The sequence below is a fragment of the Chelonia mydas genome, chromosome 9 (genome assembly GCF_015237465.2).
Source record: "Chelonia mydas isolate rCheMyd1 chromosome 9, rCheMyd1.pri.v2, whole genome shotgun sequence".
Classification (NCBI taxonomy): Eukaryota; Metazoa; Chordata; order Testudines; family Cheloniidae; genus Chelonia; species Chelonia mydas.
The window spans coordinates 52,823,273-52,925,139 of record NC_057855.1 but is presented as its reverse complement, the minus strand read 5'-3'; the positions used below and the strand labels follow the sequence as shown (position 1 = coordinate 52,925,139).

Genomic DNA, 101,867 nt, shown 5'->3' with positions numbered 1-101,867 from the left:
GGCTGAGGGTGGACCATGGGCAGGGCTTCAGGGGGAGGAGTCCCAGCGGGCCTGCGGGGGGGGCATGGTTCGGGCATGCCCAACCTCCCCGAATGGAGGAGTCAGGCACTGCCCTGGCCCCGCTGTGCAGTGTACGGAGTGTGCTGGGACGGCAGGCGGGTTGATGCTGTGCTCCAGTGAGCCCCAACTGTAGCATGGCCCTGTGGGGGTACTTGCAGTCAGGCACCATTTAGAGCAGCTCTGGAACTGCTGTAATGTGTGGCAAGGGCCAACCCAGAGGATCATCAGCCCTGTAATTGGATTGGGAAGGGGATTGGGAAAGGTGGCATAAATGGTACATTCCTGCCCTATCTCTGCCCTCCTCCTTGTCCTGCGCAGGGCACTCCTTGGCCACCATCTTAGTGTCCCCGCTATATAGAAAAGTGACTCCTGCAGTGCCCGTGGCATCGCTCATTTGGAAAGATGGCTCCCACGCACAGTCATTCGAAGGCCACACAGTGCCTCACAATTCAGTCACAGAGAGAAGGGTGTCCTGCCATTGCCCACCGATGGCTGGGGCTGCAGGGATGGTAAGTCAGTCGTGGGACCTCCCCACGCTGGGGAGAGACAGAAAGGCAGTTGCTTGCCCCTCGGTAAGGAAAGTGAGGCTATCCGGTGCAGCAGAGCAGGAGATAGAGCTACAGTAGCGAGGTCGGAGGTAATCTGGCGACCTCCCTCTCAGCTGAGGGTCAGTGTCTAGTTCAGGGTCTCTGATAAAGCCTCATCTTTCCCCAGCACTGTCCCAATCACCCTGGTTTCTCCACAGAAGAACAACACTTATCATTGAGTGAAAGCATGGCCCAGTGGTTAGGACAGTGGGCTAGGTCTCAGGAGACCTGTGTTCCGCTCCTTGTCCACCAACTTCCTGCGTGACCTTGGACAAGTCACTTAGCCTGGCTGTGCCTCAGTTTCCCCATCTGTAAAATGAGGCTAATAGAACTGCCCTTCAGGTTCTCAGATACTAGGGTAATGGGGGGAGGGCATTCAAGCCCCACAGAGAGGTGATATTTATGTGGCTAGCTTTATTTAACACACCTGGCCATGCCTGAAGATGGCCACAGCACCCACAACAGGCCAGCTTCTCAGGCCCTCAGCTCCTATTCAGACACCTATAAGGGGCAGATTTTCAGGGCCTCTGTACAGGTGATGGGTGGGTATCAGCTTTGGCAGCGTACCTGTGCCATCTCGTGGCAGAGCGAAAATACAGCGCTACTGCTGGGGACGGGGAGTGAAGGGATTACAGAGCAGGGAGTGAGGGGAAAAGAAAGAGGGATGACTGCAAAGATTAGAAGGGGCAAGAGTGAGCCAGAAGGGAGGCGAGGGTAATGTTAATATAAAGGCAATACTAGGCCACCCAGAATGATAGATTCCACTTGCTTTTCCCAGCTGTGACATAACTGTACCTTTCTATTGTACACGTCTGTGTCCAGTTCCAAAGCATCAGCCCGGCCGTCCACATGGGTGTTTGCCAGAAGGCTGCTATAAAGAATGCACTGTATTACGACTGCCTCATGGAAGAAAGTGTTGCCTTGGGGAGGGAAGTGAGGCGTGTATCAGCTAGGTAGCAGCTCCCTCGGTCTCGAGGTGCCTAACGCCACACTACAGCAGCTGCTCGGGGTAATGCAGGGAGATATGTGCCCTGACGGACTCACCAACACCACTTGCCAGAGACCCGGCGTATTCCATGGTGGGCTCCCTGCCAGCTACGGGCAAAGCCTGACCTTCCATAGTTTGTGAGCTCTCAGCAAATCCCAGCTCAAGCTGGTCAGGCTGCCAGCACAAATCACAAGGCCCCAGACTAGCAATCTAGGACCTTGATTTGACAGCTCCAGCCCCTCTGATCTCTCCCAGCCTTGTTGTTTGATATAATTCACCAACAGCCCAGCCAGTCCCAGCACAAGCTGCCTGAGATTTGTTCCTTTGCAGATTCCAAAAGCTAAGGAGGACAATAGAGAGATCTGACACTAAAGCAGCAGTCACACCTTTAAATACCCCCTGGTGCTTTGGGAGCAGGGTACCAGGACAGTGATTCCCTACAACACCCAGCTGGATGGAGGCTGGAGAAAATGGAGGGGGGAAATAGTAGGGAGCTTTGGGATGAAGGTGGGTGGTGTTGTGAAAGGGAGTGAACATAAATGCAAATCCTGCTAACCCAGCATGGCTCTTTGCCCCCATTAGTGGCTAAACCATACAGAGAAATTAATGAACCTGCTACTGCCTCCAAGCTAACAGAGTTTAGTCAGTGGCAGCTCATGCTTTTAAAGCCCGCAGTCCAAGGTTCGATCCCCACAAGTGACCAGAATAAGGGCATTATTGTGTCGTGGCCCATTCAGCATATGTCCGCGTAGCAGTGATGCCTCTGGGTGGGTTATTGGCACAGGGATTGAACCTGGGACCGCTGGATTTTAATATATGAGCCTCTACTGCCTGAGCTAAAAGAGACCCCTTGATTCCCCAAACGAGGAGCAGGCTCATCAGCTTCTAGCTGGCCTAGCCACAACTAGAGGGGGGTTGACTGCCACCCCAAGCAGGCATTGCTTACACCTCTTTGTGTATTATCATCATGCCTGCCTGCCTTTTCACCACCCTTCATTCCAAAATAAATCTAAGAGTGAAGTGCATGGCTCTGCTTCCATCACTGTCCCCAATACCAAGCCCCAAGTCTCACTGACTTCCCAAGGCTGGAAATCGACCCCTGTAGGTGTCTCAAGTCATGGCTCTCAGAATCAGTGGCCATTTTTGAAAGTGTTGGCCCAAGGTCAGACGGTCCATAGCACTGTCGGGAATGAAACCCAGGTCTCCTTGTTACCCACCTGTGCCTTAATCACAAGGACATGGTTCCTAAGACATGTGGGACCAGGCTTTAAAGAGATCTCAGTGCCAAGCTGTCTAGTGCTGAGCACAGATCAGTGGGCCCAAATTTTCAAAAGAGCTGAGCTCCCTTTAGGCACCTAAACAGGGGCCAGATTTTCCAAAGAGCCCAGCAACCAATGTGCAGAAAATATGGCCCTGTGAGGGGGTACTTGAAAGTCTGGCCCCTGCAGCCTGTTCTTGACTGGGGGACTGGTGGGAGGCAGAAGCTCTGACCCCAAGCTGGAGAATGTGGGGAAGCAGAGACCGGGAAGTCCACAAGTATAGACCAGCCCTTCTCCGAAGTCTCCTGCAGAACCTCTGTCCGAGCCTGAAAGTTGTGGTGCCAAAAGAAACTGCTTCCACCCCTCCATGCCCAGCAGGACCGTGCTGCGCATGCTCGGATCTCAATGAGAACTCTCCTGACGAGCTTCCTTTGGGTTAATTCTGTCCCTTCTTACACAGAACTGTCTGCCCAGGTGGGCCTGATCCTGTGAGGTGCTGGGGCCCTCCCCGCCTACTGACTTCAGTGAAAGGTGCTGCTCATGCTCAGCACCTTCCATGATCTGAGACCGTCAGCACAACAAGCAGAGCCCTGGGGAGCAGAAAGGAGATCTCCCAGAGGGCATTCAATACAGCACCCGAGAGTAGTAAACGTGGGTTTTATTTAAAAACGTGACATTGCAAAATAAACTACTTGCACTAACTTCATACAGTTCATCTACCTGTGTCCACGCTGGCCTGTGTGTGAGGGGGAAGGGAATAGATCTCTGAGCAGAGACTATAAATTTCTTTGATGCTAATGCCATGACTGGTCCCCCTCCCTCCTCTGGTCCCCCTGCCAGGCCAGGCATAGCATCCATGGCATGGGATAGAATACACTGGACTGAAGCAAGCTCTTTCACAGACACAGTGGGTGGACAGGAATTTCTGGAGCAGTGGGACAGGGCTCTCACTCCTTGTCCCCCTCCCCCAGCCTATACACACGGCTTTAGCAGCTGTAACAGCTTTACCCCAAGTAGAATTTTTCCCACTTGCCATTCCTGCATGTTCAAAATCTTCCAAGAGGCTGGATGCTCTTGGGGCAGCCCAGGGGTTCCTCCTCACAGGCCAGACCCCTCTTCTATTTCTCCTTTAGAAAACAAAAATAAATCCCCTTTTCTTTGGGGATGAGTGATGCTCTGCTGGAGAACATCTTGCTCTCGGATCTCAAATAGGTTTCTTCATGGGTTCTCGCCCACAGGCTCTTCTTTTCCATGTGTCCTGGGAAATCCACACTGGAAAGCCCAGTTTGTTCTCCATTCCCCTCCTTGGAAGTGCAAAGATGTCTGGCCATGGTCTGCATAGCTGGGTTACAGAGCAATTTGCATAGTGGAGCTCAGAGCTCAGACGCTAATAAGGAGTTGTTTTCTTACAAAATAACATGAAAAGGCTAAGTACTGGTAGTAAATATGGATAGGCTAGGAAGGGTGCGCTCAGGGGTCCGTTTGCAGGTCAGGGCTAGACCAGGCCAGCTGCCTTATCTTGCACGTTGTATTCCTTGTTCTTCTTCACCCGCCAGTTGATGATGACTAGCAGCAGAATGCCAAGGAGTTTGTACCCCAGCTGGAGGCCTATGTATCTGTCAAGAGAAAGAAATAGAGAAAAAGAGAGGTATGAAACTACTAGGGACAAACTCCGATCCGATGGGGCCGGTCCCTGTGCTTAGTAAGATGGCCCTGCTGCTCCCTTAGAATGAGCCCCGAGCTCTGCTGGACCTTTGGAGTCTGCAAGCTGATTGAGGAGAGGCATTGCAGTGCCATAGCTAGGGCCCTGGCTTCCTGGCTTTGCCACTGAGTGCTGTGACCTCAGGCAACACCTGGCTCCCCTGTATGCCTCTCCCAACATTTGTGTGTTTAGCTTGGAAGCTCTTCAGTGCAGGGACTGTCTCCTGCATGGCCAGCACCTACCACAATTCTGCCCCAATCTCCACGGTGGGCTTTCAGCCTTCCTGGGACACCAATAACACCACTAACTGTTCAGCTCTGATAGTTAGTTGTGCTGCACGGAGGGCTCTGCGATGAGACCGGCGCTCTGTGAGTGAGAGAGGGGCCGTCCTAAATCGGAGCCCTCTCCTATCTACACTTTAACCTATCCTAAAAGAAAATCCCTGGGTTATATTTTAAATCTCTAAAATATAACCCAGGCAGGAGACAGGTTACTTGCCTCACACCTAGCAACCCAGTGAGCGAGGAACATTTCTAAACTGCTGAGGGATAGGGTCTTTGGCTTATCCCACTATTTACAGTAGCAGCAGTGTTCGGACCATGCTCATACATGTCCTTCCTTTCCCATAGTCTCCTCTCAATCCCCTCCCTTGCTCTGGTTTGTCTGCCCCCAAGACCCTGGACTATCTTGAGCATGCAGCCAGTTTCCTGATCACTCCCCGATGTCTTTCTCAGTCCTTGGAGCCAACTGAAAAGAGAAAAACTTCTCTCAGGAACCCCCTTCCCAATGCCACCTTCTGCCACTGCTTGACTGTCAAAATGGACTCCCCAGGGCCTGGGGCTCTGAGGACATTGCGAGTGTATGGCTCCCTCAGAACCACCGGCCTGACCCATTCCAAGCCAGGGATGGGCTTGTCCCCAGGAGAGCGGGCTCTGAGTACCTGCTACGAAGGAAGTCATTGTTGTAGTAGGCGCAGAATCCTCGCTTGCTGCATTGCTTATTCCAGTGGAGGCAGGAGGAGTCAATGATGACACCAAAGAGAGCTGGAGCAGGTAACCAGGCTGCCGTGGCCAGGGGGAGAAGGGGAAGAAAGAATGTGAGACCAGAGTCACACTCCTTGCCCCGCAATATAGACACAGCTGCCTGTTTAAATTCCCTCTCCCATTCGCATGGAGGGTGTTTCCAGCCAGCGCTCAAACCCGGCCTGGCATCCTGCTCCTCCTGGAGGCAGGCCTGATACTTTGTATCTGCTTTATTGCAGCTGGAGCACCCTTTCCATTATAAGCCAACCCAGCTGCTTGGGCACCATGCCAGCACTCTCCCATCATACCTATGCTTGTCTGGTCCCTGTAGCCGGAACTCAGTCAGTGGCTTGCTGTGGCTGTATGCAAGGCGTGCATTGCAAGCGCCAGGACCAGCTGCGCCCATGGAGCGATTCTGCCCCACCCCTGGATGCACAAACAAAATGGCGTCCTGTGCGCAGCGTGACCTGGTGCGCCCTGTGCATGCCAGGTCATGCTGCAGGGAGGATGCCATTTTGCATGCAAGTGTACAATTGCATGCCTGACTAAAAACATCCCAGCACCCCACTGGCCTCAGTTCCAGTCACTCTCTCTTCAGAGCTCAACTTGAAACCTTCCTCTTCACTTTAACCTGTCACTGAAATTGACCCCTCCATTTCTGCTTTTCCCCAGTCTTCCCTTAGTGGCTACCCACTTCGCACCACTAATGGGGCCTTGAAACGGGTGTCAGTTACACTTACGCTCCCCTTACAGCCGCTTGACGTTGGTGGGAGAGATCCCCAGCTGAAGTCAAGGGAGGTCTGATGATTTCCACCAGCTGAAGATCTGGCCCGCACAGCAGTGTAAACCGGGGTCAGTGTAAATGGGAATTGGGCTCTACATTCCTTTCCTGCCGGCGTGATAGCAGCTGCACCGTTTTCTGAGGGATGCTATATAAAAGCACAGTTCTCTCATGGGCCAGATCCTGGGCTAATGTAAATTGGCGGAACTCTGCTGAAGTCAATGGAGCCCTGCTGATTTACACCAGCCCAGAATCTGACCCAGAATGTTTGCTCCAAGTGTTGAGGGAACTTTAACGTCCGAAGTTGTCAGGACATCAGCGTTGTGGCTCATCCAGCCTTTCCTGGTCGCTAGGGCTGCCCCTCTGTACTTTACAATGTGAAGATTGGACAACTGTCAAAAATGCCAACTTTCCTGACATGAGAAATGATCTAAGTGTCGTCTGATGGAGGGTTTCAATGGAAGCAGACTGTGCACTGTCTGCTGGGACAGCTGAATGGGGGTCACAGAAACCATCAGTGGAGTGTCAATACTTTTCCACCACCCAGGAAGTTTACCTCTTAGGAATTAAAAAAAATGGTACTGCTTCATATGAACAAAGAAATAAATGAGACACAGACCGAAAGGTAAGTTAGGGCTTGTCTACACAGACAGTCAATTCCTGGGGTGTAAATCTACCTCACACTAGCCTGCCGCACACTAACTATCGAAGTGGACCCTGCTGCTATGTGTTAAATGTTCCCTAGTGTGCTCTAATCTACTCCTGTTTCAAGTGGGGTAGCTCAAAGTGCGCTAGGGAACTCTTAGTGCACAGCAGTGGTGTACACAGCAAACAACAGGCTAGCGGGGGCTAGACTTAGACCCTGGCTTGCTGCAAACTAAGAGTTCATGCAAACAAGCGCTTAGACAGTCAAAAGAAATCCAGTCCAAAAGGGAAGGGAAAGGGCTAATGTGAGGTTCTGATGAACCCTGCTGTCCTCTCTCCAGTCTCCAGCTCAGAGCTGCGCTATGACATTATATGATTTACATGCTTCTTTCCTCCCAGTTTGGTGGTTTGTACAGGGAGCTCGAGTCAGACAGACACTCACCTAACAGTCTCATCAGTAAGAACTGGACTCCAATAGCAAATGACTTTTCATCCTGGTTCACCAACCTGTAGGGGAGAAGTTAGAGAAGATCAGATCCAAAAGCTGGACTCATCATTTTTGATGTATTGCCCTGTGCAGATAATGAACAGGTTGGAATCTGCATTCCAGTGGCTTGGGGCTCACCACGTCTCATGGGATGTGCAAGGCTTAACGATACAGTCAAGCCAGATTTCTCTTGATGTGGAAGATGTGGGGCAAAGGGATGTTTAAGTAATTCCTGAGGAAATGGGCCAGATTCAGAGGGGACATTATTAGTGATTGGAGCTGGCTGGAAGATCGTAAGTATTTTCTGTGAAAAATTTCAAAAGAAAGGGGATATATTTCCCCCCAAAATATTTTGCAGAATTCTTCCAATGAAAAACTGAAAACAAAGGTCTGAGAGAGGATCTGATTGCTGTCTATAAATTCATTAGCAGGTAAACACCTGGGAGAGAGAAGAGCTATTTAAGCTAACAGACAATATTGGCACAAGAACAAATGGGTATGAAGTGGCCGTGAGTACATTTAGGCTGGAAATGAGAAAGTTTCTAACCATCACAGGACTGAGATTCTGGGATAGTCTTCCAATAGGAAGAGTGGGGGAAGCAACCTAACTAGCTTTAAGATGGAGCTTGATAAATATATTGAAACATTATATGACAGATTACACGTCTGTGACAGTAGGTGACTGGACTGTGGCCCAAGAGGTCTCTTCCAGTTACATGTTCTATGAAAACCCCAAACCTGTTGGATCTTGAAAACTGAAGTATTTCTGGTTTTCAAAAATCTCTCCCCAAACAAACATTTTCCAGTTTTTGAAATATTGGTTGTTTTTGAAAACTGAATTTTTTTCTGTTTCTGTTTTTTCATAAAATGTCATCAAAAACAAAAAATGTTTGCAAAACTTGGTTTAGAAACAAGGCGGTTTTCTTGTTAGAAACCCGTTTCTATGACAAAATGCTGCTCAGGTCGCTGGTGATGTAAGTCACTCCTTGGCAGTGGGTGGAAGGAACTGGTGTGCTCAAGGACAGAAAGGGGAAGTAGCAGGAAAGGCAGCCAGCAATGGGATGAAGGTAAAGATGGGGAGGAGCTCCACACCATCTTGGTGGATTTTACTGCTGCATCTACTTAGTGGAATGTAACTTACACCACCACTTACATCACATCGGAATTTGGCCCAATGGCTTGTGTGATACAGCATGGCCAGAAGGCAGCAGGAGAGTGATATAGGAGAGATATGTAAGTCCCAGGATGGGGAGAAGCCTTATTCCCTGTAGAGGGAAGAAAGGTTTCTATAGATTAATTAAAAGCACCTGAAGTCAATTAGAGAACCTGAAGTAAGTCACCTGATAAAACCCCCTGCTTCAATCAGCCAGGGGAAGGAGTTGGAGCAGAGTGGTTTGGAGTTGGAGCAGAGAGCAGTTTGGAGGAGTTGAAGTAGAGGAGAGTTTGGAGAAGTGCCGTGGCTGGCTAGAAGACCAAGACCCTAGGTAAAGAGACACCCGACTTGTGCAGAGAGAGAGGGCAGGAAGCCCCACAAGCTGAAGAGCAGGAGAGGGAAGTAGCCCAGGGGAAGGAAGCACTAGTTCAAGTGGTTTACCACTATCCCTAGGGCCCCTGGGCTGGGACCTGGAGTAGAGGGTGGGCCTGGGTCCCTCCCTCTCCACTACCCTTCTCTGGGTTACTAGTGGGATAGTAAATACCCTAGTTCAGGGGCAGGAAACTGTGCCCTGAACCCCCCACCTCAAGAAGAGGAAGTGCGGGACCCATCATAATCGTATTGGCAATTTGCCACACGTGGTGTGAGAAGTGGGATCTCCGTGCTAGGGACTTAAAGCAGGGTTAACCAAAACCATCCCGTCCTCAAGATGGATGACATGGTCAAGGCTCTAATACAAGCTGCTGCGGCCCAACAGGAGGCTACCCAAATCCAAGCAACCGCCCAACAGGAGGCGACTCGGGTGCAGGAGACTAATCCGCTGTTGATGAATCAGGCTGCCCAGGACTGAGCTGTGCTACAGGAGCTGGCAAACCAGATGAAGGCCCTTATGGAGCAGAACCACAATTGCGACGGAACCCGGACTCTACGGGCCAGCCGCTGCCTACAGAAAATGACACAGGAGGATGATGTAGAGGCGAACCTCCTGGCATTTGAGAGAACAGCCCTGTGGGAGGCCTGGCCCCGAGATCAGTGGTCTGGTATCCTCGTCCCGTTCCTGTGTGGAGAGGCCCAGAAGGTCTACTACGATATGGCTGCAGAGACTGCGGAGGATTACCCCCAGCTGAAGGCAGAGATTGTGGCCACATCTGGAGTAACCACGGCGTTGCGAGCCCAGAGGTTTCATGAATGGCAGTATACAGAGGAAAAGACACCCCGATTGCAATTGTTTGACCTGATCCACCTGACCCGGAAATAGCTGCGCCCTGAGGCATTCAGCTCTGAAAAAATGATGGAGCTCCTGGTACTGGACCAGTATATGAGGGGGCTACCACCAGGACTTCGGGCTTGGGATGGCCAGAATGACACCTCTACCTACGATGAGTTGGTCTCCCTCGTGGAAAGACAGCTGGGAGCCCAGGAACTGTTCCAGACCCCAGGGGGTGAGACACAGCAAACCAGAAAGACAGCCCCAAACCCAAGGCCCTGGATTCTCAAGAACTACAGAAGAACCATAACTGGGAGGAAAGACACTGAGGAATGGCCCAAGGCCAAGAAGGGACCTGGGGGGTTGGGAAGAGAGGGCTGGGGGGCCGACCAAATAGCCTCAGGCAGAGGGCGGCAACTGGGATAAGGGGTCGGTGTTATGAGTGTGGGGAATTGGGGCATATAGCAGCCCAGTGCCCCAACAGGGAAGAGCCTATGCAGTGCAATCTGGGGGATCCTGGGGAACAATGTGGCCTAATCGACCTGGCAGAGGTTGCAATGACCTCACATGGGTATACAAGGTCAGTAAAGATGAATGGTATTGCGACCATAGCATTAGTAGATTCCGGGAGTGCTGTCACACTGGTCTCGGGGAAGTTGGTGAGGCAGGACCAACTAACCCGGGCCAAAACCACAGGGGTATCGTGCGTTCATGGCACCGTAAATTTCTACCCCACAATCCCAGTATGGATTGAGATCCAGGGAAACACTACCAGGGTAACTGCAGGAGTGGTCCCTAGGCTCCCCTACCCGGTCTTAATTGGTAGGGACTTCCCCGGGTTTGAGAACTTACTCCCCCCAGTAGAGCAAGGGGAGGGTAGCAACCCCCGGGCTGAGACAGAGGCACCTACAGATAGTCTCACCCCAATTTTTGCCAAATTTGCCCCAGAGTTATTTTCATCTCCCGGGAAACCCTGAAAGTCTAGGTGGGAAAAGAGGGCAGATAAAAGGCTAGGGACCAGGATTCTAGCAGAGAACCAGAAAGCCTCCCTTGTTGGTAAGCAAACCCGTTCAGGAGGCCAGGAGACAATTCAGGCCAGTGAAGACTCAGAGGCGGTTCCTAGCCCAAGTAGGGGCCACCCAAGGAGCGGAGAAGAAATAAGTCCCCTGGAGTTAGGTCAAATCAGTACCGTACGTGACAGTTTCGGGCAGGACCAAGCCAATGACCTGCTATATGCAAATGTGAGGGAGGAGGTAGTGGAAGTAAATTGCGTACCCGTGGAAGGAAAGACCAAAGGCCCAAGGCCGTATTATGTGATCAAATGTCATCTGTTGTACCGAATAGTGCAAATTTGAGGAGAAGAAGTAGAGCAGCTCTTAGTCTCACGGAAACACACAAGGGCAGTACTAGAGTTAGCTCACAGTCATTTATTTGGGGGACATCTAGGAGTAGACAAGACACTTGATAGAGTCCTAAGAAGATTTTTTTGGCCAGGAATATGCGCGGAGGTCCAACATTATTGTACCTCCTGCCCGGAATGCCAGTTGCATAGCCCCCGACCTCACTTGCGGGCCCCATTAGTATCTTTGCCTATTATTGAAGTCCCTTTTGAAAGGATAGCCATGGACCTAGTGGGCCCGCTGGAAAGATCAGCATGGGGCCACTGAAACATATTAGTCATCCTTGACTACGCCACACAGTATCCAGAAGCCATTCCTTTAAGAAACCCCACATCCAAGGCAATAGCAAAAGAACTACTTCAGGTTTTTGCCAGAGTGGGCATCCCTAAGGAGATCCTGACTGACCAAGGAATCCCTTTCATGTTGATATTAATGAAGGACTTAGGTACCCTGCTCCACATCCATGCCATACGGACCTCAGTCTACCATCCACAAACAGATGGACTGGTAGAGCGGTTTAACCGCACCCTTACAGATATGATCTGGAAGGTGGTAGCACGGGATGGAAAAGACTGGGATACCCTTCTACCATACCTAATGTTTGCAATACGGGAAGTCCCCAGGTGTCCACCGGTTTCTTTCCCTTTGAGCTACTATACGGACACCACCCACGCGGAATATTAGATATCGCCAAGGAGGACTTGGAAGAACAACCAACCCTGGAAAGAATGTCACTGAGCATGTGACACAGATGAGAGAGCGAATAGCTCAAGTAACCCCTATAGTAACCCCTATAGTATGAGAACATTTGGAAAAAGCACAAGAGACGCAGCAGACATATGATAACCGCCGGGCGAAAGTACGGAAATTTCAGCTGGGAGAACGGGTGATGGTGCTAGTGCCGACAGCAGAAAACAAACTCCTGGCCAGCTGGCATGGGCCATATGAGATAGTGGAAGCCATTGGGGAAGTGTACTATAAGGTCAGACAACCAGACCGCCGAAGACCAGAGCAGATCTACCACGTAAACTTACTGAAGCCCTGGCGTGACCGAGAGACATGCCTGGTCATTCGGAGAGCTCCACCTCAGACGGACGACCCACAGGAGCAGGTGAGGATAATCCCCCGAGTTAGCCCCAGAACAACGAACAGAGGTCATTGATATGATCCAACGGAACCAAGATGTGTTCTGTACACAGCCGGGCCATACGACACTGGTCCAACATCATATGGTCACCAGGCCCGGAATAAGGGTGACGATAAGACCGTACTGGATACCGGAAACTAAAAGAGAGGAAATTAGGACAGAAGTGAAGAAGATGTTGGAACTTGGGGTTATTGAAGAATCCCACAGCCAGTGGTCCAGCCCTATCGTCCTAGTACCCAAGCCTGACGGCACCCTGAGATTTTGCAATGACTTCCGGAAGTTGAATGAAGTATCCCAATTCGATGCCTATCCGATACCACGTGTCGACGAGCTAGTTGATCAGTTAGGCAAGGCCCGATACCTAACCACTCTGGACCTGACCAAAGGATATTGGCAAATTCCCCTGGCCAAGAACGCCAAGGAGAAGACTGCTTTCTCTACGCCTGATGGCCTGTTCCAATACACTGTCCTCCCTTTCGGACTCCATGGGGCCCCTGCAACATTCCAACGACTTATGGATAAATTGCTGCGACCCCATGCCAGGTGTGCTGCTGCCTACTTAGATGATATGGTCATCCATAGCCCTGACTGGGAAACGCACCTAGGGAAAGTAGAAGTGGTATTAGTCGCCCTGCGGAAGGCCGCCCTCACTGCCAACCCTCTCAAGTGCGTGATAGGACTAGCTGAGGCGAGATACCTCAGGTATGTAGTAGGGAGAGGCTTGGTAAAACCCCAGTGGAACAAAGTGGAGGCAATACAAGATTGACCTCGGCCAGTCCGTAAAAAGCAGGTCAGAGCATTTCTTGGGTTAGTCGGGTACTGTTGGAGATTCATTCCTCATTTTGCCACAAGAGCAGGGCCATTGACGGACCTGATAAAGGCTCGGGGCCCTGAGATAGTAAAATGGTCTGATGCAGCAGAAGGAGCATTCGCAGGTTTAAGGACAGCCCTTTGCTGCCATCCAGTACTCATAGCCCCAGACTTCAAGAAAGAATTTGTCCTACAAACAGATGCCTCAGAAGTAGGGCTAGGAGCCGTCCTTTCGCAGATGGTAGGGGAGGAGGAACACCCAATCCTGTACCTCAGCTGGAAGCTCCTCCCCAGGGAACAAAAGTACGCCATTGTTGAAAAGGAATGTCTGGTGATAAAATGGGCCATGGAAACTCTCCGTTACTACCTACTGGGGCGGCGATTTACCCTGGTGACAAACCACGCCCCGCTTCAGTGGATGCACAGAAACAAGGAGAAGAATGCAAGAGTGACTAGATGGTTCCTATCTCTGCAACCCTTTCATTTCTGAGTACAGCACAGGGCCAGAAGCCAACGCGGCAACGCAGATGGCTTGTCACGAAAGCATTGCCTCTCGTCCCAAGTAGCCCAACAGCATGGTGTTGAGCAGGGGGGGAGGATATGTGATACAGCATGGCCAGAAGGCAGCAGGAGAGTGATATAGGAGAGATATGTAAGTCCCAGGATGAGGAGATGCCTTATTCCCTGTAGAGGGAAGAAAGGTTTCTATAGATTAATTAAAAGCACCTGAAGCCAATTAGAGCACCTGAAGCTAGTCACCTGATAAAAAACCCCCTGCTTCAATCAGCCAGGGGAAGGAGTTGGAGCAGAGAGCAGTTTGGAGGAGTTGAAGTAGAGGAGAGTTTGGAGAAGTGCCGTGTCTGGCTAGAAGACCAAGACCCTAGGTAAAGAGACACCCGGCTTGTGCAGAGAGAGAGGGTAGGAAGCCCCACAAGCTGAAGAGCCGGAGAGGGAAGTAGCCCAGGGGAAGGAAGCACTAGTTCATGTGATTTACCACTATCCCTAGGGTCACTGGGCTGGGACACGGAGTAGAGGGCGGGCCCGGGTCCCTCCCTCTCCACTACCCTTCTCTGGGTTACTAGTGGGACAGTAAATACCCTAGTTCAGGGGCAGGAAACTGCACCCTGAATCCCCCCCAAGAAGAGGAAGTGCAGAACCCATCATAATCGTACCGGCAATTTGCCACACTTGGTATATTCAGATAGCTAACAGGCAAGTTCCATTGGGGCCACGCAGCAATTTCACACCTTCCTTGAGCATATGAAGGACGCTATTCTTTTGGAAATCGGGGTCTCTGGCCAGGACTGGAGGAGATAGGTGAATTCTGATCTGGAGAAGAAAGTAGCTTTGGACTTAAAAGCATGCAGTGGGGAGATGGGGATGAAGGGCAGAGGAATGAGAAAGAGGCAAGGGCTGCTACATTCAGTTAGGAGGAAGTGGCTCTTGGGGAGCCCAGTGTCTTAAGGGGGTCCAAAAAGTTGGTGGATTTGGGTTGGGTTTAGTCTTAATTCACCTCTGACTGAGAGCCTAAGAAGATACAGGGCCAGATCCTCAGCTGCCATGTAGTCCATGTAGCTCCATTGATATCCCTTAGTTCTGATATTGACTCCCATGGAGCTCAGCCAATCAGCACCTGCTGAAGACCTGGCCCACACTTCTTGGCCTTTCTTTAAAAGACAACATACCAAACCCAGTCTCCTAGTTGCCTCTTGCCAGTGATAGACCTAGGCTGTGTGACCTATGCAGCCGCATAAAGTCTAACTCTTTTGGAGCCCCCACCACACATAGACACTCATCCCACTAGCCCATATAGGATCCCCAACTTCACATCCAGCAGACCATGTCAGAGAAAGAGTTCCCCAACTGCCCTCCCTGAGCTCCAATTCAAAAGCCCATGTAGGGGTGCCACAAACAGTCAAAGACCATTATACATGGGCAAGGAGGGTGTGTCACCCCAGGCAGTCAGGAAGGAGGCAGACAGTGCAGAGAGGCCAAACAGAAGACCTGGTCATAGGTGGGGAGGAAATTTGCCAGTTCTTTGCATGTGATACTTCATATGAGGTCCCATGAAACTGAACTTTGTCACTTACCGTAATACCATCATGTAGAGGGGATTGTGAGACAGGCATGCTATCAGGGCAGCAAACGAGATGAGGAATATGACAGGAAGGAGTAAATGGGAACAGCTGACCAGACAGGAACCTGTCTTTGCTGAGGACTGTCCATTCTTGGTGTGGATACAGGAGCAGTTCACGTAGATCTGTTTAGGGCATTAAAAAAAGACAGTAAAACATCTCCTGAGATCAGTATATCTGGAGCAGACTTTTCAGGACTCTAACTATCCCAGTTCTCTTCTCCCACCAGTTTTCCAGGGAGTAATGGCACTGGCCTCAGTGGCAGGAGTTCCTGTAGCAGGACTGAGAGCAGAATATGGCCAATATTAAAAAAATAATATTGTGAAGTCATCATTCAGTGCTTACTAGTGATGCTTGCTCAGTAGGAACCTTGCATAGCCCAGGAAGACCTAGATCACACACAGTTGCTAAAAGTCCTACTGAAAAACAAAACACCTAACAAACATATCGAAAATTTAGGCTACATAAAAAAGCCACAAGAGTACAACAATGCAGGCAGACCAGCAGCAGGGCAAGGGGCTACCCAGTTTATTGCATTCAGAGCAATATGTATGATTACCTGCCTTGTGGGCAGATGGCATATGTGTGCATGCGGTACAGGAAACTCCTGGCTTTCAGAGACAGAGTACGGGCTCTGAAGGCCACAGTGGCTAAGCTGGAGGAGCATAGGAAGACAGAGGTTCAGGGAGGAGACTTTTAGGGACAGCATAGAATGGTCCCATCTCCTGTCTGACAGTCCCTGTGTGTCAAGGAGGATGAAAGTCATGGGGCAGGAGATCATCAAGCTGGAGTGGAGGGACATGATCCCATAGTTGAGACTCACCTTCTGGATGATGTCATGGTATCTTCTTGCACTGAGGATATCCCTCCAGGGCAGGAAACCCAGTTATTAGGACGACACAGGCCATAATAGTAGAAGCAATTATTAGAGCCATAGATAGTTGGATTTGTGATGACCAGAAGAATGGCATGATGAACTGCCTACTGGATGTGAAAGTAATGGATCTCATAAGACATCTAGATAACCTTACAGGTAGTACTGGGGAGGGGCCAGTGGTCATGGTACATGTAAGTACTAATGACATTGGGTAAGGCAGGAGAGAGGACCTGGAGGCCAAATTTAGGCTGCTAGGTAAGAGATTAAAGTCCAAGGCCTCCATGGTAGCATTCTCTGAAATGCTTCTAGTTCTACATGCAGAGTTAGTAAAACAGGCAGAACTGCAAAGTCTAAATGCATGGATGAGACAATGGTGTAGGGAGGAGGGATTTAGGTTTATTAGGGGAAACTTTTGAGGAAGGAGGAGTGTCTACAGGAAGGATGAGCTCTACCTGAACCAAAGTGGAACTAGATTGCTGGCATGTAAAATTAAAAAGATTGTGGAGAATTTTTTAAGCTAAGGGCTGGGGCAAGCGGATAGATGCAGAGGAACACCCGGTTCAGGCGGAGACATCCTTCAGGGATGAATTTATTAAAGTGGGAACTCCATAGCCTTGTAAAGAGGATAGGAAAGAAGATGGCAAAGTACAGGTGGGAGCTAGTAAGGAACAGTCAAATGTAAAAGAATCCATTTCAATATAACCAACTGAATATTGATAAAACATACAAGTGCTTATATACAAATGCGAGAAGTCTACATACTAAGATGGGTAAACTAGAGTGACTGGCATTAAATGAGGATATTGCTATAACAGGAATCATGGAAATTTGGTGGAATGAGGAAAATCAATGGGACACAGTAATATTAGGGTATGAAATATACAGGAATGACAGAGTAGGTTACTCTGGTGGGGGAGTGGCACTATATGTTAAAACAGCATAAGCCAAATAAGGAGAAAATAAGAAATGACTCAAACAGAACCATAGTATCTCTATGGACAGAAATTTGATGCTTGAATAATAAGAGTCTATGTCCTCTATGTCCTCTGTGTTTTAAATCTTTTTATTACCCTGTAAAGTTACCTTCCATCCTGATTTTGCAGGTGTGATTCTTTTACGTTTTTCTTTATTATAAAGTTCTTCTTTTAAGAACCTGATTGATTTTAGTGTCCTAAAGATAAAGGTCTGGTCTGTACTCACATTGCTAAGGCAATTAGTTTATATATTATTCTCAAGCCTCCCCAGGAAAGGGGATGAAGGGACTTGGGGGGGAGGGGGATATTTTGAGGGATAGGGATTCCAAGTGACCCTCCCCTGAATTTTTTGTAAATCACTTGGTGGTGGCAGCAATACCGTCCAAGGACAAGGAAAAGAATTTGTGCCTTGGGAAAGTTTTTAACCTAAACTGGTAGAATTTAAGCTTGGGGGTCTTTCATGTGGGTCCCCACATCTGTACCCCAGAGTTCAGAGTGGGGGGGACCCTGACAGTCTAGCAGTAGGAATATACGACTAACCACCTGACAGGATGGTGACAGTGACTGTGAAACGCTCAGGGAGGTTAAAGAAGCTACAAAACCAGAAAATATCATAATAATGGGTAATTTCAACTATCCTCATAGTGACCGGGTAAATGGCACCTCAGGACATGAATCAGACATGAAATTTCTAGACACCATGAATGACTGCTTCTTGGAGCAGCTAATCGTGGAGCCCACAAAAGGAGAGGCAATTCCTGATTTAGTCCTAAGTGGAGCACAAGATCCGGTCCAAGATAGCTGAACCACTTGGTAATAGCGACCATAAGGTAAATACATTTAGCATCCCTGTAGGGGGGAAATACACCAAAACCCCCACCCCACTAACATTTAACTTTAAGAAGGGGAACTACACAAGAATAAGGATGATAGTTAGATGGAAAATAAAGAGAGCAGTCACGAGGGTAAAGTGCCTGTCACAGTTGGGTTGTGGGTGGCAGACCTAGCAGTCAGAACCCAGAGTCCACAGTCACAAGACAGGGGTCAAGAGCCAGCTGGGTCAGGACTTCAGGAGGTCAGAAGCCGGAGACAAACTGGAGAGCTGACCCACGAGTCAGGCTGATCAGGTACCATGTGCTCAGAGGCAGGTGACAAACTGTAGGTCAAGAACCATAAATCAGATGCCAACAGGCCAGGTGGGTCAGTAGACCAGGAGATCAAGCCGGGAACACAGGAGCGGGAAGCAGGAAGCACAAAGCACAGAGTCCAGCGCAGGGTGGAGCCCACTAGTTCAGATAACTTCCTGCTGCTGGCTTAAACGGGGCCAGCAGGCCAACCAGCCATGCTGGGATGTTGCCAATCGGACCTCAGGGGCAGAGCCTCATGTGTCTCAAGTGAGCTATTGCTAACATCCTCCAGGTGGAGGGTTCGGGCATGGCTGCTCCCAGGCAGACCTGTAGGTTGTAACTGTAGCAGCAGGCAAAGTACTTTAAAACATCATAATAGAGGCTCAGACTAAATGTATACCCCAAATGAAAAAAGATAGCAGGAGGACCAAAAGAATGCCACTCTGGCTAAACAGCAGAGCATTACAGGCTAAAAGGTGCCCTTTAAAATTTGGAAGTCAAATCCTAATGAGGAAAAGAGGAAGGAGCACACACTCTGGCAAATAAGATGTAAAGGTGTAACAAGGCAGGCCAAGAAAGAATTTGAGAAGCAACTTGCTAAAGACACAAAAACCAACAGTAACAAAAAAAAATGTAAGTAGATCAGAAGCAGGAAGCCTGCCAAACAATCAGTGGGGCCACTGAACGATCAAGGTGCTAAATGAGCGCTCAAGGAAGACAAGGTCATCACAGAGAAGCTAAATAAATTCTTTGAATCCGTCTTCACCGCACAGGCTGCGAAGGGGATTCCCACATCATAGCTACTCTTTTTGGACAATAGATCTCAAGTATTGTCCCAGACTGATGCGTCAATAGAAGAGGTTTTAGAACAGACTGACAAACTAAACAGTAATGAGCTTCCCCAGTTTACTAGAATTCTTTGAGGGAGTCAACATGCACATGGAGAAAGGTGATCCAGTTGATACAATGCACTTGGATTTTCAAAAAGCCTTTGACAATGTCCCTCATCAAAGGCTCTTAAGGAAACAAAGTAGCCATGAGATAAGAGGGAAGGTCCTCTCATGGATCAGTAACTGGTCGAAAGATAAGGAAACAAACGGTAAGAACAAATGGTCAGTTTTCACAATGGAGAGAGGTGAACAGCGGGGTCCCTCAAGGTTCTGTCCTGGGGCCTGTGCTGTTCAACGTATTCATTAACGATCTGGAAAAAAGGGGTGCACTGTGAAGTGGCAAAGTTTGCAGATGATACAAAATTGTTCTAGATAGGTAAGTCCAAAGCTGACTGTGAAAAGCTACAAAGGATCTCACTAAGCTGGGTGACTGGGCAATAAAATGTCAGATAAAATTCTATGGCAATAAGTGCAAAGTAATGCATATTGGAAAACAAAGTCCCAACTATACATATATATGCAATGATGGGGGTCTAAATTAGCTGTTAACACCCAAGAAAGAGATGTTGGAGTCATTGTGGATAGTTCTCTGAAAACTTCCACTCAGTGTGCAGCAGTGGTCAAAAACTCCTACAGTATGTTAAAAATTATTATGAAAGAGAAAATAAGACAGAAATTATCATAATGCCTCTATATAAAGTCATGGTGCACCCACACCTTGAATACTGTGTCCAGTTCTGGTTGCCCCATCTCAAAAAGAACTCAGAGGAACTGAAAAAGGTTCAGAGAAGGACAATAAAGATGAACAGGGGTATGGAACAGCTTTCATACGAGGAGAGACTAAAAAGATTAGGGCTATTCAGCTTTCAGGACATTGGAAATGTCCCCATTTTTCATTGCTTTGATTAAAACTTTAGAAATGTTTAATAGCTATACAATGCTTGTTCGAGATGTATCACTATGCCAAGCAGAATTTGCTCAATGTTTAACAAGGAACCAATAATCCAGAGGAACAGGCATCCGGGGTGATAAACCATGTTTGGTGTGAAGAGGAAGAAAGTCAAATGATTGCAGGCCTCATCAAAGCTCTTCTTTTGCTTTGAGGCAACATTAATTATACTTGTCCAAGTGTTCTGTGATCACCTTATTCTGAACATGAAGCTACTGGGGAAAGTCCTGTGCACAGAGAAGTATGCACATGCTGCTGGTGAGTCAGAAGCTGGCATGGCAACACCAGTGCACACTTGGAGAGAAGTGCCCTTTGTCAGGACTGTTTCGCAGCCCACAACAATGTCACCACAAAAGCACCCTGGGTTTTGATTCTGAGAAAATGATCACCATAGCTAGAGGTGGCTCCTGACACCTAATCTTATGAGCTTCCAGAAAACAGTTTAGATTCTGGCCCGTCAATGTGACTTTGTGGGCCAGATGGCTCAGCAGTGCGTCATCTCCCCAGCCCTGGAATCCAAGTTGCTGCTACTTACCATGTCCTTGGGCATGGAGGAATTAATGGAATCCGAGCAGCCAGCCTTGCAGGGGGAGATGTACTCCACGTTGTCGTCTCCACAGACTGGGTGAAAGAGGTACTCTGAGCAGGAGCACGCAGTGGGGCACTTAGCTTGTGACTGGGAACTCGATGTACTGCCAAGAAAATGGAAAAAATAAAATAAAATAAAAGAAAATAGGATGGGGAAAAAACCCACCCTGTTGAATTCTCAGCGTGGTTAACCAATCTCCCTGTCTCTGTTTGTGTTGGGTCACTGCCATGCAGTAGCCTGGCCTTGTGCCTGATTCCTATGCCCCGGCAGGTACTGCTAAAGTTTACAGTGAACTTAGCAGTAATTACTCGCATGTGCATGCAAACAAACATTCACACACTTTTTATGGAGGAAAACTAATAATCAGATACCTGGAGAAATTTAATTGGGCTAAGGCATCCGTCTGAAACCACATAGCATCCAAATCAGAAGTGTGGGGAAAGTCAGTTCAATCAGAATTGAAACTGGAAGCATGCTAGCTCAAACACACAAATTGAGGCAAAGGCTGCATTTAAACTTCACAGGACAAAATTCACTATACTGATTTTTCTTTCCTTAGCACTATGGAGGAGCAGTAAACTTCTGCAGTAACATATTACCCAGTAATCCATCTTCAGGGATTACTCTCAGTCAAATCCTAGGGCGTGGTGGATCACAGGACAGACTGCGTATGCTTTACTTCCTGCAGCAAATAGCTAACAGTCAGCTGGGGCTTTTCAGGTAAAAGGGATTTTCCACTGCTCATGGGCTGCTGGCACTGAGGTGGGGAAGATTTCCAGAGCAATGGAAGCAGTGTTTCCCCCAGGAATTGAAATTATGGGGGGTGTTCAAATTTACGGGGAAGGGGTAGCCAATGAGGGGTGAGACCGTGAGGGTGAAGATGGGCTGTATGGCACCATAGTAAAAACTGAAAAATGTTTCATGACCCTTTTATTAGATTTTAAAATCATCACACAAATTAAAGTTGGCTACTCAAGCCTTCTATGAATCACTACATCTACATCCTTCTTGGTTTCTTATTATAATTATGCACAACTCTGTTAATGAACTTCTTGAATGCAATGCATTCATCTTTGGTGGCTTCTCGTGTGTCCGGTACTTCCATTCCTTCAATTGATATGCTCATTAGTTCATTCACATGATCAGGCGGAAGACGACTTCTTTTAAAAAAACCCACAAAATTCTATTCAATGATGAAAAAGAACGCTCAGCTGTAGCTGTTGTGTCTGGGAGTAGCAAGAGATGAATTCCTACTTCTTTCAGCCCAGGAAACATAGCATAAAGATTGGGTCAAGCCACTAGTGATGATAAAAAAGAAGTTGAAGTCAAATCTTCATTCATTCGTCGTATATTTCACTCTGTGTTCAAATTCTCTATTCTGTCCTGAGCACATGGCAGCCCCATTGCTGGTAGTGCCTATCTCTACTCAACTGTCGGTGTTTTATAAGACAGGGATCTGTAAAAGCTACGTAGAGGTTGAGTAGAATCTAGAAGTCTCTGTTGTAGATTTTTAAGAATCAAGTCTGTGTACTTTTTCAGCTGTCTTAACAAACACTTCTTGTCCTCTTCACTTAAGGATTCAATATAAATGCCTTCATTAGTCAACTTCTGGATTGAAGTCTTGGCTTCTTCCAGTACTTTTTCAATGGATAGCTCTCTGATTGATCCAAATGTAGCTTCTATTGCTGGACAAAGATCTACTACTGTTGTAGCAGATGCCTGGATAGCATTGTTTAATGACCCAAGTGGTTTCAACAGTAGATTTACAAGAGAGAGAATGGCAATAGTCTTCTCTGAACATAGTAGCAAAAGTAATCCACCAGCCTCACTACTTAGATCCATCCCATCTTGGTAGATACTTTCCAAAGCCAGTAATAATGGCCGGAGTAATTTTAAGACAACAGCCAAGGATTGCTCATGAGAAAGCCAGAGGGTTTTCCCAGGTTGGACTACTTTGAACTTCAGTCCCAAAGTATCTTCTATATTTTCCAAGATATTCAGTCTTTTTGGACTCTTGCTGAAAAAAAGAATACAATGAAGACATTAAATGTATAGCTTTTTAAATATCTTTTGGAGAATCTGCAGCTCGTACTAGCCCTAGTTGGAGTACATGGCCTCTGCAGTGTGTATAGGAGAGACAAGGGTACACTTTTCTCTGAGCAAAGCTTGTGCTCCACCATGTCTTCCAGAGAAGTTTGCAGCTCCATCAAATGCACAAGCAGCCATCTGTTTGGGGTCCAGTTGACAAGCATTTAACTCTTCTAAGATGTGGGTTGTCACAGATCTAGCCAATCTGTCTTCTATAACTTGAACATCTAGAAATGCACCTACTGGCCTACCACTGACATCAAGATAACATACAAAATGAATTAATACTTGATGACCATTTGCATTAGTGCATTCATCGCCATGTATGCACATTTTCTGAATGTGGTGAGAGAGTTCTTCACTTTTTCAACTGTTGAGTCTTTCACTGTTGCACCACATGCATCTAGCCAGTCAGCTGAATTTCTTGCAGAAAGATAGTGAGCATTTTCTGGTCTTGTTCGGAACCAGTGTTCAACTTCAGGATGGACAAGTGACAATGCACTTAACATTGGCCTCCAGTTTGTAGTGTGTGGTATCTTTTGCTTAAATAGAAAGTATGATGCCACAGCCATGTTTGTTCACATGAACTATGTTATGTAACAGCCTCATTAACACTCACCGGTGTTGTCCTTGGTCAGTGGAGACTCAGAGTTCAGAGGTGCTTTCACATGAGTTCATCTCCCAGGTGGGGGGCAAGAAGGCACCTTGTTTGTTCCTCCAGCTGCTCACTGTTCACTCTGGCCACTGTTGTTTGTTGTGCCACCATTCACTCCATCGCTCTGTTGCCAATGGCCCTGCACCGTCACCTTCTGCTGCCACCTGCCACTGCGACCTCTGTGTCGGCCTCTGGAGGTTTCACCCAGCTGTCAGTGATTTTAGCTGAGCTCTCAGCTAGTGCAGATTGGGTTATCTCTTCCACAGAAACACTGTCCCACAGCAGGTCTAAGCACTTAGACCTGATTATCAGTGATTTCAGCTGTAGTGATCACTTAACAAAACAAAGACTATCCATGGAGCCTAATCAGCTCTGTCTTTAAACAGTGGAGAGGGCAGGTCTAATAGTACTTGTGACTCAGGCAGAGCATCAAGCAAAACACCTGTCCCCTCTCTCTCTCTCTCTCTCTCTCTCTCTCTCTCTCTCTCTCGATGCCCTCAATCAGCACAGGCTAAGTACAGTTCTACTGCACTTTACTCATACAGTAAGAATAACAACACTTCATTATACCTCTTCCCCTGCATTCAAGTGATTTGTAACCCAACCCCAGCCAAAATCTATCACTTGGGCAACACAGCTCTGTTTGCTGGATACCTAGGTAGATTAGGTATGAATGTAAATACAATCTGGTCCTGAAGCCTTTCCCCCCAGCCCCCAGCTCATCACTAGCTGTCAGGGAGAACTCATTTAGACTTTGCTTACAAATCATAATTTGAAATTATTAGGTTGGCCAACATCACCAAAATGAATGCACTGACATTGTCATAAACAGCTGTACAAGGAAGCTAGTCTATGTTCATACTTTTCAAATCTATTATACTTTTTCAGATACACGTATTTTATCATACTCTGTATATGCTTTTAAAGTATGTATTAATGTTTCAATTTCAATTCAAATTTCCAATCATTAAATTGGCAACTCTGCATGTAACTAGTTCACAGAACGGGGGGGGGGGGAGGGGGTTGGGGAAATTCAGGGGGGGTAAACACCCTCATGCGGGGGGGGGTGTAGGGAAATCCCTGAATGGAAAGCATAGGCCAATAGACAACAGACCATAGTAAGAGTTTGACTAGCCTGATAGTTGGTTTGACCCAAGGAACCTGAAGGGGAAGGAGAGGAGCAGATGAAGGGAGCCACTGGGGAGAAGAGACAGTGTCTGGAGTGGCTCAAACAATAGCCAGAAAGTGCTGAGCCCAAACCTTGCCCTGGAAGTGGATTGAGTTCACTGGGCCTTCATTATGAGGCCGAAGGGGGCCTATCTCTCTTTAGAAACAGTCTCCAGTTAAATCCCTTCTCCTGGCCCTATCTGACCTGTAGGATTTTGCCCTCCTCACTCAAATTGACAAAAAATGTGGATCCCTCCACTTCTGCCAGTCAGGGATTCTGTGTACAGCAGTTCCCTAAAATCAGCAGTGGGGAACTCACTACGTGTCCTGCCCAGGCTGCATAGACATGGCAGCAAAGGGGCAAATGCCTGTTCTCCACCATAGTCTCCCAACCTGCCATCTCCTCCCATGCAATTGTAACCCACACACCTCCTGGGTGTGGTGCTCTGTCCCAGCTAGTGGCGCCGAGACCACTGAGAGAGAGAGATTAGAGTCTGCTCTACAGCCTTAGCTAATGGGCCTATAGCTTTTAGCTCATGCAGTAGAGGCTCATGCATTTAGCTCCGGAGGTCCCAGGTTTGATCCCGCCCACTGACGACCGGGGTTTGTCAGTGTTACACAATTATCAGAGAAACTCCAGCACACACCTTCAAGCTGGGAAGGAACAGTGAGGAACATGATCTCAAATTAAAACATAAAATTAAAAACCATCACCAACACCCGGCAATGTATTGGAGTCCAAGGGCCACGTTCCCTGACCTTGCCCCAGCATTTCCAAGGCAGGAATTAGGTAAAGTCAGACTTCAATACACAGCATCACAGCATGCAGATATCTCTCAGCAGTGTGGCATCTGCTCCCTGCATTCCACCAAAACACAGCAAATTGCCAGCAAGTGATGGGGGCAATTCAATCCCAGCGCCTGGTCAGCAGACACTGCCCCCCGAGCTGACTGCCCTGCCCCCCGAAAGCGACCGGACAGACACGAACATCTTTGTGAATCCTGACACAACTAGAGGGCACAGGTGTGCTGACCCATAGCTCCAAATGGCATCTCCAAAGAGCCTGTAAGCCCCAACCCTCTGCGGCTCTGCGTCACTTGTCCAGACTCTGATCTCAGACTGCAAAGAAGGTGAGTGGCCTGGAACTGCAGTGGTAATGTGCTCAGTGTCCTACCCACAAAACTGTCCTTCCTGTCTCTTAGATCTTTACCAGCTTCCTCTCCCCTTCTCCTCCTCCCCTCTGCCCCCGTCCCCGAATCCAAACAATACAGGCTGAACACTGTGCTGTATGGTTAATTAGAGCTCCTCCACACACAGACAAATATTTTTGGGGATCACTAGTAGATTTTTAAAATTGCCAACACTCCCAATGACTATTAACCACTCCTAACGAAGTACACTCAGTGCAGATCTCGAGAGCACCATACAAACACTGCCAGCCACTGCCTAGAGGTCTGTTTGCCGAGTGCTGGTGTCGCTTTCCTTGGTTAGAAATATGTGTTTTTGTTTAACTATGGTAGGGTGCAGGAGGGGGATGAATGGATAGAGTGGCCAGCCTCTGGCCTCTCCTGTTTGCAAGCAGCACACCCCTGGGACAGAGGGTTTATCACAGGCCAAGAGAAACATTTGTGTGGAAGCCCCTTCTTAAGATATTGGCAGTAAGCTGGGAAATGGTCTGAATAAGGTGAAACTGACGAGCTTGGGATGGAGACCAAGTGCAACTTTATCTTAAATAAGTAAAAGGGGACAATAAGAGTCAAGTGTTCCCTCTCACACAGCCAGAGAGGCTACTTTCTGAGAGAAGGAGTGCGAGAGCCAGCTGGCTGTACTAACGCCTTCCGACTGGGCAGGTGTTCCATGAGCCAGAGCCCCCTCCCTTATAGAAATGTAAGGATGAAACTTACAGAGGTAGCTTTGCTTGATATGGGAGTCACCAGGTAAACATTATGACTGCACTTGTTTGGAAAGGGGTGTTCTGTGCTGTACACCCTCTCTATTCTCTGGCCGGTATATCTAGGCCCAGCAGGTTGGACATAGATTAAAGGCCAGAAAGGACCATAATGATCTTCTGGTCTGATCTCCTGTATAGCCCAGGCCACAGAATGTCACACAGTTACCCCTGTATTGAGCCCAGTAACTGGTTATGTTTATAGCCAGCAGCTGCAGACATTAGATGGGAAATGGTGCTGAAATAGATCACATGCCCAACAGACACAGAGACCATATCTGATGAGACTCCTGGAAGGACCACCTCTGAAAGGCGGAACTTCCCAGGATGTGCTAACCCTGACAGCCAATCAGCATTCAGAGTGCCCTTTTGAAGATGATGTCATTGCACAGTGGCACCCCCTGGTTCAGAGGCAGCCGGATACAGAATACTCGCCCTTTTCCAAACACTTTCCTGCTTGGTCAGTCCTGGGGGAGCCCACCGAGGGGAGGTGTGTAACATTCCTCTTCTGGGTGGTTGTGAGACTCTGCGCTGTCACTGCAGGGACATATGATTGATTTGGCTCATCCCAAGATATGCAATCTCAAGGAACAGAAGATAGCAAAGGGACCAACGTGTAGGGTTAGTGTTGCCTGGCAAATGAGTGTGTCAGTGCTATGGGGGCTGCATATGTGAGAGCCTGCTGTGGGGATAGCCTGGTTCCCTCTGCACCTGGCTGAAGTGAGCGAGTGAGGAGGAGAGCCTCCTGCAACTGCTACAAGGAGAAGCGGTGAGCTGCCGGACCTGATTGGAAGCCAGTGTGTGCTGTGGGATGGCTATGGGAAGGCCTCACCGTGCTCTTCTCATCATGAACTCCTGAGTGGCCCGTGGCAAACGTGAAGTCCCTAGGTGGCCATGGCCTTGTACAGTGGAGTGTCTGTGGTGTGGTCAAACTGTAGTGTGGCTGGAGTATAAACAAACAGAAGGCTGTGGGCTCTGTGAAAGCTGTAACTGGGCCAGGGACTAAGTGAGGGGAGAGGAGGGAAAGACAAAGAATTGGCCAAAGAAGGAAGGGAAGAGAAAAGTAGAAGAAGCAGAGTAAGGGAGAGAGTGAAGGAGAGGTGGAACTAATCTGAGTACTTGGTGGACGTTAATTCCCACTCTGCACTTTGGGGCCTCCTCTAGTGTAAGAAGATAAGAGTCTACTACTGCTGCTGGTTAAGAGATTAACTCCTTTGGCTATAGTTGGAGAGGCTCCTGCTTTTAGCAATGAAGGTCCTAGGTTCGAAACCCATTCTAATGGTCCAAGCAGGATTATACTCTCAGCCAGCCTTCCTCATCTGGCATAGCCCTGCATTACCTGGGTGGGTAAACCCCAGCAATGGTCTGTGTAGGGCAGCCCATGAAGAAAAGGGGGAGGCAGCAGAGGATGGAGATGAGGAGCACCACCAGTGCAAACCGTGGGATGGTTTTGATGGAGAAGCCAAAGCGCTTCATGATGATTCCTCCTAGAAGCATCCCCAGTGCAGCGGCAGGCAGGTTCACAGCTCCTGCAACGACAGAAGAGGCAGCAGCCATGAGTGCATGGGGAGAGCTCTCCTGGCCAAGAGCCATTCAGTACTGACATTCAGAGGAGCAGGGCTGGCTAGGTATTTGTGGTGGGAGGGGGAACCACAGACCCTTCAATCTCCTGAGGCCAATTAATTGCCACAGTATCTGGTGAGCACTAGTTACCCCAGGCTGGGAAGTTTCAGTGATGATATCACATCTATTTTTCATAAACCCTAAGCGGCACCTTTGCACCAATTTGGCCATGCCTCCTTCTTCCCCAGCTGTGATCCTAAGTCAGGGGCTGTGAGGAGAACAATGTATGACCAGTTTCAGAGTAGCAGCCGTGTTAGTCTGTATTCGCAAAAAGAAAAGGAGTACTTGTGGCATCTTAGAGACTAACAAATTTATTTGAGCATAAGCTTTCGTGAGCTACAGCTCACTTCATCGGATGCATGATCGTTAGGCCAGCTCTGTTCTTCTCGAGGCTAGGGGAATTCCTAGGTGGCTTGTTAAACTGACTTCACAGCCCCTTTGCTGTAGCGTGGCAGAGGATCTTGACCATGGCAGGGAGACTACATTAATTTTACACATCTACTAAGTGTCAAATTTGGTGTAAGATACTTTTCCACTGACGCACTTTCTCTAACCAATTGATTTGAAAGATATACCTGACTTTGCCCTACCCAAGTCAATGGGTCGCATGGTGTACATGAGAGCAGTCTCTAGCCCACTAACAATAAGGTCAACCATGGACAACCCGACTGATGGGTGTCACCATGGCCTCATCCTCACAAACATTCAGGGCAGGAAAAGGGAAATGACTTGGATTGGCTTAAGACCAGAGAGGGTGGAAGTCTCTGAATCTTGCCTACATCCTTCCCAGGCTGCAGTGCCAGGAGAATGTACTTCCCATGTTTTCCCTCTTTATATTTTAAAAAGCCATGGAAATCATGGACTGGGTGCCTCCCATCTGTGAATGCATTTGCTGCATTTCAAATCTTCCCTTTGAATTCAGGGCCAATTGCCCCCTTTCACGGGGACACGGACATGTGTCTCACCAATGAGGAAGTTGGCATAGGAAGAGGTGGTGCCATACTGTTTCTCCAGGAACTTGTTGAGGAAGGTGGCGAGACCAGCTATGACTGAGGAGAAGCTGCACTGAGCCAGGACCAGGAGAATGAAGAGGGGGTTGAGGAGCAGCTTGAGAAAGATCCGAGGGAATTCTACAAGGAAACAAGAAGGAAGAAGTAATTTATCAAGGAAGAGGTCATGCCAACAGCTCGTCCTATGAAAAGAAAGCTTAGAAACAGCCTTTCTATGATGATTTAATACAGGAACCTCTGGAGCACATGTGGGCTCCGCTATTGGAGACAGGTCCCAGAAGAATCGTCATATTGGAATAGGGAGGTGGGCAATGCTTAATTTTTAATGAAAGAGGTCCCGGGGGCTCAAGCAATTATGTGCTGGGGCTCAAGCAATTTTTTTACATTCATAACTGATGCAGCAAGCCCAGAGGTGCTGGGGCTATAAACTGCCAAGACTGGAGGTAAGGCTGCTTCAAGCCCTACCATTGACCTTCTTTCTGTGTCTTTGTTCTTCTGAATTTAGACACCCCGCCCTGATTGTAATATTGTGTAGCTGTGTCATGCTGATTTGTTAAAATGTGGGCCAGATCCTCAGCTGGTGTAAACTGATGAAACTCCATTGACTTTAATAGAGCCATGCTGATTTACACCAGGTGAAGATCTAACTCCTGGACTCTGACTACAAGGAAAATTAACTGCTTGTTCATTTGAATAAATGACAGTGTAATTTATTATTCCTAAAGGCCAATCTGAGACAACCTGCATCAGACTGGCCAGCCTAGTAATATGCCACAGACAGCTGACTGACCCCAAGTCACTTATGGACCACTGTCATTCTGCTAATCACCTCCTTAACTTTGACCACCTTTTTTTAGAGGCAATTTGTCCATGTGAGGAAGAGGAAACATCCTTGACTGGAAGCTCCCAGGAAGCAAAGCAGTGGTGCAGTGTGCTACCCCAGAGGGAGGTCCTCTGCTAACAACATGTAATTGCTATGTGTCAGAATGCACTTGTGTCCCTGAGATCCCTTTCCTCTGGAGAGAGCTACGTTTAAACAGGCTGGCTTAGATCACATTTACAAGCCTGAAGGTAGACCCAGTGCCTACTGCCGTTGATCTGCACCTTGTACCCCCTGCAGAGTTTGGCAGGAGCAACACGCTGGGTACTATTGTCCAAAGTGCCTAAGTGACTTAGGAGCCTCAGGCCCACTTTCAAAGAGACTTGGGCCATAGGAGCTTAAATCCCATTGACTTGCAGCTGGGGAGACTAAAGTCACTTCTGAATATGAGCCTTGGACACACTTTGAAAGATTTGTCCCTCAGCTCCGGATTAGACTAGCTGTGAGTGCTGCTAGCAAGGCCTAAGAAGCATAGGCAGCAATGTGCCAGGAAGTTACGCAGTGCCTGCCTAGCCGTGGTAAGTGTGCTGGCTGCGTGAGTCACTCCAGTTCCTGAGTGCACTAGCAGCCACTCAAACAGTTAAAGTGCAAGAGTAGAACAGGAGCCCTTTACTTTTAATGAACTCCGTCAGGGAGACTTCTTCAGCCTTTGCCTTCTCCATCTTCTTCAGCATGTCTGCCTCGGCGCCTGCATCCTGGGGAGAGCAGAGAGAAGCACAGCTTACTCCAAGAGGCACTGGCAGACATTTAGCATTCTCCAGGTGAGTGATGGGTGCTAGAAACTACCCCATAATTGTATCAGAGAGGCTGCTGTCATGCAGTTGTGGTCACACAAAGAGGTATAGGCGGCAGTGTGACAATCAAGAAAGCTTAGACACCCCCTTCCAAAGCACTGGCCGGCCTGCTCCGACACAAGAGCCAACTCAACCCTTGTGGTGCTCAGCGCAGGGAGTGCCCCAGGATGCATAAAGGGGAAGACAAGGAGATGTGCATCTCTGGTGCAGCTGGACATTGCCAGCTGTGTCCCCTGGCATTCCGCCTGCTGGAGCTAAGCTTCTCTTTGATCTTTTGCCAAGGCTGAGGCACTTGCTCAGCCTGCGGCAGTGAAGGAGTTAATTATTTGAGTGGCTTCTCGAGTCTGCCCCCATTAGGTGCCAGAGTAGAGCTGGATGGAAAGCAGTTTTCCTGTCTGAGAGATTTTGAAAAAAATTCACATCCTAAATTGGGATGAAAAGTCAAAAATCTCAAAAATTGTCATGAACCAAATATTGGGGGGGGGGGGGATTCCAGTTGGGTCAGCTGAAAGAAAATTATGAAATGTTTTGTTTCAATTTTGATTTTTTTAACTATAAATTAACTTAAATTTTGAAATGAAGAGCCGTTTCAAACCAAAAAATAGAACTTTTCATGTTGAAAACATCAAAACGGGACATTTTGACAATTTCAAACCTTCCCCCCTCCCCCAACTGTTCTTGAAATGGGGAATTCGTCCAGACCGGCCCTTTCCTGCAAACGGTTTCAATGAATCAGCATTTCTGACCCCAAAAAATGCATTGTGGAAAAATTCCCAACCAGCTCTGCTACACAGCTCGGCGTGGTGCCGGTACCCCACAGCAGAGCTCCACTTTGAACAATTACCCCTGGGAGCCCTCTGCTGGTGTCCCTGTTATCGTTAGAGAGCATGCTCTTGGAGAAGACAGGACAAGGATGGGGGTGGTGATGCCACTGTAAGGGGAGGGAGAGAAGGGGCAAGAAAGCGGAGAATGCCAAGGTGGGCCATAGCAAGGAGATGGGAGGAAAGAGGCTAACGAGACTGGTGCAAGGTGCAGTGAAACCTCGATTCCTACAGAGAGGATAGTGTCTTACACAAAAATACAACTAAGTGAATGCAGTGGTGATAAAAGACTGACAGCCTTGGTGAATGAAATAGGAACATAGGAAATGCAAGCAGTCCATTGACTCCAGTATCTTGTCCCCAATGCTAGTCAGCACCAGCTGCTTCAGATGGAAGGACTCCTGCAGTGGGCAGTTATGGGTTAACCTGCCCCAGGGCAAAATGTCTTCCTGAAGCCGAGCATTTTGAGCTTGGTTAAAGCCCTGAAGCAGGAGGGCTTATGTCCCTTCCAAAACTCTTGTTTTCTGTATATCTCCAGATATTCTCATTATCCATATAAATGTCCAATCCTTCTCTGAATCTTGACAAGTTTTTGGCCTCAGTGATAGATTGTAGCAATAAGTTCCACAGGCTAGTGATGCGTTGTATGAAACTCCTCCATTTATCCACAAACCAGAGACATCACAAGCCTCTCCACACTGCTCAGCCAACATGCCTCAATCTTGACCCAGCGGGCCCAGATCTAGAGAGGTTTAATATCCCTGCCCAGCTAGTGGGATGACATTGGCACCCAGGTGCAAAGTGTAATGGCTGTATTTGGAGTGTGGACTGAGATCACCAACTCGTAACATAGTTTGGTAATCAGATATTCATTCATTGTAAGTTTTAGTGGTAAAACAAGAGGAAACAGTGCAGTGTAGAGTACCTTCCATGTGGGGAAAGAAATCCAGTTATTATTGTACATTATTTGTATTACAAACACCTGGGAGCAGAGACAACCCAAGCCTGCCAATAGTGTGTGTGGTGGGGGGAGGTGGGAGGCAGAGTGAGGGCAGCCAGCTTCAACAGTGTTACTGAGCATGCTCAGTCTGTGTGAGCATGCTCAATACAAGCCAAAGAACAAATCAGGGTGGGAGGGCATGTGATCCCACATGCCCTCCGCCACGTCGCCTCTGCCTGGGAGCTCTGAGCAAGGACCAGGGCTCCGTTGTGATAGGCACCATAGCGACAAGTAACAGAGAAGACAGTTCCTGCCCCAGAGAGTTCCCAGTCTAGTGTGTGAAAGGATTCACCAGGTGGAGAGAACAGACAGAATGGGGTGCGGGGAGGATGAGTTAAACAAATGGACAGAGAAGCAGACAAGAAGAAGTCTCAGCTTGCCACCTGCCTGCCCAAGGCCAGTTCTGGTTCTCTCTTCTGCCCAGGTTAATTTCAAGAAAATAAAGGAGTCTGTCCCTTATAGATTCACTTGCCAAGATTCACAAGCACATATCGGAATGGCCACCATGCTGTCCACCATCCCTTATCTCCATTCCCCATAACTGCCCTGGAAGGAGACGTGTATCACCACATAAAACACCACAAACCTGCTCTGAGCAAGATGATGTTCTGCCCCTACAATGCCTGGGTCTTACCTGCCTTTTGAACATGTACCGAGGAAAGAAGAAATAGGGAATGGAGGTGAGCAGCAGGCAGCCTGAAGAGATGAGCAGCCCCAGCCACCAGGCTCCAATCCAGCGTTGGTCGTGTGGTGTCAAATTTATGAGATCTGAAAACACAGGGAGGAGTGAAGTTACCCAGTGCCCTAACACAACTGCCGTTAGCACAACATGGCTCTGGCCCCCTAGGTGGCTACACTATGTATAGAGATATATGAGTCTGCAACCGCCTTTGACTCACCAGTGCCCGTCTTTTATCTCAGAACGTAGGGACTCACATGTGTTAGTCTCAGGGTCTCAGGTTCAATCCCTGTGCATGGTTGTCCTAACTAGTTCTTATTTTTACACATTCTTGACCCAAAATAAAAGCAAAGAGAAAAAATTAATCCACTTCAAGCCACTTCTTAGGGGTTAGGGGAGCAAGAAGGTTTTCTGAAGCCTCCTGTAAAATAGACTAAGGGCCAGATCCCCAGCTGCGGTAAATAGGCATAGCTCTATTGAAGTCACAGAGACATTCTTCATTGAAGTCAATGCAGCTGCATAGACTTATATCAGCCACGGATCTGTCCCTAAATGTTTCCACACCACGGGGGTCACTGCTCATGGCCAGCTGATCCTACAGAGGGGCCTTTCCCCATATTCTCCCCCTTCCCTACCAGGAGCTAGTTCTGAATGGCCAAGGCCCACGCTGGAACACATCATCTGAATGTAGGCAGCAGGACCGAAGGAGTTCTCAAAGCCAACACATGAAGTGAGCCATTGGAGTCCATTAGTCACAGCCAAGCAAAGGCAGCATGCTGACTGGCCAGGAATCCCTCCCAGGGAGTGCGCTCAACAGCTCCGTACAGCCTCATCAATGCAGGCACAGCCAGGCTCAGGTCCAAGCAAGGCTGCGTGTCCATCTGGGCCAGGGCACAGCAAAGCTGGCAGAGGAGTTGGACATGGGCCTGAGGGTTCATGGTGCCCTGCCTGCCTTGTGTCATCAGCAAAGCAGCTGCTGTCATTTCTAGCAGAGAACCCCCTAGCACTATGAGTAGTGTCTATTCCTGATGCCTGGTGGGGTCTCAAGGCCTGTAGTTAATCTCTAGGCCAAGGCCAGAGTCTGCGCGGGGCTTGCTGTGGGCCTGGGATCTACCTGATGATCCCGTGCCACTGAAGGAAACAGGAGCTCTGTCATTATTTGTAACGGATGCAGGATCAAGCACTAGCAGTGCAGAATGCAGGTTTAACCCTTCACTGACACTAGAAAGAGCCCATGATCTGATGGAGATGAGCCTAACCTAGGACTCCATGTCCAAACAGCCCTGCACTCTGGGACTGCCTGGAAAAGTTACATCAGTATCTAACTATGCAGGATTCAAAGTTCTTCCCAAGAAGCCACTCAGTGGTGAAGGAGTTAAAGAAGTCTCTATTCTATTATCCTTTGCCTTTGGGTAGATGGCATGTTTGGAATCCAGATGGATAGATGGATTATAGTGTCAAGAAGGTGACTGGAAATTTTAGTAGCCACTTTCCTGGAAAGAATCCCTGTCCCATTGTTCCCAGGTTTGGCAACTTTCTGCTTACTGAGCTTAAGGGAAGAGCCCGTCACCTCAGCTAGCGAAGAGAGAGCCTTAATGAGAGCGATTTCCGAAGGTATTAGCTTCACACCCTTCTCCAGGGACCAGAGGAGAGACAAGAGGGTCACTGCACTTCCAGCACAGACATCCTTAGGCCGGGCGGCATTACTCACCCGAAGTTGAAAGAGCACTGGGGTTGGCATGGAAAGCGCATCTCTGCATTGTTAGGCCTTTATGAGTGGAAAAGGAACAAACAGCAGGCTTAAGTGTATGCTTCTCAGGCCAGACTTCCTGACATCCAGGAATAAACCAGGATCCAGTGCAAGCAAAGCCCACACCCGGCCAGAACAATTGCCTGGCTTCCCTGACCAGAACCAATCCATTCCTGGGTGGGTGATGTCATCAAGGGGCGACCACAGAGAGGATGCTAAATCTGTCTGTCTCCACGGAGACCAAGCCTAGCTCTGCTGACACTTCCTGCCCTCGACTCATTTATTTTTCTTATCTGGCACCAGACGAAAATGTAACATGGCCCAGATCTTTCTGAGGAAACGCAGGAAAAGCCACACTAATGATGAAGATGACTTGAGAATTTGCTAACAATAGATCCTGCATGTACAGTAGACAAAGGACTCCCTACTGCTGGGAGCTAGACGAATTGGAGGGAGCTGGGTTCTCGTTCTACCTTTACTTTGCTGCATGTGGCATTTCTTCTCGATAGATGTCTGCCTGGCTGGCTGCAGCACTGTGGAAGCACGTGATTAAACCCCAAACTAACAATATTCCAGCCCACATCCCCACAACAATTGTCTTTTTGTTCTGGGTTTGTACAGCACCTAGCACAATGGAGTCCTGGTCCATGATGAGGGCTCCTCAGTACTACCGAAACACAAATAATTAATAATAATCATCTTTGTGTTCCAGTAGCATCTGGAGGCCCCAGCAGAGATTGGCACTCCATTGTGCTAAGCCCTGCACAAAGACAGTTCCAGCCCTGAAGAGCTTATGATCTAAATAGACAAGGTGGGAGAGAATGTGACTTGAGTAAGACACACAGCAGATCACTGGTAGAACCAGGAGTAGAAGCCAGGTGCCCTGAGGTCCATCACATTACACTATCACCTAAGCATACTACCTACCCAGGTATACAGCAAGTAAGTGAGCCTAGCCTGGCCCATTCTATGCTGTTCTGGGAGTGGAGTGGACCTTTCAGAAGTGCATTTGCCCCTACCAGCTCAGCTGGCGTAGAGCACCACTCAAGCAGCACCCTTGCTCCGCCTGAGCCTCCACAGTGCGCTAGATTCTAGAAATCACTACAAATATTTTCCATTCAGCAAGTCAATAAAACACACAGAAAACCCACAGATGGGTTCTGGCTCAATATGCTCTTTGCCTGTCATCAAGTGTTCTACTAATTTATCAGCTTTCCCCAGAGAGTAGACCTCGCTGGTGGCCATATGCAGGCCTTAGAATATATTCTGTGTGGCTCTTCCAGACCTGACCTTTCAACTGGAAAAGGGTTTCCTGATTCACCACAGCCAGGGCACATGTTCCAGCCAGCAGGCCTATCGAAGTGACCGTTGTCCTTTTGATGCAGAGAGGAGCCTTAGAAAGTCCAGTGCTACTTGTGGAATACTCACTCACGTCAGGTCTCCCAATGTCCACAAAAAGCCGCAGCACCACGGACCCCAGCAAGTATCCAAAAGACGGGCCGAACACAGCGATGGAAAACAGGATTGCTGAAAGCAAGAGTGGGAAAGCACCAGAGTGAGTAGCAGATTACTGAGTGAGTAATTGCTTTATTGCTGATTTGGCATTTATCTTCCCAAGCGAGGCAGGAAGGGTGTCACAACACACAGGAGAGATAAATCATCTCTTACCAACTGACAGATAATTAATGCCTCCTCTATTACTCAGCTGTTATATGCACTGTTTATTCAACAGACGCATTAGAGATGATAAAGGCAGCTGCCATTCAAAAGGATCCCATCCAAACTGTCAAAATCAAGGCTCCGCAGATGTATTTCAATGTTGCAATCAATGCTTATTGCTACCCTTTGTGCATCACCAGCTACTTATCGCAGTGCTGTGGAAATCTGCAGTGACGGGAGCAGTGATGAGCCATCCCTGTGACTGTGCGGTGCTGAGCACTCTCCCCTCCCATTGCAGCCTATAGGAGTGAAGGGCTCTCAGCACTTCGCAGGATCAGTAAGCCAAACAACATGTCAAGGTGGGCAACAAGTCAGGTGTCTGCAGGAACCAGGGCCCCAATCCTCAAAAGTATTTGGGCACCTAACTCTCATTGAAACCAATGGGAGTTAGGCACTTAAATACCTCAGAGGATCTGTACATAGATACATTGTGGGTTTATGAGACTGAACACCATGTGCCTTTGGCTTCCATTCAGCAAAGCACTTAGCCCCATCCCTTTTCAACAAAGCACTTAAGCACCATCTTAACTTTAAGCACATACTCAAGTCCCATTGATGTCAAGGTGGCTTGAGCACATGGTTAAGTGCTTTGCTGAATTGGGGCTTCCATGCAGCGTAGCTGTGAAGGTATCTGACATAACCACACTGCTTCAAGTGTGCTACTCCTGTAAAGACAATAAGACAGAGTATTTATTCCTAAAACATAACACAAGCAGACTTCTTGAAGAGTAAGGATATTTGGAAAAAGAGTTGCTTTTATTTTATTAATCATTAGACTGTGGAACACAGAAAGTCACTGAGCCAAAGAACTTAGCACAGTTCAAAAATGGATTGGACATTTCTGTGGGTAACCAAGAATATCCAGAGTTATAATGTTAATGCTAACATAAATTCTGTAAGGAATATTAAACCTCATGCTTCAGAGCTGAAGCCAATCCCAAACTATTAGAGGTCAGGATGAGACCTGTGGTGGGGTTGTGGGGGGCAGATTATACCTCATCTTCTACTGTTGCATTCTTACCCCTTCTTTGGAAGCAGTTGGGGCTTGTCACTGTCAGAGACTGGACTGGATGGGTCTGATGCATTCTGGCTAGTCTATGTTCCTATCATCATGGTATACATCTAAATGGTCAATTTACATTTGATTAAAATAAGAACAGTTTTGTCTCTGATGTGAAATACTCCAGACTGTGGGATCCAAAAAGGTACTAAGGGCACTCAGTCTTCTAGTGCTGGCTCCTCCTACGGAGTGAAGTGAAGACGAAGGTTGTTTTGTGCATGCAACTGAGGCCTAAATCTGTAACTACTAATTAGGCACATCCCCTTCTGGCCAGCTTTTCAGCAGAGCTCAGCACGTCAGGTGCATGTGGACAAGCTGGGCCCACTGATGGGTACTGAGCACGTGAAAACCTGCCTCTGAGTCTGAGCTCTTTTAAAAATCTGTTCCTTGTAGTTCTCAGCAGGCAGCTGCCATTGAGAGCTCTCGAGGACCCAGCTGCTGCAGCCCCTGCTTCCTACAGGAAACTTTTCTAACCTTTTTGGCACAATGGGGATGGAGGAAATAAAATCAGAGTATTTAAAAAACCAAACCCAAGCCCCTTCCCTTAATTTTGCCCATCCCACCTTCTTTTCTACAGAAAGTTTAGAAAGCAGGGATTGCCTACAAGAACCTATGGACAACGTTTTCCAGAGTGCCTACATCTACGCTTCATGCCCCCCGCTTCCGCAGCAGCGAGTGCCAGAGTCAGGGTCGACTGATTTGGGCTTGTGAGCTCTGGGGCTGCCCAGGCACTGAGATCCCTCCCCCCTCCAGGTTTCTGAGCCTGGTCTCCAGCCCACGCAGGAAGGTCTGCACTGCTATTCTCAACTCCATGGTGTGCGCCCCACAAGCTGATCAGTTGACCCAGACTCAGATATTCGGTGCTGTGTGGGTTTTTTGCAGTGTAGCTGTACCCTAAGTGACTTAGGCACTTCTGGTCCAACTTACACAGATATTTAGGTACCTAAAGAAGCAGATAGACACCTAGTGGGATTTTCAAACACTTAGGTGCCCAACTCCCATTGGACTCACACTCCAACTGAAATAAATAGGGTTTAGGTGCCTAACCTGCTGAGGCACTTTTGCAAACCCTACTCGGTGCCTACCTGGGTCTTTAGATGACTAAATAGCTTTTTGAATCTAGCCCTTAGGTGTCTAAGTGCCTATGTTATTTCTGAAAATATGACTTAAGCTTCTAAGTCACCTTGGAAAATGTTACCTCGAGACCCAGCTGAGCTCCTGGCTATCATCTCTCAGTGCACTTGGCATGGGGGTGAACTTTCAAACTGCATAAATAAGGTGAGAGTTCTGAAGCCCCACCTTATGAACCACAGCCCACATTTCCCTGGGAACAGAAGAGCATCTGAGGCTGAGAACTCTCCCTTTGCAATAGGTGGCTACCTGCTGGGTAGTAAAAGTGTCTGTTTCAAACCCAAGACTTTCTGAGTCTGCATTCTGTAATGTTTCTCTCCTTGAAGGCTGTAGTACCTCAGCTCGCAGAATAATAAATCAATATTAAATAAGAGTCAGGAGATGGTTTTCCTACCATTTTTCTCCCTTGGATGGGCATAACGATTTCTCAGAGAGCAAACAGAGTAACAAGCTCCGACTCGTGTGTTTGTGCTGGACACCCACGCAGCCTGAGCCACTGCCAGCTACTCTGATCCTTCCCTTTGTCATGCCCATACGACATAGATAATCATCACAAATGTAAGGAGGGCAGCCAGCTAATAAGGGGAGAGGCAGTGTAGCATTGCAAAGGAGAATCTCATTTAAGGGGCATTAGGTGCTGTGCAGGGGCATGACCAATGGCAGGGCAAAACATCAGAGGTCCGTGCCCTGCACAGCTTCAGGTGGTAATTTTGCTTGGTCTAAACACTGTGGCTGACTTTTCCCTTGTTCAAATCTGCCACTCTGATTATGGGTTTGCATTGTTTCGAGTCTGATTAGTTCCTTGGGGAAGGTGGTCTGAGATGTGCTTCATTATTCTTTTCCATGCTTGGCTTGTGGCTTCTTTATAAAGTACCATGTTTAATGGGTACCCACCTAAATCACTCAGCCACAGGGCTAGTGGAAAAGCAGAGAGCCCACAAATTTAGGCAGAGTCACTCAATGGTTTCTCAGACTTGTGGATAAAAATGTCTAGTACAGCTGACAGTTGGACAATAAATTTCTCCTTTATGGAAAATTTTGATTTTTTGGCAAAATATTGAAAACCAAAATATTTTGATTCAAAATCATGCCACGGTGCCTCATCTGAATTGTAGTTTGGGTGCTTTATGCTCCCATTTTCGTCTATGGGCTGGGCTTGGTGGCCAGACTGCATCTCCTATAATGCACCATTTTCTCCCCTCTTGGTGAGGGGAGGTTATACCTTATAGGAGTCCCTGGCCATGGTACAACATGTCATGTAGTTCAGCCAGAGCACTCAGCCCATAGAGGAGGACGGGAGCATAAAACACTTGACCTACAAGTTCCAGCAGGCACCATTTTAAATCAAAATATTTTGGTTTTCAGGCGCTTATGTGTTTGATGAAACGTGGCCATTTTCCACAGGAAGCAGACCGGTTTTTGAGGAATATCATTTAGTTGAAACCCCAATTTTCTACTGAAAAGCAGTTTTGATGGAAAATTTTCAGCCAGCCCCAATGTCTGGGCCAAAGATCATCGTCAATAAGTATAAGTGCTAACTCCTGGCTCCCCATTTATCTTCCTGAGGAGCAGCCCATCCTTTCTCCAGTGGGGGAATGTCTCCTGGATGGCCAAGGTTCTGTTCACAGAAGGATTTCAACAAGGTGGTGACTGCCCTACCCGGCAGGGAGTCTGCACCAATGCAGCGAGGAGCAGCAGCCCAGAGTCCAGGCCAGTGGGATCCTGCAGGAATGTATGGCTTCCCCTTGTTGAGGTTTAGTAATATGATTTTGGGGGGTTATTTTTAGGAATTTTTGCATTCTATGTATATGTCCAAAAATTGGGGGGGGGGGGGTTGGGGATTTTCTCTGTTTGTACATTGCAATGAGAAGATTTTTGTGTACTTCCCAAAATTTGTGTCTAAATACGATCGACTTTAATTTTTATTACATGTATAAAAATGACTTACATTAATTTAAGCTTTGTATCCTTGTTACTGAACCCATTGTTTAGTGTTTAGTGGGTTTCACATCTCTCTTCCCAGCACTAGGCCTACATTTTTTACCATTCATATATTTACCATAATAAGCAACTAATATTTAATTATTCAAAATATAATAAAAATACATTTATCATTATCTAAAGAGATTTGTCCTTTGCCATCATAGCAATATCTCAGCGTAGTCAAAGAGGACAATGTTTGTGAAATCAGGAACTGAAATTTACATTCAAACAATTTGGATTTTTAAATTTTTTAATACAATTTTTAAAATTGCATCCAGAGTTTGTAATGTGGTATTGTTTTAAACCTGTGTGTGTGTACAATGCTATAGCGTGTCCAACAGAAATATGGGAATATGCTGTCACTCAGTGGCTGAGGCAGGTTTAAAGTACCCAGCATGAATTAATGTTAGATACGAGTCAGGGAGCAGGGACAAATTGCACTGGGACAGGGCGGAAGTCAACATGAAGTGAGTAGCCAATTCTGGTATTTTTCCGGTACGTAGCATTCACTTTATGGTTTGTTTTGGGGTGTTTTGTGGGTGTTTCTGAGGTAAAATCCTAGCAGCAGAAGCCCTATAGACATGGGACTTACCAATGTACAGTGGAGAATTGTTTGCCTCAGCAAAGTCATCCACATAGGAGATCCCAAAGGGCTGAATGGGAACAGTTCCAATCCCAGCTAACAGCTGGGCAACGACCATCAATGCCCACATGCTGCTTGCCTCTTTGCGGGGGTCTTGGGTGGTGCTGGGACACACAAACATATCCTCCTTGTGACAGAGATAGGTCTTGGTGTGACTCTTGTTACCTGGAATGAGATGGTAGGAGTGTTATAAACCCGAGCACCCACTCACTGACCATTAGAACTTGCCACTATGCCTCTTACCATCTGGCACCTCGTGTCATATTCTGCCCTCAGCACACCCCTGTCTTCTTGGGGTTGCGTAGGTGTTACTGAGGGCATAATTTGAAGTTTTATGAGAGGTGATGATGCATGAGAAGTGAAATCCCAGCTTGACATTCAGGCCCAGGCTGAGTTTACAGGGCTGTTTTTTGTATTAGTAAACTGAGCAGGTCACACACTCAGAGAGAATAAACTCTACCACACCACATGTACAGTCACCTCATGGAGTAGGACCGCACTGTATGGCTGGTGATAGAAGGTGCACTGCCCACTCAATGCACAGCTGAGGCTGAGCTAACTACCTAGACCCCTCTTTAAACCTGCTTACTGGTCACCCACGCTTGGGTGTTGGTGTTCAGCTAGAACTGGGAACGTCCTCGTTTTAATCAGCAGCTGTCATCACCTTAGCATTCCTTCAAGGCATGATGTTACCTTTAGTTTCAGAGGTCAGGGTAGAAAGGAAATTGAGCGGGGACTGTTCTGATTAGAGATGGAGGAAACAGAAGCTCTCCAGTAAGCCACTTTTGGTACAGGAGTAAAGATAACAGTGTTCACCCAGAAGAATTGCTCTAAGAAGTTCCAGTTTAGCTTTGCAAGAGAGGATACTGAATTCCTCGCAGAGGCCAGAGTAAATCTGGTTTCAATCTATCGATCAAAGTGCTTGTTGGTTCCATTTAAAACAGGCCAAATAATAATGGTTATTTGGGGAGGGGAAAATCTGTATCCAGTGTAGAATAAAGGCATCATAGATGAAATATAATGGCTTTAGGGCATTTATTCATTAGGTCTTTTCATTCTAGTTTCTTGTTCTCCCCAATTGTTTCAACATTCCCAGCAACTCTTTTTAGTTAAGAAAATGACTCTGTGGCTTTTCTGTAGTTAGAGCAAATTACAACAAAACAGAAACAAATGTTTGTCAGGTGATTATAGATTTTTGCTGGCGTAATAGGACTGTGCATCCCAATAACAGGCTACCACAAAAATCCTTATGCAAGTTCATTAAAAGCAGTTCTTGCATGTGAGTGGTTTGTGCTTTCAGCATGAAGGAGCCTCCTTAACCATTGGAGATTTTTGCTTTAAAGAAAAGCAGAAGCAATACAACCATATTAAGGATTAATCTCATGCCAAATATTGTTTTGTAAAATCAAGTTGGTTACAACTTAATGAGCACAGAAATACACGCCAGACCTATAACATTACTATTTCTCTTCTGTTCAGCATTCTGCACTCCTATTACTTAGAGAAAGCCACCAGACAGATTTTATTTAAAGCTAACTTAACATGTGCACAAGGAAAAAAACCTTGGTATACCCAGCGGCCTCACAATTTAAGAAAAGGTAACTTGTGTGAGACACGCCTAGGATTAAATCTATTTCATCTGCTTTGGCATTGGAGCTTGAGAACAGTCAGGGCATGGGTACCAGGAAGGGCAACTAAGACTGAGCTGAGAAGAAGAGACCGATCTGGCTGGAAAAATTAGGACATGGCTATCATGGCCCATGGAGGGGCTAAATCCATGGGCACTTCTTTGACAATGTCCCCTTATACCCAGAGCCCCCAGCTGAGGTGAATGAGGTAAAGTCAGCTGGAGTCTTTCCATTCACTTCAGTGCTCTCCTAGCCATTCCTCTTCCCAATTCCCTCCCCAGGGCAACTGTTGTAGCTGCTAAGGCTGCTTTCAAACAACCCAATCGGGAGTCAGCTAGCAACATCTTGTGGATACCTCTGGGTTTTGGGTTGGTTGGTTTTGCCAACCCTCTATCCTGATAGAGATTCGTTCTTACATTTAAAGGGTGGGGTTTTCAAAAGGAACAAAGGGTCAGGTTTTTAAAGGTATATATGGCATATATATATATATGGCTAAAGAGGCATATAGATGTCTAATGGGGTTTTCAAAAGTACCTGGTCGTTGGCAGGCGGGATAAAACCTGAGGCCTCTGGAGCTTAGTGCATGAGCCTCTACTGCCTGAGCTAAAAGCCAACTGCCTGTTAGCTGAAGCTATAGAGCAAACTTATTAACTCTCTCTCTAAGTGGTCTCAGTGCCACTAGATGGGATAGAACACCGCACCCAGGAGGTGTGTGGGTTACATACTTACCCTAGCTGAGGAAGCGCATCCTGAGCTTCAGAGATTTCCCAGTTGAAATCCTGGACAAGCCCCCACTTGTAACACTGACAGACCCTGGTTGTCGGCAGGCGGGATAGAACCTGGGGCCTCTGGAGCTTCGGGCATGAGCCTCTACCACCTGAGCTAAAAGCCAACTGGCTGTTACTTAAGGCTGTAGAGCAAACTCGTTAATATCTCTCTCTAAGTCTCGGTACCGCTACATGGGACAGAAACCACACGCAGGAGGTGTGTGGGTTACACCTACTCCAATGGGAATTAAGTGCCTAGAGCCTTCAAAAAACTCACTAGGCATCTACTTGCCTTTACAATTCTGTCCCTAAGTGATTTAGGAATTTTTCAGAATGCCACCCAAAGCTCTGTGGGGCAGGAACTATAAATTCTTGTGTGTTTGTACAGCACCTAGCAAAACAGGGGCCTGATCCTGATTGGGGTATCTGGACCCTATACATTCTAATCATAACAGTAGTAATATCTTAACCCACAGAGACCCCAGCACTCCTGACAAGCATTCTGAGCCTTCCAACTAAGTCTGCGGCAATGCAATCTATAAATGCACATAGCCAGCTCTCAGGGGATTGCCTCTGGAAACCATATTACCATGGGAGCAGGCAGGAGTCTGGCACCAATAGAAGGTTGCCTAGTGCAGCATGGCAAAAGAATCTATCCACTCTTCTCACTCCCTGAAAACTTATCTCAGAGCTAGTTGATTATTCAGTGCCCTCTAGTTCTGGGTAACTAAAATAACAAATAGTGGCCAACTGAGCTCCCCAGAATACTTCATGGTGCTGCTATGGGAGTTTGCAGGCCTAGGTCTGTAGAGAGGGATGTAACTGTGCCACCTTTTCATATCACCACGTAACAGCACAATGTGCATGACTGGGCTTGTGCAGCACCACGTCTAAACACAGAATCACAAGGCCTTCTCCATCACTGGGCCCACACCAGTTTGCAGTGCAACAGCATTTGTCACATCGGCGGGGAGCACGGGTAAGGCTCATGCTATACCACAACCCCAAGTGCAACAGACACAATTTATGCACCAGCACAGCTTCATGAAACACCTGGAACAACACAGCCCAGGTGCACAAGACACGTTCGATGTGGACACACCTGTCCATGAATGCCACAGCCAGAAGCCACAAGGCTGTGTTTTGGTTCAGGCATTTTGACATATGAGGCTCTAATAAGAAAAGAATCAGAGCAGATGACACCTGTTCCCTGATCCATTTCATTGGTCAATAAAGAACAATTCCTGTTGTAAATCCAATCATTGTTCACAAACTGTCTAGCTGTGGGACCAAGGCTTCTTGGTAAGATCACTGGGACATGTGGCATTTGTCTGACATCCTACCCATGGCGTGTCTGTTAATCAGCCAACTTTTCAAACAAAAATGTTTGGGCATGGATGGAAGCGAGGCAGCTAGTGATATGGGTAAGAACCTGTTTTTCGTACTTGGCAGAGGATGAACTCTGGAAAACGTGTAGTTCAGTGATGGAGAGTTGTTTTTTAATTATGTTTAATAGAACCTGGGCTTCAGAAGAGTACTGGTCATGGCAACGTGTCCAGAGCAAGGAAGCACTGACCTGGAATAACAAAGCGAGGGGGCTTTGCCTTTAGGTTTCCCTGTCCCCCAGGGGTGAAAGTAACTGAGGACACTTACCGGTATGGGGCAGGGCGGGGGGTCTCCAGCCCCCAGAAGGGGCGGGGCCTTGAGCTGAAGGGCGGGCCTGGGGGGGGTCAGCATCCTCCAGCCAGCCCTTCCATGCTGTGTGGCCCAGGGCTCCCATTGATTTAAAGGGCCCGGGGCCCCGGATGCCACTGCTGCGGTAGTGGCAGTGGCAGCCAGAGCCCCGGGCTCTTTTAAATCGCCGGCCCCAGGACAGCTGCTTCCTTTGTCGTCCCCCCAGGCCTGTCGGTGGCCGGGGGGGAGGGCAAAAGGGCAGGGACATTAAAGCGCTACAGGGTCCTTTGCTGCGGCAGCGTTTTAATGTCCCTGCCCCTTTTGCCTCCCCGTTTACTGGCAGGTCAACCGACGGGGGGAAGGGGCAGCGCTTTAAGGACAGTCCTTTGCCGCAGCAGCCCTTTAATGTTGCAGTGCTCTCCCCCATCCCTACCCCATCGGCGGCCCTGCTGGTAGGGTCCGTACCGGCAGGGCCGCCGACAGGGAAGGCAAAAGGGGCAGGGAGTGCTTTAATGTGTGCTGGGTACGGGCCAGTGCGGGTTCTTACCAGTACGCCGTACTGGCCCGTACCGGCTCACTTTCACCGCTGCTGTCCCCACACCCTTTCAGCAGAGTTAGAATCAGCCAGATACCCATTATTGTTATTTGTATTCCAGTAGTGCCCAAAGGTCCTCACTGAGATTGAGGTCCATCACACAAGGTGCTGTACAAAGTCAGAGACAGTCCCTGCCTAGGGTTGCCAGTTATGGTTGGATGTATTCCTGGAGGTTTCATCACATGACATAATCTTTAATTAAAGTTTAATCTTTAATTCCTGGAGACTCCAGGCCAATCCTAGAGGGCTGGCAATCCTATCCCTGCCTCAAATTATTGCAGGAGCGACACGCCCTTTTGGAGGGAGACTTTAGTGAGTCTGAATCCGTCTCGTTTTTACAGAGAAGAACAACTAAGTCTAAGGGCTGGGTTTTCAGAATTTCACAATCTTCTTGTGGAAATCTGGCTCCAACTGAGCGTGCTCACTTACAAGGCTGGCCCTGGAAGGAGGAAGTTACAGATTCCTGATGGGTGCTGCCTCCATCTCTAGCCAGCCTGAAGTGGTACCACCACCAGCAACGTCTTGTCAGGCAGCAAACTGAGACGTTTGCTGGCACATGTAAACCTAGGATTGCTGCTGATATGCCTGAAAATGGGAATGTGCTTGCAGAAATGGGAAGCCAAGTGGATTGCATTCAAATTAGAGTTCTGGATGCCTCCCCCGCATTGTTCCAAGATAGTCACCCCAGGAAGGGGCTGAGCACAAAGCACCATCATGCTTCCAGCTCTTCCTGCTTATCAAGAGAATTGCTCTGGCGGCAGGGCACAGGAAGGCTGACACATAACAGGCAGAGATCAGAGTAACAGCCGTGTTAGTCTGTATTCTCAAAAAGAAAAGGAGTACTTGTGGCACCTTAGAGACTAACCAATTTATTTGAGCATAAGCTTTCGTGAGCTACAGCTCACTTCATCGGATGCACCCGATGAACTGAGCTGTAGCTCACGAAAGCTTATGCTCAAATAAATTGGTTAGTCTCTAAGGTGCCACAAGTACTCCTTTTCTTTTAACAAGCAGAGAGACATGCACGCATGTCCATTAACTTCTCTGGGCAGGCAACATATATCCACCATGTAAGATCCCCCATCCTGCAGGGATCCTTTGGCCCTAATCCATCTTGGCATTCACTTAAATAATAAGACATGATAGGCAAGTTATTTCACAGAGATTGCAGCATGCCTCATGGGTGTCAGAAGATGCGAGGGCAGAGGGCCAAGTGGGGTTAAGCCCTCCAAGAAGTGCAGCGATTGCCCTGAAATGCACTGCCTGAGATGCCTCAGTGTTACTATGCAACTGAATGAATATGTACGTGGAAGTCAAAGCTGTGCATTGGCATGACTGTGACGAGCTGAGATCCACAGTCCTAAAGCCATAATGTCATTTACGAAGGCTTCTCCTCACTGGAAATGTCTTCACGCCCCCTTGCAGGACAACTGCATTTGTCTTATTGCAGTTATCAGCTCCGGGGGCAGGAATGTTAGCGAAGCAAAGTTCCAGGTATATGTACAGGGGTCACTAAATGATGCTGTGTATTTATATTACGGCAGTGCCTAGAGGCCCAAACTGAGATCAGGGCTCCATTGTACTAGGCACTGTACACAGACATAATCCCTGCACCAAACAACTTGCAACCTCAGTAGACAGGGGAAACAGAAGTGAAGCGACTTGTCCCAGGAATCAAACCCAGTTCTCCTGACTCCCACCTCCCCGGCCCACACGGCCACTCTCTAAACAAACATTTGGCAGTAGATCATTTGTTTTCAATAGGTCAGTTAGTCTGTTCTGCTGATCCCTGAAAGAAAACAGTAACTAACAACAGTGCTGCTGACTCTAGCAAATGAATCACGTGTCCCGTGGTTGCAGAGCCTGCAATGGCAGCTCTTGTGATGACGCATAAAGTTCCTCTGTTCCCACCATTTTCAGGGCTGGTTTGGAAACATGGGCTGCGCTCTGAGTGAGAACTTGTGGGGCGCAGAACAGGGCCCCAGCCTTGCCACATCAGGCCCTATGGGAGTAGAATGGAACAGAGGGTTGTGGTGTTGGGAAAGAGCTACTGAAAGGGCTGAGGGCAAAGAGAAAAGGAAGCGGGGGTGGGAGGGGGAGTCTGGGTAGCAGTTTCTGGATCCCAGAGACAGGGGTGGTTCTGGGGCAGCAGAGAGGAAAGATAAATACAATAAAAATGAAGTATTTTTAGCTATTTCTGCAATTAATTATAATTGGATCCATTTTTGTAAATAAAACTGTCATTATTACTGGACAATTTATCTAGCTGATCACAATTATACAAAGCAGGCAGAAGGATTTAAAAGAAATGTATGAAATGCATTGAATATGAGGAGTAATTCAAAAGAAATAATGTTTGAGGATTATAAATGTAGTCACTGCTCTCAAAATGGGTTGTGTAGTTATGTCAAACTGGCTCAAACCCATAAATCTCTCTGGTCTTAAATCTTGTCCAGCTAAGCATCAGTCTTGAAGTCAGTCCACATTGTCCATCCCTCTTAGGGTTTGTACACCGGCCCATCATAATTGAGGTGTGAGGGGAAATACAGCTCATGTTTTCTAAAATAAGGGCATGATTCTTTGTGTCTGACTTATGAATGAGCAGGTGACTGTACCAGAGAATGGGAAGGAAATCTGGGGGGAAGGGTCAGTGAGGAACGGGGGGGAGTGAGGGGGGGGGGGGACTAGGAGGGCGGAGCTTGATACAGTCATAGGAAATTAATGACATTTTGCCTGTCTTAAAGGTTCAGTGGAGTCTCTACCCAGCAGTCAGGGAGACGGATGCATGTGTGTGTGCAGTAAAGGTTGTCTTTTCAACCCAAAATGACCACACGCACACTGGCAGAGGAGCAGAGGAGGGGAGTTAAACGACAGAGTAAAAGCCATGATTTGGTGGGTTTTTCAAATCTCAGGATTTCTGCTCTCTTGCAGCTGGCAATACTGCAATAAGTTCAGTTCTTTTACACGTTCTGCACCCCCAGTGCATTCCTGGCAAGGAGAAGGAGAGGGTGAGCATCCTGACTGGGGAGGCTCATGCTGCCCCCAGCGGATGTGGTGGGGAGTTACAACCCCCAGGAGGATATCAAGTCACTTACCCGTGTTCATTTGGGCAAACTCGTACCGGTCAGAGAGGAAGTGTGGAAGGGTCACCAGGAAAGCCCCCAGGGCTAGCAGCAGGCCCCCCAAGCCGATAAGCCGGGGGCGGTGAACTCGATTGCCAAAGTAGCTGACGAAGATGATGAGGACAACATTGCCAATCTGGGGTGGGGAGAGCAAAGTGGAGAGAATGTCATGGAGGGCAGGAAGGAGACGCATGTCTGAGGGTCTATTCTCCACTGGGGCCTCTGGATGCTACAATCACCAAAATGAAAAGCACAACAGGGCACCATGCACTGAGAGAAAGGGGTGGAGGTCACTACAAAGGCATCATTAGCCACCCTGTCCTGAGACAGCACCTCACAGCATCCCCTCTGATAGGACAGACTTAGGGCATGTCTACACTACGAAATTAAGTCGACTTAATTTAAGTTGATGTCCACCCACCAGAGTAATTAAGTCAGTAAAGCATGTCCACACAACACTCATTGTAACGGTGGAGTGCGTCCTCACAAGCAGTTCTTGCTTCAATGCAGAGAGCAGTGCACCATGGATAGCTATCCCACAGTGCAACTAGCAGCAGGTGGGGTTGGGATGGACTTGCAATGCCTCATGGGACCAAGACATTGTTGCAGGGGGGAGCAGAAACATGACTTCAATCTCCATGATGCAGCTTCCTCCCTTCCTACCCTGATATCAATGGCAAACCCATGTTTTTTCATGCCTTTTTTCAAAATCCAGGCTTAGCCGCACGTAGCCCGAGAAGCATGAACACTTCTCAGCTGTGCACTGTTGTTGTGAGCATTACAAACACCTCACATCTTATCCTGCAGTATTTCCAGAGCTGAGATAGGAGCTGTCATAAATATAAAGGGAAGGGTAACCACCTTTCTGTATACAGAACTATAAAATCCCTTCTGGCCAGAGGCAAAACCCTTTCACTTGTAAAGGGTTAAGAAGCTAAGGTAACCTCGCTGGCACCTGACCAAAATGACCAATGAGGAGACAAGATACTTTCAAAGCTGGAGGGGAGGCTGGGAACAAAGGGTCTGTCTGTATGTGTGATGCTTTTGCCAGGACCAGGTCAGGAATGCTCTTCAGAACTTCTGTTAAGTTAGTAAGTAATCTAGCTAGAAATGTGTTAGATTTTCTTTTGTTTAAATGGCTGGTAAATAAGATGTGCTGAATGGAATGTATATTCCTGTTTTTGTGTCTTTTTGTAACTTAAGGTTTTGCCTAGAGGGATTCTCTATGTTTTGAATCTGATTACCCTGTAAGGTATTTACCATCCTGATTTTACAGAGATGATTCTTTTACTTTTTCTTTAATTCAAATTCTTCTTTTAAGAACCTGATTGCTTTTTCATTATTCTTAAGATCCAAGGGTTTGGGTCTTGTGTTCACCTATGCAAATTGGTGAGGATTTTATCAAGCCTTCTGCAGGAAAGGGGGAGTAGGGCTTGGGGGGATATTTTCAGGGGAAGACGTCTCCGAGTGGGCTCTTTCCCTGTTCTTCGTTTAACACGCTTGGTGGTGGCAGCATAGGGTTCAAGGACAAGGCAAAGTTTGTACCTTGAGGAAGTTTTTAACTTAAGCTGGTAAGAATAAGCTTAGGGGGTCTTTCATGCAGGTCACCACATCTGCACCCTAGAGTTCAGAGTGGGGAAGGAACCTTGACAGGAGCTGCCACATGGAACATTGTGATGTCTTTCAAGCAGCCCTGCTGTAAGCCATAGAATGAAACAATTCCCGGTTGCTGCTGGCAGTCATGCAGCAGTTGAACATGGTGGAGCACCATTTCTGGTCCTGGGAAACAAGCACTGACTCATAGAATCATAGAATATCAGGGTTGGAAGGGACCTCAGGAGGTCATCTAGTCCAACCCCCTGCTCAAAGCAGGACCAATCCCCAACTAAATCATCCCAGCCAGGGCTTTGTCAAGCCTGACCTTAAAAACTTCTAAGGAAGGAGATTCCACCACCTCCCTAGGTAACACATTCCAGTGTTTCACCACACTCCTAGTGAAAAAGTTTTTCCTAATATCCAAACTAAACTTCCCCCACTGCAACTTGAGACCATCAGCTACCACTGAAAACAGTCTAGATCCATCCTCTTTGGAACCCCCTTTCAGGTAGTTGAAAGCAGCTATCAAATCCCCCCTCATTCTTCTCTTCCGCAGACTGGTGGGATCACATTATTATGCAGCTATGGAATGATGAGCAGTGGCTGCAAAACTTTTGAAGGCGGAAGGCCACTTTCCAGGAATGTTGTGCAGAGCTTTCCCCAACCCTGAAGCACAGCAATACTAAAATGAGACCTGCTCTGACAGTGGAGAGGCAAGTAGCGATTGCTCTGTGGAAGCTTGCAATGCCAAACGGCTACTGGTCAGTGGGGAATCAATTTGGAGTTGGTAGATCCACCATGGGAATTATTGTGATCCACATTTGCAGGGCCATTAATAGACTTCTCCTAAGAAGAGTAGTGACTCTGGGCAACATGCAGGACATAGTGGATGGTTTTGCCACAATGGGGTTCCCTAACTCTGGTGGGGCTAGAGAGGAAACACATATCCCTATCTTGGCATGAGGCCACCTTGCCAAAGAGTACATACATCGAAAAGGTACTTCTCAATGGTGTTGCAAGTGCTGGTGGATCACAGGGGGCATTTCATCGCCTTCAACTGGGATGGTCAGGAAAGATGCATGACACGCATCTTTAGGAACATAGGTCTGTTCAGAAAGCTGCAAGCAGGGACTTTCTTTCCAGATCACAGAATAACCACTGATGATTTTGAAATGCCAGTAGTGATCCTGGAGACCCAGCCTACCCCTTGCTCCCATGGCTTATGAAGCTGTACACCAGCCACCTGGACAGCAGTAAGGAGTGGTTCAACAATAGGCTGCAGAACAGTGGTGGAATGTGCCTTTAATAATAAGAAGAGCCCAGTGAGGAGCTCTGTGTCTCCAGGAGGCTTTGAAAACACATTTCAGTAATGAGCCACAGTAATGTGCGCCGCTTATCTGTGTTGTGCCTTCCCATACCATCCATGCCGTTGCATTAATTTCCCTGTGCCTCCCCTCCTCCCGCAAGGACCCCATTTTTGGAATAAATAAAGAGTATTTCATTCTCCAAATGATGACTTTTATGGCACAAACATAAAGGAACAGAAAAATAATTTAATCTTGGGCAAGCGGTGGGATAAAATTGGGAGGGAAGAAACCAAGTCAGCTTGCCTGTGAAAGCACAGAAGTCTTGACCCTGAAAGGTCTTTGAATGACCACTTTTTGTTCTTAGTACCCTTCCCTGGTGTTAAGTAGAAGGGATACTGCACCTTCCCTCTCCCTGTCCCTCAACTCCTGGAAAGTTTTGGGGGAGGGAGATTGGGAATAGGGCAAAGTTTGCAGGCTGTTCTACAGGGGCTGCAGGGGGAATCTAGCCTTGAAACTCAAGCAGATGCCTCAACATGTCCTTCATAATCCACAGCATCTCATCCTGTGGGGCACACTTATGCTCCTGGGATGTTCTCCTGCTCTCCATGTCCAGTTTTTCAGACAATTAAATCCTCCAGGCTCTGAGTTCCGTGTCAGCTGTCCCAGAGGCGTTAGTATCTCGCTGAACATGTCATTACACATTCTCTTTTTCTGTCTTCTAATCTGCGAAAGCCTCTCTGCCAGTGTGGAGGATGCGCTGAAAGCCAAGCTTTCCACTGTAAGGCAAGCAAAGCACAAGGCAACCATTGTCAGTGCATATCCGGGGTCTGGTACAAGGTTGCTATTTAAAAATCCCTCCTTTTATTACACTCAAGTGCAAGCCAGAACATACTCAGAATCTCTAGCTAGTCAATGAAACAGTTTGCTGTTCCAGCCATGGTGAGTATGGCCCAGTAGGATGAATGATGGGCCTTGTGCTGCACCTTTGTGGGAAACCTGCATCAGGAGCACAGGTGGACAATGCCCCTTCCCCTTTGCAACATAGACATTGCTTTGAGACCAGAGACCAGCCTTAAGCCTCCCAAATTGCTACCTGTCTGAGGCGATACCGAGGAGGGGGATGGCCATGAGAGAACACAGAAAGCCCACTCCCCCTTCCCTTAACACTGATGGTAGCGGTTGCCCTGGGTTTGCAGATTCTGAGGTCAACACCAATCCCTGCCCCAAACCACAGGCATGTTAGGGACACCATGGTTGAGGGACCTGGAAATCACCATGGGCAGGGAATCACATGCTTTATTGTTTGCGGTACGAGCACTTGTAAGGAAAACTCCCACTGTCTCCTCTAGGTGACCCTATGTGATATCAGTCTCCTGAGGGTAACAGAGGCAGCAAGGGAGCAGATGTTGCAAGCACCTGGGTTCAGACCTGGTCCTTATGCTGCTATGCTGTGTACCACAATGGTACCAGCAGGTTAATACTAGAGTGGTGTGGGAAAGTGTCCTACCGTGGTGGAAGAAATAAGGCAGCCTTTCCCAGAAACCTGCTGCAAAGGATTACAGAGTACTTCCATAAAAGTTTCCTGGGGATCTCCATAGAGGATTCCTGGGCCATCCCTGTGCACATAAACAGTCTTTTCCAGGGGGGCACTTTCTGCATAGCTGGAGTGGCCACTGGGAAGCAAATTCCCACTGCACCTAATTTTTTCTTCAGATTAAACATAAAATATAAAAACACGCAACCCCTACAGTTTGATTGGAATTGCATACTCACCAGAGGTTCCTTCCCTGGCATCACACCTGGCCACCATGCTGTCCTGCGACTGGCTGAACTGCTCCGGCATTAAAAATAGCTCTTGGCTCTCAGGGAGAATGGTCCCTCACTCGCCTGTCTCCCATTCTCCTCCTCCTCATCCAGAATGTCCTCCTTGTTGTTGTCTGAGGTGGCCCGGGACTCAGACTCCCGGGAGGTATCAACGCTGGGTTTGGGGGGTAGTGATGGGGTCACTGCCAAGAATCACATGCAGCTTATTGTAGAAGCAGCACGTCTGTAGTGCAGAACCAGAATGACTGTTCGCTTCCCTTGTCTTCTGGTATGCCTCCCTTGTCTTCTGGTTCTTTGATTTTCATGCAAAACTACTGTATGTCCCTGCTGTAGCCCTTCTCCCACATGCCCTGCATGATCTTTCCATAGATGTCTACATTTCTTCAGCTGGATCGGAGCCATGTCTGCACAAACTCTTCTCCCCACAGACCAATAAGGTCCACCACCTCCTGTGTACTGAAGGCTGGAGTGCCATGATCAGGCCAGCTGGGCTGGCAAACTCTCCACGCTGATCAACAGGAAGTGGGAATTCAAAAGTTCCCAGGGCTTTAACAGTGGAAGGGCTGTTTCCTGTGTACCTGGCTGCTGTGCAGCGGAGTTGAAAACAATCTCTGGAGTGGTCACAGCGGAGCTTTGTGGAACACCTCCTGGCGGCCAATTCAATTGACTTACACAATGCTGCATCTACACTGCCTCTCTGTTGACCCATCAATACAGAATTAAGTGCTGTGCTTCTCACAGAGGAGGAGTAATTAAATCGACATTACAGGCGAGTTAGGTTGGTGGAAGGGACCTGGTAGTGTAGACACATACATTTTTAGGTAGGCATAAGGCAGCTTCCATTGACCCAAGTTTGTAGTGTACACCAGGCCTTAATGCTTATGACTGATGGGAAAGAGAAAAGAAGAAGGGAAAGTGAGTGGAGAGAGGGAAACAGAGGATGGCCTCAAGAAAGAGTGAAAGTATGCAAGGAGAAAAAGAGACAATGGAACAAAAAGAAAGAGAGGAGAGAGACAGGCACATGGGGTGTCTGGAGTCCCTGGTCCCCAAAGGAACAGCCAGAAAACCAGGAAAGCAATGCTGGCCAGAAGCTGACCTTTTTTTGCCCAGGAGAATCATAAAATCATAGGGTTAGGAGGGACCTCCAAGGTCATCTAGTCTAACTCCCTGCCGAGATGCAGGATTTGTTGTATCTAAACCATCCAAGAGAGATGATTTGCATGCTATGCCTCTGTTAATGCAACCTAAAGTGGCATTTGCTTTTTTTTTTTTTTTTTTTTTGCAACAGCATCGCATTGCTGACTTACGTTGAGGTTGTGATCCACCATAACTCCCAGATCCTTCTCAGCAGTGCTCAGTTCCCCCATTCTGTATTTGTGCATTTGGTTTTTCTTCCCTAAGTGTAGCATTTTACATCTGTCTTTGCTGAATTTAATTTTGTTGTCTATAGCCCAGTTCTCCAGTTTATCAAGATTCCTCTGATTTTAGCTGCATCCTCCAAATTATTGGCAACCCCTCTAGCTTTGTGTCATCTGCAAACTTGATCAGTATGCTCTGTATACCTACATCCAAGTCATTAATGAATATGTTAAACAACACCGGACTCAGAACTGATCCCTGTGGAACCCCACTTGAGACCTCCCTCCAATCTGACATCATTCCACTAATAGTTACTCTTGCTTTGTGGTTGTTGAATGTGTTTGTGTGAGGGCCCAGAAAAGGCCAGATAATGATCTAACTAGACTGGGCTTCACTCTTTTCTGGGAATCACTAGCCTGTTTTAAATATCCCCTTTGGGGTAAATTGTGCATTATTATTACTGTTTTTTAAAGGACAATGTTATTGCTCACGTGTAGGGCCCTACCAAATTCACAGCCGTGAAAAATGAATCACGGACCATGAAATCAGAGCTCCCCTGGAAAATCTAGCTATTGGAGGAGAGGAGGAGGGAGGGGGATGGAGGTGGGGGTGGGGCAGAGCGCCTCAGCTGTGCGGCTCCTACTATGCATTGGGCTCCAGTTGCTAGTGTCAGCCGGGCTGGGGAGGGATGGGACTTCCTCTTTCCCTGTATGACTGTCCTTGGGGGGAGATCAGACCCACTTCCAGGTACCTCCCCTGGGTGCAGGAAGCTTCAGCTGGCTCTGAAGCCAGGTCAGCCAGGAGAGGTACCTGGAGGTGGATCTGATCTCCCACCCCACACCCTCCTGGCCAAGAGCAGCTGTGCAGGGGAAGAGGAAGTCCTCCTGTCCCTCCCAGCCTGGCTAGGACCAACAGCTAGGAGTCCCTGGCTGGGGTGCTTCCAGCAGCACAGGGAGATCAGACCCACCTCCGGGAACCTCCCTTGGCTGCAGGAAGCTCCGCGGCTGCTGCCTTCAGAGCCCAGCTCTGCAGGCAGCACTGAAGTGAGAGTGGCAATCCTGCCACCTCCCTACAACAGCTTTGTGACCCCACATGACCCTGCTTTGGGTTGGGATCTCCACCATTACCACACTGTGAAATTTCAGGTGTAAACATCTGAAAATGTGAAACTGACTAATTTTAAAACCATATGACTGTGAAATTGACAAAAATGAGCCCTGACTTTGGTAGGGACCTATTCATGTGCTAAAGCTCAGCAGGTTTCCTTAAAACACCAAAGTGGATCATCTGAATTCCAGACTTGGCTTCTTGTTGTCTGGGGTGTCATGGATTGGGGCAGACTTTGCCAGAAGAAAGGGTTCCACTCAGCTTCCAGCAAGTTAACACCTGTTACTGTTGGATGATTTAGGGTTCTTTCTATCCTCGGCTGGTGTAAACCATCCTTGCTCTATTGACATCAGCGGGGTTATGCTGATTCACACCAGGTGAAAATCTGGCCCTAGATAGCTTTCAACATGCACACAAAAATATGCTTCATAACAGTCCCCTCATAACAATCCCCTTAAAGGATTTGAATATACGACTAACACAGTGGTTCTCAAACTATCGTACTGGTGACCCCTTTCACATAACAAGCCTCTGAGTGCGATCCCCTTTATAAATTAAAAACACTTGTTTATATATTTAACACCATTATAAATGCTGGAGGCAAAGCGGGGTTTGGGGTGGAGGCTGACAGCTCATGACCCCCCATGTAATAACCTCGTGACCCCCTGAGGGGTCCTGACCCCCAGTTTGAGAACCCCTGGACTAACACAACTAAATCCCCACATGATGCTTTGGAAATGTCCCTTTTGGGAGCTGGCATAAACTATCGACCTTCCTCCCCCGCCCCCCACAATAGAATGATAAAGTCACACTGCATCACCACCTCCTTTCCCATTTGTTCCTGGTAGAGATAGGTTCTGGCTCTGGCATCTGAAGCTCTGTAATGTGAGGTGACGTTTGGATCTAGGTGTTCAGTTTGAAGCCATTTCCCTAGTACAGCTGTAGAGATCTCAAAACAGTTCTACAGAGTGTACAATTCATAGCCAGAATGGGTGAGTTGCATAAAGTTATAACTACATGGGTTTTGTCAGTTGGAACAAACTTAACATTATTAAATTAGTTAATTGTGTCTAAATATCCTTTTTTATATATTTGTGTGGCCTGACTCGTTTGTCTCTTGTGATTGTTGAAATTTCTTTAAAGTAAATGAGAAAACTTTATAATCCCAGAAAGACAGGCGGGGAGCTCACATAAAAATATTATAAAGTGCTGAAACAAAGACAACTCTGTTGTTTGAAAATCGATGGTCTCTGAACAGGATGACAGAGACTGTTATTTCACCCCCCTAAAAGTTACTGCTGTAATGGAACGTCCCACATGCTATCTGCCTTGCTCTGAAGATGAAGTGTCTAAGCACAGGGCAATATCTTTTATGGATGAGAAGTCCTGGGGAAATTGGTATGTCCCAGCTGTGAGTGTTAGGACGTGGTTCAGGGCTTTGCCAGAACATTGCAGGGGGACTGACGTTATAATCACTTAAAGCTGGTTATTTCGCCCATTCAAATTGGAACTTCGGTAGCTGTTTCACCACATTTTAGGTCTGAGCCAAAGCCCAAAGTCAATGGAAAGAGTCCCACTCACTTCAAAGGAACTTTGGATGTGGACTTTTATCTAGAATGGTTTGGAGCACAGGAAATGCACTTTCCAGGAGAATGACCACCCTGCATTGCTAGGGTGCACATTGTAAACCCATATGGATGTGGATGATGGGTATAATTTGTGACACTAAAAGCTTAGGGTGGGATTTTCAAAGATGATCAGCATTAGCCTAATTCTGCTGCCCTTGAAGTCAGTGGTAAAACTCTCATTGACTTAACGGGAGCAGAATCAGGCCAGAGCTGAGTGCTTTTGAATAACTGTAAGGCTAGAATTTTCAAAGAGGGACTAGGAGAGTTGGGCAACAGGAGATGGGCAACTAACTTTCTTAGACTTCTTTGAAAATCCCACCCTAAATCCATAATTTGTCAGTTGAGCACCCTACGTAGATACAGCAAGTACCATTCCAAGTAAGCGGAGCGCCAGCATTTGTCCCAGAAAGTCCTGAGAATACGAATGTGAATAAAATATATTAGACTTTCACAGGAACTAGATAAGCTGTATTTGTTTATTTCACAAAATACACCCAATTATGCATTCTGGGGTGCATGTGTATTTGACCATTGGTTACACAGCAAGAGAAAAAAATAATTCCTCAAAATTGAGCAATCGCTAACTTTCACTCCCCACAAAAGAACCTGGGAAAAGAAATGGGCATCATGCCCTAAAGGACAAACATGGACTTAGTCAGACCAGTGCAGTGCAGAGATTAAGATTTTCCAATAAGAACATTTAGTACCCAGACAATGACATCTAGGGCTGTTAGCTGGCGTACCCTAATGACCTCAGAACCAGAGAACTTTCCAGTGAAATGCAATAATCTAACCTAGAAGTCACTGAGGCAGAGATCACAGTGGTGACATGCAGATCCGAGAGAAAAAGCTCACAAAAATCTGGCCTGGCATAAGTGAGAAAAAGGGGTTTGAGGGCACCAATGGCAACAGTGATTCCAGGAGGAAACAGGGATCCAAAAGCACTTCTGTGAACTGCTTTGGAACAGAGAGAAGAGACCCCTCTCACTGATGCAGATGGAACCACACCTCCACCCCACTTATTACTTATCCTCAAGATCCTTACCCAACCCATTCTGGGACAGATTTTCAGAAGGGCTCAACACACAACATGCTGAACTCTCTTGAAAAATCGGAACATATGGAACCTACGCCTGTCCAGATTAAACATCCAAATCTTGCCCAGCAATTGGGTTAGACTGAAAATCTGTGTCATCCACAACCCATAAGAACAGGACAGAGCTGCATGACATCACAACATAGAGGTGATACTATTACCCAAGTCATTTCAGTACCTTCCTCAGCAGCTCCACATATACATTGAACAGGAGGGTTTTATAGGACCTTGTGTAAGCTAAATACCCCATACAAGACATCTAGCAATCACTTCAAACCAACCTCTAGGTGGAGAGCAGGAGTCAGATGGCCAGACTGCTAGAGATACGGCATATTTATGTGAGCGGCGGCCTAATCACCCATATGTGAAGGAAGCTGGCAACCTGCCTTCTGACAGGGAAGTGATAACAATCTTAATGGGCCAAATTAAATTTATAGAGAATGAATGAATGCACTAGAAGGAAAAAGGAAATAAAATGTTTAGGATGAAAGAAGGAAAGAGAAGTATTTATCTGGGTGTCTGACCAGTGCTATCTAACTAGCTACTGTCTAAGGCACTTCTACACCACCTCTCACCATGCCTAGCTAACTGTTGGCCTCTATATACCACTGTGCACTGATTTCGTGCCAGGACCTGCATTGCAATGTTACTTGAGTTTCTCCAATTGGAGCTTCCCATTTCAGGAGCCGTACGTGTAATAAGGAACAGCCTTGATGGAATTCTTGGAGAGAACGTGCTGTGCATGTGCAGCAGCCACCTTGTTAATTAAACACCTCTGAGGTTTTACATTTTTCCTTTCCAGACTTGACTCTGCCCCATGCCAAAGACCAACCACCTGCCAAATTTTAGGTTTAAATCACAGCTGTTCCTGAGTCATGAGTAGCTGAGTTATAACTTGAAAACAGCCAAATTGAGGCCAGCCCAGCAATATAGTGCTACCGCTACCCAAAACCATGCAGGGAATGCAAGTTCAAAGTCAGTCCTTTGCTTCAGGGCCAGCAGGGGCTGGGAGCACTGGGGAGCGTACTCCATTCTTGGGGCTGTTGATGGCTGTCTCTGCTCTTAGCAATGGCCAGAAGGAGCTGAGAGTGTTTGGTGAACAGAGGCACTGATTCACATTAACACTGCTGCAGGAGTGGAAGGGGACTGTTTACACATTCCCTGTTCAGGGGCTGCAGGGTCTAGTGCATCACTGGTGCAGAGCTCAAGACTGCCCGTAGTCCTGATTCAGCGGGGTGCTTCAGTATATGCCTAACTTTAAGTGCCTTGCTGAGTCAGGGTCTTAAGTTGTGCCCCTGTTTCAATGTCTCTGTTGCAGGAGCATGGAATTGCCGGGGCTCAGGTTTGCCCCAGAGATGCCCCCCACTCCCCTCGCCCACATTTGGAGCCCTCCTTCCTCTAACCTGCCCCCACTCTGACACCGCTGAACCTTCCGCCCTCCCCAGAACTCTGCATGCATCTGCAGCTGCTGCAGAGATGGCACAGAGCAAGCAGGACTGACTCTGTGTTTGGGCAGAGGGGCCTATGCATCTGTGGCATTCTCCAGGGGATTCATACCTGTCCTACAGCCCCTTTTGCACCAGTCTAGCTGGATCTATGGGCCCTCCTGGGCACCAGGAGTGCAGGGGAAAGAACAAAAAACCTACAATTCAGCGGCTACACCACAGTTGTAAGCCAGATCCCAGCCCAGAGTGAATGACGAAATCTGAGTTAGGAATGCCTGAAAACAGGGATTTCTCATGGAAAATGCTGACAGATCCCTAATTATGATGGCACTACTCCAGCGCTGCTATAATAAAACCTACCAGCATTTGGTAATGCTCTATTTTAGTCCCAGGTGATGCGAAGGATTCAGTAATGTTTTAACAAATACCCATGAAACAAATTGGGGGTTGCACCTTCATGTAACAAGACATTACATATTGCTCCCAGCAGCACTTCTGAGGTCTTGGCATGACGTTCATTTCAGTTAAAACCATGGGAGTAGCCTGCCTCCACTGCAGATAGGCACCAAGATGTAGGTCAGGTTCTCTTCCCAGCAGTGATTAAAGCGGGAGAACCATGTTCTAGCTTTAGCGGTTTCTCTCTCCCCCTTACGTCTCCGCTAAGACTATCCCCTTAGGAGGATTAGAGTGTTCCAGGTCACAGTGGCCTCTAATGAAGAGTCCCACTAGCTGCCATCCTCTAAAGCTGTGTGCAAACTATACTTCTTTCCCTGGAATGGCCCCATCCCTCTGTAGCAAATGGTGGGAGCACCAGTGTAGACAGGGCTAAGGCCACCCCTGAAATTTGAAACTGTCACGCTTGTCAGAGTGTGACATGACGGGCAAAACACCAGCGCCCAACTGAGCCCACCTGAGCCCTGACTACAATGGCATTCCCACCATTGCTGTCACAGCTGGGTGTGGCAGCCACGGGGAATTTTAGGGACACGAAAGTAGTGCAGATGAGGTCCAAATGTCCTGCTTCCCCTGCTGGCTCCCAGCTTTCCCACTGTGACCCTGAAATCCTGCAGCACCCCTGCTGGTGGGAGGGAGTACTGTAAGTGGTGTGGCAGAGACAGAGGAGGAGCACCAGGGCAGATGGCCCAGTCCCGGTAGGAAGCATCTGCCCTTTAAAAGCGAGAGGAGAGGTGAGGGTAAGAGGAGAGGGAAGAAAGGGGTGTCTGGAGCAGTACTCTACTCCCCAGACAACAATTCTAGTCCCACAGTCCCTTAGACTCCTGCTCCTCCCAAATCTCTGTTTACCCCGATGGCAGGAGTCTCTGGCAGGCAGACCCAGCAATCAGCTCATCTGGCACTTGTAGGCTTTGCTAAGGAAACACAGAGATAGGGCCCAGAGCTGCTTCACAGAGAGAAATGCCTCCAACCTCAGTCTCCCAGCCGAGCCCATTCGCGTGCATCTCAGGCAATTACCTCATGCAGGCTGGAGATGAAGCCGGAAGAGAGACTGGAGAGCCCAAAGCGCTTCTCAATGGTGGTCAGGCTGCTCTTGAAGTTAGCACTGTAAAGAAGCTGGAATAACTGGAGAAGGCCATGGCAAATCACAAACACCTGTGAGCAAAACAACATGACATTACAGTTAGTAACTGAGCGACGCCCCTACAGAGCCAAGAGCCACACCCCATGCTGGCGTGTAACCAAGTCAACAGTCATGGCCACATCCACTTTACAACCATCACACACAGCATGTGTAAACCTAACAATCAGCTGGGTCCAGGAGTCACCCTCACAACCTCATCAGTCAGAGGCCTTCCTTTAGGAGTGATTTCATTATTAATTTGTTTGTGCATGGGCACAATTCCCCAGCATGTTATCTGCTCTCAAGGCCCCGTCTCTGCTACAGCTGACCGAGGAGACCAGGATGGAGCTCAGCTTCTGGATCCATTCGTCTTGCTTCTGGCTTGTTGGCACAGTGACATGAGGTCCATTCTCACGCTGGCCTGATTCCCCCAAAGGCAAGCATCCCCCTCTGCAGCACTCCCAGCTTACAGACTCAGACACGAGCTATGGGCAGAGCAGCACCAAGAACAATACGGGTTTCAGAGTAGCAGCCCTGTTAGTCTGTATTCGCAAAAAGAAGAGTACTTGTGGCACCTTAGAGACTAACCAATTTATTTGAGCACGAGCTTCCGTGAGCTACATCCGATGAAGTGAGCTGTAGCTCACGAAAGCTCACGCTGAAATAAATTGGTTAGTCTCTAAGGTGCCACAAGAATTATACAGACCTCCTGCCCTGTGCAGGCTGAATGCCTTCAATGAGGGATTGCGGGAGGATGGTAAGAGCTGGTAAAGTGTGTCCTGAAACCTAGCTAAATATTCCTGTGCCGCCCAACAACTCCAGGAGAGTCACTCATTAGTTCTTTGCCATCTATAACAAGACAAAACTAAAGCTCCATGTTATCTTCGTGGGTTTCCCTAGAGTTCTGTGTTCTCTGCTGCCTGCCGGCTAGCAGAATAGACCCTAGGCACACTGACTCCCTAGCTAAAGGGATCTGTCATCCTTCTTCCCTTGCGCCGATGCATCCAGAGCCCTACCCATGTCTCACCGCCGCATGTCTGACATCTTTTGCTCCCCAATGGACCTCACAGCTGCAGAGGTGCTTTGAAGGAGTCGCTGTGCTGGCTAACACCGAGGTTTCTAGGGTGCAGCTGAGGCCCAAAGCCAGCGAGACACGGCTGAGCAAAACTGGGGACACCATTACGGAGAAAGGAACTGCAGCAGGAGCAGCAGGCATGCCACAGCCAGAGGAGAGTGGTTCAGCACTGGCCTGCTGCAGGGTGACTTGTCGCCAAGCCTCTGTACTGCATTGGCACCCACTTGTGTAACCCTGTGTACTGCCTCTCTCCCACATGCTTTTGTTTTCTTTGTAGCTGACTAGCTGAGCAACGAAATCAGAGCTGCTCAGGTAGTGGCGGCATTGTACAATGGGTAGGGCTGGCCTGGGATCCTGGAAGCCTGTCTGCTATTCCTAGCTCTGCCACTGACGTGCTGTGTGCCCTTGGGCAAGTCTTTCCATGCCCATTTAAGCTGTAAAATCCGGGGCCAGGGACTGTGTCTTATTCTGTGGCTGTGCAGTGCTCAGCACAATGGGGCCCTGAGCTCTGCTGGTGGTGCTAAAATACTAATAACAGTGATTATGATTTTTAATAAAAAGTAAATTCAGAATTAGACTCAGGAACCTATACATTTTGTTTTGACCAGTTTAGGAGCTAGGAATCCCTCAGTCAGCTCTTTGCCTAGTAAGTTTCACCCAAGTGTATTCTTCCATGGCAAGGCTGATGGGGGAGCCATTAGTGAAAAAGCCATAGCAGGGGCTAGATCAGGCTTGTGGTAAGCATGAGTGGCTCACTCCCTATGTGGAGGCTGCAGGATGGGAAGGCTTACTCCTTCATACGGTGGGTGATGTGGTACAAGCTGAAATGGAATCTTCCACTATTGTGAGTGTGAGAAATTCTGCTGTGGGCCCCCTTCCCAGGACATCTGTGTGCTAGAACAAGCCGGACTTTTAACTCTGCCTGGAATTCTGGACTTTAACACTCTATGCAAGCAGTTGCTGGGCAGTCCTGGCCTGATAAATGGTTTACTGCCTCGACTGCAGCTGCTTTACCGACCTCCTGTGACTTTTGCAGCTAAACCTGCTTCCTTGCTGCACCACCAGAACTCTGGAGTAGGAAAACGCATGGCAGGGGACTCTGGTTCTTTAGCAGCAGGCTGGCTATAGATGCTTACGAAGATGGAAAGGTCTCCTGAAAGGACTGCATGCATTATTCCTTCTTAATTAATTCATTAATGTTTGTGCAGGGCATCGAACATGTAATTATGCAAGAGAAATGCTAAATATTATGACTCAGTAGTACTATGTATGTGTTCACTTTTATGGCTGCTGGGGATTAAGGATTATATACTGTAACATATTTATAGTGTTTAATAACCTGGAATACATAGTTTTATTGCATTTTATCAGTTGCTGCAAACAACATATCCTTTTTTCCCTGCTGGGAAGTAATTGATTGAGTTTGGGAAGGAGTGGTGTCTAGTGGTTAGAAGATGGGACAGGAAGTTGAGAATCCTGGGTTGTGTTCTTAACTCTGCACTGATTTATTATTTGTATTACACTGGTGCCCAGAGGCCAGGGTCCCATTGTCCTAGGTGCTGAACAAACGTCTAACAAAGAGACAGTCCCTGCCCTGCAGAGAGAGACTTACTGTGCTGTCCAAGCAAATAACTCAGTGCCAGATTCTCAACTCATGTATATCAGTGTAAAATGGAGTTGAAGATCTGGCCCATTATCATCAAGATGTGCCCCCATTTCAGTCATATATAAAACAGGTGAAACAATCCCCCATCTAAGAGGCCGGGTTATTGTTTGTAAAGAGCTTTAAGAACCACAGATGAAAGGGGTTGTATCCGTGCAAAGTATTACTACTACTTAAAGATCTTTATGGCATGACAAGAGAAGCAGAGAGCTGGGATCCCTAGGGCCACACTACCTATGGGGCCTGGCGGAGGAAACCAAATGTATGGGCTAGCGCAACAAATAGAGAGTTGGAGAGGGAATATGTAGGCTACTTGGGGTGGGGCGGGAATACGATCAAAAGAGCAAGGGTAAAATACAGCAAGGAAGTCATCCGCTTCCGGAGATGGAATAGGACGCTCTCAAACCTCTTTGATCTATATTTAGCAAGCTCCGTTTTCCTTTATTTTCTTGGGAATATGACTTGTCCAAATTGTGCCAATACTATCTAAAAAATAATTAAAGATAGGGAAAAGTCTTTTTATGTAAATTCTCAGGAAATCAAATATTTGCCGGACTCCGGAAGAATGCCCAGCAAAGATAAAGTTGGGAAGCCTGGACCTGCACGCTGGGGATGAAAGGTATCACAGTGCTAACAAACTCCTCAAGTCTGTGGCTGGGATAATAATAAGGATTATTCTCTATTGGTACGGTGGTAGCGCCTGAGAGGCCAGACACAGCTGTGAGGGCGGATGGGAAAGACCATAGAATCATAGAACAGAATCATAGAATATCAGGGTTGGAAGGGACCTCAAGAGGTCATCTAGTCCAACCCTCTGCTCAAAGCAGGACCAATCCCCAACTAAATCATCCATGGAGATCTTATGCAATGTTAATGCAGCAGTGTCCTCTGGAAATGAAAATGAAGCATGTGAAAGGAAACTGGTGATTTTCCCCAAGCTGAGTCCAAACCAAAACCCTATATCCAATCTTTATGTCTCTGCCATGAGCTGCACCAACACCCCAGATCCAAACAGCATGGAATCTGAAGGTTTCATATCTGGATCAACACCTGAACTTTCCCAAATTTCTTGGGGTGAAATCCTGACCCCACTGAAGTCAAAAGGAGCTTTTTCCATTGACTTCAGTGGGGCCAGGATTTCTCCCTGGGTGTTCAGATTTGGTTTATTATTACAGAGCTAGGTTCAAGCTGTGAACTTGGATCTGAACCGGGATCCAGATCTGGGGTTTTGGTTCAGGCTCCTTCTCAAACTCAAGAGTAAGGTTGTAGGATAAGAGGAGACTCCATGGGGACATAGATATCTGGTAGAGTGGATACACTAGCATGATTGCAGGCAGAGAAATTGGAGCCAGAAGAAAGGGAGAAGTGAGGGAGGAGATGGGCTCAAGAGGACAAGTTGAGGGTCAGAGGCCAACAATAGAAAGGAGAGCTCCGAGTCAAGCCTGGGCCAAAGGTGGCTTCTTGTGGAGAGGAAGAATCTCATTGACAGATCATGTTCAACTAGTTTTTGAAAATCCAGCTGGATCCTACTTAAGGAGGGCTTATTAGGAAGTATTAGAGGATGGGGGCTGGGAGCACCGAAGGTACAGAGCAGCTGGTGAGAGTCTATGGTGCAAAGGGCTAGGCAAGAGAAGCAAAGCTGTACACAAAGGAGAGGGCGGAACTGAGAGGATGAATTTACATGGAAAGAGTCAGCAGGCTCCCAAGCCCTTCTCCAAAAGTGCTCAGCAGCATGGAAAAAAACAGGAAGGTCCAGAGCTCTGGGGAGAGCCAAAGGTGGGCAGTGGAAGGGCAGACAGAGCTGGGAGATGAAAGCCCAGGCTCGGAGAGAAGAAAGGTTGAAAGCAGAAACCTTGATGGCAGCAGAAGGCAGCGAGGATGGGGAAGGAAACCAAGGGCTAGATGCAGCAGAGGAGTCCAAAATGGAGAGACTGGACATCACAATTGACAGGATAGGGGAGAGCGGCAGATACACTTGTTCAAGGAGAGCAAGTGGTGATGAGAGAAGGAATTCTCTGCCCTCGTGCCAATGATCCCCTTCATTAGGAGTCACTAGCTGGATGGCAGAAGGAACCCTCTTGAGGGGTGTTGACAGGAATTGAATCCGTCTGACTTTCCTTGGCCAGACCCCCGACAGGATAAGGCAGGGTGACAGAGGGGGTGGGGAGAGGCGTGACAGTGGGGCCTGAGGCAGAGAGTGATGCAGGGAGGGACCGTGGGGAAGGAGTGCCAATGGAGCCAAAGGCAGACAGATGGAGGAGTGTAACCACTGCTAAGGCAGGGGAGTGCAAGCACTGGATAACACCTTTTCCGCAATCCCCACTGAGTAGCAATGCAAAGTATGGGGGAAACTGAGGCACACACAGGCTTCACAAATATATTATAGAAAATGCCCAGAGTCACAAGCTGTAGCTCAGCAGGCCATGGTTAGAGCGGGATGGGGGCAGCATGCTCTGGTGGCTAGGGCTGTAGCTCAGCAGGCCAAGGGTCCATTTATGACTCTGCCACTGACCTACTTGGGCACGTCCCTCCCCCTCTGGTTAGACTGGAAGCTCTTTGGGGCTGGGGCTGTCTCTCACAGTGTGTCTGTAGCACACCTAGCATATCTCAGCTGGGGCTTGCCAGTGCTAATGTAATATAAACAACTATCCATTTTACAGCTGAGACCCTAAGGGCACATCTACATGGTGAAAACCCCCTGCGGTAGTGAGTCTCAGAGGCCAGGTCAATGGAGTCAGGTGCGGGCTGCAGAGCTAAAAATAGCAGTGCAGACGTTCTAGCTCAGCCTGGAGCACAGGCTCTGAAACCCGGCTAGAGGGAGGGTCTCATAGCACAGGCTCCAGCTGAGCCTAAATGTCTACACTGCTAGTTTTAGACCTGCACTGGGCACCAGCGGCAGCTGACCTGAGCTCTGAGACTCCCTAGCACCAGGAGAATGGGGGGTGTTGGCTGTATAGACATGCCCTAAGGCCCTGTCTCTATGCAGCAGCAATTTGATCCTCTCCCTTCCCCACTACTGTAACTGATGTGTAGGATTCTCCTCCCCCCACAGGAGCCTGGGTGACCCCAGCTGAAGGGGCTGGTTTAATAATACTGATTTTTAATACTCTTTGCTGCGGGCGTCTGTATGCAGAGTGAACAACACACTAACAAACTCAGGGAGGTGGAACCATCCCAAGTGAAGGTGGGCACGGAAACCTGGCAAATGCGAAGACCAGCACCTGATATCAATGGCTGTGAGGCCAGGGGATGGGAACTGAAGGGCAGGGGAGTTTTATTACTCTGGAAAAGCTGAAATTGGAATACCACCCACAATATAACAAAACAGCCTCTGACCTAGGTTAGTTTCAGGAGCCAGGCTGGATTGTGGAGTTTTCCAGATGTGCTTTGGTCAGTCTCGAGCTGATATAGCTAGGTACCTGATCCAGGAGTTCCCTCACATCCAGCAAACTAGGTGCTTACTGGACTAAGAATGTCCAAATCCCACAGAGGCGTTGTGCATAAGTAACGGTGAAAGGCGCTTCTTGGATGACTGGAGTATCCCTGAGCACTGGCCTGAGGAGGACTGAGGAGCTGGACTGAAAGCATCACTCTGAGGAGAGAAGATACCCGGCTTGTGATAATGAAGGGGAAGTTGTTTAAAGGCACAAATGGGAGCTGGGCATCAAACTCCCACTGTAGCTTTGCATGTCCCTTAGCAGGTCTTTGACCTCCTCTTTTTCTCTAACCATTCCCCTGGTGTCTTTCTATGTGTCGGCCTGTCTGCACTTGGCTTCAATCTCTCCCTTCTCCCTCAGAATAATTTGTCTATAATTCTCCTTCTTCTTTAAACGTTGCTGGTTTTTCCTCTTTCCTCAAGATGTTCTGCATTTATTATTATTACTGTTATTATTATGAAGTGGATCACAGCAGTGATACCCAGCCAATCTCAGGCATCACTGGGTTAGGGGCTGTCCTGACACATAGTGGGTGACTGTAAGCGCCTCAGAGCATGGACTATCTAAATAACCAAGTCAGACAAAGCAAACAGCAAACCAGAGGCAAAGCAACAGCAAACCAAAGGCGGCACGCGAGCTGATTTTCAGCAGCACTCACACTGCCCGGGTCCTGGCCACTGGTCCCGGGGGCTCTGCTGCTGGCCTGGGGTACTGGCCACCGGCCCCCTGCCAGCTGGGGGTCCGTCCGCCGGCCCCACTCAGCCCGCTGCCAGCCCTGGGTCCTGGCCATTGGTCCCGGGAGCTCTGCTGCTGGCCTGGGGCACTGGCCGCCGGCCCCCTGCCAGCCGGGGTTCCATCCATGGCCCATGCTCAGCCCGCTGCTAGCGCTGGGTCCCAGTCACCGATCCCAGGGGCTCTGCTGCTGGCCTGGGGTACCGGCCCTCTGCCAGCTGGGGTTCCGTCCGCCGGCCCCACTCAGCCCGCTGCCAGCCCTGGGTCCCAGCCACTGGTCCCGGGAGCTCCGCTGCTGGCGTGGGGTACTGGCTGCTGGTCCCCTGCCAGCCAGGGTTCCATCCACTGGCCCTGCTCAGCCGATTGCTGACTCTGGGCCCTGGTCACCGGTCTGGGGGGCTCTGCTTTCAGCCTGGGGTCCCAGCCACCAGCACATGGCTCTGCAGCTGCCCCCAGCTGTGGCCCACTGGCCCCAGCCTGGGACAGTGAGGGGTGCAGACAGGGGCAAGAGGGGGCACAGCTCAGCACACCCACCTTAAAAATTGTTCCAGCGTCACTGTGCTGCGATATTTTTAAGTCCTGATTTGCTGCTTACATCACTATCACGCCACATGGAACAGCACACTGCGTTTGATGTTGAGATTAGAATGTACATGCAAAAACTGGAATCAGAATTTTCTAACAGATTTCAAGATTTCCAGTGATTTGGCCCAATGCTTTCTTTTCTAATTAAACCTGAAAAGTTCAATGAAAGGGACTTGGATTTGTCTGTATTTCAGTGGATGGGTGTTGAAGATTTCGAAATGCAGCTCATTCAGTTATAAAGCTCAGAATTGTGGGCATCAAAGTTTGGAGATCTGCAGAGTGCACTTGAAGCTACAGAGAGAGATCATAGGGCCTCTGTTCTGACCTGCTGGATGTCCCTGCCAGTGAAATTTAACTGTCTGAAGAAAATTGCGTTTGCAACACTTTCAGCATTTGGATCCACATACCTGTGTGAACAGGTATTTTCACACATGAAATCTGTCCTCTGTCCCTCTCGGAGCTGGTTAACAACTGATCACCCAGAAGCCTTTGTGCAGCTTAAAGTATCCAAATACATGCCAGACATTGGAAAACTCAGCAAGGGAAACCAAGGGCAAGGATCACACTAAACTGATAAGATCTGCATTTTAATTTAATTTTAAATAAGCTTCTTAAACATTTTTAAAACCTTATTTACTTTACATACAACAATAGTTTAGTTATATATTATAGACTTATAGAAAGAGGCCTTCTAAAAACATTAAAAATGTATTACTGGCACGCAAAACCTTAAATTAGAGTGAATAAATGAAGACTCGACACACCACTTCTGAAAGAAAAGGAGTACTTGTGGCACCTTAGAGACTAACCAATTTATTTGAGCATGAGCTTTCGTTAGCTACAGCTCACTGCATCCGATGAAGTGAGCTGTAGCTCACGAAAGCTCATGCTCAAATAAATTGGTTAGTCTCTAAGGTGCCACAAGTACTCCTTTTCTTTTTGTGAATACAGACTAACACGGCTGTTACTCTGAAACCTGTCACTTCTGAAAGGTTGCCGACCCCTGGACTAGCCCAAGGTCACATGGCAGGTCAGTGGTAGTGCTAGGCACAGAACCTAGTTGCCTGCAGCATGCACTGAGCACCTCGGTGACAGGTCACTCATCTTTTATAAACCTTTACCAAAAAGGGTTTAAATAAGAACAAATAAACTCACTCTGAGGGAGGTGAGATGTTGACACAAAGTGGGAACAATGGCACGGGGGAAACCGCTCGTATGCAAAAATCCTGTGTGCCACTCTTATCCATAGTTCACTGACCCTCCTCTAGCAGAGGCAGCAGGGAGCCTGCCCATCTCCAGCAGGATTTTCAGAGCTTTGAGCGAATTCCTGATCAAGGTGCAATAGTACAGGCACACCGAGTGAAGTGCAGAAAAGCCAAGGCATGCACCCACATGCACCCACAAACACGCGCACGCACAAACGCCTCCTTCAATCCCCTTTTAATCACCTTGACATTTCCCTTCAGAGTGGCTGAGTGCTCATGACTGCAGGCTGTTTATACAAGACGCTTGACTCCCTTCCAAACCACACTTTACATTAAAAGGGAAGCAAGCGCCTGGGGAGAGGATCCTCACACACATACACACAACTCCCCCTGCCAACTCCAGACCTGGAGCTTCCAGGGCAATGTTTTTCTAAGGAAAAACACCCACCTTACTGCATGACACAGAAGGAATGTTTTCCCCACATTCTTGGATCCTTGGGACTATTCTCTCTCCACCGCCAGGTGTCCAATTCAAAATGGATAGCATTGTTGGGCATTAGGGAAAGGCATCACACAAAGCAGAAATCTACTCCTCCAGACTTACCCCATGGGACTGACTGGCACAAGGGGAACTATACAAAGAATCCTCGTGCTCTGGATACCACACAGCAGCCCGATAACTCACCAGCTCATCTGGGGAGCCGGCACTGGCACCCTGGCATTCAGGTTCAGAGACAGGCTGCGGAACTGCAAGGACACAAATCTATGTCCAGGAATTGTGGCCAGTCACGTGGTGGGACTCTTCCTCTGCACCTGGCTAGCCCATCCCCCCTCTACAATGATGACAATTGAGCCAGCTTCCACTCTGCTGCCAGTTGGCTACTGGGCTGCCAGCTTGTGTGTCAGTAGTAAGGGGAGTCACACAGCAAGGAGGATTATTAATGGTGCTCCAAGCATTAACTGGCCCTGGCTTTTAGACACGGAATGTAACGCCTGGTGCTGGAGGAACATGCTTCAAGCAGCTCCGCTTTCCTTGCCAGCAGGGTCTGTTGGCTACAAGGATATTTTATGGAGGAAACTGAGGCAGCTGCTGAGGTGGAGACAGGGGAATCTCCGAGCAGCACTATCTTCTCATTCTACATGGCCCACCTGCAGTCTCCTATGTGCCATGCAGACAGGTACCAGGGAGGCCTAGCTCACTGGGGGTCTACCTAATTAAGACTTGGCCTAATTATGAAACTGGGCTTTAGATTTGGTTTATCGTTTCTACAGAACTGTCACAATGTCTAATCGTTAGTATGTTACATAGAGAAGACAATTTTCGTTATATTAACATTACATTTAGCCCATGCTATATACTGGGTCAACTCAGCCATATCCTTATCTTGTATATCTTTCTATTACTGCTTATGTAAGATAACGCACCATCAACAATTTTGTTTACCCTTAACAATCACTAACTAAAGACTTTCTGAGAATATATTTTAAACATCCCTGTTATGAAACATGGACTATTTTGTAACAGTTTGGGGGGAACATCCAGAGGGTTAGCAAAACCAGTCAATAAAATGCTTTTGAAGTTGGCTCCAGGGCAAAGCAAAGTTGAGACATTTGATAACCCCCCACGTACGTTTACTGCAGGTGGGTCAGACTTAAGGTCATTGGGCTGTGATAAAATAAGAATTGCTTTTCATGTAGCGAGAAAAGGGTGCTGGCTCCTCAGCCAGCATCAATCAGCATTGCTCCACCAAAAGGAGTACAGCTACCGTGATTTACCCCAGCTGAAAATCTGGCCCACTGTGCTTATGGTTATTGTGTCGGTGATGCAAGATTTATTCTGACCTCAGTTATTCCCAGCATGGAGGAAACTTGTGTTGTGCCTACCCACACTCACCTGCTTTGTGGACACTGGGCTAAGTGCTGGTTCTCCACCCTGCTACAACAGCCACACATTAGCCCAGTGCCATTCCAGAGAGCTAGATTGGTGTAACGACATGGAGAATCAAGCCATTAGTCTCCAGGCCATCAAACTGTTACACAAAGCAGCCAGAATGGGGGCCAGAATCCCCATCATCCCCAGGTTTGCAGATAAAATTACTCATCCAATAAGCCTGGTTAAGATTTAATTTTAGAAACAAACAAGCCCTCCTCCCCCAGCCCCGCTTCTTCACATAGACCCAGAAGCTTCTTACAACGTCCTTAACCGCACCCCAGTTTCTCCCCTAGGGCGGCTCTGGGCAGAGGAACTGAAGATTGAAACTCTACGCGTACAGGGTCACCATGCCTCAGGAATGCTATTATCAGTGTGAAGAGGGTGCAGCACAAGGCAACGGAGATAATTCCGAGCATGAAGAATCTAAACTAATTAGGAAGAGGGAAATGGAAGCTTTCGCAGGTATGAAAGAGTGTTACAGTCACTGTATATTTTCTCACACTACCATGGTTATTACATTACAGTAGCATCAGGAGAGAGCAACAGAGATCAGAGTTCCACCATGCTGAAAGACAATCCTTGCCCTAAGGACCTTACAGTCTAAACAGACAAAAGGTGGGAAGGGGAACTGAGGCACAGAGTGGGGCTGTAACAGGGTGCTGGCCAGGAGGTCCTGAGCCAGCACTCTGTTAGCCCAGCTCCAATTAAGAAGCATTAATTGGGGCTGGCTGAATATGCCACACCTAATTGATAGAAGGGAAGCACCTGCGGGCCTCATTAGCGAGGGGGCTATATAGGGCTATGGCTAGGGCTAGGGCATTGGTGTCCCTGCTTGCTGGAGAAGCTAGTTGTCCCCTGGGGTGCTAGTGGGAGCGGTCTGTAAATAGAAGGCAGTGGGAGCTGAGACTGTAAATAAAAGGCACTGGTGATTGCACCCAGAAGAAGTCTCAGGCTGATTTGTGGGTGCAGGGGTTCCATAGCGCAAGAGTAAGCAGGAAGGCACTCATCACACGGGGGGCTCATGCAGGATACGAAAGCCAGCGAAGTGGTTGGTGGCCCGAATATGGAGGAGACCCTGCAATGGATGGGTAAACAGCAGGAGCAGATGCAGCATACCCTGCAAAGTTTTTAGCAGTCCCACCAGGCTGGGAGCCAGGCCCTACTGTCCTGGCAAGCAGAGCAACAGCAGAGTCTGTGAGAGTTCATATGGGAGCAGATCGGCATGCAACAGCAGCTCCTGCAAAGAGTGGTGAGTCCTGTGGGAGGGGATGGCACCTGGCCGCCGGGCTGAGGACTCTGTAAAATGAGCCCGGCGGATGATCCAGATGCCATTCTCGGGACCTTTGAGTGGGTAGCCACGGGCGCCAGGTGGGATAGGGCAACCTGGGCCCTCCAACTGGCTCCATGCCTGATGGGAGAGGCTTAAGCGGCCTATATGGCCTTGAGCAATGAGCAAGCCCAGAACTATGAGGCAGTGAGGGTGGCCATTCTAGACTGGATGGGCCTGTCTACAGAGCGGTACTGCCAAAAGTTCTGGGTGGCCTGACTGATGGTGGCGATGCGGCCCCGGGCGTACGCCCAGAGACTAATGAACTGGGCCATACGCTGGCTGAGGCCAGAGACACGCATGGTGGGTGAAACGATGGACATGTTGGTCCTAAGACAATGACTGCAGAACCTCCCTGAGAATATTCGCATCTGGGCGAGATGTCATCAGCCTATCACTGTCAAGGCAGAGGTCAGGTTGACCTAGGAATATATCAAGGCAGAGGGTCCCTGGAGGGAGGACAGACCCCGTAAAGACAAGGAGTCAGGGAATAAAGAGGTGGAACCTTTTTCTGAGAGAGGCCCAGAGAGAATGGGGGAGCCCCGAGGAGCGCCCGAGAGGCCTGCCAAGCTTGTTTGCTGGCAGTGTGGGAGACCTGGCCATACAAAATGTGACTGCCCTGATATGGAGTGTGGGTGGGCTGAGTTTTGTGGCTGGACTCAAGTTGGGGGGGCAGAAAGAGGGACAGAAACTGTCCACCATCCCGGTGAGGATTGGGAGGAACCCCCAAACAGGCCTGGTAGATACCGTGTCAGCCTGCTCGCTCGTACAGAGGGGGCTAGGGCTGGTGAAGCCGCACTGGCTGATTGTGGAGGCAAGTATGGCCCCTGAGTGTATCCATGGGACAAGAGGTCCTGCCCAGTGACCCAGGTGCCCCTCGAAGTGAGGGGCCGCTTCAAGGGGAAGCAGGTTGGGGTGCTAGAGGGGCTACCATACCTGGCGGTGTTAAGTAGGGACTGGGGCCCACTACCGAGAAAGAAGTGGAGAGGTGCCCCGAAGGAGCATATCCCTAGATCGAGGATCCCAAGTGGGTAAGATGAGCAAAGTCCCAGAGATAGCAAAGAAGAGAACCCTAGACAACAGAACCCAGATCAAGAAGACCTGCAGGAAGGGTGTATGGGGGAGCTAGCCAGCTTGAGCCCCTTGGAAGAAGAGAGGGGGCAATTGCAGCACCCCACAACACCACTCCCCAGGGAGGGAATGCTGGGTGGTGCGGGGGAAAACTGAGGCACAGAGGGTCCCACAGGATGGTGGGATGGATCCTGACCCCCTACTAAAAGTAAAGGGGATACAGGGGATGGGATGCTGCAGGGGTGCGACTGGTGTGATGACCTGCGGGCAGAGGCGGAACTGGGGGGCAGCCACCCCTCCTGAGCAATGTACGCTTTGCAGGTGGGGGATGGGAAAAACCCCAGGAGAGGATGCCAGGGATTGCCTGGCCAAGAGCGGGGAACTTCCCCGGAGGAGCCCCCCTGGCAGAGGGGTCGAGGTCGGCTGGCCCTGGTGGCTCATAAGGGGGGAGGCATGTAACAGGGTGCTGGCCAGGAGGTCATGAGCCAGTCCTCTGTTAGCCCAGCTCCAATTAAGAAGCATTAATTGGGGCTGGCTAACCATGCCATGCCTAATTGATAGAAGGGAAGCACCTACAGGCCTCATTAGCTGGCAGTACAGGGCTGGCTGGCAGGCAGGCGGTGGAGCAGCAGCCGCTGCCACCGCCAAGGGTATGCATCCCTTCTTACTAGAGAAGCTAGCTGTCCCCTGGGGTGCTAGTGGAAGCGGTCTGTAAATAGAAGGCGGTGGGATCTGACACTGTAAATAAAAGGCACTGGTGATTGCACCAGAAGAGGTCTCAGGCTGATTTGTGGGTGCAGAGGTCCCATAGTGTGAGGGCAAACAGGAAGGCCCTCATTACAGCGGCAGTGACTTGCCCATGGACTCACAGCAGAGCCATGAATTGAACCCAGCACTCCTGAGCCCTAGATCTGTGCTCTAGCCACTAGATCATGCTGCCTCCTTGCCACCAGCAACCACTTTCAAAATGAAGGGACATAATCTAACACTTTGCCTGCCAGGCAGAACTGGGATAAATATATAGATTGAAGTACTGGAGAGAGTCACTGAAGCCAATGGAAAAACATGAATTTGAAAGACAGCAAGGTGTCTTCCCAGAAGAAGTACCCAAAGTTGAAGAAGCAGCAAGAGTTTTTAAATCCTAGCTGGCTGAATAGCCCTTTACCGCTCCTAAAATATCTAGGACCAGGTGCTCAGCGAGTGTAAATTGATGTCACTCCTTTGCCTTCACTGGGCCTCTCCCAATGTACACCAGCTGAGGATCTGGCCTGTTATGCTCTTGCAAAATGCTTACCTGTGCCACCTCATTACCCATCATTTCAGTTTTTACAGGCACTCGTCAACACCCATATAAAAGTGCTGAGGAGATCGGCCATGGCGATGTGGCTGCCTAACCAGATGGGAAGAGTCAGAGCCTCGTTTGTGAAAATGTACAGAACAGCTGTCTTGGGAGCAGTAGAAGAAGTGAAGACACTTAGAGAACTCATCTGAGTGAAGACACTCCGATATATGACTCGACCAAGCATAGTTGTGGTAAGGAGACATGCTCCCAAAAATTAAATGAATCGGGGGGTGAGGGGGATGTAAATATGTGGAAAGGGCTGGCCTTTTCAGGAAGTTTGTTAGCTCTTCTGCAGTAGCTATGCTGCTATTATAATTGTACAATGGTTCAGAACCTGCTGACCTCAATGGAAACGTTATCTACTATGCTGTGCTGCTACAATTCCAGCCATGCTATTTTTGTGCTTAAAAGTGAAACTATTTTTCAAAGCTTTAGCCACACCCAAGAAGGTACCTTTCACTTTCATCCACTAATTCTGAATATAGTTAGGGGCCTTAATTGGGCGCTTGGTCTAATTCAGTCAATTCACTCCAGGGAAAGGATGAGTTAATGGGGGCAAAGCTGTAATTTAGTTTATGAAGATGATGGCATAGGGCACAGGCTAAGGCAAAGACAGGTCCTACTATTGGAAGCTGCAGTGATTCGGATGGCTCCCAGTTTGGAGATAACGATCAGCTTTGCTGTTCACAGTAATTCACTGCTCACACAGCCCAGTCAGTCCAGGGAGGGGGGAAGGGTGTGCTTTTGTTGTTGCTGTTTAGTATTTTGTGCTGTTTCAGTGGGGTTCCATAGGCAGTATCCATTGGTGCCTGTCTAGATTCACGTGTACTCTGTGGGTCCCACTGAAGGCAAGGTGAGTAGTTCTGTTGCCTGCAGTGGGCTTGGCTCAGCCTGTAGAGCAGTGTTCTCACTGCCAAAGCAACAAGCTGTCACATAAAGGCAGAACTCCAAAACAAAACAGGGTTTGTCCCTTTCTTGCTTTACTCTTTTACAACGCATAAAGGAGGCCTCAAACTGCTGCCTTTTTAAAAAAGTAATTGGCTTGGTTTTTTACGCTAGAAATAACAGGTCTTGATGTCTCCATTTTTGCTGGAAGCCTAATGTGGTGATGACATCCGAAAATCTGAAACTTGCATGGGGAGGGGCTGTGTAGAGCCAGCATGGCCTAATGAATAAGGAACCTCGGTGGGCATCAGAAAACTCATGTTCTGGTCCCAGCTCTGCTACTGACCAGCCATTTGACCTTGGACACATCACTTCAGCTCTGTTTCTCCTCTCATCCTTTGTCTTGTCTATTTAGACTGTAAGATCTTTAGGGCGGGGTCTGTGTCTCAGTACCTGTCTGTAGCACAATGAGGCTATGACCTTGGCTGGGACCTCTGGGCACTACCATTTACAAATAATAATGTTTAGTCAGGGGTGTGTGTATGTTTATACACTTTGAGTTAAACAGTGTATAACATACACATACCATAAATGCCTCACCAACTCTTGGGAGAAAAGCTTTCTCTGAAAGATGAGATATTGTCTTTTTTCTTCAAGAGAGCTGAACAATTTTCCTGCTCCTCCAAAGAGTTCTCCAGTAAAAACCAGAATATCAGACCTTGCTATTCCTAAGATTTCTAAGGTAAACAATAAGAACCTTTAAATACAAACTTGATCAGGCCATCTTTATATACCACTAATGAGCAGCAAACAGCAGAAATAAGAATCAGCTCCTTTGCAATCAGTCTTTCACAGTCACTGCTTAATACACCAAGGGAACCTTTCCATGTATAATGGATTGAGTCACAAGGTGTCAAATGTCAAACACAGAAGAAAAGTAAATGCACTCTTCTTTTGTAAGATGAAACTTGACAAACACACACAGGCGCACCAATGTGTCAAGACTTTTACAGCCAACACCCACTGGCTTTTGTTTTTGATATCATCTTCACTGGCTTGCCACTTTGTACCAACCAACATTCACTTACAATGTTCAGTTATCCAAGCAGGAATCCCAGGAAGGCTGCAGCAATGCTGCTTGGGCAGGAGTTCACAGCCACTCCAGCAGAGGCCTCTCTCAGCCCTGCTACAAACAGTCATTTGCACTGGCATGCAAATTGCACTAAAAACCATCATGAGGGACAGTAACTGGCTCCCTAGTAAACCATGTAAATTGGGGAGGGGGGGCAAATTGCCATTTGTACTTGTGGCTCTCACTACAGTCAACAGAAACCAAGGACAGAATTCGTCGCTTAGATTTTATTTCTAGTATAAGAAACTAAACTAGACAAAACTTTAACTCATTTTAAAGCCCATCTTGGCCATCCCCTTCGCAGTATTATTAGCTTAAATAATGTTTTCCTATTGCTGAATAATCCATATTTTCCTGAAGTCACACTTCAAATGCAAAGATGATATTTGTTCTTTCCTGAGCTAATCAATAACTCAAATGTACATCTGATTTTTCCAGAACAGTGATAAATGCTGCTCCCGCTAGGCAAGAACTGGGGGCACTGGCAGAGCTACAGGTGGAAGTGCTGCTGTGCTCACTCGTCCTATAGAGATGTTACAGGGAAGCAGTGGCCCCGAGCCTCAAATTTCAGATCCAGATTTCAAACCTCTCCAAGGCTGGGGATGTTCAGATCTGGAGTTTAGTTTATATCTGTCTCTAGCAGACACTGAGATGATGGGTCTTCCTTTGAAGAGCATGGGCTGTTGTTCATGCTCACTGAGGCGCTGATTCAGGAAAGTACTTCTGCACATGCTTAAAGTTAAACCCACACTAGTCAAGCACCTCCCTGAACATGGATACTTTCCTGAATTAAGAAAAGGAGTACTTGTGGCACCTTAGAGACTAACCAATTTATTTGAGCATGAGCTTTCGTGAGCTACAGCTCACTTCATTGGATGCATACTGTGGAAACTGCAGAAGACATTATATACACAGACACCATGAAACAATACCTCCTCCCACCCAACTCTCCTGCTAGTAATAGCTTATCTAAAGTGATCATCAAGTTGGGCCATTTCCAGCACAAATCAAGGTTTTCTCACCCTCCCCCCCCACCCCCCCACAAACTCACTCTCTTGCTGGTAATAGCCATCCAAAGTGACCACTCTCTTCACAATGTGTATGATAATCAAGGTGGGCCATTTCCTGCAGAAATCCAGGTTCTCTCACCTACTCACCCCCCTCCAAAAACCACACACACAAACTCACTCTCCTGCTGGTAATAGCCTATCCAAAGTGATCACTCTCCTGAATTAAGGGCTGAGAGAACTGGTTGCAGAGTGCCTGCCTGCACTAGTCTATGTTGGGGCTCTTCTCAGTCCAGATGGGGTCCTAATGAATCACCAACACCAGCTCCAGTACCAACTGAGCTTTTTGGGGCTGACTAGATCTGAACCTACATCTCTTCAAAGAGCTAAAGAAATCCTACTCCAGTCTTCTCTGACCCTGTGACACAATTCACAGACATGGTTAAAAGAGAGAGCTCTGATCCACACTGCAAAATAGAACTGAATTTCAACCATGTTCCCCAACACTGTTGATTTTTGTAGACTAGATGGGACCTGTCTCTTTCATAGAGGCATGAACCAGAAGGGGTCAGGAGTTGAGATGTCCCTTAATGGTGATGTTATTAACAATCTATGCACATTTTATGCAGAACACAGATGTAAGTAAGCCCTATCTTTCATATAACATTCACACTAGTATCTAGTATGAACTACGGAGCGGCTTCTGCCATTCCTCAGTGTGATGGAACATTTCACCACCTTAGCACAGCAAATAGTTACCATGGTTTGTTCTACCACAACTCACTGAGCTTAGATTGCAAGCTCTTTGGAGCTATGTGTTTGAACAATGGGGAGTGAAACCTCTGGCTGCTACTGAAACATGAACATGTAATTATAGCAACAACATATCAAGTGCTATTGACACATTGTCTAGCCAGATGGTCTGATCAAGATCTCATCTACCTGGATGTCTCCATTTGCTTGGCCAGTAGAATTTCTTCCCAGTGCCTGATATTTCCACAGTTCAGGCTTTCTCACTCCAATGGCTTCAGCTTGTCATTCTGCTGTGCAGTCTTCATTACCCTGGTAAGTTTATTTTCTTGCCATGTGGTTTGATCCTTGCACTTTCACTATGTTTATGAGCTCTCTTCTCTCCACAACATGCCCATATCAGATGCCCTTTGCTTTCCTTGACCCACAATCTTACACAGCCTCTTCCCCTCACGCCCATATGCCTGGTCATACCCTAGCTCTCACTATCAGCAACACTCCTCTTCCATTCTGCTCATGATAATCTTATCTATACTGACCACTCCTTGGTTACTTTTGGACACTGAACCACCTCACCCCTCATAAAATTACCCTGTTTCACTGCTCCTAGAAACTTGATCCCACTAAACTTTTCATCTTGGCTTGCTCTCTGAATCCCTCCTTTCTTGACCCTTCTCCTACAGTTCTCTTACTTATGGTGCTGTCTAACTCTTTGCCTTTTACCAGTCTGACCCTATCAAAAAACCACCTGTAGTACACACCAGCTCCAGATCATTACAAGCATGAGTTGAGCTTTATAAAAAATACACACACATCCCATCACCATATCCACTAGGAAATCTGTTCACATACAAAGGGATGTTCTCAGCAATGCAAAATCTCCCTCTTCCTCACTTGCTTTCTCTTCCTTGACATTAATCCCTTTCTCTACCCATCCAGCTCATACTTACTTCTCAGCATTTCCTGGCCAAATACAAGGGATTTGCTTCCTTCTTTAAAACTGTGATTTCCCCCTAATTTGTCATGACATCTCCTCCTGACTACCAGCCTGAAATTAAACTATCTACTGAGCAGGTGCCAATGATTTTGTTAATATTCTGTTCTGTTGATATTTCATCAGCTAAATAAAAGGCAATCAGAGTGCATTGCAACAACTTTTTAAACAGAGTTCCACAGCATGACAGGTTAATGGCTACATTTATAGAACACAACATTTCTTTCATCAAATCTTTGGTCCTACTGAAGTAAATGGCAGAACACCGATTTACATCAGAGGGACCAGGAACATATAGCAACTTGTATGTATATATTCACATATTATTAAAACATTCACAAAACAAGATGTTCCACTGCATGGGCTTCTTCCCCTGGGGAGAGGATCAGAGCGCAAACACGTGCAAGATGTTAGTCACATTGCTTAATGCATGTCTGGAAAGCACTCAGACATACTATAGGTTTCAGAGTGGTAGCCATGTTAGTCTGTATCCACAAAAACAATGAGGAGTCCTTGTGGCACCTTAGAGACTAACAAATTTATTTGGGCATAAGCTCTTGGGGGCTAGAACCCACTCCATCAGATGCATGGAGTGGAAAATACAGGAGCAGGTATAAATACATGAAAAGATGTGAGTTGCCTTACCAAGTGCGAGGTCAGTCTAATGAGACAATTCAATTGACAGCAGGATACCAAGGGAGGAAAAATAACCTTTGAAGTGGTAATGAGTGGCCCATTTCAGACTGTTACCACTTCAAAAGTTATTTTTCCTCTCTTGGTATCCTGCTGTCAATTGAATTCTCTCATTAGACTGACCTCCCACTTGGTAAGGCAGTTCACACCTTTTCATGTATTTATACCTGCTCCTGTATTTTCTACTCCATGCATCTCATGAAGTGGGTTCTAGCCCACAAAATCTTATGCCCAAATAAAGTTGTTAGTCTCTAAAATATACTATAGTGATGACTACAGCATAAGAATCTATATAGAATAGATTGGAGAGTTAAGAGCTCAAATCCCACTTAATTCCAATGAGAGCTGGGCACCTTGGTAAATCCCAGCCCAAGTCATTACAATAAAAACAGCAGCATGGATAGTCACTTTCACAGTTGCAATACCATAAAGGCAGTAAGGGTCAGACTCTGCCATCCCTACTCATGGGAGTAGCGCCTTACTCCAGGAGTACTTCCACTGAACTCAGGGGCACCGCTTTTGGAGTAAGGCACAGCCCAGCATGAGTAAGGATGGCAGACCTGGCACTAAATACACAGAAGTATTTTTTTTTCTTATGGATGCTGTGATTCTTGTTTATACCTTTTGGACCATGTTAATTAGACTTACCCCTCTCTGGCAGTGCAAGGGGGCCTTACAGCTGCCGTTCAGAATTAACACTGCCAGAGCAGTGTGAAGGAGTGATTGGGAACTAGGCTCTGGGAGTCCCTCATTCACCTTCTCTTATGAACTCCCCACATGTTTATGGACAAACAGCAGCCCTGCGCTTCACGCATCTCTCTCCAACTATTTTCTCCCTCTCCTTCCTGACAATGCCATTGTCCCTCAGACATCTCTGACTTAAGCCAGTCCCTCAAAACCTCTTTCTTCCCAGACCCTTCCTTTCTCTCCTAGTTCCCTGTTGCGCTTTGCTCCCTTTTTAAAAAACCCTCCCTAGATCCTGAAACACTTCACCTGACATCCTAGCTACCACCTTTCCTAACTCTGCTAATTTCCTGAGAGAGTAGCCCTCATCTCTCCAACTACCACAGCAGCATAAGTATGCTTCTCTGCTCCAGCCCTGGCACACAAACTGATTTTCTCTATAGACCAAACACCTTCTCCTTTCCAAGGACCAGGGTTCATTCTTCTCCTTGAGCCTTCAGCAGTCTGAAGTCCTTCCTGGACCTCCTACAGATCCGTGCAGGTGTCACTACCTCCTTCCTGTCAATGTTGCATTCCTGCCCTCTTTTCTCTGGTGGTGGTAATTGTTCTGTACCACAGCCCTGTTTGGTAGAGTACCATGAGCCCATTTTTGATCCTGTGCTATTTCCCATCCACCTTCTCTCTCTCATTTGTATACCTTATCGAATGGCTTTAGGATGAGGCTACTCTACCATACATACAGATTTCTACACCTTTGATGACCTGTGTCGTCTTCATAAGTTCCGTAAGCTAAACACCTGATAAACTTTTCCTCCATTCCCCTCCTGGACTTAGATATCCTGGTGTCACCAGTATCAAAAGAAACGTGAAGTGAGCCTTGACCCTGGTTTTGCCGTCTCCTCACACATTTCCAGTATCTGCAGATTTTCCTATTGCCGCTATGATTGTTTATGTACAGCGCTGCCTTTACCTGAGCTCCACCTCTGTTGGCATCCTCCTCCATGTCTCCATCTCACCCTACCTGGATTATGTCAGCTCCATTTTGTTGGCCCCTCTCTTCTCCAGATAGCAGCATGAACAGAGTGCCACTGACCACTTTCACAGGTGGACAGAGAAGCATGACCTCATCACAGAAACATTCAAATGATTCCACTTCCTCCCAACTCATTTCAGGATGCCCTCTTTGGTTTTTAGGCTCTCTGTGGATTTGCTTCTACCTACATCATTATGTCTGCTCCCACCATCTTGCTCGGGCCTTCTCTCTTTCCCATTATGCAGTCTCAAAGGGTTGAGAATATAATGGTCCATTCGCAGCCTTGACCAACGGGCACTGCCTTCCTGCATCTCCAGCTAGTTTCAAAGCCCATCTGAAAATACATCTCCTTTCCCTTTGCCCATGTCTTCGAATTTATTGCTCTCTCTCTTTTTTTACTTTCACTTTGCAGCTCTGTTATTTAACTCTATAAAACATTTAAAACACTTGACACAATAAAGAAAAACACTCAGTTGCAGTGCTCACTGAGTGCAGACCTGTCCATCTAAGTTAATAACTGTTTTGTGTACACAGTGTCCTGGCCCATCATAGTTCTTGGGGCATTGCACAGACAATGCTAGTTAAAACACCATAAACTAAACAAGATACAGTAAATAAACCACAATAGAAAGGTGCCTAACTGTTTGCCACAGGGGGCAGGGGCACTTTAAATAGAAAATGACTCTGCCAAAGTAGTTTTCAATTGCTGTTTAAAAGGATGGAATGAACACCAGTAGGGCGATAAGAGGCAGCATGGTCTAGTAGTTAAGGCACTGGACTGGGACTCTGAGACTCTGTTCCTTGCTGTGCCAGTGACCTGCTGTGTGACCTCATGCAAGTAACTTCATCTCCCTGTACCTCAGTTTCTCCTCCCTCTCTCTGTGTCTGTGTTATCTATTCAGTCTCTGCTCTGAAGAGTTTACAGTCTATCTCCTGTTAGGCTGCTCTTAGTTGGGACTCTGGGTGCTATAATTTAAACATAGTGACACAAATAATAAGGGGGAGTAACTGCTGCACCCTAAGGGACCAACAACACTTACAATAAGGTGCAAAGGGGGACCCCTCAAAGGCTGGGGGGCCAGAGCACAGTTATATGCCAGCACAGTTATTAATGCAGCAGCAATCACAAACCATGGACATGTCATCCACAAGACCTTTCTCAATCGCTGCTCTCAGCCTATTCCCCCTGCTTCATCAATGATACTTTCTAATCATCCATTAGGAGAAGTCCCCTGTCCTACCCTGATCTACAAGGACCTTGCAGGACATTAGAAGCAGCCTGATGCAGAGAGCTGTTGTGTTCAAATCTTTATTTTCATTCTATCAGCAACAGCTGGTTCCGCTTGACACCCAGAGCTTTGCCTTGCTTCCTCTTACCCACAATTCTCCAGGCCAAGACAACAAAGCAGCAGGTGAGATCGCTCAGGGCTTTGGCTAACACAATCCTATTTCCAAACACAGAGATTAAGGAGTGCTAGCCCCCTCTAACTGCAACAGCACAGAGTAGCTGCACAGCCCGTCCCACCTCAGAATGACTGGGTGATACTCTGGGCTCACTCGACAGTAGATGAGGGAGGGAGGGAGAGTGCTGGGGGAACAGGATGCTCTGTTTTAAAAAGCTATGTTTGTTATTTTGGGAATCAGTCTCAAGCAAGGCACTTTGGATATGCTGGCCTGTGAATACTGCCACCTCTAATAAATATGGGCTTCATTACCAGTACCTGGAGTGCACGGTTAGAACGGCCACACTGGGTCAGACCAGTGGTCCATCTAGCCCAGTATTCTGTCTTCCGAGAGTGGTCAGTGACAGGTCCTTCAGAGGGAATGCCAGAACAGGACAGCCAGTCTGAGCTTCTGGCAGTTGGAGGTTTTGGGACACCAAGAGCATGGAGTTGTGTCCCTTAGCAATTTTGGTGTATTGGAATTACAGCTGTGTTCAGCACCTGCTATTATTTATATGAGGACACTTGGCTTTATTCATTGAAGCCCTGATCATGTAATTGTTTCTGAGTTTCTGTGCAGAGCCCAAGTGAATATTGGTACAGAGCCAGCTACTTATTTAATACATGCTGGCACGACAAATAATGTATCTTTTAAATAAGGGGTAGAATGCTTTATAAACTGGGGGGTTACGCTGCCGGGCAAACTATTGCCCTTCGATTAAAGATGAAACCCACATGGCACAATAACACTCCCAGCCATTCCTGTTGCATTTGCCACTACATCTTTTGACTGAGGGCATTGGTGCCACTGGCTGTCAGTCACTTTCAACCTCAGGGGCAATCATTTTTGACCCAGACTTCCATCCCATCTGTCTATCTCTACAGACAGAGAGAAAATCTCAGTATTTCTAGTTAGTTAAGATACTTGTAGAAAATATATATACATAATATATTGTCTCACAAAGGCTTTCTCTGTCTTGTAAAAAGCGTTAACTTTTACATATTTACAAGGTAAAGAAATAGCTAATATTAATAATACTAATAACTCTTCTAGTTCACTGTTTCTTCATTTGGAAATGCTAAAGGGTCTGACTAACTTATTCAAAGGCTCCTTTGCAACATTGGCAGGGAGGATAATAGAAGAGGTGGTTCATCTATTGTATGTCACTTATGCTAGAAAGTCTTTCTCAAAGAGGAAGGCCTCACAATGTTTCCTAAAGATGGTAAGACTTTGGATTTGCAAGATCCCCTCAACGGAGAATGCTTTGTTCCCAGCTCTCACATGCTTCCTCCTGGGCTGTAGGCTCTGCATTGCTCCAGAGATGTATAGCAATTGTGGTGGTTCAAAGATCAAAATTGGCCTTTGGTGTAGCTGGGGCTTGATCCATTAATAGCTTTGAAAATTAGGACCAAGGCTTTAAATTGGTGTTGGAAGCTGATTGGGAACCAGCGGAGGGACGTGAACACAGGCCTGATGTACTCACCGTGGCCTGAGCCACACAGACAGTGGGCAGCCACATTCTGTACAAGCTGAAGCCTGTGTATCATCTTCACATTCAGATACAATGAGTTATACTGATCCAGCCTGGTGGTGACCAATGCATGGATCTCTGTGTTTAGGCCCTCAACTAGGAGGAAGGGACAGAGCTTCCTATCAAGCTGGAGGTGAAAGAAGGCATGCTACCTGGTTATCCAGGCTTAGCAAGGGGTCAAACAGGAGCCTGAAGCTTTGCATGCATCAGCTGAATAAAGCTCCACTGACAGGAGGTCCCTGGGTCCATCAGACCCAAGCCAGCTTCATGGATGGAGAGGTATGGTGCAGAATTTACTGTTCAAAACACAAGGAAGACCTGCTGTTTACAGTGTTGTTGAAGCTGGGATGGTCCCAGGATATCAAAGACAAGGTGGGTGAGGTAATATCTTTTACTGGAAAAACTTCTGCTGAGGGAAGAGACAAGTTTTCAAGCTACCCAGACCTGAAGAAGAGCTCTGTGGCATTCGAAAGCTTGTCCCTTCCACCAACAGAAGTTTGTCCAATAAAAGATATTCCCTCATCCGCCTTGTCTCTCTCATGAAGATATGTTGGATTTGGGTGAACACTAGTTAGAAGAACAGGAGTACTTGTGGCACCTTAGAGACTAACAAATTTATTAGAGCATAAGATTTCGTGAACTACAGCTCACTTCATCCAATGCATAGAATGGAACATATAGTAGGATATATATACATACAGATAAGTTGGAAGTTACCATACAAACTGTGAGAAGCTAATTAGTTAAGATGAGCTATTATCAGCAGGAGAAAAAAACTTTTGTAGTGATAATCAAGATGGCCCATTTAGACAGTTGACAAGAAGGTGTGAGGATACTTAACTTAAGGAAAAAGAAAAGGAGTACTTGTGGCACCTTAGAGACTAACCAATTTATTTGAGCATAAGCTACAGCTCACTTCATCGGATGCCACAAGTACTCCTTTTCTTTTTGCGAATACAGACTAACACAGCTGCTACTCTGACACTTAACTTAAGGAAATAGATTCAATATGTGTAATGACCCAACCACTCCCAGTCTCTATTCAAGCCCAAGTTAATGGTATCTAGTTTGCATATTAAGTCAAGCTTGGTAGTTTCTCATTGGAGTCTGTTTTTGAAGCTTTTCTGTTGCAAAATTGCCACCCTTAAATCTTTTACTGAGTGGCCACAGAGGCTGAAGTGTTCTCCTACCAGTTTTTGAATGTTATGGTTCCTGATGTCAGATTTGTGTCCATTTATTCTTTTGCGTAGAGACTGTCCGGTTTGGCCAATGTACATGGCAGAGGGGCATTGCTGGCACATGATGGCATATATCACATTGGTAGATGTGCAGGTGAACGAGCCCCTGATGGCATGGCTAATGTGATTAGGTCCTATGATGGTGTCACTTGAATAAATATGTGGACAGAGTTGGTATCAGGCTTTGTTGCAAGGATAGGTTCGTGACTTAATATGCAAACTAGATACCATTAACTTGGGTTTGAATAGAGACTGGGAGTGGCTGGGTCTTTACACATATTTAATCTATTTCCTTAAGTTAAGTATCCTTACACCTTCTTGTCAACTGTCTAAATGGGCCATCTTGATTATCACTACAGAAGTTTTTTTTCTCCTGCTGATAATAGCTCATCTTAACTAATTAGCCTCTCATAGTTTGTATGGTAACTTCCAATTTATCTGTATGTGTGTGTGTGTATATGTGTGTGTGTGTGTGTGTGTGTGTGTGTGTGTGTATATATATATATATATATATATACATATATATATATATGTTCCATTCTATGGATCCGATGAAGTGAGCTGTAGCTCACGAAAGCTTATGTTCTAATAAATGTGTTAGTCTCTAAGATGCCACAAGTCCTCCTGTTCTCTTTCCGGATACAGACTAACACAGCTGCTACTCTGAAACTAGTTAGAAGGATATTAATTTTTAGGGGACTATCCTGTAAAATAACTGTTTCCACGCTAACAAGTTTTTCAACCTTAAAACAGTCTTGAGACCAATGATTTCTTTAAGGTCTCAGGATATTTTTCCCACCTCCCTCTGGGCATCCAAGAGCCTTTTGTGCTAACAGGAGTAGTACATGCTGCACTGTGGGAAAGATTCTGCTGTCAGTTATAACTGCATAAATCTGCAGTAAAGCCTAGGCCCAAACCTGGGCTGTTGCTGAGGAGCACACACTGCCACTCAGGAGAGCACAGTTCAGGTGGTTTTTAAGACCGGTTTTCAGACTTCCAGTCCTGGGCTGGCTGTACCCTGAGTCTGTCGCTTGGTATAAACCGGAGTAATCTAAATTAGACCAGCTGCCAACAGCCCAAGGTGCATTTCATAGATTCATAGAGTTTAAGGCCAGAAGGGACCATCTGATCATCTAGTCTGCCTGCATACCACATTTCAACAATTATGGTAGCCAGAGATCAGCAGGGAGTAGAGAAGCCAAGATGACATAGCCAGCTCTGCACCACTGGAGAATCCCTCACAGTCCATTCAGTGGGGTTAGGGCCCCTCTGTGCTAGCAAGGCAGTCCAAAGCTGCTGATGCAGCTGACAGTCAAGGCTAAGACTTCAGGGGAGTTACTGTGGATTTACACTGGTGTAACCAAGAGCAGAAGGGATGGTACAAATTAACTGACGTAATTTAGTCAGTGTTGCTGTAGGACTGCCCAAGAAGCAACAGACCCTCAGAAGGTGAGGCGGGGGAGGGCTTGTTCTTTGCCCATCAGAGGAAAAGGAAACAAATGATTAAAAAGACAATCAGGTTAAAAAAAGGTGTGCTTGAGAGCTCAGTGCCTGGCTTAGCCTGGGGCATTTGAGACCTGCTGCGGTAAAAGGTTTGGTTCCTAAGGGAAGTGCTGACAAACCCTTCCTTACAGTGCTACTATCAGATGGTAAACAAACAACTATTATCTGATGCCAGTGGGAAGTCACCAGCCCCAGGGGCAGAGTGCACCAGCACTGACAACTGCTGCCAGCCTGGAGATTGATGGCTGGTCTGCTGCCTTGCTTCTCAGTGGGTCACTTACACTGGGGAGTCAGATCTTACAGGTAGCGATGCCACTGCTGTGCCACTCCGAACCCCTGCAGCCAGTCAGCCGCATACTACCCACGCCATCTGTTCTGTCATCCCTCACACACACCTACCTGCTGGCTCATGCTCTCACACACACTGGGCTATTTCCCTGTGACACAGTGCATGTTACTCCCTCCCATTCATGCTACTCACACCAGTAAAAGAATATAGGTATGTGTCTGTGAAATAGAGAAAGCTTCACAAGGTTAATTTAGGAATCAGATCTCCCAGCAGTTCTCTAGGAGCTGTTGGCAGTTTTTTAGACTCTGGGTTGGGGGAGCAAAGAATTAATATGTCCTCAGGGGGAGTTCTAACAAGCAAAACAGACAGGGCCAGATCCTCAGCTGGTGCAAGTCAGCACAGCTCCATTAACACCTGTCACACCATTTACACCAGCTAAGGTCTGGCCCAAAGACTGCACTAAAGCACATGGGGTGGGGGGGAAGGTATGTTTCAAAATGTGGTCACTAACATGTTTTAAAATGCTAGAGTAGACAGGGCAAGTTGTAGTTTTAACATCTCTAGACCTTGTCTATAGCAGGGTTTTAGCTGTGGCATTTAAAAAAAAAGACCCCTCTCCCCCAGTGTGGACATACCCTGTAAATAAAGGGTGCAGGTGAATAAATCCACCTCTTTGTTGACTACAGGAAGGGAGAACTAAACCAGTTGAGAAATCTCTCACGCTTTTAACCATATTAACAACTGAATTGTCCTTGCAGAGATTTTCCAAGCAAATTCATATGATTTTAAGGCAGTGTTTTCTTTTCACACCATGATCCCAATAATTCCCTAACAAAAGACACGCTGTGGGTTAAACAGTAGGGGGCCAGATCCATAGGTGGTGTAAATCGGCATAGCTCTACCACCTATTAATCTAGTCCTATGTGTCTGTGCCTCTCTTATTGTGAACAACTATCTCAACAAGAAACTTGCATTGCACTATACTGCGAGTATTCACCATGTCAAGAACTACTGTACCCCCAAATCTACATTTATTGCCCTGCCACATGCTTGCCAGCTTCTCTTAGTACTTGGTGTTGCAGGAGAACAGGGGAGTTTGAAATGTTGCGTTTTAACAAATGCACTGAGTTCTAGGAACTAAAAAAAGTGTGAATCAGGACCAATGCTGCTGTTGGTAAAAGACTTGTGAAAATTTGAAAAGCAAACATGTCTTCATTCTCCCAATCAGCTAAGGAAGAAAAGTAATACAAAGTTAAGCTCCTTACCTTGATATTGCAAAAGATGTTCTGGTAACAGGTGCGACAGTTTTGGGGGCTACTGCTGACGCCTGGAGCTTTGCTGTTTTCAGGCTGAACTCCCATTGTTTGGTTAGAATTGCTGTTGGAGGCCAATGCACACAGTTAGCTTCCTCTCTCTTTTCCCTAACTTGCCAGTAAATCAGAAGTATACCAAAATGCCGAAGTGCTCAGCTGTCTGTTGATATAAACCTCTCTCCTTCCCTTCCTCCAGCCTGGATTCTGATAAGTCACAACTGAAAGCTGTCCAAGCATGTGAGACTTAGTGAGTGTGAGCATGAAGTTTTTATAAGACTGTTTTCTGAAATAGTGATGATGAAACTTTATTTCTCCTCCCTCTTTTCTTGTGTGTGTAAAGAGAACTTTAAAGGCACAGGGAGGCTGAGCCATGCTCAAACACCACCCCTCCCAGGCAGGTATGAGTAACAATCTGTCACACATATGACATTCCAATGACAGGTCGGTGCTCTCTCTCCTCCCTTCCTTTCCTCCCCTCCCCGCACGTCATGTGGATCATAGAAGACACCAATGCAGAGTTGGATTCCTTAGGCAGTGCTGCAAAACATTTGATACAGCTTTCCCACCATAAAGATATTCACGGCCTCAATCACCCTCTTCTTGCCCCCGACCCAAAATCCCCTTTCCTAGCAGAGTTTGTATAACCTAATGAAAGCTAGAGGCTCCAGGAAGAGGGGCTTTGCTATTGCCACTCTTATTAACATGAAAGATGCCACTATATCACAGTGATGGGCAGCAGGAAAAACCCTAAAAGATGGAGCTGATCCATCTTTTAATTCAGGTGTCCCGGGGGAAAGGGTGACAGGATGCCTGCTTGTCGTGCAGACTATGTTTGTGTTAATTTGCCTTTCATATCTCTAGCAGGTGACACTGGCAAAGGGGAACTTTTAGAAGCAGAGAGCGAGCGAAAGAAAGATAGAAATCTTTCTCTCAAGCAGGTAGGAGGTTTGCAGCACACACAACGCTAGCATGTTCTGCTCTCTGCTTGTTTTCACTTGCAGAAAAACTGCGTTTGTAAATTTCCAGAGAGCTGTTCTTTCAGAGACCTTGCTGGGGTTATGTTTGCACAAAGAATTGATTTATTTAAACTGCCTTACGCGGGAGGGTGGGGGAGGAGGAGTGGAGGGCAGGTTTTCATTTGCTCCGGAGGAGGAGCTGGGTTTCAATTTGAATATTTTTCTCAGAAATGCCAGACTGAATGGATGATGCCTGAGGCTTTCCAATGTGTACAATCATGCAGGGGAGAGAAAACCTGGCAAAGGGATCCCCTAGGAAATAGCATCACAATAGCAGTCTAATTTATTTTAGTGTTCTTCAAGTGCCTTCACACCAAAAAGCCTAGTTGTAAATTGCTTCTTCCTAAGGGTTGTACTAGTAGGGAGGTGGTCTTGGGGATGATAAGATGACCTATAAATAAAGCTACACATGATCCTGCACACTGCTTCATGCGGCCAGATCCCTGTACCCACACAGGAGCCCTTTGACTTCAGTGGAGCTCTGAGTGGATACTGGAGTATCCCTGCACAAAGCAGTTTGCAGGATTGGGGGCATAGCTGGTGCTAAACACAGAGCTGAGTGAATAATTCTCTTGAAGCAATTTATGCAGTTAATTTAGTCTCTTTTCCCACACAATTAGCCTGTGGAACTCATCGAGACAATATATCACAGAGTATACCAGTTTAGCAGCATTTATAGAAATATTAGACATTTAGATAACAAGAATATCCAAAGTTATAATAGTAAATATCAAAAAAATAAACAAGGGTTTTTGAAGGGCTTCTGCACTTCAGTGAAGCTCTAGATTAGGAAAAGCTTTTCCTGGGGGAAGATTATACTTCCTACAGAGTTTCTTACACCTTCCTTTGAAGCACTTAGCCATTGTTACAGACAGGATATTGGACGGTCCAATCTACTCTGGCTATTCCTATATTCTTTTTTTCTCCTTGCAAAGTATCCATGAGTGGACTGTGATATCTTTATATTCATTCATTATGAACAGTCAACAAATATTTTTTTTAAAGCTTTAGACAGCTCACAAATGTAAACGTGACCAGAACCGATTAGCTGTGATTGGTCAGGTAAGTCACATGGTATTGTTTCCACATCCTGATTGCACAAGCATGCAGACACTTCCACCATGAATGCTAGAATTTGCTTTCCAAGAACATTTGGGCCAGTAACCTTTGATTACTCTCATCAGCAGAAAGCAAAGACAGTAAGGAAGGAGCAGAGCAAAGCTAATAGTTTAAAATAATCAAATTAATATGCAGGAACTCTTTTTTGGAGTACTTGGCCAACTTGAGTAAATAAACTTCTGGGTGAGCTGCTGGGGGTGCTCTGGATTTTAAACTGGGAGTTGTTTAGCATCAGTTATAGTGGCTCAGCCAGGGAGAAACTCTCCTTTAGGTAACAGAATTGCTGCCTGAACACCACAGGGGCAGGTTTGAATTTGAGACTGAGGTGTGTCGGAGCTGGATTTGGGGCCCACAACCCTGCACTCAAGGATCCCCACTGATTCCAGGAGCCTAAGAAAACTCTCAGATTTCCTTAAATTTCTCCCCCCGGCCCCTACCCCCATGTGCAATGACAGCCTTGAAAACGTAGATCATCAGGTCTGAGAGCCAGCCACTGATTTCCCCTAAAGCTCCTCAGCCTTGGGCTGAAAAGACCCTGGCCCTAGCTCCCTCAATGTTTAGGAGAACTCCAGATGAGTTCATGACTATGTGGAGGGCAAGGCCAGCCAGGCTGCTGAGGTGGGCACTAGGATGAGCACAAGTTCCCCTCCACTCCAAGGCAGGTCCTCGGCAAAACCCCTAGTGCAGTAACCTCTGGCCACAACAGGGGGTATTTCAATGGCAGGAGAGGCAGCGTGTTTAATAGCAGGAGGCAGCGTGGATGGAGCATGGGCTGAGAATAAGGGATTCCAATGTTCTAAACCTGGCTCTGTGACCTTGCTCACATCACTTAACTCTCCCGCCTTAGTGTCCTCATTGGTAAACTACAAATAACAATGGTGACTTCTCCCCCTATCCTCCCGCAAGGTGGGTCTATGCCGACCAGGTAGCTAACATCTGAAGCACTTTGCACCTGTGTAAATGACTTTATAGGTCCAAGGCAGTGAGGGTCAGGCCTGATCTCTGTACAAGGAGATAGTTACGCTTGGGATTTCAGCGCCCTGGCTCGCTGGGCATGCCCTGTGCAAACTGCTCCTCGTGGCTAGGAGCCAGTTGCTTGCATTTAGGTGGGGAGGGTGGCAAAAAATTATGTCACAGTTCCCCAAGCCCATCTCAAAAACAAAATGCTCCAACTGGGTCTGAAGGTACCAGGCAGACACACCCTTTGTTACCAAATGGGGCATTTCCACTAATCAGCTAAGCATCACTCTGTATAGCTCTCCAGTATACAAGCGACATGACACCCACAAAGTCTGACTCTGGGTTGATGGGAGTGTTGCGCCTCAAAAGTGTGTTTTCAAATGAAAGCGCGTTTAGCTCCCGTGTCTCTCCCCACACACAAACCTAATCAACCAATGGCTTCAATTTTTACCTTTCAATCTTCTCTTTAAAGCACTGTCACTTTAATTTATTCTAAGACTGTGATTGTTATTGGATTATAAAAATTAGAGGTTACGCAGGTGGCACTGAAGGCATCATCTGCAGAAGGTGCTTGATTACTCAGTGAATAGTCAACTTAACCCAGGCCATCATGGAGGTGTGGTCATACCTCTCAGCTACTGTCTACTTATAAGAGAAACCCCAAATTCTGGACCCAAATTTACCCACATTCTGCACAGAGCTGGTGGTCTCGCTCTTATATTATTTTAAATTACAGCCCTGAAAACAATGAGTCATGCAACGGAGGTGGCAAAACATATTTCTGCTGAGAATGTGAATCCTGCCTCATCTAAGGAATTTTCTATATCTTCCTCATTTTGAATCTTTTGCCCACAGTTGAGTCTTGGCAAGCTGAGTGGTATAGCTTGTGGATTTAGAGCATAGGAAGAAACTGATTTACAGCACAGAGAGGGAGAGGAATTTAGCTTCAAATTCTTATTATTGCACTTTGTTATGTGATACTGGTGAAATTAAGTACTAGCAGGAAAATCACAGATACATGTGGTTTGGTTTGTCTTACAGTGCTCTAGGGATGCCTTTCTTTTTGAGGCTTTGAAATCAGATCCTCCCTAAAATCGTCATACTTTTTACACTACCATGGGATAACTCCACACTGGAATTAAACACTTGGAATTAAAGTAAAAGGAACCAGTGCAGTAAACTGAATGAGAGCCCAACTACTATTGGCATTCCCACCTGCTGCTCTAAGATTGCCCTTCCCAGTTGGTCATACGTGGGATGTGGTAATGGGCAGCAGAATAGCACTATAAAACAGATAGACAGTATTCCCAGAGGGTAGAAAGCAGGAAGCTGGTCGCGCATTTCAGAAATGCATGGCCAGAATACTAGACGTATTGGCCCCAGTCCTCAGGTCTGAGTGAACTCAGTCTACAATACATCACCTTGGCTACTCCCCAGTTCTAAGGCCTCAGGTCTTCTCTAAATTAATCCCAGCTCCCCATTGCCACAAATGGCCATTCAGGGAGCTGGGAATCAGGGGTGAAAGTAAGTCGAGTGATTTACCGGTACGCTGGGGCTAGCTCTGGCCCCCAGAAGGGGCAGGGCCTAGGGCAGAAGGGGCGGGGCTGAGGGGGTCAGAGCCAGCCCCAGCCCACCCTGTAAGGTAAGTGTCCCCCCTTCTCTTTCCCCTCCCCCCCCCACCGGGGTAGCAGCAGCCCGGGGGCTCTGGGGGCTATTTAAAGGACCAGGGCGGCAGAGGCAGCTGGAACCCTGGCCCTTTAAATAGTCCCCGGAGTCCCCGCTACCCCAGGGCCCTGGGGGCTATTTAAAGGGTCCGCAGTTTCCCTGCTTCTACCGCCCCAATCCTTTAAATAGCCCCCGAGCCCTGGAGTAGCGGCGGCGGGGCTCCGGCGACTATTTAAAGGGCCGGGGCAGTAGAAACAAGGGAGTCCCGGGCTCTTTAAGTAGCTGCTGGAGCCCTGCCGCCACTACCCCAGGGCTCCAGCAGCGGGGCTCTGGAGGCAATTTAAAGGGCCTGGGGCTCCAGCCACTGCTGGGAGCCCCTGGCCCTTTAAATTGCCCCCTGGGGAAGCCAGGCTGCCCCAATACGGTGCACCGGCTCTTGCCGGTACGCCGTACCGGGGCATACCGGCTTACTTTCACCTCTGCTGGGAATACTTCATCCATGCCCCCTTTTCCAAGCTATGGTGGGGGCTTCAGGCACCCATGGATTCCCCTATGCAGAATTTATTCCCAGCTGGTGAGATCCACCAGCTTTGCAGTCCCTTTGTGCCATGAGAGTGGCTCAAGGAGGCCATCAAAGATCCTAACATCAGGCCCATTTCCCCCCATTTACACCATCAGACTGTTTGCCCCACCTCACTCTCCTCCAAAGCAGCAATTGGAGAGAAGTATTTCGGGCCTGATCCACCTCTCCGTTATTCCAGTTTCTGGCTGGCACCACCCCACTGATGGCAGTGAAACAACACTTGTGCAGAAGCAGAGGGACACCGTGGGGAAGCAGGCCCTTTTAAGCCAGTAGAAACAAATATGGTTAAGTGGAGCTTGAATCAACCAAAAACAGGAGGACTCCGCCCAGCCTGCAGATTGCTACCTCCCCTCTAACGGTATGTCTACACAGCCGTGTGGAGGTGTGATCACAGCATGCCTAGAGGGACCTCAGCTAGCTTGTGTCTAATTAGATTGAGTAGCAATAGCAGCGAAGCCACTTGAGTCTGTACCCAGGGTCCGCGGTGGGCAGGGCTTCACTGCTATTTTACTGGTGATAGCGTTGATCCACATGTGGTGTAACCGCATCTCCCCATTGCAGTGTAGACATACCCAGGGCCGGCTCTAGGATTTTTGCCGCCCCAAGGAAAAAAATTTTTGGCTGCCCCAGCTTTTTTTTTGCGTGCTTCCCCCGCCCCCCCCCCAACCGCTTCCCCGCCTCCTACCCCGGGCGTGCCGTATTTCCCCCCCCCCCCCGCCCCCCCCGCTTCCTGAAGGTCCCCCACCGCAACCCCCCGCCCTAGGTCACCTCCGCTCAGCCTGCTCCTCCCGCTCAGGCGAGGGAGAGGCGGGGCGCTCAGGGGAGCAGGCGGAGCGGCGAGGGCGGTGGGGGGTAGAGGAACCGCTCCCCACCCCAGCTCACCTCCGCTCCATCGCCGCCGCCTCCCCCGAGCAAACCGCGGCTCGGCTTCGCCTCCCTCCCAGGCTTGCCGCGGGAAACAGCCGTTTGGCGCGCGGCAAGCCTGGCAGGGAGGGGGGAGAAGCGGGGCGGCGGCGGCGGGGCACTCAGGGGAGCGGGCGGAGGCGAGCTGGGGCGGCGCGGGCACGTTTCTAGGGGCGGCATGGCCGGCACCGGAATGCCGCCCCTAGAAATGTGCAGCCCCAAGCACCTGCTTGTTTTGCTGGTGCCTGGAGCCCCCCTGGACATACCCTGTAGCAGCTTGTGCTACACAAGGCTGGTAAAGAGTCTTGATGAAATCGGCCTGCCGCCCCAACGCAGGCAGCTTTAATAATAACCGGAACTCTGCTCATTTCCTTCATCTTTGTGCCAAAAAAGTTGGGGGTGCCTCTAAGGGGTGAGGTCCAGACTGGCTGCTCTCCCCCAGCTGATTTTCATCTGACACTGGCCAAATAACTGTTTTCCAGGTCTCAGTTCGACTCTACCCAACCCATTCCTCCCAGTGATCTTTGGCCTGCAAGTTCTCAATGGCAGCACCAGGCACGCAGGTACAAGGAGTTAGCAGCAAAAATAGCACTGCTTGTTCCTGAGGCAAGAGGAGATACTGCTGTTTGTTCTCTGGGAGGAACCTCTGTCCAGGACAGCAGCAAGTGGTATAATTTCACAGTGCTCTGTACATGCTGCTGGGGGCGGGGGCACCAGCTACACTGGAGTTGGGCTCAGCAAAATGTTTGTTTAATTATTATTATTTTTTTAAATAAAAGGCAATTCATTCACTGCAGCCTTCCAGATTAGCTTCTAGAGAATGCTGGCCTGGCATTTTGCACTCACAAGACATACTCTTTATGTAGCCACTGGCTGATCTTTCAATGCAGAGACAAAGCCACTTGGCACCACCCATACAGCAGAATGAAAGTATAGTTACTCCTGTGGGGGAAAGCAAGCACTTCAATCACTGTTGTTTTCCCCACAGCCAGCTGGAAGAGGGACAATCTGCAGCTATATATAACACTTTATGGACTATTTCATGTAACGTAAGCTAGCGAAGATAGAACCAGAAACCTTTGGGCTTCAGCTCTGAAAGGCACGAAACATGGAGTCACACATTCTTAAGAACAGTGAAAATGTTGGTCTTACTGTTTTTCCCCTCTTATGGCCGAAAAGATTCATTGGTACAGGAACGCCTGGTATTATTATTACTGTTTATATTACATTACAGGAACCTAACTGAGATCAGGGCCCCATTGTGCTTGGTGCTGTACAAATACAGAGTAAAAGACAGCTCCTGCCCCAAAGAACTTACTGTCTAAATAGACAAAGGAAGGATTTTCCCCATTTTACAGCTGGGGAGCTAAGGCAGATAAAGCAACTTGCCCAGCATTGCCTATGGCAGGGCTGGGAGCTAAAGCGCACATCTCCTAAATCCCAGTCTGGTGACTTAACCATGATGTTCTGAAGGTGAGACACTTAGACCCAAAGCTGAATGTTTCTTGTCTATTATTGTCAATGGAGCATTATTAATATGATCCAGACTGTACAACACAAAGACACACAATCGATGCTAGTCAGGCTCTCTGTGTTTGACCTGTCCTGCTGGATTTTCAAGAGATTCAGCATGATGCAAGCATGTTGACTGCTGAGCTCTCTTGAAAATCTGGCCCCCCTAGTTAGGTGCTTAAATGGAAGCTGAGTACTCTGTAAATTGAGTGAGTGTGCTGAGCCCTTGGAAATCTGACCAAGAGTTCTTTTGAAAATCTGGCCCACAATGCACCAGCTGACAAGGTGAGAGATAAATCACAAAACAGTGGAAATATTGCCTGTCGTTTTATGTGAAATTATCCATCCCGATGCATTACTGGTGCAAGGCTTTGTGGAGGGCATGAGCTAAAAGGAGGGGGCTGAGTGAAGAGAGGTTGGTCATTCAGCACAGGGCCAGGTGGGGAGCTCTAAACACAGTGATAGGTGTGGAGAAGACGACTGAAGTACACCTGGGTGGGAAATGGTTTCCGCATCCCATTAAACTTTTTCAAAAATATTCCTGTTCTGTATTAGAGCAAAGCTGACACCTTTGGAAATTTTTCATATAAAAACAGAGAGAGAGAGAGAGAGACACCCCAAAACGGCCAAAAGTTAGGTGGGTAGGGCCCTCACTTGGGATGCAAGAGAACCTGGTTCAAGTCCTTCCATTAAATCAGACAGATTAGGGACTTGGAGCTGGGTCTCCCACATCCCAGCTAATTGCCTGAATCATAGGGCTGCAGAATCAGTCTCTCTCTGGCCCACTGAATATTTAATTATGTATATAAAGCAGAACAGCTCCAGGAGGAAAATGGAGATCATCCTGTGATACAAAGACCCCTTGGCAAAGAGTCCTCTCATCTTTGCAAACAACTTTAGTCTCAGATCTACAAATTCACTACATCAAATACATTGCTGACAGGGTAATTGTCCATAAAAGGTAACATGTAAAGTCTCTATTGAAAGCATAATCCTGGCACATAATCCTGGTGTATGCGTGATATTGATATTTAAGGAATAACATAGCTATATTGGTGTTTATGCCTTGATTGTCGTAAGGTTAAAGGTATCGCCAGGCAGTAATATTATTCAGTGATGGCCTATTCATGCAAATGGAATGGTCACCCCTCCCTGGTCAGCCAGCGATGTAATGCCAGGCTCAATTGTCCAGCATTGCTCCATCCCAGAACAGTCAATGGAACACAACTGCAAACCATCGAAACCCCTTGAAGGTCAAGAAGGAACATTACAACAGACAGGGTTGGCCCTGTCCATGGATAAAGACAGACTGTTTCAGTATAACTCAGAGTGGGGAGAGGCCCTCTGGATCCATTCACTGGATCCAGTCACTTGTTGAGTGGGGGTGTTTTTCATGAAAGTTTGGATCCTAGTTCCTGGAAAGCCAGCCAGCTCTGCAACAGATTGAACTTTGGGGGAACAACCAACTCTATTAGATAGGCAAGAAAACTATTGATAAGTGTAGTCCATAGTTCACATTTTATTATCTTGTTTTGTATTGTAACCATTTGTTTCCATTATACCCTTTTGTTCCTCTTCCTATTCATTCTTAAATAAACCTTTTGTTTCATTACAAGTGCGGTATGTTACACAGGAGCAGTAGTTTAAGGTAAAACTAGGATAACACTGCTCCTTTGGGGCAGAGGATCTGGGATGTCTGTAAGTAGCCCGTGTCAGGGGCTGGGTACCACAGGGGGGTGCTTCAAGGGGACTGAGGTGTACTTTGTGTTAACCTGAAAGGCAAAGTCAGGGCTGTCATAGACCAAAGGGAAGTGCTTGAGTCACTGAAAGGCTGGTGCTGTCGGGGAGCTGACACTCCATTAAGTACCAGCATGACTCCCTCAAGCTGGAGGCTGGGGGCAATAAGGTGATTCACACTCCTGGAAACATCAAGACCTGTCACTCCAGCATAGGCAGGTGGTTTGGGTACTCCATTGGGATTTAGATGACCCAGGTTCAAGTCCTTGCTTTGATTTTGACCTGAAAAACTTTTCCTAGTGAAAATTTTGTTGGAACTGGTATGTTCCCATGAAAAGGTTTGGGTGTGATGAAATGGCATTTTCCAACAAAAACCTGTTAGTCAAAAAATTGCCAACCAGCTCTATGCCAAAGGGACATGAAGGCAAATGGCTTGATAGAAGGGTAGACAGCAAGAGAGGATGGAGGATTATGGCATATGGAATGATCTTAGAGAAGTAAACAAAGAAAGCCCATGGTGGAATTTTTGGGGGATTGTTGGTCTTAATGCATGGGCTGGGCCGTTCCAAACAGCATTAAGATAGATACAACATTATCCCATTAGCTTTTAAAAATGAATTTGCTGCAGCTGCATTTGTGCCCTTTCTGTAAGTGTTACCCATGAACGTCTGAGTATAACTGTTCACTGAGATTTAACTGTGAACCCTGCAGGCTTGAGTTCTCATGGGTAGAGGCTTTTAAACTTGCACGTGCAAGTCGTTTTCACTGGAAATATGGGATGGGTCATTACATGACACAGCAGAGAGTCAAAACTCCACCTCAGAGCTCTGGCACAGAGGCAAGTAAGGGAGCCAGACAAGGATCTACCCTCTCCCTTCACAACCAGGGCTGGGTGCGCGCACACAATTACCTTGTGTCAGTGACTGTGGTGATGACAGCAGTTTACAAACTGTGACAGCCAGACTGGTTTCACTCTGCCAATAATCATCTTTGATCAAGATCAGCATTGCTGGTAAGAGGAAGCAACTTTTATTGCTTGAAAG

The 101,867-nt window shown here is 47.5% G+C and overlaps 1 protein-coding gene across 3 annotated transcripts; it reads right to left on the bottom strand.

The window, feature by feature from the left end:
- Positions 1-3,537: 3,537 nt before the first annotated feature.
- Positions 3,538-91,680, bottom strand: SLCO2A1 (solute carrier organic anion transporter family member 2A1). 3 transcript variants are annotated; one of them, XM_027819346.3, is made up of 14 exons: positions 91,282-91,654; positions 62,359-62,496; positions 49,500-49,662; positions 41,690-41,905; positions 36,633-36,731; positions 33,410-33,543; positions 30,774-30,855; positions 29,236-29,400; positions 27,987-28,176; positions 20,736-20,892; positions 15,339-15,508; positions 7,487-7,551; positions 5,537-5,657; positions 3,538-4,510 (listed from the first exon to the last, which is right to left on the bottom strand). In XM_027819346.3, exons 1-14 carry the CDS (start codon positions 91,375-91,377, stop codon positions 4,390-4,392), a joined length of 1,917 nt encoding a protein of 638 aa, XP_027675147.2. In that variant the 5' UTR covers positions 91,378-91,654; the 3' UTR covers positions 3,538-4,389. The 3 variants fall into 3 exon arrangements, with proteins under 3 accessions (XP_027675147.2, XP_043378466.1, XP_043378465.1); XM_043522531.1 differs by lacking the exon at positions 41,690-41,905 and having other exon boundaries at positions 91,282-91,680; XM_043522530.1 differs by lacking the exon at positions 62,359-62,496 and having other exon boundaries at positions 91,282-91,649.
- Between the last annotated feature and the right edge of the window lie 10,187 nt (positions 91,681-101,867).

Excerpts from the sequence above, each read along its gene's own strand:
- SLCO2A1 (XM_027819346.3), bottom strand. The coding sequence starts at position 91,377 with ATGGGAGTTCAGCCTGAAAACAGCAAAGCTCCAGGCGTCAGCAGTAGC. Across the intron at positions 62,497-91,281 it reads ACATCTTTTGCAATATCAAG|GTGTTTGTGATTTGCCATGG; the intron begins GTAAGGAGCTTA and ends TTTTGCTCACAG. Across the intron at positions 15,509-20,735 it reads CCTCCATGCCCAAGGACATG|ATCTACGTGAACTGCTCCTG; the intron begins GTAAGTAGCAGC and ends TGCCCTAAACAG.